The 124,105-nt window shown below is 34.7% G+C and overlaps 2 protein-coding genes and 1 pseudogene across 7 annotated transcripts; 2 read left to right on the top strand and 1 right to left on the bottom strand.

The window, feature by feature from the left end:
- The first annotated feature begins 15,179 nt into the window (after positions 1-15,179).
- Positions 15,180-93,159, top strand: ZNF292 (zinc finger protein 292). Of its 6 annotated transcripts, XM_023534844.1 has the most exons (9): positions 15,180-15,316; positions 15,528-15,724; positions 54,840-54,994; positions 55,184-55,262; positions 57,467-57,602; positions 70,040-70,242; positions 77,126-77,262; positions 79,568-79,709; positions 83,541-93,159. In XM_023534844.1, the coding sequence occupies exons 2-9, from the start codon at positions 15,557-15,559 to the stop codon at positions 90,693-90,695; spliced, it is 8,175 nt and encodes a 2,724-aa protein (XP_023390612.1). In that variant the 5' UTR covers positions 15,180-15,316; positions 15,528-15,556; the 3' UTR covers positions 90,696-93,159. The 6 variants fall into 6 exon arrangements, with proteins under 6 accessions (XP_023390612.1, XP_023390614.1, XP_023390613.1 ...); XM_023534845.1 differs by lacking the exons at positions 15,180-15,316; positions 15,528-15,724 and adding an exon at positions 15,794-16,049 and having other exon boundaries at positions 83,541-92,523; XM_023534846.1 differs by lacking the exons at positions 15,180-15,316; positions 15,528-15,724; positions 57,467-57,602 and adding an exon at positions 15,793-16,049 and having other exon boundaries at positions 83,541-92,523.
- On the top strand, positions 70,945-71,062 carry LOC111744355 (annotated as a pseudogene).
- A 16,205-nt stretch (positions 93,160-109,364) lies between the features above and the next one.
- Positions 109,365-110,171, bottom strand: GJB7 (gap junction protein beta 7). The gene has a single exon (XM_011367398.1). The coding sequence runs from the start codon at positions 110,169-110,171 to the stop codon at positions 109,365-109,367; it is 807 nt and encodes a 268-aa protein (XP_011365700.1).
- Positions 110,172-124,105: the final 13,934 nt, after the last annotated feature.

Below are 124,105 nucleotides of genomic sequence, written 5' to 3'. Positions count from 1 at the left end.
TCTTCTATACAAACTTTTACTGTTGCCCCCAGAATCCCACTATAGACCTGAAGGGGGTCCCTGATCTACCTGACCCTTTAGAGGCATTTCGGTGTCCTTTGTTCTAATAGAAGAGTAGCAGGCTGGTTCCAAAGATTTTTTAACCTTTTTTTTTTTTTAATCTTTGTTTCTGTAGCTCAAGGTTTCTGAAATCTTTTTCTCCTAATCTGCCATCAATACTTTTGTCATTTTTCTCTTTTCTGTTTCTAATTCTCTCTCTTTCCTTAATTACCCCCAAAATAATCATTCACCTATTTTGGAAATTAAATTTCCATACTTAAGCAAAATGCATACAGAAATAAAATTAAGTATATTAGAATTTCATATAAAGGGAACTTTCACTTAGGGAAGGATTGCTGTACTTACAAATCTTTAAATTTAATTTCTAGCCACTATTTTCATGCAGACAGCCCCAGATTCTATATATGCGACACAGTCACAATAATTTATGAGACAATGTGACTTTCCCAAAAGGTGAGACCGATAATTCGTGTTCTTGGCTTATGAATGGCTGAAATAACTCAAGCAGTCTTTCTCCTGTACATGCCCTCACGCCCAATTCAAGACTTTCACTAATCTGGAATTAATTTATCCATTCAGTCTGACCATCCTAAAGGTTCTCGACACCACACTTTCTGAGAAGGCATTGCTACAGAGTCTAGCATTTGCTGTGGTAGATGGTTCAAATCATAAGCAGTAGACTGCTTTCTTAGGTATATACTTTTTCTTTCTTCTTCTTTTCTTTTTTTTTTTTTTAACAATTTCAAGAATCTTTTTTAAAACCAATATTCAAATAGTATCTCAAGGGTGAAATTCTGTTTCAGCAAAACCAATTTAACAATTTCAAATATATATAAAAACATTTAAAAATTAATCGTGTTAAAGATGATAATTTCCCCTTCCACTATTTTATTTGCTGTATTTCATTGCACCAAACAGGAAAGGCTTCGTTTAACCATCTGCACTAAAAAAAAAAAGAGCAAAAAAGAAAAGAAAAATGAAAATTACACTTTGACAAGTGCCAAATGTCAGAAATCACATCAAATCAGAGTACAATTACAGGCTTAATGTGGTATAACTAAGGCTTCCAATACTTCAGTCCACAAACCCACTGTTATTAGGTTTACGCTTGCTAGACATATACATCAAGTGAAAAATCTTGAGCTCCGTGTATGTGATAATAATTAGGACTACAGGATTATTTTTCTACAAGACTCTCAGATAAAGTTTGTGATTTGTACAAATTGTAAAAGTATGGCCCTAACAGAGGAAGATGTGAGACTTCCTAATCCCTAAGATAATAATGTTAAAGACTTTTCTGTAATTTTGCATTTGTGCATAGTTCTGTTCTCTAAGTGTTACTCTCTTAAGTAACAATTGGTGTCTTTTCGCCACTGGCATTTTATGATTTATACGTGGTAAGAAGCAGTAGTTTGCGTCCATCATAATGCATTCCTGTAGACTAAAAGTCAAGAACTACGTGACATTCAGAAAACACCCGCATGCTAGCAAGTCCAATGCTTCTGTCTTAGTTCGCTCATGCCACCATAACAAAAGATCATAGACTTTGGGGCTTAAACAACAGAAATATATTTTCTCCCAATTCCGGAGGCTCAAAGTCTGAGGTCAGGATGCCAGCAGGTCAGGTTCTGGTGAAGATCCTCTGCCTGCCTTGCAAATGGCTATCCTCTGGCCATGTCCCTACACGATAGAGAGGAAGAAAAGGCAAGCTCTGGCATTTTTTCTTAAAGGAGCATTAAACCCTTCATGAGGGCCCCGCTCTGATGATCTCATCTAAACCTAATTACCTCTCCATCTCTAAATACCATGACATTGCAGGTTAGGGCTTAAAAATATTAAATCGGCAGGGAAGGGAGAGGAGGCACAATTCCGTCCATAGCAGCTTCATATAAAGCTTCATAATACCCTTTCCAAGTAAGCAAAGAAATAGTTATGCAGAGGTTAAGCTTTGTGGGAAAAGCACCTAGAGGGAGCAATGGAGCAATAGAGGTACAGGTGCAATTGTTTTATTGTGAACTACGTACACACACACAATGTCACAACATGACATCTGAGAGATTCTTTCAAACTGTAGCACTTTGTCTTTAACATAAGCAATGTACTTTACAGTTTGTTGACTCTATTAGGGAAATTTACATTTCAGAATAATCTTTGGTGTTTTCTTTTTTGACAATTCCACCTGAAGATCAGCCAGAGAAACAAAAATAAGGAGCAGTAATTCTCTCCTGGCCCTTTTGCCTGCTACGGTGAAGTCATCTCATATATCTACATCCACAACTGAGACTTCACAAAGAGCATTTCTTTGCCCATTACTTGATTGAACCAGTTAAGGGGAAAAAGACTTATTGTCATTTGTTGTTAGCTCTTAATTCTTTTCAATCTCTATACATCCATGCATCAGTGATTATGTTTAGCCTAGAGGGAATTCCAGGAGTAAAAGATTATCTTTCTGAAGACCTATTCCTTTCTAGCTTAGTTCTGTTTTTGGTTTGTTTTATTTTTACTAATAACTAGTATGTCTCCACCTCCCACCTAAGACTTAACACCTCTGTGAATCTTATTTTTCCTTTCGCTGGCTCTGCATTGTGTAGGCCACACAATAACTTTCTCAGGAGTTCTCTAGGGTGGTCACATATAACATTCAATTAATATTTAATTGATTCATCGCTACTCTTTATAAATAGCTCTAGTCTATTAATTATATATCTGTTATGTACCATTATTAAAAAGAGAGAGGGGAAACAGAAAGAGAGCAAGTTGTATGCAATTGGACTTCTTCCAGAAGCTTCGTTATTGTTTATGTCACCCAAAGCATTTCATCAGATTCATAGGGCCACCTGGCAGAAAGTAAGACACAGGACACATCCACTCTTGGATGCCCAAGCTTATCTGGAGTTTTTCATCATCATCCCTCTCCTAACCCAGAGTTTTGTTTGGAGAGGTGTAGATCTTTTTTTAAGGGACTACTCACTAATATCCAACTCTTATTTTCTTTCCCAGTGAAGTTTTTTGGTATTTATTTGTTTGTTTGTTTTTTAATTTGTTCTCAGGGAGAAATAAAGTGAAGCAGGGGTAGAGCAGAACTCACTTATCAAGTATTCTTTCCAATATTTCTGCCTTAACTTGGTCCTGAAGATTTGAACTTAAAAAGCAAACAAAGAAACAAAAGCAGTAAGTTGCTGCCTTGGTACTCTGGTTCTATTGTCCTTGGGGCAGTAGTGACCAAACATCCAGTAACCCTACTAGGGAAAGAATAAGAGAACAAAAGAAAACGGAGGGAGACCATATCCATTCATATTTTGAAATATCATCCAGTTGCAGATTGTGTAATTAGGTTCAATATCAAAGGTAGTGTAATAATTATTGAAGGATCTATTAAAATAATACCTTTGAGAAATAGGATTTAATAATAAATTTAAATAATTACTTTTAAATGAATCATAAAATTAAGTTTGTCTTAGATTCCTTCAGGTTTCCTCAATTTTAAGCTTATCAACAACTTTTTTTCCTATGAAAATTTATTAATAATTTTTATCTATAAAGTGAAATTTGATAATTTAGTTGCTCTGAAAAGCAGTGGTTTGGTTTCAGCAAAGGTAACATTTTGCCCCTAATCAAGAAAGAGAATAGCTTTGTAAAGGACCTGTTATCTTGGTGTTAAAAAACAGAAATTGTACATCCCTAATAAAGAATGTATTTGCAAATCATTGATCTCAGGGGAATTATAGAGGAGGAAAATATTTTCTTGCTAAGTTTTCTACCACCATAATTTTATGAATTAATTATAAATAATACAAATGTTTGTGTGAGTGAAAATTATTTATATACGAATATCTATAAAAAGAATATATAGCTGCCAAAGATATATAAGGCTTTTTATTAAGCAGTGGTTAATATTACATTCCTTTCTGAATATTTTCTACATTCTTATTACTTCTAGCCAACTGCGTTACAGAGGGAATTTATTACATTCATTGTATTCCCATTAATCTTTTTAAAATATAAATATTACATCGCTTTTCATTTTATCATTTTACGACTATAGTTTTTCCACTAAGTAATGATTTTTACCATAAGGTTGAAATCAATAAACATTTAACACGTAATATATATACATAGGTTTATCATCAATCAAAAACTCCAAGGACCTAACACAGCACTTACTAAAACTGAGTTTGAATTCATACTTGCTATTGTATTTTGTCCTTTAGAGGTTCTGGTTTGTTTTACTGGGAAAATAATGCAATTCTCAATACTTATTGACAAAAGATTTAAGGAAAAATAATTCTGAAAAAAATTATTTACTGCACATAGCTGAAATGTAAAAATGTGGAACTCTTTTTCTCCCACACTTTTCCTGCCTCTGGTAATATAGGACAGCAAGATATTTTGAAACTACTTTGATTTTGTGTAATTTTTACATAGAAAACCCTCATTTAGAGAAAAGATTGGAGATAGAATATTTGCTTTCCTAGAAGGCAAAACCAAATTAACATCTTTAGGAAAAGCTGCATGAAACATGAAGTTGCCTCTGGTTATCTGATTATACTACCTGGTCCCAAGTATGAAACTAATATGAGACAAGCTAAAAACTTAAAGGTAAAATTATTAAAGTGATTGTTGTACCTAAATCAGAATATGACACTAATTAGATTTAGGAGTAGAAGCTAAAATATATTAGTTAAAATAAGGAAAGCTGAAAATATGGCTACAGATGGATACACAGATCAAAAGAATCTTGCTAGCCATTAGAGGTCCTGGGAATGAAAATCAGACAACTCCAGGTATATAATACAGAGCGAAGATAGAAATAAGTTGCTATGCCAGGACCTCACACTTTTTCATACATCAGTTTCTTTGTCTAATCTTCCTTAATATGGGTACCTATTCCTTTACAATAGCCCATCGTAGTAGTCCAACCTACAGCACTTTCTTGGGTTATGGAAGTCATCTGCAGGTTTATCCCACCTGCCAGGAGGAATTTTATGGTCGAGTGCTTACCAAAGTGTAATTCTCACTTATATTAACATGCCACATCAACAGTGCTAGAAGCTCTCTCCTTAGACTTAAAGAAACCTGCAGCCATTATTTTTACACATTATCATTAACATATTAACATTAAGTTGAACTCGGTATTGTTTGAAATGGCAGTGTTGCATGTACATGCATATAAGTTTATAAAGAAAACTTCTTAGGGAATGTTTTGATAGTAAAGGAAAAGACAAGAAGGAAGTAAATACTTTGTACAGAATATAATTTAACAATTAGAAATAAATCTCTGTAAAAAATTGGGAATTTTATAAGACTAACCATAAAATTTCTGGGTTTATAAACCTTTCTGTAGTTATTCTGACCTCTCTATAAAAGATCTCAGAGTGCTATCCTTCCCCCTCCCTTTGCCTTTTGGTTTAAAAATTAGAGTCAGGGGTATTTTGTTGAAAAAGACCAACAAACCAAAAAGAGATAAGGCCCGTTTAAAATGTATGGTTTATGAAAATTCAGGGCCTCTAGTCTGGGCTAGAGATTTCTTGACTTCTCTATGGCTAATATAATTTTTCAGAATATGATATAACTTGAATATACAGTAGCCTGTAAAATATTAGAAGCAAAAAGAAGGCAATGCCTATCGCTCCAAGCTCTCATTAGTTTTCCTATAGAACAGATGATTTTTCAAGACCTTAAATGTTTGCAACTGAAAACAGCTTTTATGAATAAGAATAAGATAGATTCTTACCAGATCAATATCTTGATTTCAAGAGGCCAGGTTCTCATTCTACGTAACTATGGAGATCAGATTACACAAGAAGGCAATCTTCCCCAGAGGGAGCTGGTTACAGGGAAACTTTCTGATACTGCTGGTGAAATTGAAATTCTAAATTCAGCTACATTGATTGAATTTAACACACTCTAACAGGCACACACAGCATTTTAGCAAGTTTTATTTTAGTAAAGGGAAACAAAACACAAATAATATTATTGAAAGGCTTACTTGCCTTCTAAGTATATGCTACTGAATAAACACAGAAACATTCTCTATCAGGAATCTCTTGTGTAGTTAATGCAGTGTTCTTTACCTCCAGCAATAACACATTAGCAACTGATTTTGATAAATTATTAATTTTCTGAGCCAAATTACTGTTATTTTTTTCTAATGTCTACCTTAAATATGTCTAATTTAAAGTTTCAAGTTGTTCCTAATTATACTAAAATTAACAAGTTTATAGACTATCTTTATTTTCCATTGCATTGTGAAGTCCTGTAACTTCCAATCAAGCCTATATCTTTTTTGGCAAAGTAAATTATAAATTTAACTGCACTTTTAATATCAGTATTGTTCTTATCAACCTCACAATAGAAAATTTCAGATCTTCAGAACTGTTAACATTTATTGAGTGTTAATTAAGGATAAGCATTTTATGTGCATATTTTCATTCAATCACAACAATTACAGTGTAGGAATTATTATTACCCACAATACAAATAAAGGATCTAGGGAATGAAAGAGAAAGTGGCTTAACCAATCCTCTACACTTAGCTCACTCCAGATTTGGGGGTTCAACTCTTCTAGATTGAGTTATCTTGAATTCAGAGCGTTCCTTTAGAAGCACAGCTCTAGCTGGAAATCTTTAATACAAAATAGAAGAGGCAGAAGGTAAAGAAATAAGAAATCTCTCTCTAGGAGAGATTTATGAAAGCCGCTGGGGTATGGCATTGAGAATGGAGAAGAGGAGTGATACAAAGACTTCTTTGGCAAGTCTGCACAGCTGATGGCACATAAAGGAAAGAGAAAGCAGAGTCAAAGCTGAACTCAAGGTTTGGAACATAATATTTAGAAGGACAGTAATGCCCTGAGCAGACATAGGAAAGCAAGAGAAAGCTTAGCCTGTGTGAGAGCAAGGGTGGGAGGGGAACTCGATGAGTTTATTGGGATTGAGATGCCAGCAAAACACCTAGATGGAGTTATCCAACAGGCAGGTGGACATGTGAAGCTGAAGCTCACGGAAAAATTCAAATCGAAGGTATTGATTTGGGAGTCATGTTCATAAAATAAAATTTAAAGCCATAAAAATGGATGAGCTTGCCAAAGTAGAGGGTATAATGAGGAGGTTGATGGCAGAAACTTAAAAAAACATTTAGCAGCCTAAAGGAGTTTCTAGTGAGATTAAAGATCCAATATAACAGAAACACATTAATATCATTGGTGGCAAAAACAAAGAAAATAATTGATCACTCAATATTTTAAGCAACTAAGACACAAGTTCAGATCTTAAAGATCTTAGAAGATATGCCCCCCCAAATAGATCTTAATGATAAAAGTGTCACAAAGAAGTTCTTTTCCAAAATAATTGTACAGAAAATGACTTTATGAAACAGAAGTTAAAAGTGAGGAGCTTAAGCTTCAATTCATAAAGGTCTTCACTGCATATTTTCTGGGCATCCTGCACTACACACTGCAAGGCCTATGTATTAACCTGTAGACTGTCTTTATCAGAACAAAGTCTTTACTTTTATTATGCTTTGAAGGGAAAATATTTGGGGTAACTGTGCAAAAAAACTTAGGAAAGTAATGATGATAAGTTACCCTTTCAAAATAGTCTTTTGCTTCCTATGCAAGTGACTCAGGTATATGAAAGATGTAAAACACCCCCAAAGACCGAGTTTGTCATAAAGCTAGTTTTCATTGTTACGGCCTTATAACCTCAAACAAACGTATACAGAGCAGCTTAATAATTTTGGGAAGAGCAACACGTACTGATCATTTGGAAATTAAAAAATAATGTTTCAACTTTAATCTTGAAAGTTCATTTGAAGTATATTTGGCAGTAAACCCAAGCAGAAAGAAAATAAATTTCTCATAGTTTCTTCTTTCAGCTTTACTCCTCTGCTGTATTGTGCCAGTCAGTGCTTGGTGAGAAATGAGTCTTACTTTCTAAATGATGCACCAAAGCAGCAGACAGTTGAGTGCTTGTAAGTGTTCTGTTGCTTTCTACATTTGAAATAAGGCAGAGCACCAAAGAAGAAAATCCTACAGTGGCATGGAAATGATGGCAAAACTCAAGCATTCGGAAGCAAAAGTAAAAAAAAGTTGCCTCCTTCTTTCATTGAATATTTCATGCCTAAAAATGTAACTCTTCTAGGAATCACACCATTTATCTTTTATTCGAAAGGGGAATAATATACCAGAAAGCTATTCTATTGGCAGAAATATTAAATAAGAAATAAAAGTTAGCTCCATCTTAATATTTCTCTATTGACTTAAGAGAATAAGTTATCCCCCTAAGGGTATATTTTAATATCTAAGTTAATAAACAATATCAAGCACAGTATATTCATGGAATTTCATATTAATGTTATACAGGTTAACAATTGCTTAAAATAGTGTCTGATTTTAATTGATTATGTCCTTCTGAAATTAATAGCAATAAATAAGTCAAAACTTGCTTGATTTGATCCCGAATTTAAGAAATGCTCATCAAAACGGAATGCTATTTTTAAACTATGAAATTGTTTTAAAAGTTTGACAAAATACAGTTCTACTAAGAATTTCTGGAAAACAGGTTCCTTTCTATGCTGTTGATGAGACTATAAGTTGGTTGAAAATTTTAGAAGGGCAATTTGGCAACACCTGACTGAGTTAAAATCGCACATTGCTTCAATCCAACAATTCCTCATTGGGGAATTTATCCCACGGATACTTATTAAAAATCCTACATATGCACAAAGAAAGTCACTGCAGTATTTTTTATAGTGAAAAAAAAAAGAGAAATAACCTAATCACTCACCTATGAAATAATTAAATTACCCACATTTATACTGTGGAATACCAACCATAAGGCTATTAAAACTAATGCTGACATGGAAAATTTCCAAATAACTTATTAAAGGAAAAAGGCAAAGTAGAAAACAGCCCAAATGAGTGATATAAGTTGATTTGTTTAAGAAAGTGGAGTGGTTATATACATATAAATGCTTATACATACAGAAGAATAATTCTTAAGAATATATAAGCTTACTGAGTCTAGTGTATGAGAGTAGGGTGAAACTAGAAGTTAGGAATGGAAGAGGATTTTTATTTTTTATTTTATGTCTTTCTGGACTGTTTGAAATTTTGTTTGAAATTTCAAACATGAAATTTTCAAATTTGAAACATGTTCATAATTTTAAAATTAATGGTACCCAATTAGCAATTACAGGGACTATTGGAGCCATGGATATTTGGAATTCACAACTCAAATTTTAAATTAAGTCTTTTTTTCCTCTGCGCTTACCCTTACACATATGAAAAAATGCAATTTATCAAGGCAGGTAAAATTCGAAGTCTCTTCCTCCTATCCCTGCACACCTGTTTTGATAGGGCTGTTAAGAAGTAATCAGATTCTTTTCAACAAGTAGCCTGATTAGGAAAGACATGAGTAAGGGGTTGAAAAATGCACGTTTATTGAGAACACACCTACTAGCGCCCAACATTGAACTATGGGCTTGGGATCCAAATGATTCACAAAACAAAGGCTTTGGGTAATTAGGACATTTAGAACAAATTGTGAAGAGTTGGCTATAACTTCTTTTAAAAGTGGTTTGTGCCCACTAGTGGGTGGAGCAAGAAGGAGGGTGCTTAGGCATATTTTTACAAAATTGGTGCAAGGGCTGAGAGTTAGAGGGAAGGAAGGGAAGGTTTAATTAGACAATTACAGGTCTAGAATAGTATGACCTGAAGGACTCTGAAGTGATGGTTAGAAATGTAGGTTTCCAGGGCCCAACTCAAGTCTACTGAGTTAGACTTTCTAGAGATATGGCCTGAGAATCTGCATTTCAGTCAAATTGTCTAAGTGACATTTGCACACACTAAAGTTTGAGAGGCTTTGCTCTAAAATAATTCAAATCCTGAAGAATAAGTCCTACCCAGAGTCAGAGATAATCTCATTACATTAATTTTCTCCTTAGATTTCTAGGAAGGTAGTAGGGCCCATATTAAGCAGTACACTAGATGTCAGTGGGTAAACTCATGGTCAAGAAATTGAGAAAAGATTCAGCCATGTTAAGAAAACGATTGCCTTGGAGATTTAGAATCTCTCAAGAAGATAATTAAAAAAAAATCAATATTATGACAAAACGTAAGAGCAAAGACCAAATTAAATTAGATCTAAAGTACAAATTATTTGTGAAAAAAAAATTAGAGCCTACATTTTTACAATTCATTCGTTACAGTGAAACAGCCGAGCATATCTCTTGTCTCATTTTCATTGTGCTTATTATAAGTTTTGGTTATAGACAGTTTTATTAATAAAACATAGATCTCCAAAATATTTAAAAGACAGTTGTAAATAAACTGTAAATAACGTTTGGAGAGCATCTGATCTCCCTGTATTTTCTCAGCTATTTTAGATAATAATGATGATAGGTATAAATACATATCTACAACTGTCAAGCATAAACTGAATTGAATTTAGTTCAATGGGCATTTACTGACTACTTATTACCTTGCAGTGTGCCAAAGGGTATTAAATAAGGAAGGCTGGATATAAGACACAGTCTCTACCCTCAAAGGGCTTACAGGCTTGTAAGTAAGGCTCACCTATAGACTAACTCTAGTAAAAGGCAAGATGACAGATTCCAAATCAATATACAGCAAGTAGTAAATCAAAGCTACTGGAATTTTAAAGAGTGGTTATTTCTGTATGGGGAGCGGGGCTAAGGGAAAGCAGAACAAATCAGTCAAATCTACTCTGGTGACAGATGTTGTATCCAGACTTCACTCTACCCAAGCAGACAAAAGAAGGCTTCACAGAGGAGCTCTGGGTTAAAGAGGAAATCAACGGGATGAAGATGTGGAGAGAAGAATATCACACCTTATAAAGGTGTGATAGTGGGTAAGTGCTTGGTGGGACTGATCCTGGTCCAATATATGAATATAATACTAAATACTCAAATTGATATTAAGTTATCATTATTATCATTATAATGAAGAATATGTCTATAAGAGTTACAGAAATCAGCAACACTCCTAAAGAAGTCAATGTCCTAAAATGAAAAGAGAGACCTGTGGATTTCCAAGTTCATCACACTTTGAGGTCCTATTTTTAAAAATCCAGATGCCACAAAAGTGATATTCTCTGATAGATTTCCAGTGAGGTAGATGAGATACAGTGATTAAAACTTAGAAATGTAAGTAAAGAAAGGTACTTTCTGTATTTCTTCCTTTGCTTCTTCAGAGAGATGCTGTGAACTAACTCAAGGATTGTCTATAGAGACAGTGTATACCACATTTACTCTTCAAGGTTTTATTTTGCTTTATTTCTCGATTATTTTCACGTCGGTTAATGTGTAAGTTTGAATAACTGAGGCTCTATTAAAAACATTTCCTTTAAAATGTTATTACTCTTTCTCATTAACACTGGCTTTTCCTCATGTAGAAAGAAAAAAATCCAAATAGGCAATATAAATATCCCTTCTCATTTAATTACCTGTTCGTTTAAATATACATGCTAGCTTCTTTCTGGGAAGAACTTAAGGACTAAATTTATCCTCTTAAATGTTGGTCCTACGTTTCTGGTGCCTTTGGAATCATTTCAATATGCGACACAGCACCTGCCTCATGTTTTCAACATTTTATTTGACTCCCTTTGCTGTTACTCTCAAGGAAAATGTCTTTCGTGGAAAAGTGGTGTTTTTAACCGATTCTAATACAATCTGTGCTTCCTCTTTGTGTCTGTGAGCACAACGGTTCCCAGACTCTGGAAGGACTTTCTGCTGGACCGAACCCCGGACTCCTGCCCTGACCTCTGAGATCCAGTAGGCGGCCTGTCTGGGGCCAGCCGCCCGGCTCTTTGGGAGAAAGCAGATAGAGTCTGCGAGACCAGGGAGCAGTGCCCGCATCCCAGCCCGGGCGGTTTCTGGAGGCCCGGCGCCCCGCCGCACCCTGGAGAGGCTCCAGCATCTCTCAGCCTGGAGGACCAGGGCGGCCGCTGCTCCTGGGCCAGGAGCCACAGCTGTTCTGCAGGCTCGATCAGCAGCTCTGGGTGGAAAAGTCGTGGCTGCAAATGTCGGAGCTGCGGCTGCTGAGGGACCAGAGACTGGAGCACCCACGCGGCTGCCCCGCAAGCCGACGCTGGGCCGCGGCGGGGTAGCCCAGTCTGGCCTCTGCCAAATGGGGACTCGCAGATAGGGTTAGCGGAGCAGAATGGAACCAGCCTTAGCCCGGCTCCAGCCCCGCGGACCTTCTTAGTCGCTAGGGCCCAGAGAGAGTCGGGGAAGGAGAAACAGCAGCTCGAGAGCGGCGCGCGCTCTCCTCCACCTCCTGGCCTCTTGCTGTCTCCCCGTTTTGCAAGGGCCGGGCCGGGCTGCGAGTTTGCTCTGGTCCAGGGGTCAGAAAGGAACTGCCGGATCTTAGTCCTGAGCGATCCGTCATCTGCAAAGGCCGCTTTCGCTGCATCCCTGGCGCGGCCCCCTAGCTCTGTTAGCAGGCACACACCAGCTCCCTTCCTGCCTCTAGGCCCTGCTATTTCAAGAATTCTAGGAGGAAAAATGTGCACCGGCGTGGTACGGCTTGGAGCAACCCGAGGAACTCGTAAAGCAAGAAGGCACGCGCGACCCGAAGGGTGGCACATTTGTTCCCTAACCTAGGGTCTCTCCAGCTTTATTGATCGCAGGGATAGTGTAGAGGTCTGTTTCTGTCTCCCAGATTTACTCTGAAATCAAGTCTCTTGAGAGTGAAAGTCCATATACTTTTATGACAGTAGTACTGTGTCCGAAATGGGCATAGAGACGCTAGCTCCGCAGACACTGAGTGCCCCAGAGACGCGGAGTTTCTGTGTCCTGGTCCTGTTTTCTCGGTGGAATGGGCCTCCGAATTCCCCCAGGAACGGCTCAGTAAGTACGTGTGTGATGATTCCCATTTAACTGACAGCTTGTTGTTGAAGAACAAATGGACTAAGGTACAATAAGTCATGTGTACTTGTTGATACACTTTTTATATGGCTAACAAATTTCTGAGATCTCCAAGACAAGGTCCACCTGTCAAGGGATAGTATTTACAATTGTTCTCATTTAAAAAGTCTGCACTTCTGTAGAGATTCGGTGGACATTGTAGTTAGCACCTTAGACTACTTTGATGTTCTGCATTGAATCTACATGCATTTTCATAATGGAACACTTAGTATATTGTCTGTATTGCCATAGCAGATCACTCTTCTACAAAATTGTAAGCTTCCTCAAGGCAGGTATAGTTTTTATTCACCTTTGATTTTTCCACCAAGTAATGCCTGTGCATAAGTACTCAATAAATGATTATTAAATAATTACACCACTAACTTGTAGTTCTTACATTTCTAGACTCTAAAACAGAGGAATGGAGACATGAAGAGACAGGGTTTAAAGATGCCAAATAAAAGTGGAGGATGTTTGCAAGATAGTAATCGTACTCAGAATCGATTTGCTAATCAAGTCTCTCTGGTTTTAAAACTATCATGGGTAGGAAGTGGGAATGACCTACTTTCAGGCTATACTTTTAAATCTGCTTAAATATATTTATCTTTAAATATATTTTCATTCCTTCTCTCTTCTTTCTTTCTATAGGTTAGGTGTGGTGAAAGCCATTATACTTGAAGTGAAAATGTGCTTTGCTAACCTTTCATCTTATCTATCCTTGGATTTACTGGTACATTTGGCTATTCTCATATTTCTCACTTTTCATATTTTCATTGGCATCCTCAGATAACATAAATTGGAGAAACGTGGTTTGGATATCTAAAATACTTCACTTGGGAAAGTGAGCTGCAAATATTAAAATCCATTAGCTGCCTTAATTGTTGCTCTTTCAGCTCCCAGTGATACTTTTGTATCCTTTTACCTTAGCATTTGAATGTACTCCCCAGCCTCTTCCATGAGTAAATATTTGAAGAACCTGTCTTGTTAATATGTAATATCAGCACACATATGTTGTGCTAATATTTTAGCTGATATTGTTTTTCAGAAAGGGTTCAGTTGTGCGCATTCATCTTATACGATGGCACTTAAAAAGCATTACCACCCCTGATGCATTACGAAATATCCATTTTGGACAACATACTCTCTAGAACACTTTTTATTAACACTAAAAATCTCTTGAAGAGGATGCAGCACACAATAGGAATTCTTTTTTAAATGCTTATACTAAAAAAAAAGTACTTTGTTTGGAATATTATAGTGAAAAGACTAGGTGCCTCATCACTGTTTCTGAATCTGTAGACCATTCAGTTGTAAGACAAGCCTCTTGTCTTATTTTCTACTAACAAAAATATTTGTTTTATTCTGAACTTTAGGGTTAACAACTTGAATTTCCGTAGTACCTCTTCTGTTTTGTTCAGGTGCCAAGTATTATATGGTTCAGAATGCCATCTCTATTTACAACATCAGGAAAAAATGCTGTTGAATTTATAGTTTCTCGATAACCTTATTCTTTTAAATGCTGTCGAATTTATAATTCTCAGTAACCTTATTCTTTTATTTTAGCATCAATTTCTCCTCCGTTGTGATTTGTAATGGAGTCTTTATTGCTATTTTTTGCTTGACCTACTTTCTTTTCAAGTATATAGCGTGTTTTCAGTGATGGTAATTTCTGTAGTGTGTAGCAGTAAGAATCTTAAATGACAATGAAACATTAGTTGGGTACCACCTATTCTAGAAATACTTCCGTTGTTTAAAAATCATCTGGTTACAAGGTCCACAATTTCATAGTCTAAAATCTTTTAAGCTATGCTTTTCATGAGTTAGCTCTGTTCTCTCGATGATAACTTCGTTCTGTTCTAATTCAGTTATTCTTCTTTGTTGCCTTAACCTGCTAGAGATTGTGGGCAGAGACGTTCTTGGGGCTGAAGAGAATGGAGCGAAATCTGGTACCTCAGGCAGTAGATCTCTCCTCCTCCCGCCTGGTGAGAAGTCAGTTTTGACAGCTCATAGCCCCGCTTTGGCTCTCACGCTAGAGGTCCCTGGGTGGGTTTTACCTTGTTCCTCTTCCCCTACCTCTGGCCTGCCTACAGGACAACCGCAAATGCAGCCATTGCCCCAGCCCACCAAGAGCTCTTCCACATCCGTCCTCTCGGAGAACTGGAGTATTTGTCCGTAGAAGACTTCGGGGACTAGGAGAAGCCACGCCAAGATCCGGACGCTACAGAGGACAGCCCCTCCCCAGGCTTTTCGCCGGGTCGCAGCGCCCACGTGACCAAGAGCAGGCCTCCATCAGCCCGCCCTTTCGGTCGCGGCTGCCCACTTCCCGCTCAGGGTAAGTAAACCGCGGTTTTCCGCACCGCCCCAACCCCGCCTTCCTCCTGTCCCTTTCCCTTCACCACCACCCCCACCACCCCGGCTCCCTTGCGCCATTCTCCCCGCCTCCCCTTCCTCTCCACCGGGCCCTTTGTACGTGCTCGGCGGCGTGCGAGCGCGCCCGGCACGTGACTCCTCCGAACGTGGCATTGTGTTATCACGTGACCCAGGTGCGTACGCGACGGAGCGGGGTGTGAAGATGGCGGACGAAGAGGCCGAGCAGGAGAGGTTGAGTCGCGGTGGAGGTGGCTGCATCGCGGAGCTACAGCGCCTTGGCGAGCGGCTCCAGGAGCTGGAGCGACAGCTGCGAGAGAGCCGGGTGCCGGCCGTGGAAGCGGCCACAGAGTACTGTCAGCAGCTGTGCCAGGTGAGGGCGCCTAGGGTCCCCTCCCCCTTTTCCCCAGCTAGAAGGGGAAGAGGGCGAGCGGGCGCCTGGCGGCCGAGCGGTGGTCGTTGCTGCGTTAGCGTCGTCGGAGCCGCTGCCCGGGCAGGAGCAGCAAGTACGAGGAAGGCGCCTTTGTGTGACTGCCGTTGTGGCGGTTGTTGTCGCAGCTCCCGGCTGGGGGAAGGGAGTTGTGGTCAGGGCGGAAAATCCCCCTCCCCTTCTCTTCCCCGAACTCAGGACTGCGCGGTCCCGGTGCTGAGGAGATGTAGGTGGCGAGAACTGGAGCCCTCTCCACCGCCGAGAGAGGGTAAGGGGGGAATGGAGGCCAGGTCTCCTGCTTCCTTCTCTTATTGTGCACTGGAGATTACCGCGCCCCCCGCCTCTGCGCTTCTGTTTCCCACTCCGAAGGGCCTCCGCCCCCTCTGGTTTGATTTCTTTGCCTCCCCTTGCTTTCATCCGACCCGCCCCCGGCCCAGTCCTCGCTGTCTGCGGGCCTTTGTTGTTCGAGTTTCGCCTTAGGACTGAAGGGGCCTTTGTTGATGTTCCGAGAAGCAGTCTCCGCCGACCCCTTTTAGCTGGGCGAGACGTTCGGGCTGGGGGGCCCGGGGGTTGTCCCTTTCTGCCTTTGCTGGTTTGGTGAACCACTTCCATGGTAAAGGTTGCTCTCTTCGGTAGAGAGGAGCTGTCCCTGTGTATGTATCCTAGGCTCGAATGTCCCTGTGGGGCGGCTTTACCAGAGTCCGCTTCTCTTTTGCTTTCACCCTTTGAGTACGGTTTCCTCTGCCCTTTCTCCCCCATCTTCCTACCCCCGTATTACTTGGAGCTTTCCCTATTTGGCCTCCTGGTGAAACGGAGAGATCTGAGGTTCGTGTGGACTTGTGTTCAGGTCAGTTTGAGACCTTTCCTTTTCTTGCACAAGGACACTGCTTTCGAGTAATTGCGTTCTAACCAGGATTTAGATGTTAATAACACTGTTTGATAGAAATCAGAGATTAAGTGTGTGTGTGGGGGGGGTCTACATTTGGACTTGATTACAGACTCCATTTACGCCTGAATCAAGGTGCTGCTGCTTGCTATGGTGAAGATTTTGGCTAGATTGTCTTGTGGAGGAAAAAGGCAAGATTTATATAGGTCACATTTAGAGTTAGCTTGTGAAATATATCATTATAGACAAGTTGTTTTGGAAAGATATCGAACTTAAGATGGAACAATGGTGGACCATTTTAGCACTTCCCAATAGATTACCTTTTTCACTTAAATGTTAGCCTCCAAGTTCTGAAATCTTTCTTTATAAGATCAGGGATACTTGATACCATACAAAAAATTCTCCATTGCTGTGTGCACGTTATGGTCACTACTTGGTGGTAGTTCATTGTCTTAAAAAAAAAAAAAAATTGTCTAGGAGGATGCATATGCAGTGTGAAAGCTCCCCTAAGGTAACATAGGTCTGGTGAATACCTACGGCAGAATTAGAGATGTGTCATTCCTTTGAATCCTAGTTTTAAAGAATTGTTGGAATTTGCCAGTTTCACTACTCTGGCAGTACCCACTCATTCTTAATTGGTCGTTTAGGTGTAAGGACTTACTTTAGATATAAAAATATACTTCAGTAAGATCACCATAAAAGGAAGTCTCCATTTATAACTAAAGTCAGTTTTGTAATCAGTGAAAAGTATTAAAGGCTAGCTTTGCTGGAAAGACATTTTTCAGATAACAGTGTCCACTGATGGATTTAAGGCTAATTACTGTAAATACTCTTGGCCAGCAATATTTATAAGCAGGATTAATAATTCTGGGAAAATGGAATCTAATGCAAGTTGGATTTTTTTGAGGATGTGCAACATCATGAAGTTATCACTTTAAAATATTTTAAATGAAACAGCATTCTTTATCAGTATGAAAGTAATTTTCTGTATTAATTTTAAGTGGTTAGTCTTACAACACAAATTGTTTTCATTGACCAGTGCTGCTTGAAACAGTAATAAAACAAATACTGGGTTGTGGATTTAAAAAAATATAAAGAAATATTTTATGCACTAAAATACCACAATAATTTAAGTGAATTTGAAAGTAATCTCCATTATTTGAATAGGTACAGAGTACATCTGATCTTTGATCACCACTAGAACATTTTCTATAATTTTCTTCAAAGTAATCTGTTTATGTTAGTGATCTGGTCAAGTAGGAGATAATTTGAAACAATTGTTTCTTTAAAATTATATTCTAGACATTAATACTTAACCTTTTGATATGAATTGAGCAAAAACAGTGGTTAACAATTATTGAATTTATTGGAGCAATCTAAAAGCAGTGCTAGAAATAATAGGAGCTAGAAATTGTCTTGGTTTCTAACCTTGAGATTATCATTTAACGTTTCTGTCTAAGCTTTTCCTGTAAAGCTGAGATATTCCCATGCTTTAAGAGGGCAAAGATGAACAAACATTTGTCAGTTAATGGGCTTCACAGTTAATATTCTGAGTGTTGATGCTTAGTACTTGTGCAGTCCTCATTGTTGTATTTATTTTAAAAAATGAATTAGTTTATATTCTGAATTTTTACCTCAGCAAAAGATGAGTTTCTGGAGAATATAGTGAAACCTTCAAAAACAGAATTTCCTTACACTTTCAAGTTTATTTTCTTTCTTTTTGAATGAAGTAGGATAGTAACTGATTTCTAGAATTCTGAAAAAAAAATAGAAATGAAGGATTAAGTTTTTCTTACTATTAACAGTTTTGTTTTGCTCTTTATGTTGGGTTCCTTCCTGGAATCATATCGCATTTATTTACATGAACATTTGCTTAAAGCTTAATTGGGAGGAGGGGAAGGAGGTAGAAGATGGGTGTATTGGGTGTGGCTGTCAAAAATCTCAAATTTCCTTATATCTGTACAAGCTCACTTTAATCTGGGTAATGTAGATTTATTCATTTACTTACTCAGAATAAGAATATAGGATAATCAGAAATAATTTCTTGCATTTTTTTTTTCAGGACCATTAGTATATATGAAATGATTATAGTTGGAATGTCTTGGACTATTTATTTTATTAGACTGGGCCAGTATTCACTCATTCAGCATTGTTATTGAATACCTACACTGTGGGTCAGGTAACCATGACCATGGTGTCCCTGGCGTTAAGGAGCCTGCAATCTCTGGAGGACAGTAGACAAATAAGTAATGATAGTAAAAGATTTATATGCCTTATTTCTGGATTGAGTGCAGTACAATGGAAGGTTATTTATTTGGGAGTTTAAACAGAAACATTCCAACAGAAGAAGTGTTCTAAAAGGATTTTAAAATAATTATTCATTCAAAAAGTTCAGCCATTGTAATAGTTGAAGAAGGGATTTTTGGGGAGTATGTTTGTTGACAGTATTATATAGTAGGCTGGATGATTGATTAATGCACATTATGACTTACTGGTTGTTTATCCTCTAGTGACTGATAATTGTTTTAAAAGATTGAATTGCAGTTGTTTACACAAATATATGTAAAACACACACACTCTCAGTTCATAGTATAAGCAGTGTTTTTCAACTGGACATAGTACTTTTTCCCACTGCAGTTCTCTCTTCGAAAGCATTTGGAAATAATGTGGGATCAGTTGTTTGGTCATTGCAGTGGCTGGGCATGTGATACTGTCATTTAGTGTCTATAGGCCATGGATGCTAAATTTTCTGAAGTGAACAGGACATTCCTACTCCATTGAAATTTATTCCTTTCCCTAAATATCCATCGTGCCCTTTTGAGGAACACTGAATAGAATGAAAAAGAATGTATTAAGATTTTTTTTTTAAGTCATCATGCTCTTTTCATGTTAAGAAAATATAGTTATATTAAGAAATGTGGTTAATCTGGAACAGGTACAGGTAAATGCTTTTCAACTGTATTTAAATTCACATTGAGCTTGAGAGGTCAAGAAAATGTTTCTTCCTTAGCAGAAATTACAAGCAATTACTTAAACATTTAGTAAAACGATTCACTTTTACTAGGTTAAAGAGGGTAGCAAATTCAACATACTTAATTGTCCTGATTGAAGCAGAGATTTGACCTTTTGATACAGTTGAATTCTATACTTTAAAGAAAGTACTTAATGCAAGGACTAGGTTTAGATGTTAGCAGGGGGGATATAAGATACAGGAGAATCTAGTAGGATATAAACTAATAAGGTAAGATTTAAATATCACTTCATGACAGTTAAAGAGGTATCAAAAGGTAGTATGTCATTAACTAACAAATTGCTTTATTTTTCTTTTTTTAAAATTGAAAATATAGTACATTGAAATGATTTTTAAAAATTCAAAAACAGAAAGGTTGTACAACAAAAACTTGATCTCCTTTCCACCCTATATCTCCAGTCACCTTCCACAAAGATAGTCCCAATAGTTTTTTATGCATATTTCCAGAAATACTGTTTGCTCTTTTTTAAATTTAAGATGAAGACATACCATATAATACATCTTGGTTTTTTTTAGCTGAAAAAAAAAAGATGTCATTGAGATCATTTCATAGCTGCCCATATAAATATATGGCTTTCTGTTTTAAATTGTATGATAATTCTGGTCTGTGGCTGTGTCTAATTAATCTGTTAATTATTGGTGGCTAGTTAGAGGAATAAGTTATTTTTACATATAGTAATTTTAATAAAGAGTTCAAAGTAGTAGTAAGCACTTCAGGGTAGGTATCAGAGAAGGCTTTACTGAAGAAGTAGGATTTGAGTTAGACTTTAGTACCTTTATTAACTATTGTTAGTGCCTTATTGGTGTAAGAAATAAAAATCAAAACTGTTAGGAGAGCTACTGAGTATTTAAATTATGTAATTAAAATGTTCCTTTGTATATTTTTGTTTCATCTGTTTGAAACATGTTGTGTCATGTTTTTGCTTAGTTTTGATTATAGTGGCAAGAATTTTGAAAATGCTTAAACGTTTTCCTTAAAATAACTAGACATTTTTCTTTTGATATCTTAAGAGGATATCTTAAGTTAATTTGTAGGACACTCCAAATCAGAAGGAAAGATGACTTGCTTGTTAGTGATAATTACTTTAGGTATTGAGGGAGTAATAAGTCATTTAAACTTTAAAAGTTTAGGTAATGCTCAGGGGAAATAATTTTTAAAGTGTTCATAATTAGTATGATTGCATGCTGGAGATAGTAAATTTCACTTTTCAGAATATGCTTATACCAATTTTAGCACAGGAAAATTTTTACCAAATTTTGCTTGCCTCTTGACACTTCTTGGTCCCAAATTAAAATGGAGGAAGAGAAGATGTATTCTGCAATTGCCCTTCATAATATTTTATGTGACTAACCTGTGAAGTCAAGGATTTTTGAAAATACAGGTTCTTAGCTACTCTGTGAAACTGCTGCTGTATTTTCCTTACGATTCTGTCAAAAAATCAAGAAATTACCTTACTTTTCCCATCTCCCACACATAAATCTAGTTCTTAAAATTAACCAATCAACATGTGAGTAACCTCATTTGTAAAATGGAAAGTTTGCTCTTCATTAATGTGTTCGTCATATTCCCCATGTAACTTTTAACTGTGTATTGTTTTCCAGGAGAGCCTTTTGATTTATTGTTTCTCTTTTGACATTGAGAGTTACAAAGTACACCTCAGAAAAAAAAAATATTTCCTTTTAGCTCCTTAACTTTACAAAAATTTAACGGTCTCTAAGTACATATATTTAGCCAAGATTTGTTAAAATTTAGTTACAAAGCTTAATTTATATTAATCAGATATTTAAATTCCTCTTATGTAGGAGCACTAAGGGAGCCATGGAGAATTATGGAGTGAATCTCAGCCTTCAAAGAGTTTACAAAATCCGGTGCATATATTAATAGTTAAGCAACACTATTAGTAAAGTATCTAATGATAAATATAAGTGGAATGTGAATTAAGAGAACTAGAGCATTTTTAAATTACTTAATTTAGCTAAGAATTTAGCAGGAAAGGAAAATATCGTTTACACTGGGTCTTGAATGAATTTGAATAACCAAAGAGAAATGGGAATGATGGGACTCAACACTCAGAAATGTAACAGCTGTTCAAACTGGCATCTTAGCGGAAAATGTCAGAGGGATTAAAATTGTATAGGAAAACCAGAGGAAGAGTTTAAGATCCAACTCAAGAAATTTTAATTACTCTTGTAAGTTAGATAATATATGGTTACATTGCCTAAAGACTCCCCCTTACAAGTTTAGGATGTTGAAATAAAATTAAGTTAGACTGTTATAACCTTTGTTTTTCTTAGAGTATCTTGTATCAGTTATTGTCATGTAACAAACTAATCCAAAACTTAGTAGCTTTAAAAGAACAGACAGTTTTTATTACTGTTCTCAAGTCTGGATCTTTTGGGTGGTTCTGCAGTCAACTGGTAGGTTGTTTGGGCTGAATGATGCCAGGCGGTCTCACTCATATGTCTTATGATTGTCACATGGGTTGGTTAAGGGGTCTCAGGTTGGTTCATCCCTGCCTCACTCTTACCTTCTAGTAAGGTAGCCTAGATTTCTTTACATGGCAGTGAGACAGCAAGTTATAGTGCACAACTGCTTTTCAAGACTCTGGTTGTGTCATGTTTACCAGTGTCCCCTTGGCTACAGCAAATGGTCAGACTCAGCCTCTTTGTGAGTGCAGAGAGATGTGATTCTTTAGGGTCCATTGCTCTTTTAGTCCTACTGCATATAGGTTCCTTTTTCGCTTTATTCCTCGTTGCAATCCTGGGTACTTGCGTAGGCCAAATTAAAATTTTTCCTCTCTATAGCCTCCACTTTCTTTCTTGTCACCCATATTTCATTACCAAAACACATCTAACTCTCCTTTTTCTCTTGGGTTGGCAAAAGGCATTCTTGCTTTCTAATTTCAGTCTCTAAATAGAAGGGCATTCCACTCCATCACTGTAACTTCGGAAATTTTGTAGAACATCCTCTTTATTTACATTGTTCTTTACCTTAATATTAAATCTGGTCTGATTTGGTGTTTTGTGTTGTGTCTACCTTGTACAGTCTAAAAATAGCATCCTAGTTCTTGTCTAATTTTTGGTCTTTTCTTCTTAAGTGATGAACTTGTTTTTAACCTTTTTTTTTCAATTTGTGAAATTACCCAACATCTTGCTTTTATCCTTTTGTCTCAATGGGATCCACTACTTGAGTTTATGAAAACTCAAGAGTCTGTAGATCTAAGTTTGTTTTTGATCTCAGCTCACAGTAAAATGTAACTTTTTTACTTTACTACTTAGTTGTCACACTAAAACAAAACTATCACCAAACATTACTTTCTTGCTGTGTGCGATTCTTTTTTTCTCCTCTCCTCTCCTCTCCTCCCCTCCCCGCCCCTCCCCTCCCTCATTGTTTAAAAAAGCTGCTCTGAATTTTATGGCCCACTAATAAGTTATTACCAAGAGTTTAAAAAACACTACTTTTAGGGGATTGCTGGGCTCAATTTAGTAGTAAGCACAGTGGCAGGCAGTCCTAAGTTATAAGGTGGCCTTCTTGACTAGTTGATTCCAAATATTCTTACATTTTATTTAAGAAGAGCATCAAAATTAAAAAAGTTTTAAATTTCCTAGAGTGAATGTTATAAATCCAGCATTATGTCCATGGAACCCAATTTGAGAAATACTGGATAAAATACAAATTTAAGTTTGAGCCCAGTGTTCTCTCCTTGCTCCATTGTTTACTTTTTTTCATTCTTTCACTGTTCAACAGGAACTTTCAGCTCTATCCAGATTGGTCTGTTCATTCCTCACAAGTAGATCTGTTCATTTTACTGCCTTTACAACTTTGCTTAGGGGAGTAGTGTTTTGTAGTGGAAGGCCAGAGGGCTTTGAGTTCACATTTGAGTTCCCCTACAATCTGGATAATATATTTAGCTCAGGTTTTCTTTGTTTTAAAAAAGTAAGGGGAGAGCTTGGAGTTAGAGGTTAGACCAGGCACTGTTAGATGCTTTACTAACAATGAATTGTTTAATGTCAAGACCTGTGAGGTCATAGGATTAAAAACTGTATAATCTGTTTATTTTTATTTCTTTAGTGGAAATAATAGCCTTTTGTCTGTCACTTTTGTTGCTTGCTTATTTAATACCTTTTTAAAATTAAATTTATTAGAATGACATTGGTTAATAAAGTTATATATTATTATAACTTTCAAGTGTACAATAATTTGTCATATATATAGTGCATGGTGTGTTCACCACACAGAGTTAAATTTCCTTCCATCACCATACATTTAATCCCCTTTACCCTTATCTACCTCCTTACTCCCCTCTTTCCCTCCGGCAACCATTAAATTGTTGTCCATGAGTTCATTTGTCTTGTTCATTTGTTGTTTTCAATTTTGTATCCTACATATGAGTGAAATCATATGGTTCTCAACTTTTTCTTTCCAACTTATTTCACTTAGCACGATAATCTCAAGATCCTCCATGTTATCGCAAATGGCAGTATTTCATCTTTTCTTACTGCTAAGTAATATTCCATTGTATGTATGTACCATATCTTCCTTATCCATCATCATTATTATATAATAGTTGTTCAGTGTGACACTGACTTATCTGAAAATGTTATTAGGCATTTGTTTAAGAAGACTGGGGTGTGTGGTTAAATGGCTAAAATGAAGCAGTTCTTTAAAAAATTTATTTCAGGTACTGTCTGTATAATGTATTCATGTAGAACAATTGGCATCCTTATTGACATCTGACATAGAGGATATTATGTATTAACACTGTAATTCCTAGATGCAAGTTTTATATTTAGAAAGAAGTGATTAAATTGAAAAGTAGTAATAATTGATTTGATCCCTATCTCAATTAGTTTATAGGGATATTGGAAAGCTAGGATATCAAATATTTAAATTAAGTACTATAGAATTTTGATTTACTGTAGTTAATTGAAGCAGATACTTATGATTTTGAGAGGAAATTATTTCCAGCAAATAGGAATGATTTTGCTGCTACTTTTAAATGAGCCATTATTGTCAAAACTAGGCATTTAGAATTTTTATTTACTCAAGATATATTGTTTGCATTTTGTATTTTTTATATAAACGTGTACTATTTTTGATCTTTCCTAATTTTTGCAAATATAAATCTCAGTCAACATAAATAACTTGAAATAATTAAATATTTAACTCAAAAATATTAACATTTTTATCAATTTATAGTCTGAAAAATAGAAAATTTTTAGTTTTAATTTTCTGAACGAAACTTTCACAAGATTTTATTATTTCAAAAGAATAAAACAAAGTTTAATAAAGTACGCATTAAAAATTGATACTAAAGTAGTTTGAATCTGGTGACTTACCATGACTTTTCCATGTTTGTATAACTTAAACCTCTATCAGGGAAAATTAAACAAAAAATTTTGCCTGCCTAAAAGGGATATTACCTATAACAAATATTGTAATTAAAATTTATATTCTCAAATAAATTGATCATGATGTTCATCATCAGCATGAAGACATTTTGTCGAAAACATTTCTGAAAGCTTGTCATAACCACTGCTTCTTAATTAAGCATTAACCCTAGTATGTAAAAAATGTGGGCAAGAAATAAGTCAGATAGTATATTCAATATTGTGACCTATTTACAAAATATTTCTGAAAAGATGGCCTGATGGTGCAAATGCTGCCTATAGAGAAATTATTTTTTAACACTAATGGACTTTTGAGGATTTACCTATTTTGAATGAAAACATTTGTGGTGTTTGATTCCCCCTGCCTCCCCGCCTTAAAAATCTCTTTCATAGATCTTGTTTTACCTGATGAAAAAACCTACACTCTAGATTCTGTCTTGCATATATACTTTCTTGATAGCCCATGAGATAATGTGAATTAAAGGCTTGGGATTCTATAAGCACATTGGTGTTTCAGAGAATTGTTTATTGTGACCCATACATGCTACTTACAACTTTTCTTTCTTTATCCTTGAAATGGAGATGATACAGACCTTTGTTGTTACAAGAATTGATCAAAGGCATAGTTATTCAAAATGATTGTTGTGATGTAAAGTAACATTTTCATTTACACTTAGAGACGACTTTGGAAACACGTTTGATGTTTTTATATATGATAATGACCTAGTGTAATTTTAAAGCATTAATAATTCTGTGATTTTTAATTCTGTGATCTATTGTCATCACATTGAAAAATAATATTAGATTACTGATTTACTAACTTGGTTGAAGTCTGCATTTTAGAGAAGGCAGGATTAGATTTTATGATAATTTATAAAGATCTTTTTGTTTTGGAGGCAGGTGGCAGATTACTTGGTATTTGTGAATGTGCCAGAAGGTTATTAACTTTACAAGTGAAACCTTTCTTTTTCCAGAATTTCAAACCAGGGATTTGAGAGGTTTAGGATGAGAGAAGCTAGTGTTACATAGTAACTAAAAGTATAGATTTTGAACTATGTTTTTAATTCCAACTGTGTTACTTCCTGTGGGGCTACAGGCTTGGTTTTGTGTCTGTCCTCGTCTATAGACTAGAGGTATTAATATTAACTGACTTAAAGATATGATTAAGGCATAATGTTTGGTGAGCACGTTGCATAGTATGATGCTGGAGGTACACAGTAGATGTTAGCTGTTAATACGTTTAAGAGGGCTAGATCTGAAGTTTTTCCCCACAAAAGAACATTAATCTTAGTGTTAATAAAATACTCTTTAGTTTCTTTTCATCTAGGTAGTAGTTTTCAAACTTAAAAAAAAAAAAAATAGGGGAACTCCCCCTGCCCAGTCTTACTTGATATCTTGATGTATACAACAGAAAACTTACCTCTACAGAACAGTTTTAACAAGTCCTAATCTAGAATATAACAGCATCATTGCCAGACAATATAAAGGGAATTCAAGCGTAGTTCTCTTCTGACATTTTCTTCTTAAACAGGGGTTTTTCTTATTTTTCTTCATTTTACTGCTTCCTTGTCTGTAGTCTCCTAAAGATAATGAATGTTCTTGTTTTAGAGATATAATAAAACCATCAACTGAAGACTTTCATATATTTTATTGAATTTTGAAATACTCTTAATTGTGGTGCTTATTCTTGTCTTATGTACTAAAGCACATTAAATAAACTCAGTTTTTTGTACCTAAGATTTAAAATAAATTTATTTCTCTGGGATCATGGCCTTTGACATGTATATAGTATGACTAGAGAAATTGTACCTTATGAAAGAAGTAGTAAATGTAAATACTAGTGAAACTTAGGCACAAATAACTCCACAAATATATTCATGCTAATGTTTAATTATTTCTGAAAATTAATTGAGAAGACATAGGCATATGTATACATCCCCCCAAATTTTCTTCATCTCATATTTTCTCTGGATCTTTCATTTTCTTCTTTGGACTTCCGAAGAAGTGGTACTTACCTGGAAAGTGAATGTTTTCATCTGTGCATTTGATCCCCACCCCCTCAGAGAACCTTTCCATTTTCCTTTGTCTTCATCAATTTTCTTACCATCACTCCTGTCCTTAAGCCTTTATCAATATGTACCTTTCTCATCTTTTTGCTTTGTTCGGTCATCTATCTACAGATTTCTCCCTTTTCTCTAACCCCCTTCTCTCCATATATGAAACTTCTTTTATCTCAAAAAACGATTTTCTTTAACTCTTGTTTTCTAATCTTTATTGCCATACTTTTTGCCTTCTTTTCTTACCTTTCATTACAGTTCTACCATGACACTTAAAGTGTTCTTTTAGAGGTCACTTGCTTGGCATGTCTGAAATACTTTATTTAAACTGTCGACCTGAGTAACATTACATTCCAGCAGCTCTGACTATTCCATGTGCCTACGTATTGTTTTTTAAGAAAAAATTATCAGCATTCTAAAAATCATAAGCCTTCATTTTGAAACGATGTTTGGCCTCTCTTGGAAAATCAGAAGATCTGGCAATATTGGACTCATGGCTATAGGCTGAAGTGGCTGCCAGCTCAGCCCCTGTTGGAATTTTAAAATGTTTGTGACCCCATCTTAAGTTTATCTCTCTTCACCTTATTTACACTGCTCTCCTGATTCTACTACTTTTGTCATTGCCCTTTAGTTGTCTTCTGTAAAGGAAAAACTCACCGTTTTTTCCTTCCTATGTAGGAGGGAAAAAAGTTTTTTTTCCTACTGTGAGTTTGTTCCCTGTGAATCTCCTTTACTACTCACACAAAATACTTCTGGTCACCAAGTGTATGGGAGTTTTTTCCCCCATAACAACAAGCAAGTCTCCGACACCAGCTGGATGTCCTACAATTTAATTTAATTCTGACACTGTCACCTAAAGTGTCAGATAGATCTCACAGGTTAAGGGTTCAGTCTCATATGATTGCTTTTCCCAACTTCTGCTTCAGAAGTCAGTCACAAGCTCAGATTATCACCTGTGCTTCTGACCAGTTGGCTATACATCTGAGGTTTCCACAATCCCTTTCTTAGGTTTGATTAATTTGCTAAGGAGGCTCACAGAACTTGGGGAAAGACTGAGTGTACTTATATTTACCAGTTTATTAAAGGATGTGGTAGAGAATACAGATCAACAACCAGATAAAAAGATACATAGGACAAGGTTGGGCAGGAGCTTCTGTCCCTGTGGAGTTGGGGCGTGTCTTCCTCTTGGTATGAATGTATTCACCAACCTGGAAGCTCTGTGAACCTCACACTACTAGTATTTTTACAGAGGCATCCTTATGTAGGCATGATCAATTTTTAACTCAATTTCTAGCCCTTTTCCTCTCTCTGGAGCATTGGGGGTGGGGGCGGGGAGCCGAAACGTCCAAACTTCTAATCATGACTTGGTCTTCTGGTGACCAGCCCCTTTTCCAGAAGCTGTTGAGGCCCACCCCGAGTTGCCTAAAGTGCTCTTATACCTTAGGAAATTATAAGGGTTTTAAGAGCTCCATGCCAGGAATCAGGGGTCAGAGACCAATATATGTATTTTCTATTATCTCACATTTTCACTGACTCTTCTTTTCACCTGTTGGATGTGCACAGTAATTATTAGCTAATATTAATATATTTAAGAGGACTAGATTCAAAATTTCAGAATTTTGTATGTGTGCGTGCATGCGTGCATATGTACATGTGGGTATGATTTTCCTCAGTGATCTTTTCTTCTTTTAGTCTTCATTAGTGAACTTCACCTGTTTCTCCCACTTCATCATTACGTCTGAGATGGCTCCCTCAAGTGGCTCATAATACTCTGGTTGATAATCCATGCCTTACATACTTATCTTCAGCAGTCATCCACTCTGACCACATACCCTGCTTGCTCACTCTGGATAGGATTTTCAGGTGTTCATTCTTTTAGACCTTACCATTCTTCTTAGCTCTTATCTCCTATTTCCAACCTCTTTTGAAACTCTTCCTGTGGATATTCAGTAGGTACTTTTGATTAAACATATCTGAAATTGAACTCATCCACTCTCCTTTGCACTCTCCCAGCCCCCACCAAAAAGAAAGCCTGTTGGTATTGGTGATATTCCCTCCTCCCCCTCAAAATTAGGTTTTAAAATCTTGAATCATTTTTAGTTCTCCCTTCTTTTATCTGAAGAGTCCAGTCACCAAGTTTTGTCAATTTAACTCATGCACTATTTACTGTATTCTCCTCTGGTTAGATCTGGTATGTTATTGATGGCCACTTCATTTCTTGCAACCAGAAAATTCAACACAGACTTTTTTTAATGAAGGTACTTTTCTGTCCTCCATTCTCTTCTCCAGTTTGTCTTCTATATTGTCACTAAGATTATCAGTTATCTTTTCAAAGCATGGATATCCTCTTTTGTCCTTAAAGACTTTAAAAGGCAGCACAGTATTGAAGAGTTCAGATTCTTGGTTGGACACTATGAGTTGAAATCCCAGAGCTACCATTTACTAGCTATGGGCTCAGTTTCTTAACCTATTAAGTGATAATGACCTACTTCATAGGGTCGTGGCTGCCATAACATTAGTAAGCACCACATAAAATGCTATTCCATGAAAAATAATGCTCTTCCTTTTTATTGGACTGTGTATATTTTTCTGTATTTTATCATAGTTTTTTTTATTACTGTGTCTCCTTACTCACCGTCCCCCACCCCCACCATTGAAGCTCCTTAAAAGCAGGGGCCATATTTTACTAAATCATAAGTAATTAAATTTTATTGAATAATTGTCTCCTCTTTTTTTCTTGAATAGGTGGTTTTAATTGTTGGAGAGGGAGTGAATTTTGTGCTTATGAGAGACCATTACTTACTGAAATTAGGTTTCTTCTAACCACTCTTTATTTCATCTCAGTTCTGACTTTGAGTATCTGTGTTCAGGGCTGGCAAGGATTCTGCGTGATTGAATATGTGATTGAATAGTTCTTAGAAAGTAAACAGAAGATATGAGAGACGGGGGAGAGAGAAAGAGAGATTGAGAGAGATTAACTCATTTAATCTTCAACACCTTTTGCAATAGGTAGTTACCATCTCTAGTTATAGAGAGACTGCTGAGGCATAGAGAGTAAAATAACTTGCCCAAGTCAAGTAATTAGGATTTAATTCTTAAAGAACAAACAGGAAAAGCAAAACCCAACCTACATAAAACATTTCTTTTTCTTTTTGGAAGGAAATCGTAGGTCATTGATTATTTAAATTTGTTTTATAAGGTACAAAGGGAATTTATAGAAGTAAATTTTAATTGTTTAAATTTCAAAAAGCAGAACAATGAATATAAGCATTGTAGTGGAGTTTGAGTAATAGCCTTACTTAAAAATGTGTTAATTAGGGCTTCTTTGTTTAGTGGGAATTTGTTTAGCAGTAGTGGGAATTGGTTTTTAATTTTTTGATAATATATGGGTTATTTAAGGGTAATCAATACATATTTATGAGCTACAATGAGAGCAACTTGCTGAAGAAATCGGTTTCTAATCTCCAATTAAGGAGAAAAAAAATCTGCGTTTGTGAAGTGTTTGGCCTCTTTGTATGGTATAAAGAAGTATCTAAAATCCATGAGGAAAAGTAGGGTCTACATCAGTGGTCTTTAAACTGCTTTTAATTAGGTACCCTACTAGTAAACATTTGAATGTGAAACCTCAATATGGGAATGTCAAATTGTAAATCATATACACATACATACATATACATGCACATATGTACTATTTCATCTTACATAGTTATTTGAGCTGTTAAATAATAAGGTTTATTTTAAATTAATAGAAAAAGACGTTTGCTCCCCCCTCTGTGTTTCATTGTATACTCTCTGGAAACCACTGTTAACTAGTGCTGTGAGTAGTGAAGGTTTCTGAGATACATTATTAAATAACTGCTTGATTTTTCCCATTTTCAGAGTATACTAGATGAGCGACAGCAGTGACCCAATCAGAATTTTTCATACTGGTTTTAAGTTAAATTTAATGTAATGTGTATTTACAGTTTATTGCTTCTGTCATGCTTTACCCTTTATGAAGTTCACTGAGTATTGAGTGTGGCAGTTATCAGGTTCCCTCCCAGCTCTAAATCTACTCTTTATAACTTCCTCTCTGATTTTGGAGCTTGACCCTTTAGACATTTCTCTGTTGCATGAAATTAAGCTTTATCAGTAGAGGATGCTGCAGGAACTTTACTCGAGGAAAGGCCTTCTGTTTTTGTTTCTTGCTCCTACTGCTTATCTACTAGTGGTATGGATGTGGAGACATCCACTTGTCCTCAGCACCAGGTGAGTGCCCAGATTGAAAAGACTCAGTGAGCTCATGGTCAACTTAGTGACCACCCCACCACAGTTCTCCTGACATGGACATTGCATACCCCAGACCTCTTGTCTCCTTGATGGAGAGCCACCGGTCAACATCCCAACTCTTCATTCATGTCTGCTTACAAAGTCCAAACCCTAGCTTTGGGGAAGGGTCCTCTTCCAAGTTTGTTTCTTCATAGGGTACTCTCACTCAGCCCTTGGGTATTCCTTAGAGTTCTTTTTACATGTTTATATATGTTACTCTCCTGTTGTAATTAATTCTTTATGTGACACTTTCCTTGTTCAAATTACAGTGTACTGCCATTTCTTGGTTGGACCCTGTCTGATGTCATGGGTTAAAATGAGATAAATTACTATGCTTATGCATAAAAAGTGTAGATTTGTACCAGTACTTTTTCCTCTTATACACATGACACATTTGGGTCATCTGCTAATCCATGCAAACTAGTTTTGATGTTAGAAAGATAAAATACAATGGTTGTAAATTCAGTTATTCATTCTAGTGGGATTATAATTGTCCTTAAAAGTCATTGGCCCCAAACATTGTTAAGATGAAAGAATGGAATAATTGCGTAAGTGTATTTTCATAGTTAAAATCTATCAAACATTAATTTAAACATTGAGGAAACATCAAGTGAGAACTTTTTAATCCTATTACATGCGTTATTAGCATATTTGATAATCAGCTCAAAAAATTTCCACCTGATCATTTCTTTTTGAATAAATTAGCAAATGACAGTCATATGAATATCTTTAAAAAATTTCCTTAGATGGGAGGCTGGGTTTTCATGCATGGCATTCTATTCCTAGACTATAAAACAACATTAAAAACTACATTGTGAAAAAAAAAAAAAAAAGAGGATGGGCTGGTGAGACAAGGAGACACCGAAGTGCTATTTGGACTAATTTATTAGTAGTGCTAACTTGTTAAATGGTTTATTTCTAGGCATCTAAATTTCGTTCCGTGTATGATTTTCATATTTGTGTTTTTTTGTGGATATTTAAAATCTAGCTTTGCTAATTTTAGGATTTCCCTCATAAGTTTAATAACATTAACCAAATATCTGCAGTTATTTCTATGTAGTTGGCTGTAATACTTCATTCCCAGGAATTTGTCTCAATTCAGTTAATTGATGGATTTCTGACTTCTACTTTGGCTTTTGCGCACCCTTGTTCTAGCTTTTTCTTTGAAGCTGTGATATATATTTTAAATAGATGATGATAACGTTTCCAGAAATTGAAGGAGGAAAGAAGAAAAGTAAATTAATGATCAGATTATTGATTCTATAGCAAAATTTGTTAAATTTACTATATCCAGTAGCCTTTATGCTGGTACAGAAGTAATGAATCTGCATATTATATTAAAAATTATATTATTTTAAAAAATCAATAAAGCAGTAGGACACCAGAATCTTGTTTGAGGGGTTTTCTACCTTCTGGTTCCACTGCTTTAGCTTCATTATTTGTGACAACTTTGGATAAAGAGATATTGTTGAAGATAAAGCTGATGGCCCTGGCTCTGTAGATGATAATCTGCCCAGTAGAACATTTATCCAGTTCATATCTTAAATAAATTTTTTAAAGCAAATGATGTTTTCTGTAGAGGAGCCAATTATATTTTTTAAACTTAGGTTATAATTACTATGCATACAGAAAAAAAATGCTTTTCAACAAAGTTACAAATAGATTTTTTTTCCTTGCAGTAGAAAAAAATGGTACTTTATTCAAGTCTTTGACATATGAGATTCAGTAAGGGTGTGATGTACTAGAGAAAGATAATTACAACATGAATCTAGTTATCTTAAAGGAAAATAGAATTCTTTGCAACAGTAAAAGTAATAGGGAAGAAAATATGCGTAATATATATTGCTATCAAATACATTTTTTCTTGCAGGTTGGCCTTTACAAGAAAATATAATACGAAATTCAAGTATGTTGTATTTATTGTAGTTTACTAAGCAGCTACTATTTATTTTTTTTAAGGTCCCTTCAGTCAGCACAGTATGACAGTTTAACACAGTAATAATTTAAATTTTGTTGGTGTACTATCTGTATTCTTTTAGAACTTCAAGCATACTTTTCTAGGTATTAATGGAGGTAAAATTCCCAAGCCAATCACAGAAATCTTTTTTTTTTTTTTCCACAATGTAGGCTTTAATGTTGTTTTATAGTCTAGGAATAGAATGCCATGCATGAAAAAAGAGTTCTCTACTGTTTTTCTTAGTAGTAGGCAAGCATACTTTAGAAATAATAGTTGTGTTGGGGTGGGGGGTCCATTCTTTATCACTTTATTTTCTTTACCCTGCCCTCTTTCCCAGGTAGCCACTGTTCTCACGCAAACTTCCTATTTCATCAGTCTAGGAGAATTCAACTAGCTCTTAAGGAACATCTAGACTATTTTGTGATGATGTGTGGATGTATCTTAGATAAGATTTCAAGTTGATAATAAAAATGGGAAAATATGGGCAATTTGAAGGATAATTTGGAATAGAAGAGTCTCCAAAGAGACAAGCCACATTGCTGCTGCTGAGTACAGTCTTTTTAAAGAGTTCCTGTACTCCTGCACTCAGTTTCTCTGAAAAGTTGAACTCAGAACTCTCTCCTAGCTACTCCTATAACATTAGCAACAAGGAGTCATGGGGTGAATGAACAGGGTAAGACTGGAGCCTTTGGTGTGTATAGTTTTGTAAATTCAGAATTCCAATTGTGTCATTATCATTCTTCTCTTTTTTGGTTATTAGGTGAGTGAATAAATTACATTTTTAAAAAAATTAAGTGACATTCTCTTGAATTTATAATCCTAATGCAAATAATACAATTTTAGTGGGGAAATTATTTTTTAAGTAAATATAGCAAGTGGTCAGCCCTCTCTGTCTTAAATACATAAAAAGTACTATTAATTATGGGTTCAGATCAATCATGATAAATATCAATGAACCCTTTATTTAAAAAATTATCTTGTCCAGTATATCATTTAATTAAATCTCTGGATTCCAAGGCCTGGCCACTTAGTACTGGAAAATAGACACATCAACAGCCAGATCCTTAGCTGAAGGGACTGTATGATGAATGTGTTCTCTGGCAAAACTTTGATATTTACTGATAATGTAGTTTGGTGCTCCTGGATTAAAAACTGCTTTCACTGTTTAACTGTTTGTTTAGGCCAGCAGTGACAACATTAAATGCCTATAAACCTTAGGAATGTAAAGTAACAAAATGACTTGGGTAAGAAAAGAGTAGTGAAGAACCAGAAAGCTTCCACTATGATTCACCCAACTGCTACCTACCTGCTTATTACTGCTATGTGGGATTTAACTGGCCTAGTGTTGCTAGTTGCTAGATCTTTTGATTTTTCAAGAAAAACTAAAATTCCAGATTCTTATGTGTAATGTCCCAAATATTGGCAACTAATTTCAAAACGTCTCGGAGGGTGGGACCCAAAACAGTATGTGAGCCAAACAAAACATGTCTGGGGAATTTATTCCTAGATATTTTAAGCAGTCTGTAGTTAGCCAGAAATAAACAATACATGAAAAACAGCTCTTCCTCCAGAATGAGTTTTGGTTTTTTTATAATTCCATCACGATCTGTGTGCTTCCCTCCTTCATTTGCATCTCTGGAAATTGCAGTCTTCTGAATGCATCTGGAAAGGGAGTTGTACAAATGGCCGATATGATAAGGTGAGGGAAACAACTCAGGTTGCTTTGGCATCTTGTTTAGAATACAGAGGTCTTTAAGGTAAGGATTACCATTGGCACATAAGTAGAAATCTCTTATCGTTTTCCTGGTCTTGTATTCCTCTATAGGACTCTACGCTTTTTAAAATTTATCCTGAGGCCTGACAGATTTCTAACCAGTATTCTGAGTTTCCAGAAATATTTAAACATTATATATATCCAAGCGTGATTTTATGAGTAATTCGTGGAAGGATAGAGGAGAGCAAATTGGTAACACTAGTTTGCAACCATGTTAACTTGAAACTTAAGTGATTAAAGTTTTAAATATATACTTATGTTAAAATTAGTTTTTAGAATATCAGTATTCTTGCTTAACATTTTGCATGATGTAAGAACAGGTCTTGAGTTTAGATTAATACATGGCCAGCTGTATTCTAATTATTTTAGAAAGTTTAGTTCACTGTTGTCTTTCAAGTAGCAATAGCCAAATAGCAAGCAAGTTTATTGAAAAATGAACATAATAATGGATTTAAAAAAAAAGGCACATCTTTTTTTAAAAAAATTTTAGGGTAGTTTTAGATTTACAGAAACATTGCAAAGACAGTACAGTGAATTCCCATATACCCCATAGCCAGTTTCCCACATTAGTCATATCTTGGTTAGTATGGTATATTTGTAGCAATTATTGAACCAATATTGAAATATTTTCATTAACTAAAGTCCATACTTTGTTCAGATTTCCTTAGTTTTTATCTTAATGTTTTTTCTGTTACAGGTATCCTATTGAGGAGATCACATTACATTTAGTCGTATCTCTTTAGGCTCCTTTGAACTATGATGATTTCTAAGTCTTTTTCTTATTTTTGAAATGACCTCAAGTTTTGAGGAATACTGGTTAGGTATTGTGTAGACTGTTGCTCAGTTGGAATTTAATGTTTTTCTTTGACTAAACTGGCATTATTGTTTTTTTGGCAGGAAGACCACAGAGGTCATATGCCATTGTCATCACAGCCATTAACAGTACATATTATCAACATGACCTAATGTTGATGTTAATCTTGATCACCTGGCTTAGTGTTTGTCAGGTTTCTTAAATGTTTTTTTTTTTTCTTTCACCCTTTATATACTGTACTCTTTGGAAGGAAGTCACTGTGTACAGCCCACACTTAAGAGGTGGGAAGTTATTCTCTACATCGTTGAGGGTGGAGTCTAAATACATTATTTGGAATTCTTCTACATGTGAGGTTTGTCTCTTCTTACATTTGTTTATTTGTTCAGTCATCTATTTACATCAGTTAGGACTTGCGGACGTTTATTTTATACTTTTATTGGGTTCTAATCCAATACTGCTGTATTTTGTTGCTAAAATTGTTCCAGCTTTGGCCATTGGAGCTCTTTCATACTCTTTTACATACTCTTCCTCTCCTCCCCTCAATACATGTGTGTGGTGGTGGCGCAGTTAGCACAATACGTCTTGACCTAGAAGGAAATTTTTCAAGTAGAGGTTAAGTTTTATATATAGATAATCCTTCCATTTTTACACTCTTGCTAACCTTAAAACTCCATAATAACTACAGAATTTAACTATTATGATTATGCTCTATTCACAGCATTCTTTATTCAAGTACTTTCAGAGACATTAGTAAACGTTATCTTGGAAGTGAATATTGTTAAGGTAGAAGATCCTAGAAGAATTTGAAGTTCTTGAAGCATTGAAAAATGCCCCAGGCTTGATATAGGGAAATTTACCAAGAAATAGAGTTTTTAGACTAGTGCATATATTTTTTAAGAAGACTGAAGAAAAATTTCTTTAAAGAAATATTTAAATAGATAATACAAATGTTCGAAGCATGTGGTTATTTTACTTTTGATGAACTTTAATTTTTTTGGTGATATCAAATTTACTTCCAGAAGTTGGACTGTAGTATATTAACCTGCCTGGAGCCGGTGAAGTCATTGGCTGGGGTGGAGGTCATTGGTGTTAATATATCTGTAGAAATTCGTTTAGTCATTAGCATCCTTTGAAAGTCAGTTCTAACAGCTTTCTAGATAATGGAAATATGCTGTAAGTCAGATAGCTATAATACCTTTGTGTGATTGTTTTTCTTAATTCTCCAGTACATAGTATTAAGAGTCTCTTTCCATTTTTTCTTTACTATTTCTTTTTTTAAGTTATAATACTCTTGTTATTTAAAAACCCTGCAAATACAAAGGTGTTATCCTCTCCATTCTTTTCCACTCTTCACTCCAGAGGTAACTAGTTTCAAAATCAAGTATCTTTCTAGACATTTTCCTATGGATCCACATAAATATAACTCATTTATATATTTATACTTAAACAGTGGGATCACAATACATATCATTCTGTAGTGTACTTTTTTTTTTCATCTAATAGTGTATCCTGGTTATCATTACATGTCAGTAAATTCAAAACTGCCTTATTCTTTTTAAGTAAAACATTGTATGGACATACCATAATTTATTAAACAATCTTCTGTTAGTGACGTTTAGGTCATTTCCAATATTTTGGGTTACAAAAGTGTCAGAATATTCTTTCATAATATCTTTGCATGTATATGGCAGTATTTGGTAAGGATTGTTTTGTGGAACCAGAAATTTTGGTTCAACTAGGTATGCCCATGTTAAAATGTTTGTATTACCAAATTGACCTCCAGAAAAGACTATACCGATAAACATTCTATAACACTGTTTTTTTTAAAGTTTTATCATTTTCTCTATTTGGTAAAATGATGTCTCTCTGTTCCTTTTAATCTTTATTTTTTTGTGTTCCTGACAACTGGGAAAGTTTGAGAATTTATTTTTCATAGACATATGCTTTGTGATGGAGAAGGCTTTTCGTTTTTCAGCTCTGATTCTGGGTTGTGAGGGTGCTACAGTTAAAGTTGTTTTCAGATAAATGCTATTTTAGGAATATTTTTAAAACCTTTATTTCAAGTACTTCTAAGTTGTAATTAATATTTTCTGAAAAAATAAAGGGATTTTGGACGTTAATGTTTCAAGGTTTAATATATATCGACTGATATTTTTTCATTAATTTCAAATTGATTCTATAAATTTCATGAGTTAAATCAGTAGAAAATTCAGACGGCCAGGGATCTATGTCTTAAATTACACTAATTTGCTTAAAATTTTAATCATAAAATAATCAAGTCACTACTACATACTACATATTTCTGTGCTTCATGTTAAGTCATTTTTTTTTTTAAATATTAAGAATGATTTTGTAGTTGGGAAATGGATGATGGTTAATATAGGTTATTGTAAGGTATAAAATACGTAAATGTATTAGATGGGTTGGTAAAGTTATTAATTCTCTGTAAATTTCACAGTCCTTATATGAAACCATTGAGGCCAGATGTGATTCAGAATTCAGAATTTTTATATTTTCAGAAAAGTAATATGGTGCATATATTCTGTGTTACACAATACCTTCAGAGGGGCTTTCGTTGCATCCCTTAAACACAGCAACATGTGGGAAGGTTCTCACTAAATGGGATAAAAGCTATGAAATATTTTACTCTTTTAAATTTTTTTATTGTTGAATAATAATCAATCATATAGATATATTACATTTTATTTATTCATCTATACCATTTGATGAACATTTGGTTTGTTACCAGTTAGTATTGCTATGAACATTTATATACATTTCTGTTTTGTCAACATGTTTATATTTGTTTTAGGTGCATTGCTAGGAGTTGATTGCTGATTTTGATAGTGAATTTATGTTTAACTTTTTAAGGAACTGCCAGATTGTTTTTCCAAAGTGGTTTTATGTACCATTTTACATTCCTCCTAGCAATTCATGAGGGTTCCAGTTTTTCTATATCCTCACCAAAACCTGGTATTGTCTTTAATTATAGCCATTTTAGTGGGTATGTAGTGGTTTCTTGTGGCTTAATTTGCATTTCCCTAATGACTAATGATATTGAGCATCTTTTCATGTACTTTTTAGCCATTTGTTATCTTTGGTGAACTGTCCATTTGAAACTTTTGCTAATTTAGGCGGGGAGTTGCTTCTTTATTATAGGGTTGTAATAGTTCTTTATGTATACTGGATACAAATTCTTTATCATATATATCATTTGGAAACATTTTCTCTCAGCCTGTGCCTTGTCTTTTCATTTTTTTATTCTTTTTTTAATGAGAAATTTTCCTTCACCTTTATTGAGATAAAAATTAACAAAAATGTATACATTTAAGGTATACAAAATTATGATTTCATAAATATTAGGAAATCAAGTTAATTACATTCATCATCTGACATAGTTACTATTTTGTGCATGTTTCTGTGGGTTGAGAACACTTAAGATTTATTCTTTTAATACATTCGAAATATACGATACAGTATTACCTCTAGTCACAATGCTGTACATTAGATCCGCAGAACCTATTTATGTTATAAGTGAAAATTTGTACCCTTTGGCCAACATCTCTCCATTTCCCCGAGCCTCAAGTCCCTGGCAACCAGCACTCTACTCTTGTTTTTATGGGTTTGACTTTTTTCAAGATTATATACGTGAGCTCATACGGTATTTCTTTGTCTTTCTACGTCTGATTTATTTCACTTAGCATAATGTCCTCTAGGTTCATCCATGTTGTAGCAAATAGTAGGATTTGCTTTTTTATGGCTGAATAATATTCTTTTGTTTCTATATATCATATTTTCCTTTATTCATTCATCAGTGGACAGTTAGGTTGTTTCCATATTTTGACTGTTGCAAATAACGCTGCAGTGAACATAGGTGCACATATACTTCTTCAAGATACTGACTTCATATCTTTCGAATATATCCAGAAGTGAAATTTCTAAATCATATGGTAGTTACATTTTTAATTTTTTGAGGTTCCTCCATACTATTTTCCATAACGACTGTACCAGTGGACATTCCCACCAACACTGCACATGGGTTTCCTTTTCTCCATACCCATGCCAAAACATATCTTGTTTTTTCAATAATAGCCATCTTAACAGGTGTGAGGTGATATTTCATTTTTTTTTTATTGTATTTCTCTGACAATTAGTGATTTTAAGTATTTTCTTATATACACGTTGGCCATTTGATGTCTTTGGAAAAATATCTGGACAGTCCGTTGCCTATTTTTTAATTGGATTCTTCTTTTTTGCTGTGGTAAATATGATCGTTAGCTTAATTTCTTTCATGTAGTTTATTGTTGCTATATAGAAAAAATCTGATTTTTATGTGTTGATTTCATATCTTGCAACTTTTCTGAATTTTTGTCTTTTTCTTAATGGAGTCTTTTGAAGTGCAGAAATTTTTAATTTTGATGCAGTCCAGTTTATCAACTGTTTCTTTTTATAGATCATGCTTTTAGTGTTGTATCTAAGAATTCTTTCCCTTAGTATCACTAAGATTTCCTCCTATGTTTAGTTCTAGAAGTTTTATAGGTCTAGTTCTTCATTTAAGTATGGTCCATTTTGAGTTAAATTTTGTGTATGATGGTAACTGTCTCGTTTCAATTTTATGCATGTGGATATCCAGTTTATTATGTTGAGAATGGACCAGAGCCCCTCATAGTTCAGCCTATCTTAACATTTTTTTAAGGAAAAAGAAGTAATTTTTTCACTTGTTTTTAATCAAAAAGTTCTTTGTGGATCAGTGAATATAATAAAAGTGATGAAGGAAAAATTGGTTTCTGTTGAATTTTGTTATCCTCCAGGATAGTTATTATAGATTATAGAAATGAAGGGAATTGAGCACCTTCTAAGCTGGGTGTTCTGCCATCGTATTTCATGTTCTAAAATAGATATACATGTTAGTCAATTTGGGCTACTATAACAAAAATGCCATAAACTGGTTGGCTTATAAACAACAGAAATTTATTTCTTGTAGTTCTGAAGGTTAGAGAGTCTAAGCTCAAGACATTGGCAGATTGAGTATCAGATGAGAGCCCACTTTCTGGTTCATAGACAGTACCTTCTTGCTGTGCCTCACGTAGAGGCAACGAGGCTTTCCTGGGCCTCCTATGTGAGGCGTTGCCCTTATGACCTAATCACCAAAGGCCCTACTTCCTAATACCATCACCTTTGGGGTTAGTATTTAAACATATGAATTTTGAGGAGACACACACATTCAGTCCTTTGCAGTAGGAATGTCATATATGTGGCAGTTGGCCCACTGTAGGCATAGCCAGTAGACTGTAGTACCCTTTCAACCTGAGCCCCATTAAGTTGAGAATGAAACTCATGGTGTTTTTATTTATGGAAGTTTGACTCTGCTTCTTTGAATGTGATTATGTACAGTCCTGACTGGGCTTGTAGGTTCCTGGAGATCTTAGGGTTATATTTTGGGTAAAGGGTTTCCTCTCTAGGATTTTGGACCTGCCATGTGGTATTTAGCTGTATGTTGTATTGAAATCATCACTCTGACGTGAGCCATATTTTTACCTGTGACTTCTTGACTCTTGGAGTCATGATGTAAAGGTATAAGTCAGCTATGGTTTTTGGAATATAAATATAGAGTTAGGAATATTGTGGAGACTAAGCAAGTCAGAATTGTCATTTTAGAGTATCCTATATGAGTTATCTAACGTTGCGAGAATTAGTTCAATGTATGGAATCTAAAAACATTCCCTCTCAAGGTTATGTACTTGACATTATTAATTTTGTTTATCTCTACTTTCATTACATTATGTTTCTTAGAAACTTAGAGTCATTTGTGGGCATTGTGAACAGGTTACTGTCAAACATGTTCATGTTAGTCCAATATTAAGACTCTACACCAAGAAACTAATTTGGTTGCTTCTGTAAACCTTGCTTATAGCAAAGGATATAGTCTATAACAGCAGTCCCCAACCTTTTTTGGCACCAGGGACCATTGCTCCTATGAGAATCAAATACCTGATGATCAGAGGTAGAGCTGAGGCAGTGATGCTAGCACTGGGGAGTGGCTGCAAATACAGATGATGCGTGCTCTCTCACCCACTGCTCACCTCCTGCTATGCGGCCCAGTTCCTAACAGGCCACAGACTGGTAATGGTCCACTGCCTGGGGAGTAGGGGACCCCTGTCTATAAGAACTAGAGAAATTAATAAGCCATACCACATTAGGTAGGGAATAGGAAATTTTAGGGTTATGATGTTTATGCCACCAAAAGAAAGAAAGTAGGCCTTGAATAAGAGATTCTCCAGAATTCTGTTTAGGAGAAAGATGATATAAAAGCAGCACTCCCAGAAGAAAATATGCTCAAACCTGAGATGCTAAGGCAGACTTTGGAGTTGGAGGTGATGCAGATGAACATCATTCTTTGAAGTCAGACTTCAGAGTCATCCTTAGATTTTAATTGATCACAGAATTTTATCTCTATTCTGGTGTTGGTGAGAAAAAATTTTTCCTTCACCTTTCCAGGTTCTTTTGACATAAGACTGATTAACAGGCAAAAAACAATTATGTAAATACAAGAGCCAAATAAAAATATGAGACCTAAATGCCAGTAGGGAAGTTGAGGCTTATATGCCATCCTAAGCTAAGGAATGAAGTAGGGGCCTGGGACAGGACAATAAGAAGAGCAGGTGTTTGGTAATGAATTATATGTTTGTCTTGCTTTAAAGGTAAAAGTTATCTCTGGTAATATCTCTTTCTCTCTCTTTCTAAATACGCTCTATCTAAATACTTTTAGGTAGTTAAGGGGGAGAAGTTAAAGTTTTACTTGAGTCTGCTGGGTTTTGATTCCCTTCAGCTCAATAATCATTTTGCCAAAGTGGCATATTTTGAGATCAACATATTTTTGCTCTCCTTCACTGGATTAGCTAGTTAGCTAATTGTTTCTCTCCTTGGCCCATTTCTATTGGAATGTTTGTGGATTTTTGTTTTTTGTTTTTTGGATTTTTTTGTTTTTTGCTTATTTGTAAGAGTTATTTTCATATTATGAATATGTTAATATGTATTCTTTGGAAATATGGGTTGCAAATATTTCTTCCCAGTTTGTAGCTTTTCATTTGATTTTATGTGGGGTTTTGGTGAACAGAAGTTTTAAATTCTAACGTAGCTGCAGTTCTCATTTTCTTCCTTTATAGTTATGTGTTTTCTGTCTTGTTTAAGAAATCTTTCATTGCCTCTTGAGATATTTTCTTCCTATGTTTTCTTTTTAAAGTTTTTGAAGTATTGCCTTTCATATTTATATGTTTAATCCATATGGGATATAATTTTATTGAATGCTGGGAATAGTTGTAATTTTTTTCCCCTCTGTATAACTGATTGTTTCAGCATTAATAATGGAATAGCCTATACTTTCCTTATTGATTTCTAAAGGCGCATCTGATACATATCAAGCTCTCATATATACCTGGCTTTATTTTAAAGCTCTCTTTCTCTTCTGTCACTTATGCCTATGTCAATATCACATTCTCTTTAGGATAATTCTCTTTAGGATAAGTCTTGCTGTCTGATTAGAGCAAATAATCCCATCTGGCTCTTTAATACTTCGTTTGACCTTTTGCGTGAATTTTAGAATTTTTAATCTAAAATAAAAGACCAAAGTGAGAGGGAAAAGGCATTTGAGATCAAACAGAATAGCTATTTAGGAAGCACTGATTCAGGCAGAAACCCAAGTAGTGTTCTGATCAGGAGACAAAGGTAAGGGATATTTATGAGAAAATGTAGGAGAACGATGAAATCAGTAGAAGGAAGACATTTCTACTGGTGCAGATAAGCTAACGTAGTGATGCTAATTTTAAACAATGTTTTTAATTTTCAGTCCAATAAGTCATCAATCCAGTAGTCGTAATATTTGTTTTCTTGTTATCCTTGCAAACAGTTATGTGGGACACAATGTTGCTTTAAGCCTAGGCCAAAGGTTATTTTGCCCTGTTTTAACATTCCAAAGGTTTGAGCCATAAGACATGCAATGCAGTTCCTCTGAGATGGCAGCTCTAGCTCCATTTTAAAGTGGTTCCATGTATGTATATACACAGTCAACTTGTTAAATTAGAAAAATCTTGTGAGCAATTTCATTGGCATTGCTTTGACTTTATAGATTTAATTTTGTCTTCCAATGTTTGAGAATGCAGTATTTCCATCTATGTAGGCCTTCTTTTATGTCTTTAAATGAAGTTTCATAATTTTTTTCTGAAAAAATGTTATAAATATTTTGTTAGATTTATTCTTAGGTATCTTTGAATGGTATCTTTTTAACAATTATATTTTCTACTTGTTTGCTTATGAAATAGAATTGATTTTTTTTGTAATGTTTGCTATCCTGCAACTATACAGAATTTTCTTGGACTTCTGTATGCACTGTCTGCAACAATGACATTTTAATTTTTCCTTTCCAGTTTTTATTACTTTCATTTCTTTTTCTTTTTTTCTCATTTCTTTTTCTAATTGTACTGATTAGCCCTACAGTGTTGAATAGAAGCAGTGATAGCAGACATTTTTGTTTTGTTTCTCACTTTAAAGGGAAATGCTTTTAACTTTTCACCCTTAAGTTTGAGATTTGAATCCCCTCCATCAGGTTAAGGAGTTTTCCTTCTAGTCATTTTTACAAAAAGGTTTTGTTTTTCCCTTTATCTTGAACAGGTACATTTTTTATTGTGTCCTTTTTTGCGGGGGAGGGTAATTTTTGAGATATTTATATAGTTTCCACTTTAAATCTGTTACTATGGTAAATTAGTAAATAGATTTTTCTAATTTTAAACTATTCTCATATTGCTAGAATAAATCCTACTGGGTCCAAAATACATTTAAAAAATGCATTGCAGTTATTCCTCTTGCCTTCCTGAATAATTTATTCCTAAATCCATTATGTAGGGTGGAGCAAAGTAGGTATCTGGGGGTGAGAGCAGGGATGTTGCATTGGCCCAGTTAGTGTCAAAGCCCAGATCAGGCAAAGAGGGTATCCATCCCCACAGAATAGCAGCTCTGTGGGGCAGGAGTCGGAGCCTAGTTAGGTTAAGGAGGACTCCATAGAGAGATGGCTGTGGGGTGGAAGGCTGGATTTAGAGCCCAAATGAAATGAGTAAGGCATCCATGGCGGGGAGGGGGTGGGGGAGCAGCCTAGTATGGGGCTTTTGAGCCAGAGGAAGGTAAAAGGGACAGCCTGGCATAGGATGTCAGAGCCTAAAGCAGAGGGAGAAGGGGGAACTACTTAGAGAGACGGCCAGTTCTAACATGCCAAGTCAGAGACCAAGCAGAATGAGGAGGGCAGACCTTACTTTAATCAAGTGATCAAAATGAACATCATCATAATGGTGCATAATGAAATCATGTACCACTTGATAGGATACAGTGAGAAGAAATCACCATCACTTATGTGATATTCCTGCCAAAATGCGTAACATGAATATAATCATGAGAAAGTACCAAACCCAAATTGAGCAACAGTATACAAAATAACCGGCTTATAATCTTTGGGAAAGTCAGGCTCCTCAGTGAGTCTTTAGGTTTAATTTAGGACTTAAAGAGTCTGAAGTGACAACTAAATATGACACAGGGTTCTGAATTCTATAAAAGACGTCATTAGAATAATTGGTACACTTGAATGGTATCTGAAGATTAAATGGTAGTAACATTATGAATATTTATTTGCTGATTCTTGTGGTCATAATCTGGTTATGTAGGGCATGCTTGTTTGTAAGAAATACACTAAAATATTTGGAAGCAGTGGGGCATCATCAGGTTGACAAATAACTCCCAAGTAGTTCAGGAAAAAATTTTCTCTGTACCATACCATATTTCCAACTTTTTTGTAACTTTGTGATTGTTTCAAAATATTTTTTAAAGTTTTAAAAGTTTATTATAGGATTTGGTTTGGTAATATTTAGGATTTTAAAATCTGTTTATAAGTGAGATTGGCCTGTGATTTTTCTTTCTGATACTGCATATACCCAGTTTATAGTAGCCTCAAACTGGGGGAACTTTTTTCCCTCCCATTTTTCCCCTTCCTTTCTTCCAGAAATTTCTGCAATAAAGAGATAATCTGTTTTCCAAAGGATTGTTTGCTGGATTTTTCTGTAAAAACTATCTGGTGATTTTTTAAAATATTAAATTTGGTTTCTTTAGTGGGTAAAGGGTTACTTTTTTTCTATTTCTTGAGATAGTTTTAGTAAGTTTTTCTGAAACTGTTGCATTCAGATTTTCAAGATATTTCATTAAAAAGCAAGTAAGTAGTAAAAAGAAAAAGACGTTTATGCTATTTCAGATAAGGATAAGATTAATCAATATACTATCTTATGATTTTAAGAAAGTCTGGGATGTGGTTCCATAGTGTAGCGGTTAGCATGTCTGCTTTACACACAGAAGGTCCTGGGTTCGTGCCCCAGAGGAGCTATGGTCCGTGGTCTACGGCCATGCCATCTTGAACAAGCCTGATGTCTGATCTTGGAAGCTAAGCAGGGTCTGGCCTGGTTAGTACTTGGATAGGAGACCACCTAGGAAGACCAGTTGCTGTAGACATAAATAATAATAAATAATAAAAAAGAAAGAAAAAAGAAAAGTCTGAATTGCTTCTATTGTCTCATTTCTAATTCTATTTATTTGTTCCTTCTCTTTCATGACATTTTCTCTTTCATTCTTGATCCATTTTGCCAAAGGATTTTCTTTTAGTTTTTCAAATGACCAGAATTGGTTTTGTTGCTCTTCTCTGTAATAGTATCTTTATTTTCTATTTTCTTTATTTCTTATTTTTACTATTTAAAATTTTTTTATACTTTGAGTTCCTTCTGTTCTTTGTCTAACTTAAGTTGGCTACTTAACCCAGTTGTATTATAAAATTCTGCATAATAACCACAAAAATCTTAGTGATATATAACAGTAACCATGTATTGCTCACTCATCTTAGGTCAAGGGCAGTTGGTTAGGGCTCTGCTGGTCTTGACTGGAGTCATGCACAAGTTTGATCTTGGCCTGATGTCAACTAATATATAGGTTGGCCTGAACTAGAGCAACAGGGATGACATCTACTTCTCATCTTCCTGGGACAGCAGACTAATCTGAACATATCTTCTCATTTTGATATGAGAGAGCATGATCCTTAAGCTACCATCATCTCTGCTCCACTCTTTTGGTCAAAACAACTCATGTGGGGTAATGAAAATAGTCTCTACCATTATGAGAAATACTCAATAGTCATGTGAAAAAAGGCTTGGATACAACAAGGAGTGAAGAATTTACCACACTTACCATTGCCAGTATTTTGCTCTTCCAAACTTTTTATTATAGAAGGGTTTCCAGAATATTGCAGTGAATACCCATATACCTTTCACAGTAGTCACAAGTTGTTAACGTTTTGCTACATTTGCCTTGTCTCATGCTTTAATTTTTTCTCTATTTTTTCTGAATCCTTCAAGAGTTAACAGATTCATGGCATTGCCTCTTTTGCATTTATTTCCTAAGGCCAAAGATATAGTCATCACACTCAGGAAATTTAACATCAACACAATAGTATTACTTAATTACAATATACACACAAATTTTCCTCTTAGTTTCAATACTATCCTCTATGACTCTTTCATTTTCTCTTCTGATGGAGCCAGTTTTGCTTTATGGCAACATATGGATTCCTAGCAATCACCTGCTATGCAAAATTGCACAAAAATCACAGAGGTTATGTGAAAGATGGGTTTAGAGGCACAACATTCAAAAACTTCAGTCGCACACAGAGAATCTTATAAAAATAGTACTACAGTGTTACACCTATTTAGTGGTTAAGATATACATAAGTACTAAAGTAACATGGTACTTTATCTTGAAAAAGACTTGTGAAGTTTGCTTGTAGAAGTGGGTGTCAGAAGGGATGCAGCTTGTGAGTTGTGAGATGGTGGAAGGAGAGTTCTCTGAAATTGGACAGAAAGTTGTAACACTATGTGTGGATGGGTGTGGCTCATAACACACCTGGTGAACTGAGGTAGCTGGTACTTGTTTGAGTTGTGTATTTTGCATATTCCTACACAACTCAGTTTAGCTGGGTACAGTTGTTTTTACCTAATGTTTTTCACTGGAAAAAAAAAATCATAAGCCAGTAGGAAATTCATGTTTTGCTTGTACTGTGTTGAAACAAATGTGTGTGTGTGTGTGTGTGTGTGTGTGTGTGTGTGTGTGTGTGTTTAAAGCCTAGCAGAACTTAGAATATAAACACATCTACAAATTTCCTTCTTATATTTGCTTTAAATGCAAAGTAAAGGGGGGGTCAAATATGTGGTGACAGATATCTAACTATGGGAGGTGAACACACAGTGTAAATATATATATGCCTTACTGTTAAAGTGTACAGCTGAAACTTATTGGATTTTGTTGACCAGTGTCACCATTAAAAAATAAATTAATTTATAAAAAGAAATAATGATTATATAACACAATAGAGGTATTAGCTAATGTTGTGATGGTGATCACATTACAGTGTATAAGTTGTCGAATCACCGTGCTGTACACCTTAAACTTAATTGTTATATGACAATTAGATCTCAATTTAAAAAAAGGGAGGGGGGTTAAAATTTAAAAAACATTGCTTTAAATGCATCTTGCGAATTTTGTTAAGCTGTTTTTGCTGTAGTTAAAGTTTTAGTATTCTCTGTTTTCCATTGTGATTTCTTCCACCCATGATTTGGAAATACTTAAAAAATTTCTCAGGTTTATAGTTTTCTTTGTAAGAACGTTCTTTTGTTAATAGTTTCTAACTTTGTTGCATTGTGCTCAAAGAATGTGAAATGTCTTATATTAACTCTGTTATTCCTTGTAACTGTATGTGGCCTAATTTGTGGTCAGTTTTTGTAAATATTTTATTTGTGTTTGTAAGGAATGTGCATTCTCTAGTTGTTGAGCTCAGGTTTCTGTAGACGTAAACTATCTTACTTCCTTAGCTGAGTTTTTTAATGTATGTGTCACTAATTCAATCTAAAGTTTCCTTCAGTTGTAGGAATCTGCTTATTCAAAGCACATTAAGTAGTCTCTCAGATTTGTCTTGAAGAAATTTCTCCTAGAGCCATTTGATATGCTGTAGTTATTCTTCAGGGTCAGTGCACAGCTGTCTTTGTGGGATTTTTCTTTTATCACCTCTCTCTTGTGGTAGATTCCCTTTTTCCTAGATACCATTCTCATTTTTTTCCTCGTCTATTCCCTCATTTCAGTGAAATTCTCCCTTTAGTAGCATCCTAAAAAATGTGCCTAGAAGGTTAAAATTTGGTAACTTGCATATCTGAAAATGACTTTCCTGTCTTAATACTTATTATTATAGTTGGACGGACATAATTTCCCCTTAGTTTTTTAATGAAGTGCTTCATTTTCCTTTGACTCCAAGTGTTGGCTTTAGAGTAGTCTGCTATTCTCTGCTTCCCCCAAAGCTTATTTTGATCCTCTCTTTGTTCTGGAGCTTTGAAATTTTATGACAAAGTACCTTGATATAGATCTACTTTCAGTAATTGTGCTGGACACTCTCTGGGTCTTTCTAATCTTAAAATTCTTGTCCTTAGGTTCTTGGAAATTAACTTGAATTAGTTAATTTCTTTGATGTGTCCCCTCCATTTCTCTGTTCTGTCTTACTAGAATTCTTGTTATTTATGGGACTTCTAACGCTGTTCTCCAATTTTCTTATCTTTTCTATCTCTTTTACTTCCTGGGGAAATTTCCTCAGTTTATCTTCCAACTCTTTAATTGAGGTTTTCATGTCTGCTATTATATTTTTAAATCTTTTTTCTATAAATATCCTTTATGATGTGGTGTTTTTGTTCATAGGTCTAATACATTCTCTCACCTCCGAAGCTATTAATGATAGATTCTTGGAATTTTGTCTTCTACTTCTATAGTCTCTGCTCACTCAGAGTTTCTTTTTTTTTTTTACTGTTTGTTTTGATTTCACACCTATTAGATGCTTTCCTCAAATGTCTGTTGGTCCCTAGCCATCCACTGAAAAACCAATTGAGAGCTCCAGGCTCACGAATGCAGATTATTATGGTCTTTATGGTAAGGGTACTTAGCTTGTTGTTTTCCTGATTGAGAAAACTGTTAAGAGAACCTGTTGGAGAATGATCCTTTAACCTTTCTTTTGTTTGTATTTCTCCTATCTTAGGCTTGCTCCATAATACACACTATAATATAGAGGCTGTGACCACAAATACCTTGAATATGGGTTGCCCAATTTTCCAAAATTTTTTAAAGAGAAAAGTCAGAAAATACTTTTGTAAAAAGTCAAAAAACTTTACATAAGTTTTATGTAAAATTTGTAATTAATTTTAAATATTAGAAACTAATTAAAATAATTTTAAAACAATATGCACACCAACCAAAACTTGTATGAGCCCTCTCACCTGCACACACTCACATTACACACTTGTGTAGTTTCTTCTGGTATGATGAAATGTATCTTCAAAATATGACTTCCTCTATAGCATCCTGAACTCAGAGTCACCTTGCTCCTGCTTGAAAAACTTCAGTGATAGATCCTCCTGTCTTAGGAGACTAACCTGTTCTGTTTCTGTTAACTCTACTTGTTTGATGTTTCTACTTCATGGGAAGCAGAAATGTACCTCCTTCAAACTTTAGAGATTCTGGTTTGTCCTGTGAGACCACACAGAATAAGGCTAACTCTTATTTGACAAGTTTTCACCTTTGTGAATTTGGCTCAGAATCAAATTTCTATTTCTCCAGAAATGTAGAGCATAATAGTTAAGAACGTAAACTCTGAATTCAGACTACTAGGGTTTGACTCTTCTCTCTGTCTTAAGTCCATCTGTGACATTGAGACTTGTTACTTTAACTTCTTTATGCCTCAGTTTGTCCATTTTTAAAAGAAGGATATCACTGTAATTTACCTAGTTACTAATAGGTAATAAATGTAAAACCTCTTAGAACAGTGCCTAGCAGATAATAAATATTCAGTAAATATTATTTCTTATCCAGATTAAGCATCCTTACTTCTACCAATCATTCTTATAACACAGTTTTAAATTTTCTTATCATACTTAGTTTATAGTTTACCGATTAATGGAAGCAATCTGGTCCCTTGCAGGAGGACTTAAGTTTCTTTTCCTATCTCTTGTTCTCTATACCATCCCCCAACATAGATCACAATGACTTTTATCTTTATGTGGGTATGTAGACATAAATATACATACATATATGTGTACACATACACATTCACACACATACATATACACACACATTCACTTATTCATTCTTGAGGGAATGTGGGAATAAAAACCATTGGTGAGACAACTAGTCTGAGACTTTGGCCCTTCTCTCACTTCCTTAGAACTCTGATTTTATTCACACATTTTCCTTTCCCCACATGGCTTTGTGCTTCAGAGAAGCAGGCTCTGTCTCCAACCTTGGAGAGTGAGATCTGATACGGGTTTCCATTATGGCTGTGGTTTTTGACACAGGTATGTGTTGCAGTTCTGGCCATTGAGACCTGTTGAGAAATCTGCTAATGGGAATTGGGTTGTTAGGGGTTCCTGGGGAAGGCTTCCTTGTTCCTAAGAGAGATGCATGTGAAGAGATGCTCTCATCTTTTCTTCTGGTTATTGCTGAGACTGGATAAGAAGTCTGTTTCACCCTCTTGAGACCTGGGGGTTGGGTGAGGGCACTACCTGAAGATTGCAGAGCGAAGACATAGGTAGGTCCTTGAAGACATTGTTGAGCTGCTAAACTAACCAGTTCTGGAACTGGCCCTTCCTCTTAATTTCCTATTATGTGAGAAACCTTTCTTATTGTTTATTTTGCTTTGAGTTGGATTTTCTAAACTTTTAGTTAAAATAATCTTAACAGATGAAGAAGTCAAGTTATTTCATTCTTTTGTGGCTGGGAAATTGGATAAATAGTACTTAACCTCGTGAAGTTTAAGGAATAATTGAAATAATATAGGTAAAAGGCACTTGCAATTAGACAGTGATTCCATAGATTTATAGTTCTGTTACCTTACCACAAACAGTATTTGTTTGTAGTGGACAAATGTTTCACAGAGAATGAGGCTGCCTGGCTTTGCTAATTACCAATTGTATTAATATCGTGCAGGTCGCTGGACCCTTTGATTACTCCTTTGTAAAACAATTAAATGATCTTCATAATTCTTTGAAAAGAATATGAGTCTGATCATTGTAGGATTTGTACCTGAAAGCCCTTGTATAGAGTAAGGCAGTAGATACAAATAAGTAACTTATTTAATTGGAGAAAGCATAATTTATTAACCAGTCATGTTAGGGATGCTTCCAGTTTCACTACTGATCTTAGTGTCTTGTGAAATTAGGAAAGTTCTGTTATCAATATACTTACTGCCTGTGCATATCAACTCTCATAGCTTTATACAGATGGATGTTTGCTTTTTAACCCAACTTTTTAACTTATTCTCCTTTATGTAATCAGTATGAGTATGTTGTCAGTTTTCTTTTTGGTACCATCTCTCATAATCTGCTGCCATCCTTTTCTTCTACTGTCTCCCTGAATATATTATTCACAGACAATTAAATAGCCACCTGCCTGGTCTCTTTTTCACCAGCATCTGCTTTCTTTCCCTCTTTACTCATCTATGAAATGAAGTGAAAGGAGATCATTTTAAGGTGCTTTCTGGTTCTAACATCCTGTGATTTGTCAATTATTTTTCTCATTAATTCAAACTCTGTTAGACCCCAAAGAACTCATCTTTGATTATATATTAGAATTAAATTTAAAGAGTTATTTCATCTGAGGAAAGTAGAACGTAAAGCAGAGATGTATGAGTACCCTTTGCATAGCTAGATATAGCAAGAAATGTAGGGCTTGGGCAAGATGTAGATATATACGATTTTTTGAGGTTTTGGGTTTTTTTTTCCTGAGGGTTGGGAGACACAAAAAGGAAGCATCTTATTATTTTAACGCTGTTGGGAAATCCATTTGATATATATTTCTCTTCCAGCAAAAGTTAAAACCATTATGGAAATTGATTCATTGCTGCAAGAGGACTAATAGGGAGAAGGAACCTAAGTGTTCAGTTTAATCCATGTTAGACTGGGAGTGTTTGTCAGGCATGAAATTCCCTAAATATGCAAACTTGTTTTTCAGAAAAGGGAAAATATTATTTAATAACTTTTTGTAAAGAGATGGATGCTAGCTAAAGTAAGAATTGTATGCATAGTTGGTGTTAATTTTGAAGTCCTTTAAGGTGTAAGGTCATTCTCTGTCATATCATCATAAAATGCCCCGGGAAAACATTAAAACCAATCATGCCAACATTTACATGTGTCACATTTTTTAGACAACAGAACATCATACTCATTTTAGCCTTAGAATTAGAAAGGTAATCAGAAAAGAATCCCAGAATGCAATACAATTAGATAAGTTTTTAGATTTTTATAAGTCCTATTGAAAGATTTTTAATGCTGACACCAAATACATGGTGTCTTTTCCAATACCATTTCTCTATCTCTCCAACACCAAATAGATGTCCTACAATTTAGTTCAATTCTGACACTACCTGGAGTTAGACTCCACAGGTTAAAGGGCTCAGTGCCACAGGATAGTCCTCACTTCACATGCCAGTTGGATGTACTGGATCTCCAGGTTACCTGCACCTCTGTCCAACTTGGAGAGGTGGGTCAGAGTCTATCTGTATATGACTACTCAGAAGTGAGTTGTTATTATGTTGCTCTTTAATTTACCAGATTTTATTCTTCCTTTTTTCTTTGTTCTCTGTAATCACTTACTACTTTTGCTACTTAGAGGTTAGTAGAGAGGACTAGGCAGGGAGTATTTTCTTTTGTGTGTTTGGTAGTAGAATGTAATTCATTTCCCCTTTCCTTTTTACTTTCCTTTCTTCCTTCTTTCCTACCTACCTACACATGTATATTTTTAAAGCTGCTTCTGTATGCCAGAGGATACAAGTCATCAAGTTTTCCTTCAAGATACCCTCTTTTCTAGGAAATGACATCTGAATTTCCACATGCGGTGAGATAAATCTTAAACCTTGAAGTGTGAAGAGGACCAATTGTGGCAGTCCTCTATGTTATAAAAACATTTCATTAGAGTCCTACTTCATTTATTTAGCATAATTATAGAACCTTTTAGATAGTTTTTAGTAATACGATTTTAACAGTTGTAGTATCTTACTTAACATGTGGGTGTTTATTGTAGCAAGTTCCTTCCATCTCTTTATTCTATAGGATACGGCATTTTTTTTTCTTTTTAGTAATTCTGATAAGGTAAACTTGAAATACTTCATTAAGAGATGAGGGGTATTTTTTAAAATTTAATAAATAAGTACTTTATTACAAAAATCACTCAACCTTATAATAATTCTATAATATCTTTAATATTGCTCGATGTGTATGTTGAAGGTCTAGATGATTTTTTAAATGATAAAGCTTGTCATAAAAGACAATAATGTTATATACTATAATTTTTAAATTCTTCACTGCATGTCTGGTCAAGTATTACTTGCCCAGGTGTCTTTTTTTTTTAAAAAATACTTAAATCTTAGAAAATTTGTGGTGAAAGGTGGCATTTTGTCTAGGGAAGAGAGGACATATGCTTCCACTATTTAAAACCAAACTTCATGAAATGATGCTGTTGCTGGATGAATTAACACTGACTTTTTCTCCAATAGAGAGCTGCTGGAGATAAGACTGTGGCTTTATTACTTTGAATATTTTAATCAGTATAAACTAATTTTTGTTATTATAAATAAAAAAAGTTATTTTTCAGGTTTCTCAGGGAAGAAAGAAAACAGTTGATTAGTCAATGTGTATTTCAGTTTACATTGAATACTTTTTATTATTCTTTCCAAAACAGACACTCCTTGAATATGCAGAGAAATGGAAAACTTCAGAAGATCCCTTACCTTTACTGGAGGTATACACAGTGGCTATCCAAAGTTATGTTAAAGCCCGACCTTATCTTACCTCTGAATGTGAAAATGTAGCATTGGTTCTGGAACGCTTGGCATTGTGAGTAGACCTTTGAGTAAATAAAAGATTAGATTTAGCTTTTTTGTTTTAACTTTATATCTCAGCTCTTATGATAGTTTAATTTTAAATAGATTGGTTCTGAGGAGTTTACTGATATTAGAATTACTCATTTTCTTTTACTTCAAATTTTAATAATTCTTTTGCACCCTTACCAATTTTGTTTTTTAGAAGCTGTGTTGAACTTTTACTGTGTCTGCCCGTTGAGTTATCAGATAAACAGTGGGAACAATTTCAGACACTGGTGCAGGTGAGAATATTTACCTATTAGTTTTAACATAGGTATATTTTAAGTCAGTTTTCTTTATGTGGTTAAACTTTAAAACATCTGAGTAATAACAAACATTAATTGCTGCTGTTATTAACACTAGTGTTTTTCATATAGTAAATGCTCAATAAATGTTTTTTTCCTAAATGAATATATACATTTATATAGATTAGTTGAATATTATACTATTCTTTGAGATCAGATAATTAGAATTTTGCCAGAGCAGTAAGAGAACACAAAAGAAAATGCCCTTATTTGCATTTAGAAACAGCTTAACTAATTGCTGAAAGCCTGCAATATGTTTTATAATAATTTAACATATCTCATTTAATTATTATGAAAACTTTGTAGGGGGTAGGCATATTTTTCCCATTTTAAAGGTGAGGAAACTGAGGCTCATACTTTAAAATACTTATCTGCCCATATGTATACAGCTAATACCACAGAGTAGATATTTGAACCCAGATTCTTTATTCTAAAGCACATGCTTTTTCTCCTAGAGCTGAGAACACATGCTTTGTCTCTTTCATTTAGTGCTTTTATTCTATTTATATGAGTACTACACAATTTCACAGATATTTTGGAGCATTTTTGAGAAGGTTAAATTTTGTTTCAGGCACTAGATTGTGCTAGATGTATTATAGCTTCAAGTAAATTTTGATTAATTGGTTAAAAAGAGTGTTCCTGCTAGCTAGTTTCAAAAAGTATAGTTTTCTTATTCTAGCCAGAGTTCTTAAAATACCTTTTGGCCTTATGTTTTTCTGTAGGAGATATATTAAAGAGGATTAGTCTCAAATTTTAGAAGCACGTAAAATAAACTGGAGTTAGGCAGAGAAATCAACTTTCCTATTTAATATTAAACATTAAAATCTACATCAAGTGGAGAATTCTTGAAGTTAAGATTCATATCTTAATACTGTAGGATTCTATTATGTCTTACACATAGTAGATACTTAATAACTGTTTGTTGAAATGAAGGTGTCTTGTCCTGTTTGTCATATTGCAACTATTTGATCATGCGGTTTCTTTAGTGTAGCAGTCACTTGTACCTTAGATTTTTTTTCCCAGCAAGTATTTATTTTTAGGTAAATAATTCAGAACTTCTCACTGTTTGGCATTCAGACGACAAACTCTACCACAGAATTATGTTGTTTAATTATAATACTGAATTCTTATATTTTTTGTCAACATAAGACAAACTTTTAAACTTTTTGAAACAATAGCACTAGTTGACACTTTTTTATATGAGTTAACGAGAAGGAAATAACTCTTTAAATTCTTCTGTGGTAGCTTTCAGCAGTTGCTCAAAGAAAATTTCTGAAAGCATTTGAACTTGTTGCAGTAAGAAAGTTTTTATAGTTTTGAAGAATAGACATTTGTATAAATATAGCATGAAGATTTAAGAGTTTCCATGACACTTGGCTCTTTATTTTAGAGCTTCCTCTGGTTTATTTTTTATCTGCTTAACAGCATTTGTTTCATTTTTGCCTGTGTTAACTGTTTAAACATTTCTTCACCCCACTAGAGAATAAGCTCTATAAATGCAGGAACTACTACTTTGCCCATAGACGTTCTCATTAAACATTTTCTGAATTGAATAAAAACTATTGGTCTTTTCTGGCCTGAAGAATATGCCAATTGCATGAACAGTTGGAAAAAACTAATAAGCAAGGTTCAGTGTCAGCTTTAATAGGATTTGCCAAGGATATATAATGAATAAATGAAAAATCATGCCTTTAGTTGTTTTCTTTTCACAAGTCTCTTTTATTGGAATATGTGTAAGTTGTCACTTAGGCCTTGATGTAAATGTCATTTATTAATGGTAGAAGTTGGTGGGGAAATTTCTTTTACTAACGCAGAGGATGTAAAATGTATAAACTCTTTTATGCTATAGATATTCTGATAGCATTTTTGAGAAATAACTTTGGTTTTGGTTTCGATTTGGGGGAAAAATAATATGGACTTATTTATAAAAATATATTGTATGTATTTAAAATTTATAATTAATATAATCCTTATTGAGATTTGACTTTAAAAATCAAAAGTAAAGGAATTCACTTTGTAATATGTGAAAATTTTAAGATAAAAGTCTAATTTTTCAAAAGTTTAGTATTATATTTAAAGCCTGATAAGCTTGCTTTTCAAAATCTGTTGTAATTCTTTGGATGTTTATTTAATATTTATAGGTAGCTCATGAAAAGCTGATGGAGAATGGCAGCTGTGAATTGCATTTTTTAGCTACTCTAGCTCAAGAGACTGGGGTGTGGAAAAACCCGGTACTGTGCACTATTCTTTCCCAGGAACCATTGGATAAGGATAAAGGTAAATTTTCTAGAGAGAGAGAGAGAGAGAGAGAGAGAGAGAGAGAGAGAGAGAAAATCATTAGACTAGAAAAAATAAGTACTTAAAATTGTTTTGATATAATTCATCCCAGGATATCCCAAAGAAGGACCATTTTATCTGAGGTGCTTGAAGCCCTTCACTTTTATTTGGGGGAAGATGTATATATAGGATTTTACAGTCTTAGCATTAACAGAAACTAAAAATTTTTTCCCAACATCTCTTTAACGGAGGAATTCCCTCTGTAACATCCGGACAGGTGGCAATCTGGCTTGTATTTAATAACTAACTTATTTAACAGATGGAAAAGCAGAAATAGGGTAGTTAAATGATTTTCCTCAAAATAGAATAAGTAATTAATGCTAAAACTCTCAAGTCTTCTGTCTCTAAGATTAGTACTCTTTCTCAAACAGCTAATTGCTCAGTCTTATTTTATCCTGCTTTGTTGTTATTGTATGATTTCAGGCAGTAAAATCCCAGTTAAACTCAAACTGCTGGTATCTTATTGGAATTAGATGGCCAGATTACTAATATGTATAACACTCAATTGTCCAGAGTTCAAAAATTTTACATACCACAAAGAGGAACACAGTTGTTTTTGGTACTTTTCTTGAGATTGTTTTGGAAAGCTTTCACCTTAACTTTTCCTGAAGTGTTTAACTAGAGGAGTAACTAATCTGCTTTAATAGTTTATTGCTGCTTTTCCTGTTGATTAATGGCAAACTCTAGGTATTTTGCTATGTGATAGTAAATTATGAAGGCTCTGAGAAGGGAGTGTTAAGCCCATTGCTTGTGAACTTTTCTGGCACTTTGATATTTACCAAAAGGCTTCCCAGCCAATCTCCAAACTTCTTTTCTGGCTGATTGTTCCTATCTGACATCCCCCTCTTACTATTTCTCCATGCTTTCCCGATAGTTCTTAGCAATGTTATCTCTTTTCTTAGTTTTCAGAAGTAGTTTATTTTTAGTACCCCTTCCTTTGTGGATATCCACAAATTAGCTACAGTGTTTTCAGGACCTTAGAGGAATGGAGAATAGACCCTCATTATTTAAAATAATAAGAACATTTAAAAGTAGAAAATCTTAGGTTTTTTGCCTTTGACATATTAGTTTTATTCCCATTATATTAATATCATGTTTTTATTCCTATAACCAAATTATACTTGCTGATGTTCTCAGCTTTTAGAAATATTGGATGTAATATATTAATAATATCAAGTACATTATACAATTCTTAACAGTTTGAAATGTACTTTTACATGCATGGTTCATTGAAGCTTCACAATGATCCTATGAGAAATATAGGCTCTTTATTATCCCTATTTTACAGATCAGATAATGGAGGCTCAGAAAGATTAGTTGTCCTGTCTATATCATATTTCCAGTGATGTGTGGCAGAGCCAGGAATTGAAGTCAGATAAATCCTCATCCTCTCTCCTTTCAGTAATATGCCTCGTTGCACCTAACCTAATAAAATAAAATTGTGCCTAGCTTAAATAAAGAAGTAACTACTTTTTTCTCTTGTCAATTTCTGAAGAGTGGTTTTGCCAAACTCATACATTATGCTAAAATGGGAAAATGAACTAGTGTCTGAGCAGATTTAAAATTTATTTAAAAAAAAAAAATTCTCAATTTCTTTACTTGTTTAAATGTGCCTGACATTGTCACTGTTAACAAATGTCTCTCCCCGTCCATATGTTGTTTTATTTCTTCGTCTTTGCCTGACATAGCCTCTGGAATAGTTAGGACTGTGCAACTAAGAAGAGTTTCTATAATAGCACATGACTTTAATACAACTCATGAAGCAACCAGAGAGATGTTATATGATTAAGGGATTTTGCAGCTATAATCTTTACTTGGTTCTCTGTTAGAATGCTTCTTTGATGGAAGTTATTTTATGTTAATCACACAAACTAGAAATGTATGTTCATTTCCTCCTTTGAAAAAGTTGAAGGAGTTAACATTTACACATACATACTAACTTATTTACATTTTCAAATTTAAAGATGATTCAAAAGGATGGGGAACTTTTAGCTTTTTATACTATATATCTAGCCCTTTGGTTTAACTTAATCTAACCTACAGCAAGTTTGAAGAAAAGAGCTAGAGCTCAGAAAATAATGAGTACACCTCAATAGGCTGTGCTCATTAGTTCATTTATAGTGGGGCCTTTAAGGTTTGATGTAGTATTTCAACAGTAGATAGTCTACTTAATCCTGAATTATTTTCTTTCTTTTTATTTTTTTAATTGACTAATTTTGGACCTACTAAAACCCAGCTAACCCAAGAAATGCTCTTTGATTTTGGGGGATTGAGGGTGGGCAGGACTCAAAATTAAAAATGCTAGTTTAACTTTTAAGGTGTTAGCATCCTAGAATAAGATAACTCTAATAATTAAACCAACGTAATTCAAGTAGATGGCCTTTGACTATCACAGGAACTTTAGGCTTACATGTTACTTGTGCCCTTCTTTAGTGATAATCTCAAGATTGGAAAGGTACTGAATGCTCATTTGTTTTGTACTCAATTTTAATTCCCTTCCGAAACATCACTAATAAATAAATCAGCCTTTGCTTGAATATTTCTAAAGTAGAGTAACTGTAGTTTAGTCCATTCTTAGCCTTCTTTTAGAAAATCTTCATTGTGAAAATTGTGAAAACTACATTCTTAGAGTTCCCATCTTTTGGATCTAGTGCTACCCCCTAAAGCCATACCAAAGTATAATTTCCTCTTTCACAGCATAGCAGGTGAGATATTTAAAGATCACCATCATGTCGACACTTAGTCATCTTTTCTTCTGTGGACTAAAAGCCTTCTTGATGTGACATGATTTTAAATCTACAATCATTTCTAATTTTTGAGTGCATTTTGTTCATTGTTGTTCTCTTTAATTTGTGATTCTCAGGACTTAATGTGTACCCTAAATATGGTCTGGCAAGCTTTGACGTGATTGGTACTCTCTCTCCTTCATCCTAACAATTTATATTTAAGTTAGTGTGACTTAAGATGCCATCGTCTTTTTGGGTAGTCATATATTTCTCACAATTCAATGAGGTTACTAAAACCACAATTTTTTTTTTTTTTTAAATAAATGCTATTAAATTACATTATTGTACTTTGTCTTTTGGCACATAAGGTATTACCTTTTTTTCCTCTTTAATTTCACTCTTTAATAAGATCCATTCTATCTCTGTAAATTCTCAAAATCTTTTTAAATCTTGGTTTTGTTACTCAAGATTTTTGTCTTTCCCATTGTCCTCTAATTAGCATACACTCTGTTGGCATCCAGGTCCTTGATATGATCATTAAAAGACTGTGCCCAGAAACCTAGTCCCTAGGATACTTATAGAAATCTTCCTGCTTGCCTTTAATCCTTAGTCAGTACCCTTTGATTATGATTGTTTTATCAAACACACTTATTTTTCCTTCTCTCCAGTCCATGGTTCTCTGTTTTGTCTGTAAGGATTTGATGAAAGACTATAACCAATATTTAGCTAGAGTTCTATTAAGTCAGATTGCTTAGTATTAAGGTTAATCTGACCTAATTTATTATTTTTTAAATGAACTTTTTCATTTAGAATAGTTTAGATGTATAGAAAATGTATACAGCCAGTCTCCCTTCTATTAATATCTTGCATTAGTATGATACGTTAGGTGAGCACCTTATTTCCCCACTTATTTCAGTGAAGTTCTTTCATAACATTTGTAATACAGTTATATTATTTTGCCATATTTTGCATTCCATACTGGGCTCCCCCAGCCTCCTAAATAATTTGTTTTAAATTTCCATTCCTTAAGATTCCCTCTTCGTGCTATCTATCAGGTTCTATGGGTTTTAACAAATTCATAGTGTAATATATCCACCATTACAGTATATACAGAATAGTTTCACTGCCCAAAAAAGTCACCTGTATTTTCACCTACTCAGCCCTCTCCTAGAAGCTCCTGACCTGTTTACCATCTTTTGCCTTTTTAAGGTTGTAATTATAGCCTTTTTGGTCTAGCTTCTTTCACTTAGCAATATGCATTTAATATTCATCATGTATCTTTGGCTTAATAACTCATTCCTTTTTATTGCTGAATAATATTCCATTGTATGAATGTACCACAGTTTTATCCATTCACCTAGGAAGGGACATCTTGTTTGCTACCAGTTTTTGGTGTTTATGAATAAAGCTACTATATTTACATGCAAGTTTTTGTGTGAACATAAGTCTTCACATCAATTAGGTAAATACCTAGGAATACAATTGCTAGATCATATGGTAAGACTGTTTTGTTTTGTAAGAAACCGCCAAACTGTATTCTAAAGTGGCTGTACCATTGCGCATTCTTATCAGCAGTGTTATCCTAGAGCATCACTAGCAATTCATATTGTCTATTTTGGGGATTTTAGTCATTCTAATAGGTGTGCAGTGATATCACATTGTTTTAATTTGTATTTCTATAATGACAAATGATATTGAACATTTCTCATATGCATATTTTTCATCTATCTTTGGTGAGGCATCTGTTTAGACTTTTTGGCCTATTTTTAAATTGGGTTGTTTGTCTTCTTACTATTGAATTTTAACAGTTCTTTGTGCATTTTGGATACAAGTACTTTATCAGATAGGAGTTTTGCAAATATGTTCTTTCACTCTGTGGCTTGTCCTTTTTCTTAATAAATGCCTTTAACAGAGCAGAAGTTTTAAATTTTAATGAAGTCCAGCTTACCAGTTTTTTCTATCATGGATCATGCTTTTGGCATTTTATCTAAAAACTAATTACCAAACTTAAGATCATGTAGATTTTTCTCCTGCAAGTTTTATAGTTTTGAATTTTACATTTGAGTCTGTGATACATTTTGAGATAACTTGTGTGAATAGTGTAGCCTAATTTATGTTTAGTGAATCTCTCTCGGCTCTTAAAGTCACACTTTTTCTGAATCATCATGAGCCATGTTTTTAATATAATTAATTTTGAGATTCTTGCTCAGGATTATATTCAGGATTATATCTGTTCCTCTAGTTTACAGTTTTACAAAAGATATCTTCAGCCCCATTTTGAAAATTACATTTTTCCACCTATTTCCATTTGCTTCATTGCTGTTCTGCGCTTTAAATCTAAAGCTTATTATCAGAACCACCATAAGAATAGAAGAATTCTTCTTCTTTTCTTTGTCATCATAATACATAATCAAACCCAAGTAGCAGGCCTTTCTCAAGAAGCTCCGTACCTCTACCACTTTGATTGTTCTCAGCATTTTAGGTGAGCTAGGGGTCATCTTGGGTCTTAGCTTTAATAACATTTTATATAGGTTAGTATCAAGTCTCTTACACTCATGATATATCCTTGGTCCTAAGCCTGCTTTCCCTTCTTTTATACATGTCACTTGAAAATCTCAACTCAGAGAGAGCTTTCTATTACAGTCACAGTGAATTCCTTTGGCCCTTTTTCTTCTACTTTATACTGGGATAATTTTCAGTTGCATAAATATTTTTATCAGCTTGCCAGTCTTTTCTTGAATCTTAAAGCCCTGCAGTTTGTTTTTAATGAACCCCTTGGTTTTCAAAGGAAATTTCTAAAGCTTAAGCTTTCCATAAGGCTTATAAATCTTTCTGAATTTTATGAGAAAATAAGTCTTTTTTTTTTTTTTTTTCATTATAAACTTTGCATTTTAATGTGAACATGGAAAAATTGCTGCCTGGTTTACCAGATATTACCATACATAAAATGTAATATTATCTTAAAGGGAGAAGAGATGGGAGGAGAAAGCAAGTGATAACTCATGCTTTCCAGGTAAATAGGGCAAGGCTGGATCTGATTATTACATGAACAACTGCATTTGCTTTCTGATAGTAAATCTCCAGTTCTTTCATTCTTAGATACTTTTTGGTATATTTTTCATGTGTGTATTTGTATGTACCTATCTGTATAGCGAATGCCAAAGGAGTGACTTTGAGACCTAGACTTAAATCCATTGACTTTTTTTTGTGTTAGGACATTTCTTACATGAAGTCATTAAAAGAGCACCTTATAGTTTGCATATTAAGTACTCCTAGAAATACAATTTTCCTAACTTCTCTTTGGTTGTCTTTTTCTTTCTTTGTCTCTCCTTTGCCCTTAACTGACCTTGTCTTGTTATAAAAAAAATAAACATATGGAACGTTTTAGATTTTTTTAAAAAATCACTGCTAAATTAGATTGCTTTTACTTGCATATAACCCTTATCCTTGACATCAGTGACTCTGTATAGAATTAAGCTGCTAGAACTTAACTGCAGTAAACTTATAAAAGTGTTCACTGTCCCATGTCAGGCTGATGACATATGTTGTATTTATTTTGTATTAATGTTATACTCCCCTATTATATAATTAATTATAAATACAGTGACCCAAAAATTTTCATTACTAAAAATGATTTTAAAACACTGGCTTATTGAAACATCTTAGAAAAATACGTTATTTCTTTCTTAATGAGTGTATTTTATAATGTTATATGGATAACTATATCAGACTTTAATTAATGACTAATAATTAAATCTTATTTCACACAGATTTTAGTGTTGCTTACTAACTAGGTTGAACTATGACATGGAATTTTTTTTTTAATCTTTAAAAATTCTGTTTTATATCAATAATGTCAAAAAATCATTTATTATCATAAAGTTTACCATAATCACTTATAAAGTTTCAGATTTAAAAAAAAAAAGCAACATGGTTTAAGAAATTCTGAAATCTTTAAGTGAAAATTCTATTACTTCTAATATGTGAGAGGTGAGGTGAAGATTAAGACTATCTCTTATTGGTAATTTTGACACTGAGCTATACTTACTTACCAAGAAGAGCAGTTATTTCAATCCTGGCTGTTCTTAAATTATTTGCAGAGTTTTTAGACATACTAGTACTGGAGACCTACCTCAAGACCAAGTACATTAGAGCCTCTGATTGTCAGCTGCAGGTAGAAATTTGAGGTAATTGTGTGGCTGGGGTAATTAACCACTGATCTAGAACTTAAAGTGTTATGTTTTTATTGAATTTCTGAATTTGAATTTTTTTGGCTAAAAATGCTGAATCGATTTTTTTTAATGAATTATTTTACAGTGGTAAAAAACATAATGTAAAGTATACTATTTAATCATTTTTAAGTGTACAGTTCAGTAGTATTAAGTTCATATTGGTGTGAAGTAGATCTCTAGAACTTTTTTATCTTGTAAAAGTAAAACTCTAACAAAACAACTCCCTTTTTCCCTTCTCTACTTCAGCCCTTTGTTAGCCAGCATTCTACTCATTGTTTTTATGACTTTGACCACTTTTAGATACTCATTTAAGTGGAATCACACCATATTTACCTTTTCATAACTTAGCATAATGTCTTCAAGGATCATCCATGTTGTAGCACGTGACAGGATTTCCTTCCTTTTAAAGGATGAATAATATTCCATTCTTTGCATACCACATTTTGTTAATTCATTCATTTGTTGATGGACATTTGGATTGCTTCCACGTCTTGGCTGTTGTGAGTAGTCTGCCATGAATCTGGGAGAGCAAATCTCTCTTCAAGACTTTCCTTTCACTTCTTTTGCGTACGTGCTCAGAAGTGGGAGTGCCGGATCATTTGGTAGTTCCATTTTTAATTTTTTGAGAAACTTCCAGATTTTTTCTTAGAGATTGCACCATTTACAGTCCCATCAACAGTTTACAAAGATTCCAGTTTCTCCACTTCCTCATGAACACTTCTTTTTTTATAGTAGACATTCTAATGGATGTGAGGTGATACCTCATTGTGGTTTTAATTTGCATTTCTCTTATGATTAGTGATGTTGAATATTTTTTATATGCTTATTGGTCATTTGTATAGCATTGTTGGGGAAATATCTTTTCAAGTCCTTAGCTCACTTTTTAGTAGGATTATTTGATTTTGCCATCGTTGCTGAATTATAGGAGTTCCTTATATATTCTGGATTTTAATCCCCTTATGAGATTATGAATTGCAAATATTTTCTTCCATTCTGTACATTGCCTTTTCTTTTGATTCTGTTCTTTGATGCACAGAAATTAAGTTTGATTTACTCCCATTTGTCTATTTTTTGTTTTTATTGTCTATATTTGATTTCATATCTAATAAATCATTGCCAAGTCCAGTGTCTTGAAGCTTTTTCCCTTTGTTTTCTTCTAGGGCTTTAATACTTATTGGGTCTTAAATTTAGATCTTTAATACATTTTGAATTAATTTTTATATGGCATAAAATAATGGTGTAACTTTATTCTTTTGCATGTGGATCCAGTTTTCCCAGCACCATTTGTTGAAAAGACTGTCCTTTTCCCATTGAGTGGTCTTGGTATTCTTGTCCAAGTCTTTTGACCATATGTATGAGGGTTTGTATCTGGGCTTTCTATTTTTTTGCATTGCCTATATGTCTCTCTCTATGCTAATACCGCACTATTGTAATTACTGTAGCTTTAAGTGTAAGACCTCCAACTTTATTCTATCTCCAAAAAAAAAATGCCATTGTAATTTTGATAGGGATTATTTTGAATCTATAGATTGCTTTGGATCTATGAACATGGGGATCTTGCCATGTGTTCTGTCTTCTTTAGTTTCTTTTAGCAATGTTCTATAGGTTTTAGTTACAAGTCTTTGACCTTTTCGTTTAGGTTTATTCCTAAATATTTTATTCTTTTTCTTGCTATTATAAATGAAATTTTTTTCTTAATTTTCTTTTAAGATTGCTTATTGTTAGTATATAGAAAAGCAGTTTATTTTTGTATTTTGCTTTTTATATTCTACAACTTGGCTAAATTTGTTTATTCTAATTTTTTTTGTGGAATCTTCAGATTTCTACATATGAGATCATATCATCTGTAAGCAGATGGTTTTACTTCTTCCTTTCCAATTTCGATGTCTTTTATTTCTTTTCTTCTTGCCCAAATGCTGTGAATTGGTTTTAAGAGAAAATACAAATTATATTTTTAAAAAGGAGATTGGTGATGCAGATTCATGGAGGCCCTAGGGAGAATTTTGGAATTGACTCTTTGAAGGCAAAGGGAAATCCACTGGAGTATTTTAAACTAAGAGAAGACAGTCAAGTCTTTGCTTTACAAAAACAAAAACAAAACACAATACCAGGGTCTAAGTGGAGATATGACGCAGAGTAAGAGTGGATGCAGAAGACTAGTAGAGTCCAACAAAGTGGTCTGATTAATGATTTGGGCTGGGAGAAGGGGTAAGTGATAGGAGTACAGATAGAGAAAAGTGAATGGGATTGGGTCTTTAGGAGTTAGAAATGACAGAATTAAGTGATGGATTGGATGTCTGGGTGAGAAGGAGGCAGGAGAGAACATTTTTAAGGCCAACTCCTAGATTTCTGGCTTGAGCACAACTAAGTGGATTGAGATTACATAGTATGGTATAGAGATTTTTATATGCAGAGTTTGAGATGCTTGTGAAACAGCTAGTCAGAGATGCTGCAAAGGAAATTGTGTGTGAATCTGGGCATGGAAATATATACCCGGTAAATAAGTTGACTCTACTTTAGAGGCAATCCAGGACCTAATCTAAGTTTTGATGCATAGTACTAATGTTCAATTAACATTTATGTAATTTATCACAGAAATTCAACTCATTGTAATATATTTAATTATCTTTAACGTAGGAACTAATATTTTCTTTAAAATATTATGCGTTATTTTATGGGAAGAAGGCCATTATTTCTTAATTGAACTGGATGAATATCATTTGTTTACTTTGCCATTTTATGTCATCCAGCTCTCTTGATAGGCTTGAATATAGTAAAACCTACTTTTCTGTTCAAGTCCATAAGTATAGAGAAAATATATTAAAAAACTACACAGAACTAAAATTCACACTATTTTTATTTTGGGGGCATGGGAGTGGGAAAAGTAGGGTAGGAAATAAAATTTGATGTGACTAGCTACCGAAGGACAAAGATTTTAGAACTTTTTTCATAAGTTTGGCAAGATCTAAAAGAGGTAGTCTTTGATGTGATATTATATCTATAAGGAAAATCATGGTCTGGATTGGAGAGACATAGAGAAAGATACAGAAAAATGGGAAAAATGAAAGCAGTGAAAGAGAAATGGGAAAAAAGGATGGGGATAGAAGGAGGGAAGCAGGTTTTCAGTAGTTTCTTGAGTATTAGAACATAGTCTGCTTTTGATCCATTTGAATCATAAGTTTAAGAATACACAATTTTTTTCCTTTAAAACCTAATCCTTCACAGCTGTTTACTGTTATACAGTGTCATTCTAATTAGTAGACAAAATAGTCAAATGAGATTTTTTTTTATCATCTCACCATTGTAGAAAGCTGGAAATCAAAAGACTCCATTATTCTGGTCCTGGTTCTGTCATTAACTGGCTTTATGAACCTAAGAAGTTACTCGCCTTCTGTGAGCCTCAGTTTACTCATCTGCCAAATGATGGAGTTGGACAAAATGACCTATAAACCCTTCTTCTTTAATATTTTGTATTTCTCTGAAATCAGTTTTGCCTTAAGTATGGCAGTGGTTTCCCATTTTAAAAACAGCAACAACTATGCTTTTTAAGTTTATATTAACATATATTCTCCTATACACCTAGTTAGCACAAAAATAATTTTCACAATTTGTCATTCTAACTTACATGGTGCTATTTGAGAAGATTCTCCTGTTACATGGTGCTATTTGAGAAGATTCTCCTGTAAAATGTTTTGTTAATTAAATACTTGCCACCTTTAAATAATTTCTTTGTATGATTTTCAGAATTTGATTATGACTTTTTGTAGGAGTCTTTGAAATGATTCCCATACTTTGTATCGTTAAAGTTTTCTTTTGAGAGAATTATTGTATTAGGAAGCTAAAGCTGTTTTTTCAAGTCTATGGCTTATTTATAGCCAGAATAACTTTATTTTAACTTTATTTTTCTTAAAGTTTTGATTTAAAGTTTTTACACATTTTGCTTTGACAGTGAACTGACTATAAAAAGATATTTGCAATATAATTGACCTAATAGGATCAAGTGATATTAAAGAAAGAAAAGTAATATGTAAGATAAGTATGTGTAAGATATATCGTCAGAGGCACCAGAATGTTTATTGCATTTATAAACTTTATCTGTGTTCAGTCTTTATAGTTTTTGGTTTAGTTTAAAGAATAGAGAGTAGCAGGTACAAAGGTCTAGATTTCAAGAAAAGGATGAAATTTGGCATCTTGTGTTAAAATTACTTACAAGCTCATGATTTAAATACTGAGGAGCGATGATCATACTATCTTATAGATACTAGAGGGTAGCAAAAGATATTTAAAGAACAGAAAACATCTCTCATTCTTTACCTTCTAGAGTGCAAATTATATACTAGACTTGTCCCAGTCTGTTCACAAGTAGTGAAATTGTGTGTTTTATTTATAGGGCATTTAAATTTTTATTACGAAAAGTCTTCCAAAGGTTTCAGGCCAGCCATCACCAAGTAAATTTTTCAACATGATTTTCATTCTGGTTAAAAAACAAAACAAAACAAAACAAAACAAAACAAAAACAAACAAACAAACAAACAAAAAACAAAAAAAACTTTAGAAAAAATTTTAAATTTATACTCGTTAAAATTTAAATTCTTCACTTACACAAAAAATAAAAATGAAATTCTTATTTGTAGTTGATCAAACAAGTACTAGAAAATTAAAATATTTGAACAGAAGAGAAATTTACTACGCATAAATGAGACAAGCAAATTGAGGTTTATTGATCGATGTTTAAAAAAAAAAACACAAACCCGCCGAAGTTTCAGAAGGCTCCCCCCACTCCTTTATTTTTCTGTATATTTTAATTTGTTCTAAAACACCTATTAAAGGAAGATAGACTTTACCTTTGTAAAATGAAAAATATATTATTAGTATTGAGACACAATATTAGTTGAATCTCATCTTCTAGAGTATCCAAACATTCTTTTGTGATTATCTATATAAGTGTGTAATGCCCTAACACTGCAAATGTATTCATGTATTTGTATGTTTTTTGCTACAGGGATGCTAACCCTTGGTATTCAAGAATAAATCCTGTGGGGATTTATTCTTGCTACAGGGATGCTAACCCCTGGTATTCAAAAATAAATCCTATGGGGGGAAAAATTAGTATAATTTTAATAACATTGACTATTAGAATTTAATGTGAAATTACCATCAGTAAGTTAATTCACCTCATTCTAAATGGTACTTTCAGGGGCAAAAATATTTAATACAACTTTGAAAAGTTAGCTATATAATCTCCTTTTGCTTATAAGATCAAGTATTTTGTGATAGCCTAACAGCAAAAAAAGGCGGGAGGCGGGGGCGGTTTAGTTCCTGTGCTTTTAAAAAAATATAAAAATATTCCTTATGAGTATTTTATTGCAAATGAATCATTACCAAATGTTAATAATCTGTTATATCTTGTTTTTTAAAGCGAATGAATTTTTAGCTTTTGAGGGTCCCATCTTGTTGGATATGAGAATTAAACATCTAATCAAAACAAATCAGTTAAGTCAAGCAACTGCTCTAGCAAAACTGTGTTCTGACCATCCAGAAATTGGTACAAAAGGTAGTTTTAAGCAAACTTACCTTGTGTGTCTTTGTACATCATCACCAAACGAAAAGTTAATCGAAGAGGTGAGTATGTTTTCTTTTGTTAGCCATTATTTTTAAAAGTGAAGAAACTTTTTAATTAAATTAGAATGCCTTTCACTTCCCTGTCTCTTAGATAATAAAGGACTATTGTTGTCAATCTTAAATGTTTGATATGCTCTTGGATAGTGACTCTAAACAGCTTAAAGAATTATATGTAATGTGATTTTATCTAGCTTCTATTTTAAATAATTTGAATCTTTTAGCTCCTTTGGCTGAATTATGGGAAAAATGGCTATGACTTAAAAATTTAGTAGGATATATTTGTCAGCATTTGGGCCTTCAGTTTTACCTGACTTTAAGGTGCTTACAGATCTTTTTAACTGACTAATTTAAGTAACTTTATAAAATGTGTATGATTTCCTCCTAGGAATACTTTATCTGTTTTTTATATGCTTTACATATATAGTAAGTTTTATATATGTAATATATATGTAAACTGTATCTCTCTTCTTATGTGTGTGTGTGTATCAGAGAAAGTATTTCTAAGGGGAAGTCATAAATAGATATAGCTATCGAGAGCTAGGTGTGTGTGTGTGTGTGTGTGTGTGTGTGTGTGTGTGTGTGTGTATTATATATATATTATATATATATATATATAATATATATATATATATATATATATATATATTATATATATATATATATATATATATATATATATATATATATATAAAGATCAGTTTTGTCTAGCGCATGCCACCCTGAATGTGCCCGATCTCGTATGATCTTGGAAGCTAAGCAGGGTCGGGCCTGGTTAGTACTTGAATGGGAAACCACCTAGGAATACCAGGTGCTGTAGGCATTAAAAAAAAAAAAAAAGATAAATTTTATATTTGCATATTTAATGTAAAACTTTATTTTCTTTGTGATGTGATTTTTTTTTTTTTTTGCTTCTAATTTGATGTAAAGCGTTAGTATTCATGTATTTGTATGTTTTTTGCTACAGGATTCTGAGAGTAGAATCATGGTCCAAATGAGAATTTTGTATTTTGGAGGACTTATAATTCCAAAGTGAAGTTGAAGATAGTTGTAAGAGAATTAAATGCTGTTGATCAAAAAATAGAGAATATGTATTTAAAGAATATGTGTTTAGATAAAACTATAATACATTAGACCGTAGTGTGAGGACATGATGTGTACAGATGTTTTGTATCTCTAATATAAGTACCCTTCAACACCAGAACAATAGAGGAGAACAAAAGGATTGTAGGACAGACTTAAGGATATGTAAATGAAAAAGTTGACACGTAAGACAGAACAAGATTAACAGAGCATGCCTGATCACCTGAATAGAAATTATAATCAGAGTCCAGAAGGAGGATAGCCTCAGACAGAAAGCTGAATGTCCATATGAGGTTAAAGGTTATGATTATAATGGTGATTGTGCCATTTTTCTTAAATAGAAAGAGGAGATGATAGACTTTGGCCAAGATTAGAAATAAGCCTGTGTGTATGGCAAGTATAATGAGGATACTGGGAAAAGTGATGTCAGGCAATTTCTAGGCTGGATAGAGCAGAGCCAAGGGTTCTAGCCTCGGAAATAGATCATTAGTTTAGACATTGGCTAATGTATAGATTTCTTTTTCTTTACTATTTCTCTTTTATCTCAGGTAATTGGCTTTTTAATTGCAGCATATCAGAGTAAACTAGAAGATTAGATTAAAGTTTTCTTATTAGTTCAGAATAACTATGTAGACAAGTTATTTGGCAGATGTGTAATTCTTGAGATTATCTTTGCTATGTGTGTAACATTTTTAAAAAATCCTTAAGTAAATTAGTTATTGTGCTGCTACATTGTAGATATTTTTCAGTTCCACTAAAGCTTTTATTATCAGTTCAGTCCCTGCCCTTAAGTCTTTTTATATGTCCTTCCTTCCTGTAGCAGTTTTAATTTAATGAATGATGTGTGCTGCTTAAGCACTGGGGGAGTTAAGGGTAAGTAAGGCATAAGCACCCCACCGCCCTAAGGAAGCATCCCTTCCTCCTAGTAGGAGACTATCTAAACATAGGGTTGTTAAGTTAGGTTTGAAGTCCTATTTGAAATTGAAGACTGTGAATTTATAATTTCCGGGAAAGTATCTGTATTTTTAACAGTCTTGAATAATAAAAAGTTCTTGTAATACTGACTGTAAAGTAAATTCCTTTTTGGTTTAATTAGCCAGAATTGAGTAGCGGCAGCTCAGCCTGCTCTGGGAGACCCTAAGGAAAATTCTCTATGAGGACCCTAGGTAGCTTTGAGCTCATATAAAATAATTTTTTTTTCCTTCTCACATTAAGCAAGTAGAATTAAGACAATCTGTATTCTTAAGCAGAATTCACTAGTCTCTCTACCCCAGAAACAAAAGTAGATTACATAGTGTAGAACAGGACAGAATGTGTGTAAGTCTACACATTCCTTGTTAAAAGTCCCTTTTTGCTTAGAAATTGCTTGATTATTCTTTTATGTTTCTATTATAAATGTAGAAAGGTTTGTTTGTTTGTTTGTTTGTTTGTTTTTTCATTGTTCCTTGTGAAGTAAGTTCTCATCATTTTGCCCAGAAGGGAAGGTTGTCACTTGGGACCAGTTGCCCAAAGACATTGCCCCCTTCAGAAGTATGTTCCCTCTCTCACATGACTCACTTCATTTACTTTACCCCTCTGGTTCTTGTAAGCATTTGAGTTTTCAACCAATTCCTTAGGATATGGTGGAAATAGATATTGGCAAGAATCAACCATAACATGGATCTATGGTTCTTTTAAGGAAATTCTTATCCAAGTGAGCCAGTAAGGGAAGGAATTAACTATTTCCCAGGACCCTTTTAATGTAATAGAAATAGCAGCTAGCCCTGTCAGAGGAGTTGCTGCTGAGAGAAATGTGTTTTTATTTGGCTTCTCTGGAAGGAATGAGCTTTGGCCTGGATTCTTGTATAGGTACAGAAACAGAGTTAGCAGTTTTTATTTTAGATCCAGTATTTCTATTGGTTTTGTTGTTAATTTTAACATAGATGTTTGAAAAGTAAAATCCTCTATCTTGTCTCTTTCTAGCCATCATTTCCTCACTTATTACTCCCTCAAGTAATCATTAAGTTTGAAATTTGAGGTATAACCTTTCTCACATTTTTCTGTATATATATGTATACATATATATACATATACACACACACAAAACATACATACACACACCCTGGATGCTAATCACTTTTCTCCTCTTACTATAGACATCTTTCCATATCATTCCATGTAGACCAACCTCATTTTCTCATAGCCACATAATTTCATATTATGTGTTTGTAATATTGTTAAGCCACTGGGGGACATTTAAATTATTGGCTTGTACATACATCCTTTCATTCTTTGTTGGGGGTGTACAGTAGAGTAAATTTCTAGAAGCGGAATTGCTGGATCAAAGAATCTACACATTTTAAATTAATAGAGCCATACTATCCAAAAAAGAGGTCAATTATGCTCCTATAAATAGTACATGAAATTCCTTCTTTCCGAACACTAGAGGTTATTTGCCTTTTAAATCAATAGCCTGGGAATTAAAAAAATCTTAGCTCATTATATTTGATTTTGTTTTCTTAGTATGACAGGTTTACCATTTAAGTTCTTTTCTGATTGGAAAGCAATTTTATTTTGATAAGCAAAAGACTATTCTTGAAATGTTATTAGAGCCAATTTTAAAAGTTAACTTGGTAAATATATATAAAATGTTGATGAAGTGTTCTATATTTTTTTAATATCTGGCATAAAGAGCATATTAAAACATAAAAATCAGCAGAATGCCCCAACCACATGCACATAACAAAGAAAGAATGGACGGAAGAGAAGAAATAGAACAACTAATGATACCTTATAGAAGTTCTTTGGATTGAATTTTAGAAAACAGTGGCCTAAATTGTTATTAAAGCTACATATTTTTTACGTCCCCTGTTGAGACAAGAAATTCTTCTAGTACTTCCTGGCTGTTTAGAATTAATACTTCTTTCAAATTTTATGAGGAAGCAACCTAACTGTAAGCTACTTCTGCATGGCAAATATGTCAGAGTTTACCAAATGCATAAGCTTTTTGATATCATAAATACAGAGTTTGTTGGGCTCTAGAGGCAGACATAACTCTAACATAAACAACTAGCTTGTTAAAAATTAGGTATTGGAAACTTATTGCAAAGAAATTATGTGCGAGGGATTGTGTTGAGAGTTTGAAATTTAGAGGTGAACAAGACAGATACAGCCTCCTTTGGATATGTAAATATTATTATGTCCTTCCATCTCTTGGAACTAATTTTTTTGTATTCTAATTTTTTTGATATTTTTGCTTTTCAAAGCAATGGATAATAGATATGTAATATATACATAATCCCTATATAGGTAATATGTTGGTAATCCATACCTTATGCTGCCTTGGATTTTAAAAATAATTATTGTTCACTGATGGCTATATTTGACTTTTATTTCACTTTCACAATTTCAGTTCAACCATTTATTTGTTTAAATATGGTTTCATTTTCCCTGCCGTTCGTTCTCTTTTAGTGTTTTAGTGTCATATTTTTTCAAGAGGGCCATCTAGTGGCAAATCAGGGAAATAAAGGCTATCAAGTGCACAATAAAAATTGTTGCCTTAGTATACCTATAAAAAGTGAGGTTTTCTGTGTTATCACATATAGTAATTGTTTCAGTTAGCATATTATATATGTGAATAAGTCTACAGAGGCTGTATTACATACATACAAATATATTTTTAATGAAGCGTAAGCTAATGTAGGTACTATCATTGAGAAAGTACATTTTCTTTTCTTATATATAATGTACACATTTTGCATCATTCATTAAGAGGTTTAGGTTTTAGAAGAACAAAAAGAAATAATCAGAATCAAAATAAATCAGATTTTCAAGACATAGAATTTTTGTTAAACCTGAACATGTAAAAATCAATACTTAGCAATAAAGGGCCCCATATGCTTGTACCTGTGGAATTCTGACAAGTGCGTAGACTGAAGCTAGACCTGAGTTGAAATCTTGACTTTGCCACTAATTAAGCTTGTGACTTTGAACAAGTAACTTTACCACTCTGAACCTTATCTCTAAAAAGAAGTAATAGTATCTACCAAGCAAGCTAATGTGCTGACTAGCAATGCTATTTCTGAAGAAGCTGACATTAATAAATAAATAATAGCTGCAATTATTGTTACTGTTAACATCTTATGAAAAAGTAAAAAAAAAAAAAAAAAATGCCATGGGTTGATTTCCTAACATTTGTCTCCATGGGTGTGCAAGGGTAATTGTTTAAAGTTAATACAACCTTCAATAAAAGGTGCTGTGATAAAATGGAAAGAGAGTACATCTTTGATGTCAGTCAGACATAATTTGATTTGTGGTTCTATCACTTAACTGTGGTAACTTGGGCAAATTGGCAATTTCTTCGACCCCTCCCCCCACATTTATTATGCATAAAATGTTAATGATAATACCTACCTAAGTTGTGATTAAATAGTAATATATATATAATGTCTGACAATGTATTTAATATTGTAGATATTTGGAAATATTTATTGCATAAATATGTGTGTGTGTGTGTGTGTGTGTATATATACATACACAAATATATGTGTATATATATATAGTTCAGCCTTTTTTGTTTATTTGTTTAAATGGGGTCACTTATAAATATTTGTAAGAAAGAGGTTGACAGAGGAGTAGTGGAAAGAGCACTGCTCCAAGGAGTTCCAAGACAGGATTCAGTCTTAGCTCTGCCACTAACTTCATACTTCCTTAAGAAATTGCTGTTGTTAAACACAGACTCAGAGTTTAGTCTTTTGTCTTAGTGTTTTCTAGCCCAATTTAATGTATAAAGTGGAACTTCTGGATCTATTCCCATGCAACCTTTATCATTATCAAAGATCAATTTTAAGATTACTCTCATCCCCATTTAGACACTTGTTCAGTCCTAAATACATTACATTTTACATACACACACACTTTTCTATACTCAGAAATTGATAGGGAGAGATAGAAGATCAACAAGGAAGGGTATGGTTACTTCTGTAGTACATGGGTGCTGATGGTATATTGGTTTTCAATTCTTTTTGCCGTTTGTCAGTTGTACCATGTTGGAATGAATCTTTCTATTCCATGGAACACTAGTGATTTGTGATCATATGCTGTTTTTTACATTCTGTCTTAGAGCAAATGCTTGTGGAAATTATAGGTGAATTTTGTTTGTTTCATGTAGTAAATCATTGTAATGAGGTAGTAAATTTGAATTTTTTAAAGAAATAAGCAATGGATATAAATGCATAATTAAATGAAGCAAGTTGCCATCATCTAGGTTATACTTAATGCATGCATGACTATTGACAAGCTTTGAGATGAAACAATTTTATATAAAAAGAAAGCTAATGGAGATTTTTAGAAAACTCAGGTGAGCTTAATTTAAAAGTGGTATAGCTATATAAAACGTTTCATATTATACTTTTTTCTCCTTAGATGATAGACATTTTCTTTATTAGTTTATATCCAGTAGATCTTTATGTGTCTTTTTGCTGATTCCAGTACTTTTTAAATTATTTAGGGGGAAAGGGAGTGGTGTATAAGTACTACAGCTTTTCTTTTTTAGTATCATAGACCTGATTTAATGGGTAGAGAGTGCTTATAATTAACATTAGTTATTTACATATAAATGCATGCTTGTTAAGTTCTTGAAAATAGTTCTCTGGCTTGAAGACAGACTGTGTCTTAGACGAATTATGAATTGATGATGTTTGAGTCATTGAGGTTTTATTGATGAAATGATCTGTAAATAGCTAATGAAAATTTTAAAAGCATGTCACTATCTATCCTAATATAAAACTATTTTATGGCATATTTCTATATCCTTTTTCTGTAGATTTCTGAAGTTGATTGCAAAGATGCACTAGAAATGATTTGTAACTTAGAATCTGAGGGTGATGAAAAAAGTGCTCTTGTCTTATGTACTGCATTTTTGTCACGTCAGCTCCAACAAGGAGAAATGTACTGTGCTTGGTGAGTTGATTTTCTTTTGTAAAGAAAAGTTTGTAACAGAAGAATACAAAATAGTTTGTGAAAATTCAGATAGCTTAGGAACGTATTTTTTTAAGTCTTATCAAGGCAAAAAGCTTATTATCAGATATAAGCTTTGCAAACTGATTATCAAATAGTTCATATTATAACTTTAAAAACTTTTTCTATTAAGGACCATACAACTCTTTAATATACCAGTAAGGATCACTTAATGATCAATTATGATCAGGAAATTTTTTTAGCACTGGAGGATGAAAGAAAGGTTTATTTTGTCAAATATCACAATAAAAACTTTTTTAGATATGTATACAATGTGTATTTTTTTCCTCTCCATATTGCACTCTTTTAACTACCATAACTGGCTGTTAGTCATTATGTATAGAAATATAGTTCACTTCCTTTCTATGAGTGATCTTTCTACTTAACTAATTCTTCAGTGCAAATTTCTTTACATAGTACATTTCAAAGTGGGCAAAGCCTGTAATACATAATCCTTTGGGATCCAACTAACAGACATGTTGACTTCAGTTAATTCAAAAAACTTTAAAATCAGCTGTCTCATATTAGTACTAGATAAAACCGACCATTTATTTAGTTAACAGCATTATTAGTCATCAGTGTTGTGTTGATATTATGGAGCCACAAAAGAAAATTTAGTTTACAACATTCTGACATTTAAGAATATTTACCAAGTAACACATGGCATACAAACAAGTATAGATATAATAGGCAAGCTATAAATGGTTGTGTGATTAAAGAATGGTAAATTGCATAATTATAAAGGTTTTCTGAGCAGTTGAGCTTTGTTATGAAGGAAGAATTGTATATGCAATATAGAAATGGTTAATTACAAAGGGCAAGTAGATTCTGAAAGGAGAATAAATAACATGTATCTATTAAGGACAGGTAGATTTTCTATATAACAAGTATCAATGATAACTAAGAAATTAACGTATTATATTGGTTTTAAAAAGGTATCAAAATCTGAATTATATATGAAAATCCAAAGCAGTCTTATTGTAAGTCCATAAGTAGAAGGAGGGCAAAATAGTTTATGTTTAAGAAACAGTGTTTAAGATTAGCAGTTGAGAATGGATTGGGAGCTGAACAATGAGGGCAGAGTTGCGGGGAGGGAGTGGCAGTATATAGGAAGTTGAGTTGAGACAGAAAAATCAACTAGAAAGCCAGTGAATAGTCTAGCTGGGAGGTTACGAGGGCTTCCTTGTGGATATAGGATGTGAAAGAAATGTGTAAGATACAGTCTTGAGGACAGTAAAAAGCAGAGACTGATAGTGATAATTATGATGCATTTAAATTAGAAAGATGGTGAACTGGAAAGAATGTTAATCATCTTTTTCATATATTAAGTTTCAGGTTTCAGAAGAGATCAAAATGGAGAAGTCTTGTAAAGAACTAGAGAGGTGAAAGTGGTAAAGACTGGAGAGACAGATTTTGAAATCCTCAATATATAGGTTAAATTCCAGAAATGAGCAAGTTATTCAAGTGGGTGGTGAAAAGAGCACAGTTCCTAGGAGTGGAAACTGAGGAAAAACTAATAGGAAGGCCTGTATTGAGGAGAATACTTGGTGAAAAAAAGTTGAATCAAGGAAGATGATTTTTGTGGAAGTTAACCATGGAGGACAGAAGAGAAATAGGACGATAGGTAAAAGGGAGAAAAATTCATCACTTCAGTAGGATTATTATCTATGAAAAAGACATTTTAATTGCATTTGAAATAAATTTCAAAGTTCATTTTTCAAAGTTTCTGTTGTTGTTTCACTTCTGTGGCATAGTTAGTAACTATTGGGTTCTTTGTCATTGATTCTTAACATGTACCTAACAACTTGAAATTTTAAATTTAATTGACCAATTAAGTTGGTCAATTTTAAATTTAAGTTAGAAGATAAAAATTAAATGCTTTTTAAAAACCATTATGCCATTGGTACATTTTATATATGTACACATATTTTGTGCTGCTTATTACTTAAAGTTCAGATGTGGCTCAAAGTTGCCATTCGTATAACTTGTTTAAATGTAGGGTGCTTTCCCAGTAAAAGTTAGTGCCTTTCTGAGATTGAAAAATACTATTAATAAAATGATAAATTATGTCCTAATTTTACTGAGTTCTTAGAAAATTGAGATCCCTTTTCTTGCTTTTAAGCCTAATTCTGCGTGTAGAATTGAAATCTAAAACCAGTTTTAATTTCAAATGTAATTACTGGACTGACATAGTCTATGATTATTATATTACTGCTCCAACTTATTTTTTATACTTTTTTTTTTTTAGGGAACTAACTCTTTTTTGGAGTAAATTACAGCAAAGAGTAGAACCATCTGTACAAGTCTACCTAGAAAGATGTCGTCAACTTTCTTTGTTAACCAAGACAGTATATCACATTTTCTTCCTGATTAAAGTTATTAATTCAGAGGTAAGAATAATCAAGGCATCTTTTCTTAATTTAAAATGTATAAATTATCTTTAATAAAAGACTTTATTATTTTGGCACCTTTTTCAGTGATTTTGTTTATTTAGTGCTTTGAACATCTATTTTCTTATTAGTCTTTGAGGATATTTGATACAGTGAAACTTAAAAATGCAAATGAGAGCCAGGGGCTTTCTCTTAGCCTGCAGAAAAGTAATGTATTTAATTTGTGTATTTTATCATTCTACAGTTTTTACTCATATGTATTATACTATTTTGATCATTTGTCTCTATAGAAATGTGGAGAGTATAAAGAGAGATATAGGGATAGCTTCCTTTGCTAGCCGTCTGGCAGATTACATTAGCTAAAAATCTTTGTGCAAAACATCCAGAAATACTTAATAAAATAAAACACATTTTTTTTTAACGCGTAACAGCTGAAATTGCAAGAATATTGGAGAGATGCGCAGGCTCAAAATGAAGAGGAACCTAAAAACTGGAGCAGAAAGCTTGAGCCAGCTAATGCTCGACCTCTACTAGCCTGGTGGGGATTGGGATATGTAACTACTTGCAGTAATTAAGGGGTTTGAATTTTAATAGCCATACAGGGACAGGAGATAAGGTATTGGGCTCTTTCAAGTTGGAGAGTTAAAACTGAGTTCTGTGTCTCCTTCCCCTCTTACACCAACCTGTGAAGTACTATAATTTCATTGAAAAGTAGATTACTCACTAACACAGGTAGATGATAGGGATCCATGTGCATGTCCAACTGGGCTGTGAGTCAGAAGAGAAAAATGTTTCCTCCACGAAATTGTAACTATAGGTGTTGCTCCACATAAATTAGGGCTCCAAATTTAGCCTACTTGTATAGTCCAGGAATCTCCATGCCAAGTAAGTAATGTTTAAGAGGGTAAGGATGAAGTGAGTTCTCTGCTGGTAATACCTTGGAATTCCCAACAGAAGCCAAGTGAGGAATTGGAGTGACATAGCTACAACATAGGATTCTCAGGTAAAGCCCTGCTTGAGTTCATGTTCAAGATTTACAAAACATGAAACAGTCTGCTGAGGAAATTTTAGCAGAGAAAAGTTACGGTAGGATTAAAGATGCAAGGATAAAAGGTATAAACTACGTACATTTAAAGACAAATAAACCATCAAGATTTATAAGATATATGAAACAATCTGACATGAACAAATTTCACTAGCCAGAAAGAATAGAATTATTTACCTAATACTTTACAATAAATACAATTATGGATAAGTCTATATAACATACATATATTTGAAGATGTCAAATAAGGAATTAAAGCAAGAGAAAGAAAGATGCTATCAAAATTACCAAGCAGATTTTAAGAGTCAGAAGAACTTTTAGAAATAAAAAAATAGTCATTGAAATGAAAACACTTAACAGATAGATTAAACATGTTAGACATAACTGAGCAGGGAATTGATGAGCAGTTTGCATGTGTTTCCATTTATTAACTAAATCAGAATCTAAGTTTTACAAAATTAATTTATTTTCTTGTAGTAATCCTTGTAGGAATGTACTTGGTTTCCATTTTAAATGTCCACAGAGGACACTTTACAGAAGTGCTACCATTGCATAGCTTGGGATGCTGAACAGTTTTTTGGGTATCTTTAAAAACTGGGATGCAGCATGACAAGAAGAATTTTTTAATTAATGTGTACTTTTTTTTTTTTTTCTGAAAAGAGGGACCAAAAGATACTCTCCTATCCACTTTTAAAAGTGCCCTTTAAACTCTGTAGTTGGTCAGTAAATCTTATATGTATCTTCAATTTTTTCCTTCTGAAATAATTTTTCTTTATTTTCAGGAGTAAAGAACAGGAATGAATTCTGCTTTCTTGTTTTTCTCTATCATCCTTGTTAACTCATCCTGATATTTTATTTTATATATTGTAGTGCTGCAGTTAAAAAATAAACTTAGAACAATAAGTTTCTTAAGAAATTACTATGCAATTTTAAAACATTGTCCTTATTATTTGTCCTTAATGAGTTGAAATGAACCTTTGAATCCAGTAACAGAGTGTATTAGAATAGAAATGTCAGTTGAGTTCCTCTCTGAAATAATTTTAGTTGTGTTTTCTAAGCAATAAGTAGATTCTTTGAATCAGCTGTTGTCATCTCAGGAGAAAGGGCTCAATATTCATAAGACAGAAAGTAGTTACGGTTTCCTTATTCAAAGCAGATATCCTTCATCCACAATTCCTCTGTTCTCTGAATCCTTAAAATCATTTATTTTTCCAGCATTTCCTGAATTTTCTAAATAAGTATAGTAGCCTCTTCCAGAATTCTTGCTTTCTACATACACATTTACCAGTTTTTTTTGACGTATGCTTTCATCACTTCAGATCATCTTTATAGTTGACTTGGCCTTTGATTCCTCCAAGACCTCTTTCTTCAAACCCTCTTCTTTCCAGTGTGCAGCTTCACTGACCACATCTTTTTCTCCGCACCCCCCCAATATTATAACAGAGGAGTAGTCTAATTGTCCACTATTATTAATAGTCCCTAAGGCATGTAACAGAGATGCAAATGTTTTACTGTAAAAGTCATCTGGTTCAGATCTATCTAAAAATAGTATAAAGTAACAATACAAGTTTATGTGAAAGCTAGAGAGAGAGAATCATGTGGTTCCACCTCTTTCCCAGTTGTCCTTTCTTCACTGTCACTTAAAAATAGGTCTCATGTCTATTCTTCTTGCCCATTTTTTTGTGGGTTTTCTTCTTGGTCTTTGTGCCGTTGCTTTTGCTGAAGTCAAGTCCAGTTCAGTATCCAGCCTCCTTCCTTCACTCTCTTTTTGGCCTTCAAACCTAAGCTTCTGTTTTAGTAAAATATTTTTATTGCCTTTTTAATCTGTGAAAATACAGACCCTATCAGCTTTTTTGAGTACTTTCTTGCATTTTGATCTTATTCCAAACATATATCATTCCCACTCTCATAAGAAGCGGCTACATCTTATGGTTGGCTTATTTTTCATATATTTATGTTCCCTTTTAGCCTTTTTAACACCCATTTTTATCTCTTCACTACATATATCTTTCAAATGACTCTTAAGTTCATTACTCCTATCTTATAACAGTTCAAGATGCTAATTCAAAAGGAAAAATGTTTATTATGTCTCCATCTACTCTAATTCTTAAGCTCGTCCAGCCATGAGGTAGGTGACTTATCATTAAATTTTGTAATAGAACTAAAATTCCCATTATTAAGGATCAAATAACTTTATTCTGTTAAAAGTGATAATCTCCTTTTATAACTAAGTTAGGATATATGGAGACATTCTCAGTTTTGTAATTGGGTTAAGAGGGTTTTGTTTCAGCAGGATTGCAAAATGCAAACTTGGGAAATGAGATTTGTGATAAAGATAAAGGTATTCATTGATCACTTACTAAGTGCCAGACATTATACCAAACTATACCAGGTACTTTAGATACATAATATCCATTAATGCTCACAGCAGTTTTATGAAGTTTAAATGCTATTTTGATCTCTGTTTTGTAAATGGGATGTGAAAGGTCAGAGAAGTTAAATAACTTCTAAGTTTGCTTAGCTATTAGATGATTTTATAACCAGGTCTTATCATAGCTCCCAATGCTTACGCTTTTTCTGCTACTCTGTACAGCTCATTTTACACACACACACACCAGGCTAAGTAAGCTGCAGTGCTTTAGAAGGATCATCTTTTCATGTATTGGCTATTGGAAAATTTAAGAAAAGCAAACCTCTATTTTTTTATTTTTAACACTCACTTTTAAATTTATTAAATTCACAAATCTGTGTTGATTAGGTTAACATTTCTATCTGCTTTTTCACAGACTGAAGGGGCTGGACTTGCCACCTGTATAGAACTATGCGTAAAAGCTCTTCGTTTGGAAGCTACAGAAAATACTGAAGTGAAAATATCTATTTGCAAGACCATTTCGTGCTTGTTGCCTGATGATCTAGAAGTTAAACGTGCTTGTCAACTGAGTGAATTTCTTATTGAGCCTACAGTAGATGCATATTATGCTGTGGAAATGTTATATAACCAACCAGACCAGAAATATGATGAGGAGAATCTTCCAATACCAAACTCTCTACGCTGTGAGCTCTTACTTGTATTGAAAACTCAGTGGCCCTTTGATCCAGAATTCTGGGATTGGAAAACCTTAAAACGACAATGTCTTGCATTAATGGGGGAAGAAGCATCCATTGTGTCTTCAATTGATGAACTAAATGACAGTGAAGTTTATGAGAAAGTAGTAGACTACCAGGAAGAGATTAAAGAAACTTCTGTGAATGGACTTTCTGGTGGAGTTGGTGCTAATTCTGGTCTTCTTAAAGACATTTGTGATGAAAAGCAGAAGAAGAGAGAGATAAAACAATTAAGAGAGAGGGGATTTATATCTGCTAGGTTTCGGAATTGGCAAGCCTACATGCAATATTGTGTGCTATGTGACAAAGAATTCCTTGGTCATAGAATAGTACGACATGCTCAAAAACATTACAAAGATGGGATTTACAGTTGCCCCATATGTGCAAAGAACTTTAATTCTAAAGAAACTTTTGTCCCTCATGTCACATTGCATGTTAAACAGTCTAGTAAAGAGAGGCTAGCAGCTATGAAACCATTAAGAAGATTGGGAAGGCCTCCTAAGATCACAACTACCAATGAGAATCAGAAGACTAATGCTGTGGCCAAGCAGGAACAGCGGCCTATAAAAAAGAATAGTCTCTATTCAACAGACTTCATAGTTTTTAATGACAATGATGGTTCAGATGATGAGAATGATGACAAAGATAAATCTTATGAGCCAGAAGTGATCCCAGTCCAGAAACCAGTACCTGTTAATGAATTTAATTGCCCTGTAAGTTTTTGTAAAAAGGGCTTTAAGTACTTTAAAAATCTAATTGCTCATGTAAAGGGGCATAAAGATAATGAAGATGCCAAGCGCTTTCTTGAAATGCAAAGCAAAAAAGTTATTTGCCAGTACTGTAGACGGCATTTTGTGAGTGTTACTCATCTCAATGATCACTTACAAATGCACTGTGGCAGTAAACCATATATCTGTATACAGATGAAATGCAAGGCCGGTTTTAATAGTTATGCAGAGCTCTTAACCCACCGGAAGGAACATCAAGTCTTTAGAGCAAAGTGTATGTTTCCTAAATGTGGCAGAATTTTTTCAGAAGCTTATTTACTATATGATCATGAAGCACAGCATTATAATACCTATACTTGTAAGTTCACAAGTTGTGGTAAAGTTTATCGTTCTCAGAGTGAGCTAGAAAAGCATCTGGATGAGCACAGTATTCCTGACAAAGCACTGCCTCCTGAAGACCAACTTAATTTATCTGGAGCTCCTGTTCAGCCTTCCAGAGTGAATCAGAACTCAGAAGGGAACACTGAGAAAGAGAGCTCTGTGCTTCCTTCAGAAAATAACATTGACAACACCTTAGCAGCAGCTACCGGTGATGTTTGGGATAAAAGCAAGGCAGAATCAGCTATCACCAAACAAGACCAGATTTCTGCTTCTGAACTCAGGCAAACTGATGGACCATTGTCAAATGGTTTGGAAAACCCTGCTGCTGCTACTCCTCTGCTTCAGGCCAGTGAGGTAGCTGTGTCCATTAAGGTGTCCCTTAATCAGGGGATCGAGGATAACTTTGGAAAGCAAGACAACTCAATGGTGGCAGGCACTGGTGAATCACTGGTTACAGACTTACATACAGCAGTTGAAGATACTTGTAATGATTTGTGTCATCCAGTTTTCCAGGAGAGAAAAGGACAGGATTGCTTTAATGAAGCTCAGAACACTCAGAATTCTTTAGTAAATTCAGAAACCCTCAAAATAGGCGACCTTACCCCACAAAACTTAGAAAGACAAGTGAACAACCTTATGACCTTTTCTGTACAAAATCAGGCAGGATTTCAAAACAGTTTACCAACTTCCAAGTTTGAATGTGGAGGTAATGTTAAAACATCATCCAATCTTTATAATTTACCTCTTAAGACATTAGAAAGTATCACATTTGTTCCACCACAGCCCAACCTAAGTAATTCTTTAGGAACTCCATCAGTGCCTCCAAAAGCGCCAGTTCAGAAGTTCAGCTGCCAGGTTGAGGGATGTACTCGAACCTATAATTCTTCACAGAGTATTGGGAAACACATGAAGACAGCACACCCTGACCAGTATGCTGCATTTAAAATGCAGCGCAAAAGTAAAAAAGGCCAGAAATCTAACAACTTAAATACACCAAATAATGGAAAGTTTGTTTATTTTTTGCCATCACAAGTGAGCAACTCTAATAATGCATTTTTTACACCACAGACCAAAGCCGGTGGGAATCCTACTTGTTCGAATCAGTTACAGCATGTCTCACCTTCCATTTTTCCAGCTCATTTAGCAAGTTTGTCTACTCCACTGTTGCCTTCAGTGGAAAGTGTCATAAATCCAAATATACCTTCTCAGGATAAAAATGAACAAGGTGGTGGTATGTTATGTTCCCAAATGGAAAATTTGTCTAATACTACCTTGCCAGCACAAATGGAAGATCTAACCAAAACAGTTTTGCCTTTGAATATTGACAGTGGCTCAGATCCTTTCCTTCCTTTACCTGCAGAAAGTAGTTCAATGTCTCTCTTCCCTTCACCAGCAGATAGTGGGACTAATACTGTTTTTTCCCAACTGGAAAATACTGCAAATCATTTTTCCTCACAAATTGAAGGAAACAGTAATTCCTCCTTTCTAAAAGGAGGTAATAGTGAAAATGCAGTTTTTCCTTCACAGATGAATGTTGCAAATGACTTTAGTAGCACCAATGCCCAACAGTCTGCTCCTGAAAAAGTCAAAAAAGACCGAGGGCGGGGCCCAAATGGGAAGGAAAGAAAACCTAAGCACAACAAAAGGGCTAAATGGCCTGCAATTATCAGAGATGGGAAATTTATCTGCAGCAGGTGTTACAGGGCTTTTACCAATCCCAGATCTCTGGGTGGACATTTGTCTAAGCGATCTTATTGTAAACCACTGGATGGAGCAGAAATTGCTCAAGAACTTTTACAGAGTAATGGACAGCCTTCTCTTCTGGCCAGCATGATTCTCTCCACAAATGCAGTAAATTTGCAGCAGCCGCAACAGTCTACCTTCAATCCAGAAGCATGTTTTAAAGACCCATCATTCCTGCAACTTCTTGCTGCTGAAAATCGCTCATCAACATTTTTACCAAATACATTTCCTCGGACTAGTGTGACTAACTTTAACACAACTGTTAGTCAAGAAGGAAGTGAAATTATTAAACAGGCTTTGGAAACTGCTGGCATTCCTAGTACATTTGAGGGTGCCGAAATTCTTTCTCCTGTTCAAACTGGTTGTGTCTCAGATACAGCACAAGTAAATGCAACAGTGATAACAAATCCACCAGTGCCACCCCTGTTGCAGACTGTATGCCATCCGAACCCCCTGCTGACAAACCAGAATAGAACACCAAACTCCAAAACTTCCTCCATTGAGGAATGCAGCAGTTTGCCTGTTTTTCCATCAAATGACTTACTACTGAAGACTGTTGAAAATGGTTTGTGCTCTAGTTCATTCCCTAATTCCAGTGGGCCATCACAAAACTTTACTAGTAACAGTTCACGTGTTTCAGTTATAAGTGCTCCTCAGAACACAAGGTCCAGTCATTTAAATAAAAAAGGAAACAGTGCTTCTAAGAGAAGGAAGAAAGTCGCTCCTCCACTGATTGCACCTAATGCTTCCCAAAACTTGGTAACAAGTGACTTGACAGCAATGGGACTTATAGCAAAGAGTATTGAGATACCAACTACTAACCTTCATTCAAACATAATTCCAAATTGTGAACCTCAGGGTTTGGTGGAAAATCTAACACAGAAATTAAATAATGTTGACAATCAGTTATTTATGACTGATATGAAAGACAACTTTAAAACCAATCATGATTCCAATACAGTGTTAGCTCCTTTAACATTAAAAACTGAAAATGGTGATTCCCAAATGATGGCTTTGAATTCATGCACAACTTCAATAAATTCTGATTTGCAGGTTTCTGAAGACAATGTTATACAAAACTTCGAAAAGACTCTTGAAATTATTAAAAGTGCTATGAATTCTCAAGTACTTGAGGTAAAAAGTGGATCTCAGGGTGTTGGTGAAACATCACAGGATGCTCAAATAAATTATAACATTCAGCTTCCTTCAGTAAACACTGTACAAAATAACAAATTACCTGATTCTTCTCAGTTTTCCTCCTTCATAGGTGTCATGCCGACGAAAAGTAATATTCCTCAGTCTGAAGTATTACATAAGGAGGATCAAATACAGGATATTTTAGAAGGCTTACAGAAATTAAAATTAGAAAATGACCCATCTACTCCAGCATCCCAGTGTGTACTAATAAATACATCAGTAACACTGACTCACACTCCTGTGAAATCAATTCCAAATGTTACAGTTGTTCAGCCAGTTTCTGAAATTATAAATAATATTCAGTTTAGTGACAAAGTTAATAAACCCTTTGTATGTCAAAACCAAGACTGTAATTATAGTGCTATGACAAAGGATGCACTGTTTAAGCACTATGGTAAAATTCATCAGTACACTCCAGAGATGATTCTTGAAATTAAGAAGAATCAGTTGAAATTTGCTCCGTTTAAATGTGTAGTACCTACATGTACAAAAACATTTACAAGAAATTCTAATCTCCGGGCACACTGTCAATTGGTACATCATTTTACAACAGAAGAGATGGTAAAGTTAAAAATAAAAAGGCCTTACGGAAGAAAATCTCAAAGTGAAAATATGTCAGCCCCACGAATTACACAAGTAAAAAAACAGCTAGCTACAACAGAGGAAAATAAAAGGGAATTTCCATCTGCTTTAGAATTGGGAGCAATGAAGGAAAATGCCCTCAGTAATATAGCAGTGATTCCAGAAAAACTACTTACAGAAAAAAAAAGTCCTGAAAAAACAGAAAGTTCTTCACAAGTGGTTACAGCTACTTCAGAACAATGTAATACAAATTCCCTCACAAACATACAACCCAATGGACGAAAAATTAGGAGATATAAAAAAGAAAAGGAGGAGAAAAAGCGCAAGAAGCCAGTTTCCCAGTCCCTTGAGTTTCCAACAAGATATAGTCCCTACAGACCTTATCGATGTGTTCATCAGGGATGCTTTGCCGCTTTTACAATACAGCAAAACTTAATTCTGCATTACCAGGCTGTACACAAATCAGATCTACCTGCATTTTCTGCAGAGGTTGAAGAAGAAAGCGAAGCTGGTAAAGAAAGTGAAGAAATTGAAACTAAACAAACAGTGAAAGAATTTCGATGTCAGGTGAGTGACTGTTCTCGAATTTTCCAAGCAATTACTGGTCTAATTCAACACTACATGAAACTTCATGAAATGACCCCTGAAGAAATTGAAGGTATGACTGCTTCTGTGGATGTTGGGAAATTTCCATGCGACCAGTTAGAGTGTAAATCTTCATTTACCACATATTTGAACTATGTCATTCATCTTGAGGCAGACCATGGAATTGGGATAAAGGGAAGTAAAACTGAAGAAGATGGCATATATAAGTGTGACTGTGAAGGCTGTGACCGTATATATGCGACTCGGTCTAATCTTCTTCGACACATTTTTAATAAGCATAATGACAAACATAAAGCTCATTTGATTCGGCCAAGAAGATTAACACCTGGTCAGGAAAATATATCAAGCAAAGCAAACCAAGAAAAGACAAAGTCGAAATATCGGGGGTCAAAACACAGATCTGGAAAGGAAGGAACCAAAATGCCTAAGACCAAACGAAAGAAAAAAAGTAGTTTAGAAAACAAGAATGCAAAGATTGTACAGATTGAAGAAAATAAGCCTTATTCTCTGAAACGGGGAAAGCATGTATATTCTATAAAGGCTAGAAATGATGCCTTATCTGAGTGTACAAGCAGATTTGTAACCCAGTATCCATGTATGATAAAGGGGTGTACATCGGTTGTTACAAGTGAAAGCAATATAATTAGACATTATAAATGCCATAAATTATCTAAGGCATTTACATCACAACACCGCAATCTTCTTATTGTCTTCAAACGATGTTGCAACTCAGAATTAAAGGAAACTTCTCAGCAAGAAATCAGTAAGAGTGATGTGAAAGAATCTGATACATGTGTATCAGAGAGCAATGATAACTCAAGAACAACTACAGTTCCACAGAAAGAAGTTGAGAAAAATGAAAAAGATGAAATGGATGAACTAACAGAATTATTTATTACAAAATTAATAAATGAAGACAATGCAGGCATGGAAACCCAAGCTCATACCTCTTCAAATGTAAGTAATGATTTTCAGGAAAATAACCCCTGCCAGTCAGAAAAACAAGCAAGTAATTTAAAGAGAGTTAATAAAGAAAAAAATGTCTCCCAGAATAAAAAGAGGAAAGTTGAAAAAGTTGAACCAGCACCAGCAGTTGAGTTAAGTAGTACACATAAAGAAGAAGAAACTGCTGTTGCAATTCAAACCACTGAGGAGCATCCTGCATCTTTTGACTGGAGCTCATTTAAACCAATGGGATTTGAAGTATCATTTCTGAAGTTTCTTGAGGAGTCTGCAGTGAAACAGAAGAAAATTGCTGACAAAGACCATCCAAATAGCGGAAATAAAAAAGGATCCCATTCAAATTCAAGAAAAAATGTTGATAAGACTGCTCTAACTAGTGGAAATCATATATGCTCTTGTAAAGAAAGTGAAACCTTTGTACAGTTTGCCAATCCATCACAGCTTCAGTGCAGTGATAATGTAAAAATTGTTTTAGACAAGACTCTGAAAGATTGCACTGAGCTTGTCCTAAAGCAACTTCAGGAAATGAAACCTACCGTCAGTCTGAAAAAACTTGAAGTACATTCAAATGATTCAGATGTGTCTGTTATGAAAGAAATCGGTGTGGGTAAAGCTACGGGGAAAGGGCAGTACTGATAGTGTACTGTAAATAATGTCACTTACAATTTTGTTTTTAAATAGGAAGCCATCACGCATGCTAGAATTGTGAAACTTTCTCATTATTTTTTGTTGACATGAATTAACCTGGCTAAAAAAAGGAAAAAAAAAAAATACATGACATTTGTCATGTAAAACTTTTTTTTATCCCTATGGGACTTGAACAGAATCAGAACTTCAGTTATTGTAAATAGATGAGCTAAACCTCAAATTTATATCAACCAATTGCCCTTTTCATAAACTAAAATGAATTATCTGTGTGATTGATGTTTCACCAGATCTCTGCTCATGTTTAACAGTACTCTTTGTTTGTAGATACCTTTTTTGTATATATTTATTATTGTAAATCATGTGCTGCCACCAGCAGTGTGTAAGTCTAAACTATTAAATGACACATTTATATTTGGAATTTTAATTTTTAACTAAGTGATCAAGTTTTTAAAACTACTTTTATTGTTTTAAATTAAGAATTTTTTGAACTAAAACTAGAAACTGCCATTGTTCATTAATTTTTACATAAAGCATTTATTCACAAGATGATCTCAAAATTACTTTTCACAAAGTAGGCACATTATATCAACACCTTGCTCTGCTTTGTAAATTTACCATCCAGAATTTTTGGGTGGTATTCATGTGAAATTAAAGCAGATTCTTTAGCAGTTTCCTATAGCTACATTTTTTTTTTTCAGTGCTTCTAATGGGATATAGTTAATATGATTCCATGAAATATAATGGAAATGTGAATAAAGAATTTACTACATCAAAGATTTTAAACATTTGGTATTAACAAAAATCCTTTGTGAATGTGATAGAAACTAGTAGTGTGGAGCAGTGTAAATATTTGAGGTGGTGATTTGTGAAGTAGCCCAGTATTGCCTTAAATAAAATCACATTTCATTTCTTGTTTTATACATGTGATCTTATAAAGGTTTTTTTTCCCCCATTTTCTGAGATTTATAGATTGGTGTATAGCTTTAAACTGTATAAACTTTTGTGAAAAAATTTTTAAAACGTTTTTATAAATCTTAAAATTGGTATCATCAAAGTGAGCCCATCTTGTGTTTATAAAATGCAAGAGTCCTTAACATTTATAATTACATAGATAAAACACTTTCTATAAGGAAGTTGAATGTTTTGATTTTACTGTTTATAGATGTTAGATTGTACAGATTTGTCTGTATTTTCCCACCATATCTAATGATACTTTTTTCATTAGATTGGTCTTCCAGAGCAGTATTAGTTGTTATAATTGATTATTTTGGTTATTCAGTATATAGTTAGCTCTTACTGTTTAGCTTTATTCACCATATTTATACTGTGGATTCACAGCCAGAGGTAGAGATTATTTCAGGAGAATTTATGACCTTCATTTTAAGTCCAACTAATATCAGTACTGGAAACAAAAGAAAACATCCTTTCAAATTGACTTTTGTTTCTGTTTGCCATAAATAGTAGCATTGATTTTTGACTTTGTGTTTGTTATAAACCAGTTGTATTCACAATATTATTAGCCTGAAATATTGATGATATTGTGATGATATAAAAATGTGTATATTCCCTTTGCAACATCAGATTTGCAGGAAAAATGAAGCACTTAACATTAATTGAAATTGCTGGTACTCTGAATAAATAAGCATGGTCAAGGAGTGAATTATTTTTTGGGGGGGAAAATGTTTTTTAAGTTTTGTTATTATAGTTTTATTTTTAGGAACTAATGGGTTATACTGAATAGTTGGTTTCACCTCCTTAAGGGGTTTATTACCAATATGCATAAAACGACATATTAAAATCCCTACTCTTTGGTAAGTCCACTGTTATTTATTAAAATAAAAGTTCTTATGGGTGACTAATAGATGTTTTTTCCCCCAAATTAACAATAACTTTGAATAATTTTAATATTAAAATTTTGTTACCAACTCATGTTTTTGTACAGTTTTCTTAGAAGTTGACCTAGCTCTCAAAGGTAGGCATTTGGCAAAACTGCCCTATTTAGTGCAATAGCAAGTAGGTTTATTTCTGATTTATTTAGTGATGAGCCACTGTTAAGTGAAAATGCCAGTGTATTGGGGCTTTTCTTTTGCTCATTAGCTTAAGAAAATTGACCACTAAATGTTTCTGTAATTGTTCTCTTACATGTCAGGGGAAAGAGTTTGGCAGCATTGAGTTAAATTTTTATATTCCAGGTTCTGTATGCTAAAAGTTATGAAAGAGTGGGCTTTTTAGCATAGAACAGAAAAATCAAATTATGGTATAAAATAAATATGAATTTATAGAATAGCATATTGGTAAAATTTGATATAGAATGTAATGCCTAAGTATTAAAAAAGAAAGTATATATTTTTCATGGTATACTTTTCCTCAATCTGTTGTCTTAAGATATTTTCCTCCTACAGCCTAAATTTGTCTAAGGTTTCATCATTAAAATGATTTTTTTCCTCATAAACCGAAAGAATTTGAATCTTACATATCAAAAAGATTACTTGTTCTTAATACATTATTGTGTTAAGTGAAATATAACATTTTGGGAAATTTTCAGCATTGTTAAAGTCAGCATAGTTAAATTATTTTAAAGGGCTAGACTAGTTTTAACAAGGCACATTTTGTTCATTTGGTAAGCCAATACAGTTGCTATAGCTATTAAGATAAAAGTACATAAATACAGCTAGAGACATCAAAGAAGGAATGCTCTTATTTGGGGGACAGAAGGAGGTTGGTAGTTATGAAAGTTTGTAGAAAAGACGAGTCTTGAAAGATGATGAATAGACATCAAATGGTCAGAGGGAGAAAAAATTCTAGGCATGGAGGTATAAAGCTCCATAATGCATTTGCAGTGCTGTAGGTGGTTTGTGTGGAAAGGGAGTTGGAGAATATGAAGTAGAAGAGGCAGATGGGCCAGATCATGAAGGTTCTTGTATACCTTGTTTTTTTAAATGGTTACCGAATGTGTTTAAGTTGAACAGTGTGATCAGGTACTAATTTCAGAAGAATAATTGGCTCTATGGAGAGGACAGATTGGATAAGTTGGAGATAAAAAGCAGGAAGAATTAAAGTAGTCCAGGCAAAAAATGGTGGGAGCTAGAAGAAAGCGAATATTAATAGAGTCAAGAAAGAGACTAATGGATGAGAGGTGTTGAAAAATAGAGCAATAAGGCAGCCATTTTTCAAAATGTTTATTTTGGTGAGACACCAGAGGGTTGGAAGGTGAGTCAAAAATTTTTTTATGTTAATATTTAGGTGTATACCACTGAATTGGTTTTCTAAGGAGCACATTTTGGGAAACTGATCTAAAATGGCACTTATTCAACCAGGACTGATAATCAGCAGGTATGCACCAGTGTGGCTGCATCAGCTGTTTACAAATGGTGATTATCCTAATTGGTCAGTTTATTCATTCCAGTTTGTTGAATATATTGGTCAATGTTTTGAATATCATCCTGCATTCAAATATTTATTGAACATCAACTAAGTGCACTTTAATTAGTCTCCTTATTCAATGTCCCTGCCAATTTTTCCAGATACTCTTACCTACTTCTCCTTTTCTTTTAATACATACTAAGCTTCTTCCCCCACCTCAAGACCTTTACACATATTGTCTCCTCTCTCTTGAATGTTTAATAATGTATTTGTATGGCTGACTCTTTGTCCATCAATTCTCAACTTAAATGTCACCTCATCAGAGACATCCGGGTCACTCTATAAAGTTTCACATATTCCTTTTCTGTAACTTTTTGATTTTTATATTTATCTGTTCCTCCCAGTGCTACCATTCAGTGAACAAAATAGTATCTATTTCCCAATGGCCTTGCTTATTGGGGGGACCTCATTTCAATGATCTGCTTCTCATAAATGGGAGCCCTACACTTGCTATAACCAAAACTTATGTTCCTTCCACATCTTGGATTCAGGATTCCCTTTCTCCAACCATAAACTTCCTGTTCATTTCAAGATAACTTCCACTAAAATATAGTTCTACCCTATCACTGCTAATCAGTTAACTCTACCACTTGCTTACTATTCATCAGCTCCTTTCTTCAGCTTGTTCGGCTCAGAGACTAGATTTCACTGCTGTACACACACCTTTGCAAATATCATGAAACCATGCCCCTTTCCCTGTCACGATCGGGAAAAATCTGAGAATCTTCTGTCCACTCTTGAGCAGTTGAATGGGAGAAAATAACACCAAGCAGGTTTATCAAAAAATGGCAATTTTTCTGCAGTTTTTTGTAACTTGTTTTCACAAGCTTAAGTGACTTATACACTGTTTTACACAGTTTCCCCACTCAATCTTTTAATCACATTTTGCTGGGGAAATACAGAAATCGGCAAGGACTTTCTCAACTTTTTCACCAAATTTGCAAAACCATTTATATCTGGACTGTCATTTTAACTTAAAACCAATCCCTCCTCAAGCAGTCTAGATTCCACCCCGCCCCCACCTTCTCAGAAACTTAATTAACTACTCTGGTAGTTAACTAATCAGTCTTTTCCTAGATCCTTTTCAGCAGCTTATAGATACGCCCTAGTAGCTACAATTCTTGAAAGGAGGAGGTACCCTTGGTCCCCATCGTAGCTAATCTGAGTTGCCAACTCCAATGCTCCATTTCTTCACTTTTGATTTAATGCCACTCTATATGTCCCTACAACTCCTGAAATTGCTTTCATCAGGATCATGAGTCTTTTCCATGCTGCCATATCTGTTGGTTCTTTTTTTTTTTTGGACCTGTACACTGCCTTAGGAGCATTCAATAGGGTTGATGACTTCCTATTTGAAATAGCTTTAGTTTTCTTGACATTTTTTTCTTTGTTTTCTCCTTACCCTTTCCAGGTGTACCTAACCTTTGGCTCATTTTTTATGTATGTCTCCACAATCTCTTTGGGTGATTTAGTCCATTCTTTGGACTTTATTACTTCCAGTGTACCTGTCACCCTATACTTCTAAGACCAGTCTCTTCATAGTTCAGGATGGAATTCAACTGTCTATCTCATAGTTAAGCATGTCATGTCCAAATCATTTGATTTCTCACCTTTATCTAAATAAGTAAAGTAACTACTAAGTTTTTCAAGCTAGATTCTGTAACATTATCATCATAGTAATCAATTCATGCCCTTTCCATGTGTTTGATCATAGTTATAGTTATTGCTACCTCCTAAGTAGAAAGGAGCCCTTCACTTCATTTCTCATCCAAATCATTATTTCTTACCTAGACCACTATGACATTCTTCTTATGGGCTTTATTCTAGAATATTCCCCACCAGGCCTCTACGTTGACTTTTTTATTTTTCTAAGTAATATTTTTGGGCCAGGAGGCAGAGCAGGAGGACTCATGTATTATCTGCACGCTGCCCTTTGAATAAATTTTTTTTTTTTCAACCATGATTCTCGCCTCTCTCTCTAAGCACATCTTATTACTCTCTGTCCATTACATTTGTGCCATACTGGTTTCTTTTGAGTTTCTCAAACTGACCAAGCTTTTTTCACATCTCATTGCCTTTGCACTGGCTATTTCTTCTGCTTGGAATGCTATTTTCTAATGTGTTCAAACTTAATTCAGGTATTAGGCCACTAGTCCCATGACCGATTACTCTCTTACAGCACTCAGTTGACTTGATAGCATTTATCACAAGTTGTAATTGCTTTGTCATCTTGCTTTTATTGTCTTTAACCCCCCACACCCCAAATCACTGAACCATAGGCTGCACAAGGGCTGAATCCTTTCTGGATAGGTCACCTACCACTGTATGCCAAATGCCTAGTCCAGTACCTTAAACATTATGTGTACTTAGCAGATTTTAAAATTTATTAATGCTTAAGTGAGAGATGAAGTGAACATGGTTCTGATGGAGCTAAGGGTCTACACAATCACTGTAGTGTAGTATAAAAATAATAGGATGAGAATATGATACTATATAGTCTGTGGTGAGAGGAAGCAGTTAAAGACTTCCCTAAGGAAGAAGATGTTAGGAGAGGGAAGGCAGAGAAAACTCTAGGCTACAGTAAGTTCTGATAGGAATAGCTCTTGAGGAAATGGTTAAAAGCTGATAAAGATAGATTTGAAAGTAAATGTGGAAAGGTAAGCAAGGGCCAGATCACACAGTGTCTTAGACCACCTAGTTGTATTGGACTTTATCCTAAGCAATGGATTTATTTGGATCATAAGCAAAAGAAAGATATTCTTAACATATGAAGTTTTAAAAGTTCACTGTGGTAAGGGGAATTCCAGTGCGGAGTTCAAGACCAGTTAAGAAGGCTGTCCAAGTCATCCAAGGAAGAGTGGATACTGCCTTGGTGTAAAGTGATGGCTGAGAGAGAAAAGTGGACACATGTGAGAGATCTAGAATATTTGACAGGACATGGTCATTACGAGTTATAGGAAAAGAAGAGTAGAAGTTGAGAAAGTTTCTAGGTTTTGGGTTTAAACGAATGGTTGAAGAAATGCCATTTATTCAGGTGAGTAAGTCTGGGAGAGGAGCAGTTTTGTAACTAGATGGTTGCCTAGAGAATGTATAGAGGTCCAGGGCTTAATTCTCAGTAACTCATTTAAAAGTAGATTGAAAGAGAAATAGGAAAAGATTATGAGACTAATAGGATGGAAATGTTTTAAGGAGGTGTGTTCAGTTCTGTCACATTCTGCCAAGGTAAGATAAGGACTGTGTAAAGTATCCTTTGCATTTAGTGGTAAGAAAGTGATCAGTGACTTTGGTAACTTAGTTTGAATGGAAGCCAGTTTTAGGAGTGTGGAGAGCAAGTATAAATACCTATTTTGGTAACATCTGGTTGTGAAGGAGAGGAGAAGATAGAATTATAGCTGGAGGAAGTCATAACCAGTTTTTAAAGTAGTAGACAAATAGAACATATTCAAATGCCAATGAGAAGGATTTGGCAGAGAGAGGTTAACATGAGAGAAATAGCATGTATTGTAGAATTCTTAATTTGAGGGCTTAGGTAATTGTGAATTGTGATGCTATTTAACCAAGGTAATGCAGAAGAATAGGTTTGAAGGAAAGGTTAATGTTGAGTTTGAGGTTCTTGTAGGTTATCAAGAAAGAGGGGTATAGTGATCAATTCTTTATAGGGATCTGAAACTACAGTTCTGGAATTTAAACCCCTTGAGGACAAATATCTTGTCTTTTTCTTCTATCTCCTGAGCAGTTAGCCCAGAATCTGAAATGTAATGAGCACTTAATACATTTTGCTGGAATTGAAAGAAGGAGCAAGCATGTACAAAAAGATAGATCTCAGGGACAGAACCTGAAAAAAACACCAACACTAAGTAGGCAGAAGAAAAGAAATTAGCAAAGAATACTTGGGTAGGAAGGGTCGGATGAGAACCAGGAAAGGAGGTAAGGGTATGGAGTGTTGCGGAAGCCAGAAGAGAGAATGATGAAGGGTAGAATGGCCATACCAAATGCTACTGGAAGATCAAGTAAGAGAATAAAGAGGCTACTAGAATTAAATGATCTTTAGAGAAGTATTCATGGATGCTAAGTAGCAAATGCTTGTTGGTGAATGAGCTAAGGAAGTGGAGGCAAAGAATTATTTAAATATCTTGCTCTAATGAAAAGGAAATTAGTAACTGACCTTATTTGAAGGCTCTTAAGATGAGTCTTAAGTATTTGTGGGGAGGTACCCTTTAAAGAGCTCGAAGTTGGAGTAGTAGATAAAACCTGATCCCAAGAGCATAGGTAGGTAGACATGTTAGCATTAAAAAATAGACATCACTTAGACAATCTGTCAATTAGCAATGTTGAGCTACTTGTGATGAAAAAAGGAAATAACATTCCTGCCCAACAGGAAGCCTTAGAAGAGTAGAAAATCAAAATAGAAATGGTGAAGGCTTGAGATAAATGGGAGAAGGAGCTAAGTAGATATACAAGAGTTACTGACCAGCATTCAAGGTTCAGCTGTGTTAGGAAAACAATCTTGTGGCACTGCACAATTATGTAATATACATTTCCAGTAGTGTTCTTCAGCTTGAATGGAGGAGTAACTGGAAAGAGGTTGCGTAGTCCCAGTATGGGTAATGCATCAATGAATTGAGTCTGCTTAGGGTTAGGAAAATCCAAGAAGAAAAGGAGTAGTCAAGGAACTGGAGGTCTTGATGGTGTCAAAGGGAAGGTATAGTGGGAGTAAGGCCAGAAATGGGTATCAAAGTCTAGGGCATTGAAATTTAAGATTTTAGGAGTAGTGCAATGGCCATAGAAGTGGATTATCGAATTAGAATGTAAATGTAGGTGGTTGTGAGTTGAGAATTGAAGGTGGTTGGAGTTGAGAAATTTAACCCATTTCCCGTTTTAAAAAAAGTTCAGCTCGCCGCCAGCATTAATTTGATTTTACATAAACATGCTCTTTGAAGCTGAAGCAAATCCGACTGGTTTTCAGTGAAAATAAAACATAAAAACTATTCTTGGAGTTATTTCTAAACAACTTGTCTCTAATCCTAATGTAACAGAAATGTATACATAAATTAGATTCATCAAATGAATCTTCGGCTAAAACACCTGTGTGAGAACAATGTTAACATCACACATAGGAATGCTACATTTTCTAGAATTTGACATTTTCAGCGATCGAGAATTACTATGAAAATGAAAATACCACTACTGAAAACAGAATACTATAAATAGAACGATGTCATTTTTTCCCAAAGACTATCGATATATTAGAGCGATATGAAAATAATAAAAGTTATTTTATAGCAAACTTGTGGGGTATAGTTAGGGCTGTAATCTGTGAGTTATCTCGGAGTAAACGCTGCAGCCACAAGCACTGCCGGCAAGTCTCGGGGCAAACGGGAAATGGGTTAAAGAACTTTTGGTCTAATTTATTGGACGTGCAAGAACTAAATTAGGAGGTTCAGCAGGGAGAGTGCTTCTAAGCTATGTGGTACATTTAAGGAGATTGAGAAAGTAGCCTCAGAGTATCCGCTTGGCCCAAAAGTCTTGGAAGATACAAGTTCAGTTAAGAATATGAAAGTTACAGAATATGAATTTGTGAAGCAGCAATGAACAACAGTTCTAGAGGGAACCCTTTTTAAGGAATATAATGAACAGGATTGGAAGGCTTAAGCAGGGAAAGTCAAGGAGAGGAATTAGAATAGTAAGAATGTAAGTATAGGTACTAGAAGGGCACCTTTAGTGGCCAAGGAGGAAAGATAAGCTTTGAAGGCTTTCTTCAAGACCAAGGCTATATAGTCTATCAGGAATCTGCTTTTCCCAGGCCTAGGTTCCGTGTACCAGATCTGCTAATAATAGTAACAGTTAATATTTATTGGCTGCTATTATGTGCTAGGTACTGTGCTGAGACCTTTCCTTGTATTTCCATTCTTAAACCAACTCTAAGAGGTGCTTTTATCCTGATTCTCAGATGAGGAGAGGCTAAGTGTGTTGCCAAAGGTTACACAGCTAGTATGGAAGAGCTAAGAGTTGAAACCAGGCAAACCTACTCCAGACTTGTACAGTATGCCTTGTTTTGGAGAGCATAGGCAGCCAAATGAGGTAACGAATAGCTCAGAATCTTTAGCTAGAATGATGCTGTAAAATTGTTCTAATAGTTAAAGTCTCCCCAGGTGCTTAGGAAACAATAATAGGAGATAATTTGTAAATGATTTTTTAAGACCCACATTTTATTTATTTTTTTTTGTTTATGGTTTAATTAATATTGATTACAAAGGGAAAAAATGAACTGAAGCCATGAAGGCGGTGACTGTTGGCGAAGGTAGGGAACACAGAAGAACAAAGGACTCACTGCTAAAGATCTTAACTGTAGCTGTGTACTTTTATAATCAAAGAACCTAAGAGAAAAGGAAATGAGAAGCAATTGTGGAGAGATTGAATGGATTCTGACCAGCTCTCTACTCACACTAGTCAGTGTGTATTGGGAGCCCTGTAATTGAAATTTGTCATCAGAGGTGTTTGCTGCCACAATATCTATTGGGTTCTGTTCCCCTAAATACTTATGGACACGGCAAAAGAATGTTCACTATGAAGCTTCGCTTACACAGGCTTTAGCACTACCGCACCTGAATCTCCGAAGTACTCCTATCTCCTAGATTGGAGAAGAGGAACGGGGCATTAGTGATAACAATAGCCCTCATGTGCCAAGTTTCTCTATAGTGGTGAAAAGTACAACATTGAAGAAGTGGAGAAGTCACTGGGCTTTTGAGGACACGAATTCAAACCATTCAGGAGCAGATCATGCCAGGAAATTCTTTGGAAACAGATAACCTAGGAGTCATCCTCACAAGGAGATTGCCCCCTCCCCTTTTGCTAAGCCAAAATAGCACTTTTTATATGGAGATTTCAAGATGTTAACTAATGCCTAGACACTTAAGGATGGGAAGGGGGATGGACTATACCACTAATCAATCTCTTACATATTTCTAATATACTTTTGCAATCAATACAATCCAAATGTTCATACAATTAGGGCATTTTGGTAGTCCTTGTTTGCTACCTCTAACTCTAAAACCACTTAGATAAACTCATAACATTTACTTATTTGAAAATTTCAAAACCATCCTTAATGTATGTATTTAATCTACTTACGGCTACCTAAAATTGGATCATTACAAAGTTTTGTCTCAAATATATATGCCCTCAAAGGAAATTATGGTATTTAGGTGTTCTTCTAACCTTATTTATGCAGTTTAAATGTAATTCTATCCCATGAGAAGAATAAGAAAATTAGCAACCATTTTACAAACGAATGCTGACTTGCAACAAAAATCCTACAAAACTGGTCTCCACCCCTGGTTCAGAATGCTGCTGCTGCTGCTTTCCTGCTGGTTGAAGGTACTGGCATTTCAAAGCAGAAGGTGGAGTGTCAGGATTATATGGGGAAAGTTTCCATTGCAAATATGAGAAGCAATGCAATGTACTTATTTCAGTAAATAAGATAAGTTCTATAATATGTTGTAGCATTCATCGATGTCTTACACTTTAAAAAGTTTTTTTAATGTAATCTATTACCAGTGTAAAATGAGAAATTGAAGGAATTCTAGTGTCTTCCAAAAAAATCTTCATCCCACGCCAGCTCCCCAGCCAAAGTAGATGAGCCAGAAGTATGAAAGGCAAAAGCTGCTCTGCCAGAAGTGAAACATTTAGAATATTTTGTGTGATAATAGTGTGGGCCTTTCTAACACAAACATGATTGTGTGCAATCACTGACCTTTTAGCTGTGTGTGTTACTGGGCTTGCTAGCTCTTGTTTGTGCTCTCTCCTCCCTCTTCCCCTCTCCCTCTGTCAAACCTGAATTTTTATTTTAAAACTATAGTCTAGAACCCAACATTCTTATGGCCTGGTTATGTTATGTTTTGTTTTGTTTTGTTTTGTTTTGTTTTTACGAACCAAGCTATAGTATCTGTTTAGGCAGTTTTCCGCAGAAGTACAACATTAAAGTGAAGGGCAGATGTGATCTAACAGACCCTTCAAGTCTGATACACTGAACTGAGAACTCAGTGGAGCAGCAGTTACAAAGTGCTGATGAGCTCAAAGATACTGAAAGGGAGGCTTGAGAAGCCTAAGACCGAAGTCTGGCTCTCTTTAGTAAGAACAGTAGATAATATTTAATAAATAATCATATGTCTGACACTGCTCCAAGCTCCTTATATGTCAACTCATTCAATTAAATCATAGAAAGGCAGTAGTTGACACGAGTTTATTAGAGTTTTTATTTATGTGCCTGACTCATCTATTTCAAGAGAGCCATGTGTTCTTACTGAGGTTAATAACCCTAGAATACTGCTTGAAGAAAAATTTATATAGTAGTCACAGTACTATATATGAGCAAGTGTATTCCTTCAGCAGAGAAAGCAGATATTTTTCTAGATTTTATAATCTTGGTAGAGTGGGAAGAAAGACCATGTCACCTTTTGGATTTGGAAAAATATACATTTAAATCCTGTTATTAACTTGCTATCCCATCTTTATTACAAGCTAACACTGGGAATTGTGTATACCTAAGGTCTAGAAATTGAATGAGAAATTACCTTTCTGTTATTTATACTCTATAGTGGATATGGGCTAATATGTGTGGCCATTTATATTTTTGAATACTTAAGCTAGCTGCACAGTTATTGAATTATAGTTTTAAAAATTGAAAGATAACTGATATATGGGTAGGATGACTAGACCACTGTTTATAATGGAAACAGTCTAAACCCATTTTGCATGTATTACACATATTTTTAACTTTCCTTGAAGCACCAGTCAAAAAATCTTGTTTTTTTTGACAAGAAGGTAGTCACACTGCTACCTCTACATGCAAAGGATACTTGGAATGTGCTTTTTTTTAGCTGGGCACATTGCCACTCCCAACAAAATCAGTTGTCTAATACTTAGTTGTCTAATAAGGTAAAGAAAAAAAATAACCAGATATAACACAGATATAACATGGCCATTAAATGGAATACCAACATTCTAAAGATCTTTTTGTATAGGAAGTTTCTGGAAGACTAAATTCAGAGTTTTAAAAAAACAATTTTTGTTCTGTCTCTTTAGTAACATTAGGCAAGTTACTTTATCATTCTGAGTTACAGTCTTCTCGTTGTAATTATCTTAAAAGTTTCTTCCAATTCCAGAATACTATGATTTTTTTTTTTTTTTTTTAGTTTATACAACATAATTATGCTGTAAAGTTCATGAATACATTAATTGTTGCTGAGCAACTCCTGTGGGTTAAGCCTTGAAGATATGATGAAGAACGTGTCTCTTGCCTGCATTCAAGGTGTTCATAATTTATAGGGGGATGCAAATGTATAATAAAGCCATAGATTGTTAATTACAATATCTAACATTTTTAGTAACCTCTGTGTGCCAGTGCTTTGCATGGGTCATCTCATTTAATCTCTTTAACAATCCTACGAGATAGGCATTATTTATTCTCATTTTACATAAAAAAATTGCTCTCTGGTAGAAATACTTGATCGAAGCCTTGAGACAAAATTGGAATTCCCAAGGGAGAGAAAATGAAATCATACAAAATAAATATCTTACGTGTCACTATAATGTCATGATTTTTAAAAAGAAATCTTATTATAACCAATTCTATGGAATTGTCAAAATTGTTCATTGTATTGGGGTGTCTTTCTATTGTACATTAAGATTTGTTTAAAAGTAGTACTTTACTCAGAGTTCTTTCCGTGGTATCGGGTTTATATAGTGATATAGCCAGTGTAGTCTCATTTTGCCATTACCCAATATATGTTTTAGGTGTGAAAACCATAGGATCATGGAGAGTTAAAAAGAAATTTAAAAGTCATCTAGCTATACTTCCCATATCATCCAGGAATGTTCTTGATTATTCCTTTCAATGTTAGGGATCTCACTGCTTTATCTGGCAATCATTTTATTGTAAGGCAATTCAGATTAGTAGGACATTTCTATATTAGGTAAAAATTTTTATCTCTTTGATTTTCAGCCATTGGTCCTGATTCTGAAATCTTGGAAAATGAAATAAGCTATTTGTCTTTCAAATGTTGGGAAAATCATTCCCTATAGTCTGCACACAAATGTCCAGTAACACAGGATTAAATTAACTCTTTAATAGTCTCATACTACGCTTTGCTCATGTTAAGGTAATGGATAGCTAAAATGCCAAGGACTTTATATTGTGAACTAGTATGAGTCCTGGTCTCATGTTAAGATTTTAAATCTTGATGCAGAATGATTACTCGTTCCATTTCACCTGACTTAGTCTAAACAAAATTGTACTGAGATTTTAAATCATGTTTTGTTTCTGCGATTCAACATACGGGTCATTTCTTTTGTCTTTAGTAGATATGCCTCAGTGTCTTCCAAGTCACTAACTTGAATGTAGTCAGGAACTGTTTTTGGCTACAAGTAAAAGAGACTGACAAGGAAATGACTTACATCAGGTAAGAGTTAAGTTGTCTCTCACATAACAATGACAAAAATAAAAGCATGGGGATAGGTGAACAGCTGATATGGCAATTTCATAATGGCATCAATGTCCCAGGAGCTTTCTGCTCTTTCATCCATAAGATCTTGTTTCCAACCTCAAAAGTCACTACAGCTCTAACTATGATGTCTTAGGCAGGAAAGGGAGTGGGGGAGCAAAAAGATGCATGCAAGCTAGGTCAGCCCCACTTTTTAACTTTCTTCAAAGCATCAGTCAGTCTGGTGGTTTCAATAAGGAGGTAGTTACACTGTTACCTCTACATACAAAGGAGATTTGGAATGTGCTTTTTTAGCTAGTCATATTGCCACTCCCAACAAAATCAGAATTATTTTAGGTGGAGAAGAGAGAATATTGGGTAGACAAAAGATGGAAGAGGCAAGAGGAGCACAAAGATTATTTCCAAGAAAGACTGAGCTCCTAAGTACAAGGACCTAAGTTGTGAAGATAAAAGGATATGAAGTAATGAAGGAGACTTTAGTCACAGTAAGTAGTTTTTAATGTCATCATCAGATTAATGTAATTAGGAGCAATCTAAGAAGATTGGTTTTTCAGGTTTGCTAATCTTTCACAGAAAGTCATATCTCAAGTTACTGCACTTTTTCCTTTGAGATAAGTGCTTTATAAAATGAAAGCACTTGCTAACCTAGAAGGTGATTAATATCCCTTCTAGTAACGGAATGATCATGAATTTAGTTAATGACATTTTCATAGCAAAAATGTGGAAATTATATTGCTTAATACTTGTCTTTTTTGGCCCGAATCCACTGCACAGAGTATAACAGTGACTTTTTTTTTTTTTTTAAGATAGGAATCTGTAGTCCACTTCTTCAACTTCCTATTATTCTGTACAGACAAGTAGGTTTATCCTCCGTTCTATACCGCAGTCCTGTCTACCTCTACTCTGATGGGAGGCATTAATGTCTGAAAAACATTTTTAAGATAACATATTACATATATTGCTTTTCCTTTTTAATAGAAAATTAAATCTCCATAGCTGGGGAAAAGTCTGATATTTCACTTTTAAGTAGATGGGAACGTTGATCAATTTGGGTAACATCCAGAACTCATTTCACTTTGCTTTATGTAAGATATGGGTATATTATAGTATTTTTTTCATTATAGTATTTTAAAAGATAATTTTTTCTCTTTTTTAGAAGAGGAAAGTTGTTTATTAGAGTCTCTGACATAGTGGAAACATGAGAGGTCTGTGGAAAATTCTCAGAATTGCCCACAATCACCAATGTCTCGTACAGCCAGATGATTTGCTTTGTGAGAAAAGAACTAATTTTATATTAAAGAGCTTCTGGTAGGTCTCTCCTAGAACACTTCCCTTGGGTCTTTGTCATAAAAAAATTTAATTAAATGCTGAGGAATAATATATAATTCCTATATATTTTTTTGCCTCCATGTGCTCCAACACTGCTTATTTCTTCCCTCGCCAGTTTTTGAGAGAGCTGTGAAATGCCCTTTCTTTTGTTCTTTGTACAGTATCAAATATACGAACAAAATGTAAACTAATAATAAATTTGCATCACTATTTAAGGAAAGTGTTAACATGTATGTGGTGCAATGTGATCTAGAAAAAGGAGAGGAGGCACTTTGGGCTTTTTAATTGCTTTGTTAAAATTTCAAGAACAAGCAATGTGAAACAGTGAATAGATTTATAAAGAAAAAGTTCATCTCTCACTCTCTTTAACAATGTTGAGATCCGTCCACATCTTTCCCCCATTTACACAAGTATTCTACATGAACATACATGTAAAAGGACGCTTGATGCCTAAAAAGGAAAGGCTAAGCACAAGAGAAGTATCCTACCTCTTTTTTCTATTATACAGGAAGGAAACTTATGAAGAACATGGTTTTATTAGGACGCTCAGTTGCAAGATAGAAACTCAGTTTAAACCAACTGAAGTGAGAATGAGGAATTTATCATTCATTTAACTGAACTGCAGGAAGGATAAGAGATGGAGCCAGTTGTCAGACAACAGAATTGAGGAATTCAAACATTCTTAGGTCTTTGCCTTTTCCCCCACCCCTCTCATCTTTGCAGTCTGTCTGTCTTAAGGAAATTGATTTAATTTCCTCAGGAAGACTGGAATCATAGCCACTTCCAGCCTTTGGCGTTCTTTTGTACAAGGACTTGAAAAAAATTTTCCTCCAACTCCATATTAAAGGAAACCCTATGGCCAGGGGCAAAGTCTGTAACCAGAAAGATTTCCGAGACAAGTACTAGGGAGTCAAGGTAACTGCAAATCAGGAATGGCATGAATGAAATTAGGAAGATACCTGTTCAGTGATTTGAGAAGCCTAATGTGAGAAAGTGGTTTAAGGAAGACCTGTCGTTTATTAACTCTGCTTTCACTCGATATATGTCCCCGAAAAAAGTGACTGCCTTTTTGGATCTCAACTTTCTTCATCTCTAAGGAATTGTCTACTTTCTGAGCATCAGAAGGTTGTAGGGAGGTCAAGTAAGGAAGGTCAGTTGAGGGAGATCAAAGAGAATATATTGATGATTTTTTAAAAAATAGAAAAGTAAGCATAGTACACAATTATCTGTTCTAGAAGAAAGGGAGATGTTTTAGTAAATTTTAGGACACAAATTATAGACTATTCCACCCTATTTTCATCTCTGTGCTCCTAAATGAAAGTAGAAATTTTCTCGAGACAGGAATTATATATTATTCCTCTGAAGGTGCACAACAGTGTCTGGCTTCTATTATTAATTTATTGATAAGAGAAACAGAATAAAGATGGCAAAATTTAACTGCCAGTTTTTTGTAGTCGAATACTTGGGGGCTTCACTGATACCAAGGCAGCCTTCAGAATGTTCTTATAGAAAACACATTTTGTAAATTGAGCTTAAAGAAGAAAATATTCCACTTTCTATCTAAACAACTTCATTCACAGCCTTTGCTCCCATTACCTTTCAGCCTCCTCTGTGCAAAGTGGAAAAGCAAGGAATGTACATATCCAACTAATCCTTTTTGCTTGAGCAGAGCTTGTTGTCTTAACTGATGTGAAGAGGCACATCCTCAGATTGAAAAATTCCCTGTCTCCATTTCAGTTCTGTGCACTAAAATCCTATTTTCTAGATTTTATGCCACGATCAGGGCTTTAAAATCTTAAACCTATTTTACTACCTATCACTGTCAAAAAAGAAAAAAGAAAAAAAAAATATATATATATATATATATATATATATATATATATATATATATATATATATATATATATATTCCTTTAAGTCTTTCAATGGTTACCTGCATTTGTGAAGACTAGATGTTTTCATGTCAAATGGTACAAAGTACCTGGATGTAAGCTCATGAATCTAGCAGTGATCTGCAGTATAAATTGAAGGAAGGGGAAAATCACAAAGGTCACCCTCCTCTCTGTTATCTAGGATACAGGCTTTAGGACAGATTATGACCACTGTTAGTGACATGGTCTGTAAACTACATAATGACACAAATAACCATTATACATGAATAGTTGTAAAACATTTTTTGCTAAAGAGGGCAGACCATGAAGACATGACATAATTGGTTTTAGTTAAAATTATATTTTAATGTACTGGCTTTTCATTAAAAAATTCCCAGCAGAGAATGATTTCTGAGCTATCTTTACCAAGCAGGGTGCAAATCCCATTTTAAAACTGTCAAAACAAATTTGTTTCACAGAATAAGCATACCCAGTGCAAATGAATAAAGGTATCAATGACTGCCAAATAACACCACAAAAACACTTCATTTTTATTCTGGAGAAATGTAAATATGTTAGAATATAAAATCCAAAGGAATATATCTCTGATTTTTTTTTAAATAGGAAAGTAATAGCACAGTACACAATTATCTATTCTAGAGCAAGAGGAGATGTTTTAGTAAATTGTAGGCAAACTGACATGATACATTGTGAATTCCTGATTATTAGAAGGTCTAATAATAATGAATTTATAAAGTATTTCACAGTTCTGTGGTTAAAGAGAAGTGTTAAGTAATTATCAACTAGACATATTCTTTTTCTGGGTCCTTCCCCGCTCCCTATCAATGTGCTGCTTTCTGTGGGACCTGCCTTCCATCATAGAGTGACTCAGATGTCTTCCATCAAAGAGTGACTCAGATGCCTTCCATCATAGAGTGACTCAGATGTCTTTAGTTCAGGCTTAAGTGAGATATCCTCCTATAATATTTATTTAACTTGGATATCACTAAAAGATGACTTTCTTCCCTCTCCCCTCGTCCACTTATATCAAGGGACACCTAAACTGCAGAGTCCTGGGCTCTGCAGTCTTTTCCCCAGGCTAGGCCTTCTCACTGAATACACTTCTGTGTGCCCCTGGTTAGCTGCTCCCCGACCGTCACCACAATCCTCCACAAAGACTGAGTCGAGCTGAGTGAGTGGAGCCTTGGCTGCTACTTTGGAAAGATCGCCAGCGTCTTCGAGGCCATCACATTTGTTAGAAGTGTCACTTTTTATATTTTCCACTTGACAGATCTAAGCACTTAATGCTGTTAGTTGGATTTCTTCAAACTAATTTGCAATTAGCTATTTAAACACAATTTATGTACCCACATGAACCCTACAACAAAACAATGAGACCCCTGTCTAATGTACACAACTGAGCACATACTGAAAAATTTAAAAATTCTTCCCACATTACATTAAGTTAACACCCTTTTTTTTCCCCCAGCCTAGCCTAGGTCTTGCTTAGAAGGGGTGTAGGTTTTCCTTGTTTAACTCTCTTGTGTATCACAAAGTAGTCTTGTTTCACCTCGCTGGGATGTGCTAATGGCCATTTCCGAATGATGATTCTGGAGTAGTGGAAGGGTCCCTATCTCACCACATTCATCATATCTGAAATGGTGATGCTCACACACTGAGGACTTGTGCCTTTTAGAGTATTTTTGGAGATAGCACTTAATAAAGTACTTGAGAACCAAAAGGCTCAGTTCAGTGAAATTCATCACAATGCACAGGCATGAGGTAATCACCATCAGGAGGATGAAGGTAGTTTTCTTGGTGGGTTTGGAGATGAAAGAGTCCACAGTGTTGGGACAAGGCTTCAAATCACACTTTATAAGGTAGGGAACACTAAAGCCATCATACATCTTGTAAAATAAAACCAGGAAGCCAATTTCAAAACCAGTTTTAACAATGAGGCTGATAAGGTAAGTGTACCACAAGCCCCCATCCATCATTCCTAGGCTGAGATAGAGTTTCTTTCTGTGTCTTTTCTCTCTACCCTCATGATAAGCTACATGTAGAACCACCAGAAGTGAAGGCATGGAGACCACGATCAGTTGTAAGGCCCAAAGTCTGACCTGGGAGATGGGGAAGAAGTAGTCAAAACACGTATTTTCACAACTAGGCTGTCTAATGTTGCACTCAAATCCTTTCTTTTCATTTTTCCACACATGCTCTGCTGCCACCATGTAGACCAGCAAACGGAAGATAAACACAACGGCCAGCCAAATCCTCCCAATCCCAGTTGAGTATTTATTTACTCCACTTAGGAGGTCTCTGAGGCATATCCAACTCATAGCCTAGGTGCCAAAGAAGGAAAGATTCTGCAAAAGAAAACAGTTTCATCATGATTCATTTATTTCTGTTCCATTGATCATTTACTTCTACTGTCTTGATTATGGGGTTATGGAAGATAAACTCAAATTTCTGCATTATTACAACTTTGGATTTTGAGGTTTCTCTAAGAATCCCATAGGATATGGGAGATGACACAACTGGCCCACAGATATAACTGATCCCATGCCCAGTTTAATTTAGAATTTGGTTGGTCATCCTCATACACACTCTCATTTTTAAACAAATCCTAGTTTATTGCTTCTAAGGATGGATGGGTTCTGTTGCCGATCTAGTTAGATATGAATCCTAGAATTAGATATGACCTTGGTACCTTGAGATATCCCTCACGTGCCAGCTTTGAAGTCATAGTCTCTATTCACTTTCTTTGTCTATGTCCTGCTCATATTTCCACACATCCTTAAAGGTTGTTCCCTGTCTCTATCTCCTTTTATGTTCCATATCCCATAATAGCAACTGAGTTTGCCTACAATACGATAGTGAAACATGAGGTTCTACAATATGAACTTCTTCAAACTCATGCTCCCTCATCCCTTCAGACCTATTTACATCCATGTCCTAGTTACCTTCTTTGCCAGGTTTGGAGGGAGAGGTTGGTCTCCTCTTGCCTCAAAAACGATCATTCTAGCTCGACATCCCTTTCTTGATCTCGTCCATTTGCCCTACCCTTTGATTTCCTTATCTAGCTGAATGTCATCACCAACACCCAAGCACCCAAGTCAGAAATCTTGTGTTCATCCTAAGACTGCTCTCTCATGACCCTTTCTAAATTGTTCACCAAGTTCTGATTCCTCCTAAATGTCTCTCAAATGTACCTCCACCTCACTGCTGAAATCCCTCACCTATACAGTTCTCCCACTGCTATTTCCAGTCTCATTATCTCCTCCTTTACCCTCTTAGTACGTCTTCCATGCTGCTTAATTCTCTTGCGCCTCTCTCCATCTCTTTTGCTCTTTTCCCTATAAAAGCTGATAGGGAGCTAGGGTGCCTTCTTTTTCATTCCAGTGGCATTGTCGTTCTGGCAGTCTCCGTTTCTATCCTGTTTATAACTGAACTCCGTGGGCTGGACCCTGGTTTTTGTTTGTTGGAGAGACTTCACTTTGGAGAAACTTCCATAATATGTTCAGCACTCTGTGTTCAGTGCTTTTAAGTTGGTCTCTCACAACCACCCAAGAAAGTGTGGGTTGGTTGGTTTTGGTTTTTTTCTTTGTTTATGGTGGCAGGTTTGTTTGTTCAGATGAGAAAGCAGACTGAAAAATGATGCCACTTTCCCAAAGTCACAAAGTAAGATGCAGAGCAGGGTTCAAATCCAATTTCCATAACTCTAAAACAGTTTTTCAACAGTGGCACCACTGACATTTGGGGCTGGATAATTCTGTGTTACAGCAGCTATGTTCTGCATTGTAAGATGTTTAGCAGCATTCCTGGCCTCTATCAGCTAGATGCCAGTAGCACCACCTCCCGCCCCCATTTGCGACAACTGAAAATGTCTCCAGACATTTCCAAATGTACCCTGGAAAAGGAAGGCAAAATCTCTTCAGTTAAAAACCACTGTTGTTAACTTTCTACTATAATTGGATATGGGCTGGAGCTCCAGGTCTGCCACTAAAATACTTTTTGATTTCTTAGGTGAAACCTTGCCACTTACGGGTTCTGTTTCCTATTATAAAAATTAATTTTTACTTTCCTCATATACTCAGCCAAAAGAGTATCATGGAAATGATGAGTGAGGGGAATTAAGGAAATTAGGATATTATAACAGCACACCTGTTGGAGCATGTCATATTATCTCTTACAGAGGGAACAGTATGTATCCAGCCCACATGCTAGCGCCCTGTGGAGATGTATGAAGGTTAAGAGATGTTTTCCAAGAAAACAAAGATGCGTGTACACAGTGCTCTATTCAGCAGAGAATATAAATACTTCAATGTCCTTGGTATCAGAACACAAAATTGTATTAAATAAAAAGGATTCTCAAATCCATCGGAAAGGTTAATGTGTCCATGAATTATGAAAACAAAGCCCCAGAGATTACAAAGAGAGAAGAAAGGTATTATGTTTCCTTATGACATGTGTCATTGGACATTTGTCCATATTACTCGAGGACATTCATGTAATATTACAAAACATTTGAAAGTACTCTATTGGGCATTTTAGGGAAGGGAGAAAGATAAGAGTGGATAAGAACTGTTCTGCTAAAAAGAAAAGCAGTAAGAAAGTGACTGGTGTTTGAATAGAATCAAGAGACCGATGTCGTCAAATGTGTCAGGATTCTGAATTTCATTTGACTGGTAAATGTCCATCCTGTTTTGAAATTCTCTGCTGCTGAAGAGGCAATGGTTTTTCTCAGGAGGGAGGGGAGTTCTAATGTTAGTTCACTTTTAAGAGGTGGTTTAGCCTGGTGGATAAGAGCCTGGACACAATATTGGACTCCTTGGGTTCAATCAAGTCCAAGTTTTCTGATGATAAGAGTACCTACTTGATGGGACTCAAAACAGACTTTGACACATGACGGGTGCTCAGTAAGCATTATTATCTTCCTGTTTTGTCATTAACAATTATTTCTTTGTGTAAAAGTGAAGTCTTTCCATTTACAAGTCCAATATGTATATTTTTTTCTCTAGCTCTGTTCCTGTGAAGGTGGAAAATAGTTAGGAATCTCTGTATAATAGCCTTTTAAGCATTTGAAAACCAATGATGTTATTAGCTCAAAATTTCTATCTCTTAATAATTCAGATTGTCTTATTTTTAATAAGGCTTTTAATTTTTCCATTTTCTTAAATCATTAAGGATTACTCCCAATTTTTAATGAGTTTCCACTTACCGATTCTAAGGAACCAATTCTTCTATGATTCTTTTCTTTCTCTTTAGTAGTAGCAGTTAACTGCACAGGAATCCAATTTAGAAAATTCAGTTAATCAAATATTTTTAGAAAGTAAGTATTTAATATTCTCAATATCAGGAATAATTTTGAAAAGTTGCAAATTTCCCCCAAAACATTTTATCTAAATTAAAAGTGGGGTGAGAGGAGGTGCTGGGACAACTAGATTTTCACATGTAAAAGAAATTGGATCCCTACCTCACACCATTTTAAAAAATTAACTCAAAATGGATTAATGACCTAAATCTAAGAGCTAAACTATAAAACTTAGATGAACACATAGAGGTAAATCTTCATGACCTTGGATTTGGTAATGGATTCTTAGATATGACACCAAAAGCATGAGCAATAAAAGAAAAAGAAATTGGACTTTATCAAAATTAAAAGCTTTTGTTCATTGAAGAACATTATCAGGAAAGTAAAAAAGACAACCTACAAAGTGAGAAAAAATATTTGTAAGTCATATACTGGTAAGGACTTAATATCCAGAATACATTTTTAAAAGCTCCTAAAAGCTCAACAACAAAAGGCAACTCAATTTTTAAAATTTGCAAAAGACTTTAATGAACATTTCTCCAAAGAAGATATACAAATGGCCAATTCACATGTCAAAAGATCTCAACATCTTTAGTCATTAGTGAAATGCAAATCAAAACTACAATGAGATACCACTTCACATTCACTAGGATGAGTATAATTTGTTAAAAGTAAAATAATAAGTGTTGGCAAGGATATGGAGAAATTGGAACCTTTGCACAAAGCTAGTAGGAGTGCGAAATGATGCAGAGACTGTGGAAAACAGTTTGTCAGTTCCTCAAAAAGCTAAACAGAATTACCATTGACCCGTAATTCTACTTCTAGATACATACAAAAAAAAAAAAATTGTGAACAGGGACTCAGATATTTGTATGCCAGTGTTCATTACAGCATTCTCAATAGCCAACAGGTGGAAAGAACTCGTTACATCAACAGATGAATGGATAAACAAAATATGGTATATACATACAATGGAATATTATTCAGTCACAAAAAGGAATGAAGTTCTGATACATGCTACAGCAAGGATAAACCTTGAACACATGGTAAGTAAAAAAGTAAGACACAAAAGGATAAATATTGTGTGATTCCACTTATATGAGGTATCTTACAAATTCATAGAGATAGAAAGTTGATTAGACATGACCAGGGACTGGAAAGAAGGAAAACTGGGGGATTATTGCTTAATGGTTACAGAATTTCTTTGGGGGTTGAAAAACTTTTGGAAATTGATAGTGGTGATGGTTGTACATTACTGATAATATAATTAATACCATTGAATTCTACACTTAAAAGTGATTAAAATGGCAAATTTTATGTTATATATATTTTTTTATTAAAATTATTGAGGCAACCTTGGTTAATAAAATTATACAGGTTTCAAGTGTACAGTTCTATAATACTTCATCTGTATATTGCAGTTGTTCTTTACCTTCTCTCTGCCCTAAAACCCACATCTAATCCATATTCAAGGCGAAATTTCTTTCTTTGAAATGTATCTCAAAACTTTTCACTCTTTTCATCTGCACTACCAGCACCCTAATCCAAGCCATCCTCATCTTCTGCCTGGTACACTATAATAGCTTCTTATCTGTCTCCTCTTTTTTCATTCTTGGCCTTCTCCAACCCATTTTTCATTCCATAACCAGATTAACATTTAAAACAGAAGTTGTATTTCTTGTTTCATTTCTCTGCTTAAAACCCTAACATGGCTTCTCATTGTGTTTACGGTAGGAAAAAAAGACCAAAGTACTTACCTGGACGACAAAACCCTGCATAGCGGTGCCCTTGCCTGTGTGTCCAGCTTCATCATGCACATCTCCGAAGCTCACTGAATTCCAGGCATGCTTCTCTTCTTTCACTTCCTCCTTAAACTACATCCATTTTGTTTCTCCTCTCTCTGGTGATCTTGTCCCCTTTCCCTGAACCAGAGAGGCTTTCCCTGACCCCACCAATCTAAATTTGTTTTTCTTTGGTATTCTTGTTTATAATATTGGCCTCTTCTTTCATGCCATTTATAACTTATAGTCACATATTTATATGATCAGTATCTGTATATACTATGTGATCCATGAGAGAAGGGACTAGGGTTGCCAGATTGAGCAAATAAAAAGTAGGATATCCAGTTTAATTTGAATTTCAGATAAACAATGAATAGTTTTCTAATATAAGTGTGCCATCCAATATTTGTGATTACTTATACTAAAAAAGTATTGTTTATCTGAAATTAAAATTTAATGGGCATTTAGATATATTTTATCTGGCAATCTAAGCAGATACCTTGATTGTCCACTATTGCACACCCAGTGCCTAAATAACAGTGCAAAGTTCAGTAATGAATGGGAGCCTCTCGGGAACCTCAGTCATTCTCCTGTACCCAGCTTCTTTATCTCTACCTGAATTAAGTGTCACTCCATTCTCCATTAAATTCAGCATTCCTGTTATATGAGGTCCCTTCTTCTTCTTAACTCCGGGCTGGACCTAAGATATAGACCATCCTGCTTCATCCCTGCAAGAAAAGCAGGTAGGAGATATCCCCAACATCTCGTCTACCGACAAGACCAAATGCAAAGAATCTGGGCTTCTGCGGTCTGTGTCTTATTCTCTTAATGAGTAGCAATTTAACTTTAGCAAAACAACATCTTTTGTCCACTAAACTTTAATTACCTTTCATGTTATTGGTTTTGTGATATTTGATTTTTCTTTTGTAAATATAGTTGCATAAGAACCATAAGTTCAAGTATTAACTTATAGGAGTAAAATTATTTTACATCTAATTTTAGGTTTTATGCATGTAAATAACAGTATGCTAAAAAAAATAATAATAATAAATTGTCAGCACAGATTCCATGAGCAATGCTGAGTAGAATAGTACCCATACAGGCAGACACATGTACATATATACTACTTGCCTGTATGAATTTTAATTTTCTGAATGAGTAAATGTATTGTCATTTTTAGAGGATCTCCTCTTAGGAACAGTGCAAAGGTTGTCCTTAAGTCACACATAAAGGGCCACTAAGAGGTCCTGGGCTATTTCTCTGTGTCCCCATTATCCCACTCATTCATAGCCTGCTCTCTGTGCTCAGGTCAGGCATTCTAATATGGCCAGATCCTCCAAAAGGTTTCAAGTCAATAACATTCCAAAATAACACATGAGCAACATTACTTAGAGGCAGCTTATCCAGAAAGGGCACCAGTGATGTGGCATAAAACTAAATAGCAATATTTCTAGGTTTAGAATAATTAGGATTACTTCTATGTCACTGAAACATTTTGGAAAGAAGTAATGACTACCCAATTACAAGAAATGCCATTTTCCCACTAAATAACCAAATCTATCATAAGAGAAATAAGCTTAACTTACCTCTTGACACAGATGTGGAGATTAAGAAGAGATCCAGGCAGTTGCTCATTCCATTAAAAAAAAAAAAAAAAAAAAAGGTTGATTATATTATTTCCCTGAGCAGAAAGTAATGCTTTACACTCAGGAAAATGGAGTCAAGTGGTTTCCAAGGTAGCGTAAGCCAAACAGGTGTAACCTGATCATTTTGTTTTGGCTCATAACTTAGAGGAGAATTCATGTGTCGCTGTTGTTTACAATATATATATTAAAAGAAAACTGAGACTGGAAAAACGAATTCAAAGCCACTCACATACATACAGTTCATTGAACATCCCTTTTTAGAGAATCTTGTCATCGTCTACACAAAGAAGCTGAAACAATGAGAGTGTTTCATCTCTTTAATTGATTTTCCAAGGTCATTTATCAAAGCCTCGCTACAAAAAAAAAAAAGATAGGCAAAAGAACAATGTAAGTCAGCTTTGATGAGCTTATTTTAACTTCAATTCATATGTCCTGTTCTTAGAAATACAGAAAGTAAAAAGGCATAGTAAAAATCACTTTCCCAAACCCAAGAAGCATTAATAACAAACATTTTCTATGTATATAACATAGAGAAAGAAAGAAAGAGGGCGAGTACTTTATCTTTTTATGGCACCATTTCCAGGTGTGAGTTCAACTAAAATTAAAGATATGTAGAAATGAAAATGAAATCATGTCTCAGAATGAGAATAGCTTAGAAACAGAAGTTTACAGTTGGAAATCATATTAGATGTCATGAAATTTAATGCTTTTATTTTAGAAACAAGAAAACAGACCCAAAGAGAGTGGCCTGTCTCAGGTCCCAGAGCCAGTAGAGAAAGTGTAGAAAAAAACTGGAGATGAAACCCAAGTCTCCAAGCTCTTTCCTTTGCACTGTGATAGCCACCTTCGCAGACCATGTGGATTTCAGTGCAGGTTCTCTCATACTTCTCTTGACCTTTGTGATCTTTAAAATTATTCCATGTATTCATATATAATCAATCCAAAATTCAAAGACATATGCAGTTTACTTTGAAAAATCATCGATTTACATTATTAATTATATAACTAGATGAACCTTCTTCATACCCTATAAAGCAAACCTTGTTTGGTTTGGTTTTTATAGAGACCCCAGGATCCCAGAATAAGTGACCCAATTTCTAAAGGATTACTATCATGATAAAATCCCAAAGCCTTTCTCTGGAATTGATCATCCCTTCCAATTTACACTCTTTTGTTTATAATTAACACTTACCAAACTTTATCCATGGTCTTAAAACATTGCCTGTTTGTACTGAGACACCTTGTGCCAGGAACAGTTGGACTGAGGTAGTTTGTCGTTAGGGCGACCTTCAGGTTGGCCTTACTGTGCTAAGTGCTAAGTGGATCCCAGCTTTACAATAATATTAGCGATAACCCAAACAAAGTAGCATTCAATAATCCAGTGTGGCAGAGGCATAATTTTTTAGACAAAGGTCTCAGTCCTCAAGGATCTTTTAGCAACTTGCACAGAAGCTAGGGGAGAGAGAAATTGCCAGGGGCTGGGGCAATCAGGAGAGGCTCTATAGAAGAGAGGGGATATGGCTTGGATCTTTATGGAATGAGAGGCAGAAACATGGGTATGTTCTGGACAAAATGCCTCTGCTGAAGCCTACACAGTCTCAGTTACATTTATGACTCTTTCTGTGCTTTTAACAAAGATTTAATTCTTCCACTTCCATTTTTTTGTTTGGAAAAAAACAAACATAATAAACATTAGAAAAAGAGAGGCATATTATAGTATAAATTACATCATTTTGAAGTCAGAAAGCTACGGGTGAGAGGAAATAAGAGAAGATAACTGTAAAAAGAGTGGAATGAATACCATAAACCTTGTTTTTCTCTGTTCCTTTAAGATTTGGATTTTGATTGCTTTCTCTTTGGTGTGAGAATTTGGCCCTGTAGAATGTCAGCAAGAGGCAGAGCCCAGAGCAGACTGAAGCAGTACAAGCCAGAGCTTTCAAATGTCCAATGTGTCCCCTTGAATAAACTGCACAAGGCTGGGGACTGTAGGAAGACCTATCTTGGTGATCACTCTGTTAAGAAAGACCACAGAGTTGTGTTGAATGCAGATGCCATATGAGAACATGACTAAGGTTCCAAGAGTTAATATAGCTGGCTGCAATGATTGAAGTTTTAGCACCACTGTACACTGGGAGCCATTATGCACATAGCACTGTGCTCTAAAGTTAGCCTTGTTTTGTTTTTCAGCATAATGTCTTCCAAGGGAGGTCAGGAGTCTTTTCTGCTCATCTTAGGTGCAATTGGAGCTCTGTGTTTTGTTTTGTCCTCAGTAAGACCTTAGACAAACTCATGTAGATCTAGAAGACAGTGATCAAAGGTGAAGAGAGTGTCTCTGAACATATCATATAAAGAAGGATTGGAGCAACTGGAAGTGTTTAGCCTGCAGAGGAAAGGTCCAAAAGAGTTATCAGAATTTAACGTTAATTCTATTTCAAGATTTTTTTTTCAACAGTATAGATCCCATAGACTTTGAGTTCAGAGAAACCAGAGTTGAAATCTTGGACCTATTTCTTAACTTTTGGGCTTGCTCAAGATGCTTAAGCCCTCTAGCCTCCATTTCCTTGTCTGTGAAATGGGAAAGGCATTTGTTACTTTAGTGTTCTTATAATGTTCTTAACTGAAATGATAACTGGTCAATCAAGGGTATCTGTCATTATCTTTGTTTACTGAAAGCAACACAGACCACGACTTGTGAGATTTCCTGTCAAAAAAAAAAAAAAAAAGAAAAGAAATGGCACCAGAAATGAGAGTAATATGTACCAACTTGAAAAACAAAGAAACAAAAAATTACCTTTTGTGCTGGGCAGGAAAGCACATATGGGAACAACTTGCTTCCACATCTCAGAACAATTGCTTTTCAGTACAATTTGTGAACACAAGATACTTACATGAAGAAAGAAGTCCCTGTCTCCTTCTAACAGTAATTCTCAATTATACCAGGAGCCGGTAGGAGATTTGTAGCATCTAAAACAACTCCAGAAACACAATACATATTACTTAATAATGACTGATGTTTGTGATATCAAGTGCTTCTGAGGTTTCATGTTTTGGTAAGAATGAATTTAAAGGCTCTGTGCCTTGAAGTGCTGCTGCTTATTCTGGTGCCACAGGTGATTCATCCATCTTCTGATGCAGAAAAGGACTGAGGAAAAATGCTTCCTGGGTACAGAATATCAGAGGAGTGTATGAAAGTTCATATTGTAGCACCATTTCTACATCTAAAAATGAGTTTTCGACATTTTTCAAATGAAAATGTAAGCATTGTCCTTTGATTTTGACCACTCTTTTAAAAATTAAATTGAGGTAACATTGTTAATGATATCATATAAATTTCATATGTACAACATTATAACTTTATAATTGTATACCATTGTGTACTCACCACCCAAAGTCTATTTTCCTTCTGTTACTGTATATATGACCCTCTTTACCCCATTTACCCTTAACCCCTGTTTGAATCAGCCCTTGCAGGACCCGGTGTTGTGACAGAGCCCTACACCACAGCTGGCTGTCAGCAGAGCCATAGCTCTGGGCCCCATCCACATACCACGTCTCCTCCCAGGTCATTGAAAAGGCTTGTATTTTCAATATTTGTGCTTAAAGCTTCAAATATTTTCTAAGGATTTTCCATATCTAAGAAATGTTTGAGATATTGTTTTCGTAAGAAAAAGAAACATTATCTATTTCAGGTTAGCCTCCACTTTCTCAAACCTTTCAGGGTTTGACAAGGCTCAGAGCTGATAGATGCATGTGCCTCTAGCTCTAGTTAATTTTTGTTGTCAACTCAACAAATAAAAGACTATATTTGACTCGTTAACATTTTGCGCACCTTCTTTACTCAAAAACAAGTACACAGTATCGGAAAACATTTAGATCCAACTGATATTTTCACAGGATATACAATATAACAGTCATTACACTTGTGTAACAGATTAGCCTAGGTTTTTATCTTTCTCCCCTTCTTCTTTGAATTTGCCTTGCTTTAAAAATAATAACATGAATGACTTTGTGCGTGTGTGTGTGTGTGTGTAGATATTAATGCAGAAATTGAAGAAAAAGCAACAAATTTATTCTCCACTAACTTTTGCCAAATAAAGTTCTTAATTATGTGCATGCCCACCCCCAAAGGAATATTGCTTTAATAGTCCAAATTTAGGTGGAAATGTAATTACTGACAACAAAATCCGGTTTTGTATATAACCTCTGTAAATTTGTCAGTGTAACCTGGAGATTAATAATATGAAACATAAAGACTCACTCACCTATTGCCATAACAAAAAGTGCAGAGTTTGAGGTCTCATTGCAATTTGAATGTGTCCAAAGAAACCCAGCATAGAAAGGATATGAGTTATGGAGGAGAAATGAGATTTGAAATATATCAAGGCAGATTTTAGTTTGAAAAATTCCTCCAAATAAAAAGAAACTTAATGGAGGCTTTCTCCAAATTGACTATAATCTCTGATTTATATGCTATTACCAGGAAATAATCAGAAAAGTATTCTAAGTTATTAATAATAAAAAAAATTGAACAACTACGCGAGAGAAGTGATTGGATTATTTTATTCATTCTCCAGAGAAAATTTAACAAAGTTATTGTCATATGAAGAGGCAACAGAATAATATGCAGACAATTAAGTTTTCTGTCTTTTTTATCTTACATTAGCCAAAAAGCCATTTAGCAATCTGGAAAACAAGTCAGTAGAAAATACTCAGATTGAAACACAGAAACGGGATGAAAAATACAAAAAAAAAAAAAAGACATTTGGAATACGGAGAAAAGTTTTAACATATGAATATCCTAAAAAGGAGAGGTGAGAAAATGAGAAATAATATTTAATATTAGCCGAGAATCTCCTATATCATATGAAAGTTATCAAGACAAATTGAGAAGCTTTATGAATCTCAAGGAGGATTAAATACAAAGAAAAACATATTTAGATCATAGTAAGACTACTGAAACCCAAAGACAAAGACTATAAGAGCAAACAGAAGAAAAGATGCATTACTTTCAAAGAACAAAATGAGATTGATTGCGATCAATTAACACTAACAAGAGACTCTAGAAAATAATCCAATGACTTATGAAAGCGCTGAAAGAAGTGAAAACAAAATTCTATACCCAGTGAAAATAATCTTATAAAAAACACATTTCCATCTCCTCAAAGGAAAGACAAAGACATTGTAAATAACTTTGTGTTGGCTTTGTAAGGTATCCATTTGTTTAGGTTGAACTACATTTCCTAGAATTCCCTTTCTTGTATGTTCTTGGTTAGGGTGGGCAACAAGGGAGGTAATTGGGAGATTGGGAAGGTAAAAGGGAAGCAAGAGCTACTGTAGCAGATGCACGTTGTTGCTGTGAAGCAGCCGCTGGATCTGCACTCTACGTTCTCTAGGATCCTCCTTCAACTTCCTTGACTCCTAGGTGTGTGTTTAGCTCTTACAACTGAGGGCTTCTGCAGGATACCCGTTACCAAGGTCAGAGGTAACAAGAGCAAAAGTTTCAGTCCCTCCTTATAGATTTCCAACTTGGGATTGTGAGTTGCAGCCTGCTTCGTGATTCCCTTCCTGATTGCCTGCCCTGGACTTCAAGCTCTGACATCAGACAAGGAGATGACAGCCTTACAGAGCCTGCTTTACCAACTCCCATAGTTAGATAAGCCAATTCCCGAAAGTCCAGACAGACCCACAGTCCTTAATTTTTTACAGTGGTGATAACTGCAGTGCAATGGGGGAAAAGATAGTTTTTTTCCAATAAACAGAACTGGTCAATTGGAAATCCATATGGAAAAAAATGATTTTTAATTCCTTCCTCACCTCACACAATACATAAAATATAGCTCTGAAGGGTTATAGATCTAAAGAAGAAAGAGCAAACAATAAAGATTCTTGGATTCTAGAAGATAGCAAAGGAGAATATTTTTATGACCTTGAAGTAGAAAAAGATTTCTTAAACATGATACAAAAGATACTAATCATAAGGGTTAGTAAAGTGAATTTCAATTTTCAAGGAATCGATAAGTAAATTTCATTAAAATTAAGAACTATTCCTTAAGATACTGTTCAGAGAGTGAAAAGACTATCAAAGTTTGGCGGAAGATATTTGCAATACATTTGAAAAGAGACTCATATCCAGTATCTTTATAGGGCTCATGCAAATCAGTAAGAACAAGTTAGAAAACCCAAAATAAAAACAAGCAAAAGAACAGATATTTTTGCAAAAGAGGATGCCCAAATGAAAAACAAGCATATGAATGAACGGCAAAACGAAATTTTTTTTTCAACTTAAACCTTGTTTTTTATCCAAAAGTTGACTCTAAATGGATTATGGAATTAAATGTAAAACATGTTACTATAAAGCTTTTAGAACATAGAAGAAATTCTTCCTAAATTAGGCACAGACAACGAGTTCTTAGAAATAATACCCAAAGCACAAGCCAAAAAATAAAGAAAAATGGATAATTTGGCCTTCATCAAATTCAAAACTTTTACTTTGCGAAAGACTGTCTTTTTGATTCTAGCCATTCTACCTGGTGTGAGGTGGATATCATTGAGGTTTTGATATACATTTCCCTGACGATTAGTAACAGTGAACACCTTTTCATCTCACAGCTTTTTAAAGTCTAACTTTTTTGTCAGAGGATCGTCTAGTAATACCTGATGTCTATCCACGAACTTAAAAAAAATTAAACCTCAAGTCAAATATAAAGTTAATTTGGCTTGAGAGAACAGCTTTTAGATTCAAAATCCATTTGCCAAAGCTACATAAATCCATGCCGAGATCTGGGCACCTGCTATTCTGTTTGTTTTAATATAACTTTTATTCCAACAAACTTCAACATCATGGAAGTATGTGCAAACCGAAATTCATTTCTATGTTTTATTTATTTATTTATTAGTTTCACATATCTATTTTTTTTGTCTTTATTTTTATTTTTTTCATTAGTTTCACATACCTATTCTTATCACAACCATAGCTACTCACATAGTTTGTGTCTTAGCATCTCAAGGCACTAATAGAATGACAGAGTATTAACTGTATATTTGAATGCCTGTGCCCCTAAAATGGGGATAGGAGACCAGATTTAAGCCTTCTTTCCCAAATCAGAAATCTTTCCCCTTACATTAAACAAATTGATATATTTCTAGGTTATATCTCCTTTTATGTATCTAAAACACACACGCAAGAAAATGGAAGGTTAATTGAACCCGAGAAGCTGAAAAGGTAAATTAAGAAAACAAACAAACAAACAAAAACCCTGCAAACGCCAGCCAGCCAATCCCCCGGGGCGGGCGCAGGAACCTGAGAGGTACTGGAAGGGCGTCTCCGAAGCCCCGCTTTCCTGCGTTGCAGCCTCCGGGCTATAGAGGTCGCCGCGGCGGAAAGCTGTAGCCCGCGAGTCGGGCCGCTCTCTCCCGCAGTCGGAGACGAGGCGGAGCGTCCGGGGCGAGGGGACAAGGCGCCCCGACGGCAGGTGAGCGGCGGAGGCTCCCGGTGGCGGGGACAGGGTGGTGGGTGGCGGGGACAGGGTGGT

The sequence above is a fragment of the Pteropus vampyrus genome, unplaced genomic scaffold, assembly GCF_000151845.1.
Source record: "Pteropus vampyrus isolate Shadow unplaced genomic scaffold, Pvam_2.0 Scaffold133, whole genome shotgun sequence".
NCBI classification, from domain to species: domain Eukaryota; kingdom Metazoa; phylum Chordata; class Mammalia; order Chiroptera; family Pteropodidae; genus Pteropus; species Pteropus vampyrus.
Note: the sequence above shows the minus strand (reverse complement) of the source record. Positions and strands in the feature narration are given on the sequence as shown.

Excerpts from the sequence above, each read along its gene's own strand:
- ZNF292 (XM_023534844.1), top strand. The coding sequence starts at position 15,557 with ATGGCGGACGAAGAGGCCGAGCAGGAGAGGTTGAGTCGCGGTGGAGGT. Across the intron at positions 54,995-55,183 it reads GTTCTGGAACGCTTGGCATT|AAGCTGTGTTGAACTTTTAC; the intron begins GTGAGTAGACCT and ends TTTGTTTTTTAG. Across the intron at positions 77,263-79,567 it reads GGAGAAATGTACTGTGCTTG|GGAACTAACTCTTTTTTGGA; the intron begins GTGAGTTGATTT and ends TTTTTTTTTTAG.
- GJB7 (XM_011367398.1), bottom strand. The coding sequence starts at position 110,171 with ATGAGTTGGATATGCCTCAGAGACCTCCTAAGTGGAGTAAATAAATAC.